We start from the raw sequence: 121,896 nt of genomic DNA, 5'->3' as shown, positions 1-121,896 counted from the left end.
ACCCACCTCAAGCCTATGTGTTAGCCAACTGACACAGAAGATGTGAACGCACTAAGTGGCACTAATATGCCTGCCAAATGTAAACTGACATTAATTTAGGTCACCTTATGTAATCAGCTTTCAGAGGGAATTCTTTCCCAGTGACTCACTAAGTCGTTTTAAATGAGTTTAGGGCTCTGTTCATGGAACTAGTCATTTCTTAATCGAGATGACACATCTGGCCAGGATGTAACACAGGACTTAAATGGTCTGGGTGCCGCATAGCAGCTCACTTTTCTCGACTCAATATTACTGCCTTTAACCACTGTCAGCACTTCAAGAACAGTAGGGTGTACTTTTCCTTGCCAAATAAAAGAGCAGTAAGCCCTATTACTTCCATTTATCTTCTCAAGTGAGAAGCTAGATCCAGAAAATCCTGGAGCTTTCTCATGACAAAGATAAATTAGTCTGACAATAAATCCCTGATTGCAGAATTTCAGAGTTGGAGTCAACTATCCACCCCACTCCCTTCTGTATAATGAAGTCTCCCAAGAGGTCCCTGGAAGGTGGCTGACTTTCATCTAATCTCTGCTGTGGACAGCAGTTCTCTTGTTGAAAACTATCAGTCAGTCAGGCTCATGACAAGTTTTTGTCAGTGTATGGATATTTGTATTTTATTGGGTAGATAGAAACATTGATTAACTCATTGCTTATGACAACACAGGATTTAAACTGTTTTAAAACACATCATGCACGTGTCATTAGTGTTGAGGACTTCAACATATATCAAATCACTTAGTAAACTTATCTTCCATGTGATATAAATACAAGGCCCCTTTTCTGGTCTCTACCTTCCCAAGAAGGGCAATCACAAGAACCTCATTTTTGCTGTGGGAGTTGAATCTGGCAATTATTTTTTCATATAAAGCTTTGAAGGAGTCCCCATGTCAGCTGGCACAAATTAAGAGCTGTTGGAAAAAAACCCTCCAAATAAGTCATTTCAATTTTATTCTGTGTGAAAACTTGTTTGGAAACAAATGTTTAGTCTTACACATCTGGTACAGAATTAATAAATTTACATAATCTAAAGCTGACAGGTTCGTGTCCATTGCTTTTTCTCATTGTTAGGGAAAAAATATCACTTAAGGGAGAAAGTATTCACTGTGGTTCACAGCTGGACAGGTCCTAGTCCCTTATGGTGGCAGAAGCATAAGGTACCTAGTCACATTGTGTCCCGTCAGGTCAGGAAGCAGAGCTATGAATCCTTGTGTTTTTCCTTCTTCTCTTGGCTCTTCAGTCCAGGATTGTTCTCCATGGGATGGTGCTGTCAACACCCATGGCAGGTTCTGGCACCTCAGGTTAAGCCAATTTGCAAATGACCTCAGGGACACACATTATACATGTTGGATATGTGATTCTTAATCCAGTAACGTTGACAATGGAGATTAGCCATTGCAGATTTGAATCCCTCAAAGGCTGGAAACCAGTCCTCATACAAATCAACTGTGGTCCGGACCTCCCTTGACAGCTAACGACGACAGAGTTAATTAGGATCTAGGAGACTCCTTGACCTATTTAATGCTTTTATTTTTAAACATATGTGAAGGGTAAAGCATATATGGCATCCTTGACCTTTTATTCAGCTTCTCCCACAGTGTACTCCCCTCCCCCAAATTATAATCTAGAATAAAAATCTTTGTTTTCTTTTGAAAAGAAAGTAAAATTGTAACTTCAAAGACTCTGAGTTGAATATGGTAGATTAAAAGTTGTTTGTTTTCTAGTATTGTTTTTTCTCTAGTACATTACATCAGACGGTATGAGAGTCTTCATTTATAGTCCCTTCTTTTGGATTCTCTGACAAGTAGAGACAAGCTTCCTGGATCATAATGGTGAAACATGGGACTCAGAAAATGCCTATAGACTTAGTAATTATCATTTGTCTTCACTTTCCTTTTTATGAAGTAAATGTTAGGTAACTTAAATGTTTGCCCTTGGGGAGGTGAAGTGCTTCTGAATACACATGAAAGGCAATTGTGTCTCAGGAAAAGAAATGTCAGTTGCCATGCACTGGGAAAGACATCACAAGACCACAAGGCACATTTGATGGCCACCTCATTTCATCTAGTTTCTGTCTTGTAAATCTCTAATGGGCATGCTTTGAGGATTAAAAATCCGATGAGTTGAGGTTCCAGGCGGTATGCTTTTGGGTTCCAATTATTTGGATGATATGTGGTTGGGTCTTAAAGCTCAACCCTTTTGTTTGAAAGAATGCAAATACAGGATCAGGGTGCGGATGACACCTCCCTGATACTACTTGGTCTCTTCTACCTCAGCGCTAATGCTAGCCTTCCTCAGCTCAGCACCCTTTGCCTCTCCTCTTTTTGGTCTTACTTTTCCTCTGTTTTTGGTGTATAGCTCCCACGTGCTGCTGTCCTTATCAGACAACAGCAGCCCCTTGACTTCCTGCCACCTACAGAATGCCATGAGACACTGTCATTTCAGAGATGGTGGGGTAATGCTTTTCAGGTGGAGGACAATTTGAAAAATGCATTTCATGGCTGTCATTAATGGATGTTTAAAAGTGCCAAATGGGATGGACCATACCTGTGAATGCATCCCCTGAAAGGTTGAAGCTGAGGTTGTGGGTTTGAGGTTTGAGGCCGGCTTGAGTTGTGTTAGACTGTATAGAGAGAGGTGAGGAGGGAGTCTAGGGGCAGAAATCATAAAGCCACAAGACAGAATTTTCTCTAATTTACAATTCAACAAGAAGGGTGAATCAGCACCTCTAAGAGATTGTAGTTAAACCTTTGATTTTTGTCTCTAAAATAAGGAATTCAGGTCCCCATAATTCAGCCTGCTTAGAGTTAGGCATCTTGAGTAATCAGGGAAACAATTTGTTCAGATGATTTTCTGAGCAACGCTAACTGATGCACAGAGTGCCAGCACAGGGCTAGAAGCGCAAGATGCACCAAGGAATAAGATGTTCCCTGACCTCTGTGCTTTATGCTAATTCAGAGAGCGCGATATTAGAATATCATATTAGAGAGCTCTGGAAGTAGCCCTAAATTTGAATGCAGCTGCTACTAGCCAGGGTAGCAGGAGCCTGGAGGGAATTCTTTCCTAGTTCTCTGCACTTGTTTTCGGAGCTGATGGATGGACAGACTGTTAGCGCGGATGCCAGCTATCACTTCTGCCGTCTTTAACCCCAAACTAGAAAATGACCATGGCATTCGACTTGAAATCTCCAAAGCACTGGAAGATCTTCTGATGCCTTTCTAAATCTGTATTTCTCATAGCAAATAGCCCTGGTTCACTACTATTTGTAAGACTCAGTATCCAGATTTCTCACCATATTGGCAGTCCACAAAGTCCCGCTCCAAGAGGAGAATCCAGAACTTACCGTGGTACCCCAAATATGGACTGAAGGGAATATATGTCCTAAGTGGTTTGTACATTGTACCTCACAATCTCCAACTGACTTGCAAAATCCACAAGACTGGTGGCTTATTTCACAAGGGGGAAACTGAGGCTCTGAAAAGAGGCAGAATTTACCCAAGCTTTTAGGCATGGTACAGCTAAATCCTATTTTTCCTCTTTATTGCTCTACGGAAAGAACCTGCTGTTTCAAGACAGTTCATTTTGGCCAAACAGGCCACAGTACTTGTAACTTCATGTTCCTAGATAATCTGAGAATAGATCTTGGGCTTTTAGAAACTTACATTCTTAAAAAGTAGGCTTCATTTTCTCACAGTGTCATTTTGGTAAAGATCTAAGCTAAGCCTCACTGAATCTGTAATATTAAACCCTTCAGTGTAGAATCAGTGTGTGTGTGCAGGTGTGTGTGTGAGTGTGTGTGTGTGTGTGTGTGTGTGTGTCTGTGATCTTCAAATCCAGACATCTAATAGAAATAGCACATAAAGCTCTTTAATTTCCATGGCCAGGGCTCTGTTTATCTAAATTTCTTATATTAAATATGGATATGTCCAGAGTCATAAGGATGCATATAGTAAGATATAATACAATAACAATTGCCTCTAGGGAATAAGGAGGGAGGGATGGATGGTAACCTTCTAGTGTAAAACTGTGGTTCCTCTATTCTATTAGATCTTTGTTCTGAACTCACTGAATCAGCATTTCCAGACTGAGCGAAGAGATAATAGGTGGCAAATGTATAAGTCTTGCTAAAAAGAATCCCCAGAAATCCTCATTCTAAGTTAAGTCTTGTATGCCTTCATTTCCTCCTTAGTGGGGAAAAAGCAGAATGTGCTTCTATGCAACCAAATGACAAGAAAGGAAACAAAACAAGGGGGTGTCTCTCTCCCATCTGCTAATAAGAAATGTTTCCCTTGGAAGTCTCCTTGGTGTTCAGGACTCTCCTTTTGGTGTCGCATGGAAATAGAACACTTGCAGAGTGACGTCATAATTGGGTCTGAGGTTCTCATCCCAGGGCCACCACCACTGGTTCTGTAGCAGAACACAACCGTGGGGCTCTTATTAAGAAACTCTGGGCTGAAGGAATCCAGAGAGAGGCATTGCATTGCTTCTCATGGGAAAGTCAGCAGTTTTTCTTCTGGCTTTCTTGGCTACTAGCTACTATTTCTCATGTAAGCATCTGTCAAAGATCTCCAGGGCAGGAATGAGCATTGAGTGTGTCAGGGTGGTGGAACAGATGAATTATTACTACTGTTTAGAAGTAAGAATGTTTGGACAGCCTCCGAGATAAAGAACTCAATATCTTAGCCAGAATAAGTATAAGTGATTGACAGGGTTCTTTTGTTGCTGCTGTTGTTGTTTTGTTTTGTTTTGTTTTTAATATTCCAAGAAATCCACTAAAGACTTTGAACTTAGGTTTTTAATCAATGGTCTGTGAAGACTTCAATCAATATATGAGACATAATTTGGCCTTCTGTGTTGACTATCAGTGTTTGTTCAATCTCTTCTTCCTAATTCTGTCTCTTTGACTCTCTCTCTCTCTCTCTCTCTCTCTCTCTCTCTCTCTCTCCCTCTCTCTCTGTCCCTCTGTCCTCTCTCTCTCTGTCTCTCTCTCTGTCTCTCTCTCTCTCACACACACACACGTGTGTGCACATGTATGTACAACTCATATGCATACACAAAGTGTTCTAAACAAAGTCTCATCAGCTTTGGAAATAGCTTACTATTAAAAGACTATTCCATATCAAGTCTCTGGATGTCTCAGCATGAACCTGATACAATAGAAGCAGGTTGTTTAATTGCTACATCAATGCTAGAGCAGAAGGACAGGTGAAGGGTTGTCCCTTGAAAGAAACCAAGGCTGCGAAGCAGAATGTAAAATATAAAACTGTTAATAATTTATGTAGCTATTGATATGGAATTTCCACGAGAAGAATCTTCCTTATCAACAGGAAGAAAATATATATAAATGTTTCATTAAGGACAGAAATAATCAGCAATGGATTGCATGTATGTGTGTGTGTGTGTGTGCAGTGTCTGTCAACAAATAACTAGCATGACTGTGAAAAACTAGACCTTTCTCTGAAACAAATCTGCTCAATACCCGTGGACCCCAGTAGGGCATTGCATTGTTGAGTCCTTGATAATGAAGCTTGGGGTCATGTCCTTCCTGCTTAAGGCCAGCATAAAATATAGAAATAGGTCAAGGGGTTTTCAGACAAAATATTAAGGGTATTTTAAAAGGTATATTATTTTATATGTATGGGTGTTTTGCCTGCATGTATGTCTGTGCCTGGTGTCCAGGATGGCCAGGAGAGGGTGTCACATACCCTGGGATTGGAGTTACAAGTAGTTGTAAACTGCTGTATAGATACTGGAGATAGTACGCAGAGGGCCAGTAAAGCAGCAAATGTTCTTAACCGCTAAGGCATCTGTCCAGTCCCAGAGGTTCTTGAACAAGAAGAGAGAAAGGAAACAACTTAGGGACCAGACAGGTTTCAGAAGAACCTTGTGTAATGGAGGTAATTTTCTATAACTTCCATGGTTAATATAAATATATGACTGATTTAATGGGCTACACATTTCAACACTGTGTTGTTTTATTGGGTATTCTAAAATTTTCCTTACAGATATTATTGGTGAAACTTCATTCAAGGTAAGTTTGCCTCTGTACAAGAACAATTTTCCATGCCCGTAGAGTTTCTATAATTCTTAAGCCATGTGTAACAGTCAGCATCTGGCCATGTACCATCCTCATGATTTCGGTTTCCTAGGACTCAGACTCAGTATCGATGTCAAAACCAACCCTGGTGTTGATCGCACACTCTCAAAACCTTTCTACCATGGGCAGAGAAACTTCCTAATTTAGCATTTCATTTCCTCTCTTACCTCCACGGACCTCCTTACAAATAACTTACTCCAAGCATTGGCACAGTAGGGTCATCTGTTCAAGAAAAGAGAGTTTCTTAGGACCAAAGTTTGCTTCTGCCTACTGCCCTCTTTGTAGCTGTGGCCGTTTTCAAGTTGCTACATAGTTCGTTAGTTAGCCAGAAGCCAAATGGTCAAGATGATAGTGGTGGTGGTGATGACAATGATGATGGTGGTGGTGGTGGTTGGTGGTGGTGATGATGATGATGATAATGATGATCGTGGTGATGATGATGATGATTATGATGATGAAATATTTACCACCTCACTCACTCTGAAGAGAAAATGTTAGCCAACTCCTACTTTAATCATGAGAATGGGATCTAGACAACATAAACCTACGTGAAATGTCTTTCCATGTAAGTCAGTGAAACCTAGTGTTTTTAAGGTGAAGTCCTGCATGCTTCTCAGTGTCTTTTCTTCTTGACAAGGCCCCCTCCCCCATTTTTCTAAATTCAATAGAAAGTATTTGGGGTACATGTTGTTTCAATTTGTGTTACTGAGTATATAAAGTTATATATAATTTTTAAATGGGAGGGTAATTGCCTACATGAATAATGCATTCGTGTCATTTCCCTTTCCCTGAAGCCACAGGGAAGGAAACATTGTGTTAAAAGCTTACTAGAAAAAACAAACAACAACCAACCCTATACTTCTCTTAAATTAAATGTCTCCATAGAGGCTGAAGAGATGGCCCAGTGGTTCCGAGGACTGGCTGCTCTTCCAGAGAACCAGGTTCAGTGTATAGCACCTATATGGTGACTCACAAGCATTCTTAACTCCAGTTCTTTAGGACGCAGCAAGTGTTTCTGCCCTCCAAGGGCATCAAACATGAATACAGTGCATATATACATGTAAGAGAAACACTCATTCATAGAATAAAAATAAATCTTTAAAAATTATTCTTCTTATGCCCATATTCAACTTAAGCAGTCACTTTTGCATATGTGAATGTCCCACAAAAGCATCAGTACTTGGTAGAGTCTCTCAAACACACCATCTTGACTTAGCCACTAAAAAGGAGATAGAAACAATATTTCCCTCAGAGAACTTGGATAGCGTTGGTATTTTACTTAACTTGAACCTCTTATTAAAAACATGATTGCTGTTCTTTAATGTTTTATAAAAATGCAATTGTTAACTTCAAATTTATAATTGACAATTGTGCTTAAGATAAATTTAGCATCATTAGCAAAGTACATGGGCTGGTTTGAGGTCCCTGCTACATATGTAGCAGAGGACTGCCTTGTCTGGCCTGAGTGGGTGGCCATGCACTTGGTCCTGTGGAGGCTGGATGCCTCCCTAGAAGGGTGAGGTGGGAGTGGGTAGGTGGGTGGAAGAGCACCCTCTTAGGGGCAAAGGGAAGGATGGGGTGAGGGGGCTTGCGGAGGGGGGACTAGGAAGGGGGATAACATTTGAAATGTAAATAAATAAAATACTTAATAAAAATTTGTCAATTTCAGGAGAAATAGGACATGAGTTTAGAGGAGGAATAATGATCAAAGTGGTTGAAACTTAGAAAGAGCTTCCAGGGACTAAGCCACTACCCAAAGACTATACATGGACTGATCCTGAGCTCCAACTGCATAGGTAGCAATGAATAGCCTAGTAAGAGCACCAGTGGAAGGGGAAGCCCTGGGTCCTGCCAAGACTGAACCCCCAGTGAATGTGATTGCTGGGGGGAGAGCGGTAATCGGGGGAGGATGGGGAGGGGAACAGCTATAAAGAAGGGGAGGATTAGGGTTAGGGGGATGTTGGCCCAGAAACCGGGAAAGGGAATAACACTGGAAATGTAAATAAGAATTACTCAAGTTAATTAAAAAAAAAAAGAGCTCTGTAATGGGAGGCATTGGAGGCTTCCAGAGCAGAGAACTGCCTAGTGTAGTATACACTGCATGTGGCTGTCCTGTGGTCCACACAGTTAGTAGAGAAGGACAGTGTTGGGGCACCTGCCTGACCAGTGAATTACACAGTGTCTGACTTTGCTGCCTCCCCTTTCTTCTGTAGATATCCTATTCTAGCATTCACAGTGCTCCAAGCAAAGCTTATTCCACTTCTATGCTGCCAACAAAACAAAATAAACGTTAAATAGTAAGATGATTTAGCCATTGTGACTCCTCCCCTTTCTAGCCCAGAAAACTAATTCTCAGAGGCCCAAACTATGGCCAGTGTGGGGAAAGGAACACATACTGTATTCTTTCCCAGACGCCACTGTTAGAATATGGCTTTGATGACATAAATCACTGCCACAACAAATATAAAGTGCTCAGACCTTCTTATTACTTCCCCCAAATAGTTCTCTTCCCTTCTAACAATTTCTAGTGAAGCCAAGAGTCTGGGCTACATTGCCTCACTCACATTACAAAATGGTAATCACGAGGGCCCTGCTTGCTGGACGTATCAAAATATAGTTTTGAGAACTTAGGTTTAAACAGGAGAAACATTTTGACCATGGTTCTCCTTTCCATAAACAAAACAAAACAAGGAAACTCAGTGTTTGTTAGAAGCCATTAAGAGATCGTTGGAGGAGAGAAAGCTTAACCTGTGGGTTTTGTTTTAGGTCATTTCATGCAGCCATTATCAGAAGAAGTCTGTACAGAGGAAGCACACATGCTCCATAAGAGTCAGCCCGCTATGTGCTTCTAACAATGTCACATATCCTAATTCCTGCGTGTACTGTTTCGCCAACATGTGAGTTGACATGCCACCCAAACTGGAACCCCTCAGAGAGTGATGTGTGCCTGACCATAAAAGCTGATTGACACTTACTGTTTTGAAAAACTGTATACGAATAACTCAAGATATGAACCCCTAAACGAAGACTCAGGAGGTCACTGGCTGCATCTGAAGGTTGTGGGGTGAGGGAGAGACGCGGGACTCTGAGTCCCACCTCCATGTTCATAAGAGAAGCCTCTCTACATATGTTTTGAACACTAGTGTTACAAGGAGAGAAGATGTGAAAAAATTATCTTTCAAAAACATTTGAAAAATAGCCCAAGGCAAGAGCAGATCAAAGCAAGAAGTCTTGGTATTTGAAGTCAGGAGGCTTTGGCTTGAGTCTATCCCTGTGGTAACGAGGAGGCTCATAACCCCTCAAACATCAAGTCCTTACCTCCAAATCTCACATTCCAGTTTTACTCCATTCATTCACTATGCTCCAACCACACTAGAATGTATAAAGACTGTTTCTGCTTCTAAAGTGTTGGACAAAACTTTTATTCTCTTAAAGAGTATTTTCCGGGCTTTTCCATGGCTACTGCTTCTTCAGCTTCTGAACCTCAGTCTACATAGATCTCTTTTTTTTTTTTAAATTTTATTTTTTATTATCTTGAGTATTTCTTATATACATTTCAAGTGTTATTCCCTTTCCCGGTTTCCGGACAGACATCACCCTCCCCCCTCCCCTTCCTTGTGGGTGTTCCCCTCCCAAACCTCCCCCCATTGCCACCCTCCCCGAATAGTCTAGTTCACTGGGGGTTCAGTCTTAGCAGGACCCAGGGCTTCCCCTTCCACTGGTGCTCTTACTAGGATATTCATTGCTACCTATGGGGACAGAGTCCAGGGTCAGTCCATGTATAGTCTTTAGGTAGTGGCTTAGTCCCTGGAAGCTCTGGTTGCTTGACATTGTTGTACTTTTGGGGTCTCGAGCACCTTCAAGCTCTTCCAGTTCTTTCTCTGATTCCTTCAACGGGGGACATATTCTCAGTTCAGTGGTTTGCTGCTGGCATTCGCCTCTGTATTTGCTGTATTCTGGCTGTGTCTCTCAGGAGCGATCTACATCCGGCTCCTGTCGGTCTGCACTTCTTTGCTTCATCCATCTTGTCTAATTGGGTGGCTGTATATGTATGGGCCACCTGTGGGGCAGGCTCTGAATGGGTGTTCCTTCAGTCTCTGTTTTAATCTTTGCCTCTCCCTTCCCTGCCAAGGGTATTCTTTTTCCTCATTTAAAGAAGGAGTGAAGCATTCACATTTTGATCATCCGTCTTGAGTTTCCTTTGTTCTAGGGATCTAGGGTAATTCAAGCATTTGGGCTAATAGCCATTTATCAATGAGTGCATACCATGTATGTCTTTCTGTGAGTGGGTTAGCTCACTCAGGATGATATTTTCCAGTTCCAACCATTTGCCTACGAATTTCATAAACTTGTTGTTTTTGATAGCTGAGTAATATTCCATTGTGTAGATGTACCACATTTTCTGTATCCATTCCTCTGTTGAAGGGCATCTGGGTTCTTTCCAGTTTCTGGCTATTATAAATAAGGCTGCGATGAACATAGTGGAGCACGTGTCTCTTTTATATGTTGAGGCATCTTTTGGGTATATGCCCAAGAGAGGTATGGCTGGATCCTCAGGCAGTTCAATGTCCAATTTTCTGAGGAACCTCCAGACTGATTTCCAGAATGGTTTTACCAGTCTGCAATCCCACCAACAATGGAGGAGTGTTCCTCTTTCTCCACATCCTCGCCAGCATCTGCTGTCACCTGAGTTTTTGATCTTAGCCATTCTCACTGGTGTGAGGTGAAATCTCAGGGTTGTTTTGATTTGCATTTCCCTTATGACTAAAGATGTTGAACATTTCTTTAGGTGTTTCTCAGCCATTCGGCATTCCTCAGCTGTGAATTCTTTGTTCAGCTCTGAACCCCATTTTTTAATAGGGTTATTTGTTTCCCTGCGGTCTAACTTCTTGAGTTCTTTGTATATTTTGGATATAAGGCCTCTATCTGTTGTAGGATTGGTAAAGATCTTTTCCCAATCTGTTGGTTGCCGTTTTGTCCTAACCACAGTGTCCTTTGCCTTACAGAAGCTTTGCAGTTTTATGAGATCCCATTTGTCGATTCTTGATCTTAGAGCATAAGCCATTGGTGTTTTGTTCAGGAAATTTTTTCCAGTGCCCATGTGTTCCAGATGCTTCCCTAGTTTTTCTTCTATTAGTTTGAGTGTGTCTGGTTTGATGTGGAGGTCCTTGATCCACTTGGACTTAAGCTTTGTACAGGGTGATAAGCATGGATCGATCTGCATTCTTCTACATGTTGCCCTCCAGTTGAACCAGCACCATTTGCTGAAAATGCTATCTTTTTTCCATTGGATGGTTTTGGCTCCTTTGTCAAAAATCAAGTGACCATAGGTGTGTGGGTTCATTTCTGGGTCTTCAATTCTATTCCATTGGTCTATCTGTCTGTCTCTGTACCAATACCATGCAGTTTTTATCACTATTGCTCTGTAATACTGCTTGAGTTCAGGGATAGTGATTCCCCCTGAAGTCCTCTTATTGTTGAGGATAGCTTTAGCTATCCTGGGTTTTTTGTTATTCCAGATGAATTTGCAAATTGTTCTGTCTAACTCTTTGAAGATTTGGATTGGTATTTTGATGGGGATTGCATTGAATCTGTAGATTGCTTTTGGTAAAATGGCCATTTTTACTATATTAATCCTGCCAATCCATGAGCATGGGAGATCTTTCCATCTTCTGAGGTCTTCTTCAATTTCTTTCCTCAGTGTCTTGAAGTTCTTATTGTACAGATCTTTTACTTGCTTGGTTAAAGTCACACCGAGGTACTTTATATTATTTGGGTCTATTATGAAGGGTTTCGTTTCCCTAATTTCTTTCTCGGCTTGTTTCTGTTTTGTATAGAGGAAGGCAACTGATTTATTTGAGTTAATTTTATACCCAGCCATTTGCTGAAGTTGTTTATCAGCTTTAGTAGTTCTCTGGTGGAACTTTTGGGATCACTTAAATATACTATCATGTCGTCTGCAAATAGTGATATTTTGACCTCTTCTTTTCCGATCTGTATCCCCTTGATCTCCTTTTGTTGTCTGATTGCTCTGGCTAGAACTTCAAGAACTATACTGAATAAGTAGGGAGAGAGTGGGCAGCCTTGTCTAGTCCCTGATTTTAGTGGGATTGCTTCAAGTTTCTCTCCATTTAGTTTAATGTTAGCAACTGGTTTGCTGTATATGGCTTTTACTATGTTTAGGTATGGGCCTTGAATACCTATTCTTTCCAGGACTTTTATCATGAAGGGGTGTTGAATTTTGTCAAATGCTTTCTCAGCATCTAATGAAATGATCATGTGGTTCTGTTCTTTCAGTTTGTTTATATGATGGATCACGTTGATGGTTTTCCTTATATTAAACCATCCCTGCATGCCTGGGATGAAGCCTACTTGATCATGGTGGATGATTGTTTTGATGTGCTCTTGAATTCGGTTTGCCAGAATTTTATTGAGTATTTTTGCGTCGATATTCATAAGGGAAATTGGTCTGAAGTTCTCTTTCTTTGTTGGGTCTTTGTGTGGTTTAGGTATAAGAGTAATTGTGGCTTCATAGAAGGAATTCGGTAGGGCTCCATCTGTTTCAATTTTGTGGAATAGTTTGGATAATATTGGTATAAGGTCTTCTATGAAGGTTTGATAGAATTCTGCACTAAACCCGTCTGGACCTGGGCTCTTTTTGGTTGGGAGACCTTTAATGACTGCTTCTATTTCCTTAGGAGTTATGGGGTTGTTTAACTGGTTTATCTGTTCCTGATTTAACTTCGATACCTGGTATCTGTCTAGGAAATTGTCCATTTCCTGAAGATTTTCAAGTTTTGTTGAATATAGGTTTTTATAGTAAGATCTGATGATTTTTTGAATTTCCTCTGAATCTGTAGTTATGTCTCCCTTTTCATTTCTGATTTTGTTAATTTGGACGCACTCTCTGTGTCCTCTCGTTAGTCTGGCTAAGGGTTTATCTATCTTGTTGATTTTCTCAAAGAACCAACTTTTGGTTCTGTTGATTCTTTCTATGGTCCTTTTTGTTTCTACTTGGTTGATTTCAGCTCTGAGTTTGATTATTTCCTGCCTTCTACTCCTCCTGGGTGTATTTGCTTCTTTTTGTTCTAGAGCTTTTAGGTGTGCTGTCAAGCTGCTGACATATGCTCTTTCCTGTTTCTTTCTGCAGGCACTCAGCGCTATGAGTTTTCCTCTTAGCACAGCTTTCATTGTGTCCCATAAGTTTGGGTATGTTGTACCTTCATTTTCATTAAATTCTAAAAAGTTTTTAATTTCTTTCTTTATTTCTTCCTTGACCAGGTTATCATTGAGTAGAGCATTGTTCAATTTCCACGTATATGTGGGCATTCTTCCCTTATTGTTATTGAAGACCAGTTTTAGGCCGTGGTGGTCCGATAGCACGCATGGGATTATTTCTATCTTTCTGTACCTGTTGAGGCCCGTTTTTTGACCAATTATATGGTCAATTTTGGAAAAAGTACCATGAGGAGCTGAGAAGAAGGTATATCCTTTTGCTTTAGGATAGAATGTTCTATAAATATCGGTTAAGTCCATTTGGCTCATGACTTCTCTTAGTCTGTCTACATCTCTGTTTAATTTCTGTTTCCATGATCTGACCATTGATGAGAGTGGGGTGTTGAAATCTCCCACTATTATTGTGTGAGGTGCAATGTGTGTTTTGAGCTTTAGTAAGGTTTCTTTTACATATGTAGGTGCCCTTGTATTTGGGGCATAGATATTTAGGATTGAGAGTTCATCTTGGTGGATTTTTCCTTTGATGAATATGAAGTGTCCTTCCTTATCTTTTTTGATGACTTTTAGTTGAAAATTGATTTTATTTGATATTAGAATGGCTACTCCAGCTTGCTTCTTCTGACCATTTGCTTGGAAAATTGTTTTCCAGCCTTTCACTCTGAGGTAATGTCTGTCTTTGTCTCTGAGGTGTGTTTCCTGTAGGCAGCAGAATGCAGGGTCCTCGTTGCGTATCCAGTTTGTTAATCTATGTACATAGATCTCTTTTTTTAATTGGTAAATCTATCTTCTCAGAGAAAAACACAGAGGTGCAATTTACCTCTGATGGTATCCATATGAAAGCTTACCTTTCTTTTACAAATCATGTAATCACCAAGTATTGTAAATTTTTTGTTTCTCATTTCTAATCTGTTGCCACACAAAAGATGTATAAAATAAAAAGAAATCCCCGTCTCTATTGTTAGATTTTATACAATGCTTGCATTAATTATGCCACTCCTAAGTGCTTGTTTAACAAACTAAGAAACTAGATGCTTCTCAAGTACGATTGTAGTAATGGGTATGAATTTCACCTCAGAATTTAAGGCATTCTATTCAGCATTAAAAAATATTACTGACAGTGTACTCACATAGACAAAATAAATAAAAATAAATCTTTACAAAATAAAATGCTATCACTTGATATTTTGAATCAGTGTTTCAAGACACATTGTTAGAAGTAAAGACTCTAATATGATAGACCTAGGTTATGAGCTCAATTTATATTCTAAACCATGGGGTTTAGGACATCCTAATCTCATAACTGGGGTATGAGATCGAATATTCTAATTGAAAAATATACCTAAAGAAGGCTTAGCCTAGTGGGTCTTAGTAAAGAATAGCCAACAATTTGGGTTGCTACCAACTGGAGGAACAAGCGTCCCGGCTTTCCTGGAACCAAGGGCTTTCCTGGGATAGGATGCTTTGACAAAGAGAAGTGATGAAAACCTGATAACTTACTAACAGCTTGTCTTCCCAGTCGGTGTCCCTTTTGCTATTTGCATATTTACTGGCTCTGACACTCAGGGCAGTTAGCCTGTTCTACAGTTTGCCCCAACAGTACAAGAGCCCTTCTGGATGATTCCAAGGCCTCATCTCCTTGGTTGTCAGGTTGTGGCCATAGATGATTCCATGACATGGATTCCTTTGAATAAACTACACACATGGCTGTTCTCTTCCCAAACTTCATATTGGTCTTCCACTTCCACCCGTTGTTCATGCCTACTGTCTAACTCTTTTCCCTGAAGTTCTAGGGCAAATAAAAAACCTTTCAGGCATAAGAACATGTCATTATCTTCTAGATTTTAATATACTGGAAATAGTAAATCCTGTTTCTTAAAGGCTATTACTACCAGATTCCAGGGCTATTTCACTGATATAACTTAGTTATTATTTTCCTCTTATTGAAAATTAAAAATTTCTCATACAATATATCCTGATTATAGCTTTCTCCCCCTCTACTCCTTCTGGTTCCTTCCCATCTCCCCTCCCTCCCCTCTGGATCCACTCTTTGTCTCTCCTTAGAAAACAGCAGGCTTCTAAGAGATTGACAACCAAATATGACAAAATAAAATCTAATAAAATGAACCAAAAAATGATCGTATTGAGGTTGAACACAGAAACCCAACAGAAGGAAAAGAGTCCTGAGAGCAGACACAAGAGTTGGAGACCCACTCATTCTCACAGTCAGGAGTCCCATAAAAATACAAAGCTTAAAGGCGTAATATATACACGGGGAACCTGGTGCAGACCCATGTAGGCCTTGTTCAGGCTGCTTCAGTCTCTGTGAACTTATGTGCTTAGTTGATTCAGTGGCTAATATTCTCTTGGTGTCCTCCACTGTCTCTGGCACTTAAAATCTCCCACCGCATCCGCTGAGCTCTGAGGGGAAGAATTTGATAGAGACCTCCATTTTGGATTTTTCTCTGAGCAGTGCCTGGCTGTGGTTTTTTTCATCTGTTCCCATCTGCTGATGGAGGAAACCTCTCTGACGATGACTGAATAAAGTACTGATCTATGAATATAGCAGAATATCATTGGGAATCATTGCATTGACATTTTTTTTTTGACCAGTAGTGTTTGGTTTTACCCAGGTCTCTGGTCTATCTGGTTTCCATTTCTCAGTTAGCCTAGCAGTGTCAGACACGGGTTTCTTCTTGGGTCAAATCAGAATAACTTTAATAGGAAAGAAACCAACGCCTTCAACTCTTGGCAGCTAGCTCCTGGAAACTACTAGCCTACCTCTGCCTTTACATCTTACCTATTCTAGACAATTCCTAATGAAAATATATAAAGACTTTCATTTTTGGCTTTTGGTCACTTGGTTGAATTTTTAAAGACTCATCCATGCTGTAGGGAACATTAAATTTTTGTACCTTATTATGGCTGAATAATATGACAATCGTATCTACTCTTTCATTCATTAATGGACATTGAGTTGTCATTTGGGACCAATGGGAGTAATGTTGCTACGATTTTCATACACAAACGTGTGTTTAGACATACGCCGTTGATTTTCTTTGGGTATAATTCTATGAGTAGACTTTCTAGGGAGCACATGGTAAGTTCATACTTAACATTTTCAGAATCATCAAACTATTTTTGAATCAGATACAATGTTTTATAATGCCACTAGCAAGATACCTTTGCCAAGGCTTGTTATTACCCATAATTTTGATGAAAACCATGCAATGGGTAGGAAGTGGTCTGTGACATTATGTCTTGTATTTCCTTAAGGGCTGATGATAGGCATTATTTCATAGAATTAATAGTTATTTATTATATGCTTGTTCAGATTTCTTTCTCACTGTCTAGTCATATTATTTATGTTTTTATTATGGAATTCCAAGTATTCTTTGCTATGGGTACAATTTCCATATGAAAAGTGGAACTTCTGAATTTTCTTTAGTACATGAGCTCTCTTCTCACTTTACTAGTCATGAACTTTAAAGCACGGAAGGCAGTCATTTTGATGAAGTACACTTGATCTAGTGCTTAACTTGGGATAATAGTGACAACTATGTTTAAATTTTAAAAAAGTGATGTGTTTACCTCTAAATTCATAGAGGTTTGAGTTTTTATTTGATTTGTTAGCGATGAGGATTAAAAATGTTAGGTGTTATGAGATTTGGACTTTTAAATGTTTTAAAAGCTTTTGCACATGTGTATATTAAGTATTGAACCTATTCTTCCTTACCCTTCTCCTGCACCTCCCAATAGTCCACTTTGTTCTCCTAGATGATTTGTTTGCATTTTCATGCCATATATGTTTAAATATGCATACACATAGACTTGATGTGGCTATATAAAACTACAAACCATACATGAGACAAAGCACACAGTATTTGTCTGAGATTGACTTCATTCACCTAATATAACATTTTCAGTTGTATGCATTTTCCTGTCACAGTATCATCTTTCCATGTGATTTGCTTCTGAGTGTTGCTGATAGTTTTAGGACATTATTAAGTTTTAATTTTTCTATGTGAACACCAATCAGTTGTCCTAGAAATGTGGAGGAAAAAATTTCTTTCTCTCACTGAAATTGTCTTAGCAGTTCTTATCGGAAACTGTTTGACTATAAATATTTCATTTCTGAACACTCAGTTCTACCAACATATATGGTCTTTGTCTCACTACTCCACTGCACTGGATATGACAATTTCTTTTCTTACATTAAGAATCAGAAGAATGGGTCTTGATGTTGCAGTTTCAGATTATTTATTCTGCATCCTGTGCTTAGGAAGCAGTAGGGATGTTTTCAAAAAATCATCTACAGATATTCACCATCATGGCTCTGAGAGTAAATACTAGACAACAACTGCCTTCCATAATTTGTTATACATCTACAGTTACTATTTCCTGGGAAACCCTTGGTTATGCTAATGCACTTGTGTGCATTAAAGGACTATGACTATTAGCACTCTGATGCCCTTTACTGGCAAACACTTCTCAGAGTGCTTAGCATCTTTTCATGCAATAATAAGACTAGAAAGTGTAGTCTCCTCAATAAGATATGTATCTTTGGCCATGGTGGTGCTGCCAGTGAAGCACCCTTGCCCATGGTGTGCCTTGATGTGTAGTGCACCTTCCCCTCCTCCTCTTCCTCTTCCTCCTCCTCCTCTTCCTCCTTTCTCTCTCTCTCTCTCTCTCTCTCTCTCTCTCTCTCTCTCTCTCTCTCTCTCTCTCTCTCTCTCTTTCTCCTTCAGAACCCATTCTATGTCTCCTGCACCATTTCAGAAGGAGTCCCCTCATAACATTTATCCAATCTGCAACTTTCACAGTTAGCTTCTTTAAGCCTTCAGTTTGTCTCTTCTCAGATTTTTAAGGAGTTAAAAATGTGAGCCCAGGTCGCATCTGGGATAAAATGAAAGGGCAAAGACACATTTCTTCTAATTCCATGTGTGCCTCTCTCCTTGCCTAGGCCCCAGCAATGTTCCTGCTTAATGCTGTACCCAAAGTCTTTGACTTTATGTTTTGCTTAAAGATTCATTACTTGTCTGCATTATTTAACTTGTTTATTGTGGTGTTTGGAACTGAATTCACTACATTGCACATGCTAGCAACTGAATCACACCCAGAGCTCCCCATACACCGATTATAATTTGTAAACATCTTACTATATATTTAACAACAAGTTTTCCAAAGACAACTGTGACATTAAATTTAAAAAGAAAACTAACAAATGATGGATATGGTAACAGAACTTAAAATATATAAATTATATATAAGCAAATATAAAGTATTAAAAATACATGATTGTAATTTTTGAAAATTTATTAATATATTCTATTTTACCTTAAAATGTATTATATACCAGATACTGTGTTTGGATCCATTTAGGAGTTACATCATTCACTATTCAACACAGTCGTACAAAGTAGGTATAAAATATCTACTTCTAGTTCATATATAACAAAAGAAACCTAGTGAGACTTGGGACTCATCCTACTTAGAAATAAATCTGCAAACTTGCTCCATAGAAGAAACAGGCTTACCTTCCCATATTTTTATCTCAAGATTAGAATTTCATATTTGTACAGAAATTCAGAATTTTACAAATACACTTTTTTGGATTGGAGATGTACCTCGGGGCCAAGTCCTTGTCTAACAGATATAAAGCCCTAAGTTTTATCCTGAACACTGAAAAAAAATCTTACAACTGTGGTTTGCCTTTGAGTATTTAATAAGAACCTGGTAAATTCCAGACACTGGGTCTAGGAGTAGTGGGAGAAAGCAAACATCAAACAAGGTACTATTACCTTATCAGACTATTGTTCCAAACAATATGGATACAAGCATACTTTTATAAGGAAATAATTTCCAAAACCAGGCCGTTTATAATTTCCATGGTAGTATTCTATAGTAGGGTTGCATGGGGGATGCATTCCCTTTCCTATATGTAAAGGGACTCTAAGCATAATTTTCTTGCCCATTTTCATCATTTCAAAGTGGGTTTTAGAGAGCTATTTTGACTCTAAAGAGGCTGGGTCATTTTTATATAATAATAAATATATTTATTATATATAATAAACCCTACTGACAACAATTTAGTGTAATACATAGTCATTGGGTTTCTTTTCGAACTAAGATTCTGGCGACAATATCTTCATTGTTTCCCATGCTCCTCTGCTTTGTCTCTTGACCATTACAATAGTTTTCTCCTGATAGGTGGTCTTCTTGTTTATAGTTTGTTCAGTGTTTTCACACCAAGCTCCCACAACATATCCCAGGAGGTTACCAGATCTGTCAAAATTGTATAGATTTGATCATTATAATCCAGAGAAGTGAAAAGATTTCCCCAGGATACAGAAATGTATTGATTTCCCCTCCTTCTGTCTCTTAGGGCACAGGTTTCTATCTTTGCTAAAAGCTCTTATAATTATTCACCACGGTCAGAAACAAAGGGATCTCCATGGCAGACGGATGTGATGGAATTATCTACTGAGATGGGAAGCATCTATGTGTAATCCAGGAGCTTACAAATCAAGGCTCCCATCCCTTAAAATTATTGTACAATTGTATTAGGGGGAAGAAAGGTTATATTCCATAGAAACTGTGTATAAATATTTATATCATTTTTCCTTAGAGCTTTGGATCTCACTCTTCAAATCCAGTACAGTGGAAAATGTCTGAAGTCCACTTCCTGATTATTCTTCATTCATCATTAAATGAGACACTCAAAGCGAGCATCATCTTTTCTTTGTAAGGCGCAAAACTTGTTGTTATTATTATCTTATTTAAAAATCAATAAATTTTATCATCTGAAAAGTTCTTTGGCTTGAGATTTAATTAGCGAGACTCAGGGGATCTATTGTCCCTGACTGAGAAATCTACAGTTTAAAGAATTAATTGAGCTACTGATTGTAGAGAGGATATCTTGTATCTGTATGGATGTAGCGCCTGTCAATAATAAACCTGATGGCCTATGGACTAGGCGGGAAATAGGAGGTGGAACATCCAGGAGGAAGAAAAAATCCTGGTATAGAGCTAGGCGGGTGATCTGCTCGGGAAGAGGTGAGGAGACAGATGCACGATACCTGAGCACAGGTAACCAGCCACGTGGCAGAGTGTAATGATTCTAGTCAGAGAGCAGCCAAGATATAGAACCAAGGTATTTGTAAATATATTTTGAGCCTGAATCTTATTTCTGAGAGCATAGGACTGGGAGGGAGAATCAGACCTAACTTTAAGAACTGGCCATTTGCCAGGAAATATTTTTCATGAGAATCAGAAATTTGCCTAGATTCTTGGTTGAAAGTAGTAACCAAAAAAAAAAAAATGCATGTACTTCTGCAATTTATGCTCCAGGGAAAAATCAAGAAAATGCATAATTATTTAATAATAGTATACAATGTGAGAAAAAGGAAACTTATGTTTAAGCCTCGCTATAAGATGAGCAATTTCAAAGAACATTCACATCTGACAAAGTCACTTTATGCCTATGATGAATCACAACAAAGCCTGCATAACTGGTTAATCATGACCGGATATTGGCAAAATATGCACATTCTCTAAGTTATGGAATATGAGATATGCCATTATTTTATTATTAGACTAATAAAATGACTGATGTTTCACTAGTTATGACTTTTTCGTAGAACCATCTTCCTTAGTTACAATTAAGATTTCTGAAGACACCCATTTGAAAGATTGTGTCTAATTTATGAGAGTTTCCAATCCAAAGCAAAGCCTCCCTTCTTTAAAACTTTAAAACCTCAGACTGACTGCAACAATACAACCTCCTACAGTACATAGGCCATTATTATACCTTCTTATAGGTGTGTTCTGTAGGTCTCCAAGGTATGCCTCTCCAAATTGTGATGCATTAGAACAAACTTGTTCAAGTATTAGTGTGTTCCTGGTGGTCTGTGGATGAGACGACAGGTACAACACTTGGTCTCTCTTGCTCAAGAGAACTGCTTCTTCTTCTTCTTTTTCTTTTTCTTCTTCTTCTTCTTCTTCTTCTTCTTCTTCTTCTTCTTCTTCTTCTTCTTCTTCTTCTTCTTCTTCTTCCTCTTCCTCTTCCTCTTCCTCTTCCCCTTCCCCTTCCCCTTCTCCTTCGTCTTCTTCTCCTTCTCCTTCTCCTTCTCCTCCTCCTCCCCTTCCTTCCTTCCTTCCTTCCTTCCTTCCTTCCTTCCTTCCTTCCTTCCTTCCTTCCTCCTCTTCCTCTCCTCCTCCTCTTCCTTTACGTCTCTGCAAGGATATCTACAGAAACTGTGAAAATAAGTTGTCAACTCATATACTACCTTGCCCTCCATGTAACACAAGTGGTCAGGTGCAGCAGAGAAAGCTGCTTAGGTCTGCTAACAAAGACAGTATCCTGGCCAAAGAACACGTGTGACAGTGGAGCAGTAAGATGGGACAAGTGACCCCAAGAGCACTGATCTCTAAGTGAAGCTCCTTTACATACAGTGGGGGGGTCTCTACTTCTCTTTTGTGAACTAGGGGTGACACATCAATCACCTGCTGTCAGTTCTGCCTAACTCTCACGTGAGCATCTTCTCTGCTGGTCATCCATTCTTATGCCCAACCTCAGTATCCATCTTCTAACTACAAAACTCGGCCTAGTCCTAGTATCTAGACAGTCCTTACTTTCAAGGAATCCAGTTAAATCTTCACATGAATGTGTATCTAGTCATCCTTTGCATAGCACAATACTGTTTGAGTGCTGTGTTGGTCTGTTGCTGTGTATTGTAATGCTGAACACTGGCCCCCAAGGTCTGGTTGCCCTCAGGGATGAGAGAATCCTCATGCACATCAAGTAATGATACGTGATAATGTTCCTTAAATTAACTATTGGTTGAATAAAGATGCTACAGCCTATAGCTGCACAGAAGAGAGGTAGGTGGGGTTTTGATTCCTGAGCTTGAGGTAGGAGGAAGACCACGAGGAGAGGAGAAAAGAGGTGGAGAGAGGAGAAGAAGCCATAGGGTAGGTGAGTCATGAAAACATGGCCATGAGGGCTGGCCAATTGGAGTTAATGTGGCCCAGATAGAACAAGGCAAGTAATAACTCAGGGTTGTTGATAGGGAAGTAGATACTAATAGCTTAGAAGGAAGATATCTGCCCTAGTGCTAAATAAGGCTTATTATAAACATAAGAGTATGTCTTTAATCTGAGCACTGAATGATCAAATCTGACCAATTGAGATTAAATATTTACTACACCATGAAGTGCTAGCCTCATAGCAGGCATTCCAGTACATGGTGTTCTTTTTTATTAAAAAAAAAATTTCCCACAATGTATTCTAATCATGTTTTCACCCTCCTTCAACTGTCCTCCCCTGACTCATCCCAGGTCCTCCCCACCTCTTTGGTCATCTAACTCCATGCCCTTTTCTCTTTCTCATTCTCTTCCTTGACCTTTATTTATCTTGACATCAAGAAAGAGACCACTAGGATGTAGTGGCTAAAACCCTGCAGTGTCCTGACCTGATTGGAAACAAACAAACAAAAAAGATTTTGCAAATGTCAACAGAAACGCCTACCCTTTCCCTCTTAGATGACAATTGTCTATTACCTCTGACCCTTCTGCCTCCCATCTCCACACATGAGGCCAGTCATCAATGAGAACATTCACTCCACTGAGCTGGATGTGAACTCAAAAGAAGGAGACTTGGCAAGCTTTGCTGTTAGACCCTAAGGAAGAGAAACATTTGCTGTTTCTGTTCTTACCCCTTTTTTTTTTAAAGTGAGTGACTGTCATGGGTTTCTAAAACCCTGCTCTACTATTTCCTTTCCAGACCTTTAGTCAAGTGAAGCCTTCTAAGGCAAAAGCTCTTAGGGAAGAGATCAGCTGCTGAGCAGTTCCAACTTACAGACGATACCTTCCCAGTTATTGAAGTTATCCTAGAAAGGGATGCATTTTATTAGACAGCCAGCAGCTTTTTTTTCTTTTCTCCGTCTTTATTAAATTGGGTATTTCTTATTTACATTTCAATTGTTATTACCTTTCCTGGTTTCCAAGCCAACATCCCCCTAACCCCTGCCCCTCCCCTTCTCTGTAGGTATTCCCCTCCCCATCCTCCCCCCATTACTGCCCTCCCCCCAACAATCATGTTCACTGGGGGTTCAGTCTTGGCAGGACCAAGGGCTTCCCCTTGCACTGGTGCCCTTACTAGGCTATTCATTGCTACTTATGAGGTCGGAGTCCAGGGTCAGTCCATGTATAGTCTTTAGGTAGTGGCTTAGTCCCTGGAAGCTCTGGTTGCTTGGCATTGTTGTTCATATGGGGTCTCAAGCCCCTTCAAGCTCTTCCAGTCCTTTCTCTGATTCCTTCCATGGGTGTCCAGTTCTCAGGTCGGTGGTTTGCTAGCCCGCAGCTTTCGACAGTTAATGGGGAAGAGCATTTACTGTCATTGCTTAACTCAGTCAATGAACTACACCATCTAGTGGGGAACACAGAGGTCATATATTGAACCTTTTTGACAGTAAAATAGCCTCTGTTTATCACGTTCTGTATTGTCATGGCTCTGTAACTTAAAAAGAAGAAGAAAAGACAGAAAAGTATGGGGAAGTGCGTGGAGTTGGAGGTACAGGAAACAGGATTCTTCGACAACCTATAAAGTTTCAAAAATTGAAACTCAGACATGATTGTATTAAAAAAAATCTCCCTATATTTGGTCAGAAATCTCTCTCTCCCTATCGGTTACATACATGATTTTACTTATTTTATAATTTTGTTTGAGAATTTTGTGTGTCAATGCTGTTTACATTATGGCCTCATCCTTCCCACTCCTCCCCTGTACTCTTAAATCCGGTCTTTCTTTCTTTAACCATCATCGTTATATAATCTACATCCATCTATCTGTCTATCTATCTATATCGCCTGCTGAGTTCATTTACTGTTACTCATATATGTATTTAGAGCTGACTACTTGATATTAGATAACCAACTAGGGGGTTCATCCCTGAGAAAGACTGATTCTCTTTTTCTCAACAATAATTGACTGTCTGAAGCTCCCCCATCCACTTTGGCATGTCAAATGGATTGCCATTGTTCAGGTCTTCTTTAAAAAAAATATGTATTTATTCACTTTACATCCCAATATCAGACTTCCTTCTCTCAATACCCCTTCATTCCTGTCCTCCTTCTATTCCACCCTCACCTTCTCTTCTAAGGAGGGAAGCCCTCCTCTGGGTGTCACCTCCTTATACTACCCCCAAACCCTGTGCACATCAAGTTACTGCAGGACTAGGCAAATCCTCTCCCACTGATGCCAGACAAAGCAATCCATTTAGAGGTACAGGAAGACTCAGCGACAGCCCCCACTCCACTTGTTGGGGGACTGCATAAAGACCAAACTGCTCTTTGGCTACACATTGGCAGGGGGGACCCAGGTCCGGCCCATGTTTGCTCTTTGATTCAGTCTCTTGGAGCCCCCACCTGTCCGGGTTAGTTAACTCTGTTGGTCTTCCTGTGGAGTCTCTATCCTCTTTGGGTCCCTCAATCCTTTTCCCAACTCTCAAGACTCCCAGAGCTCCATCTAATGTTGGGTGTAAGTCTTTGCACACGTTTTTATTGACTGCTGGGTGAAGCCTCTCAGAGGATAGTTATGCTTGGTTCCTCGCTGCAAGCACAACAGAGTATTATTAACGGTGTCAGGGATTGGTTTTTGCTCATGAGACGGGTCTCAATTTGGGGCAGTCATTGGTTGGTCATTCCCTCCATCTCTGTTCTATCTTTGTCCCTGCACATCTTGTAGGCAGCATACATTTTAGGTAGAAGATTTTGTGGATGGGCTGGTGTCCTTATCCCTCCACTGGGAGTCCTGCCTGGCTACTAGAAATGGCCACTTCGGAATCCATATTCCCCACTTCTAGGAGTCTCAGCTAGAGTCGGCCCCATAGACCCTCCCCCTTCCCAATCCCTGCCTATCCCAGGTCCCTGACATGTCATAGAGATTGCCCCCTGTTCAGTTCTATTTTAAGCAACCAAATTGTTGAGATTTCATGACTGTAGCTTCCTTGTCAGATAGAGAAGACACAGGATATCTTTCAATAGATATCCTGGCTCTCTGGCTCTTAACATTGTTCTACTCCATTTTCCAAGACTTTTTCTTGAGCTTTAGGTATAGGGATTGTGTTGTAAACGTATTAGCTGTGGCTGGGAATATCACAGCCAAGTGTTCTTTGAAGTCTGACCAGTTGTGGACTTTTGTGACGGTCCCCATCTGCTGCAAAATGAAAGCTTCTTTGATGTTGGGTGAGAGCTATACTAATCCATGGGTAGAAGGGCAAATATTTAGAATGGAGTCAGAAATTATGCTGGTTTGGGAACATGGCAGTAGTAGGTCGTCTTCTAGGCTCTATGATCTCATCAACCATGAGTTGTTGGCTCTGTTTACCGTACCAGGCATGAATTCCCTTCTGTTGTTCAAGTCTTAGGTCCAATTAGACAGTTGATGGTTACCACAAGGCTGTAAGTGTCACTATTGCACCTTTGAGACATCTCACTGTGATGGTTATTGTTATGGTTCCTGGATATGACAACTAGGTATAATCGTTGGTCGCTTTTCTCTCAGTTTAGATAGCACCTTCTGTACGATGAAAGCTTGTTCCCAAAGAGAAGGTCTTCAGGTCAACTCCGGTTTGATTCCTCCAAGTCCTGCATTCGAGGTGGATAATGTCTTCAGCAACATTAATTTCAACTTCTGGGAAGAAACTGAGGGCAATGGCAATTGAATATATTGTTTTGTGGCGTGTAGTGAGGATCTTGATCTCGCCTGACAAAGAACTCAAAAGGAGGGTTCTCATGCCTGGTACTGAGAATTTTGGTAGTCTACGCCTCCTAGGAGAAGCATTATCACTCCACGTGGTTTAACTCCATCACACACACACACACACACACACACACACACACTTACATAATCATATGTGTATGATTCCTTCTGGCATTTTCAAGCACCCTTAGTGTTATTTATCCTTCATAACCTACTCTTTGTATTGCCCTCTTTCCCCATTCCCAGTTAAACACTCTTTTAGTTTCATCAGATTTCCCCTTGTACCTGTGTACTAATTTTCTCTCCATAGTGCCTTCTGTAACCCCACCCTGTTCCCCCTTTTACTTTCCTGGTACCAGCAGTTATTCCAAATGTATAGTCACATTTAAATATTGGGGTCTGGGATCCATAAAGGGATCTTCCTGGCCAACAGCTCTTAGGGATACATACAGCCCATCCCTGGCATTAAGTCTTCCTTATAACATTATGGCTTCTGAGAGCAGATTTTCCCATTTGCACAGAATCCATTCATTCTGGCTATTTAACCATTATGCTAACATTTACTTGCACAAAGCTATTAGGAGTTTTCTCAACCAGCTTACTGAGTGTCACATTACCTTTCCTTAAAGTTCCTAAGAATTCCATAACTGTGCCTGGCCCTTTCTCCCTGTTCATCTGATTTCCCATCCTCACGCCTTTAGCTGAGCTTGTGTGTCTTCAAAGGCTTTGCTAAATCTGTAAAATACTCAAGAGACTAGTATTACATCATCTATAAAATGAAAAATTTTTCAGAGGGGGCAGGGCAGAATCACTGCCGGCCTGCCATGCACAATTCCCAGTAAATGTCAGCTGATCTCAGAAGCAAATGACTAAAGGGGTACGAGGAAAAGTGTTAGCAAGGCCCAGCACAGCATGAAACACTCCCATTCTCTGTCAACTGTTTCCTTGAAAGCTCAATGTTGGATACAGTAGCATGGATATGAGGCATCATCCAAGCCCCCAGATGCCATCCAGCCTCCTCAGCTTGAGGCACTGTCATGGGACTACCATGCATCTCCTCAGTGTCAGTTGGTGGGCCTGGACATGGCTCTCACCTGAATGTCCACACAGGCTCCCTGAATATGACAGTCTCTAGGCCAAAGCAGCCACTAACCACAACTGGCTACCAAGACGGCCCTAGACTGGGAAATAATATTTCCTTCCAGTATACTTTCCTGCGGGAGAGAAATGTACACAGATTGATCTTAGTGGCTTAGTGTCTGTCTAAGGATGGATTTAGTCTTTTTTGGACTGCTTTCTTGTTTACAGTTTTATTGACTTTTCTCCTGCCCTCCAAGCAATCCAGAGGCTTCCATGCCGAGTGACAGTATTAATTCTGATTGCAACAGAATCTACCTACAGTCATCTGGGAGATGAGCCTCTGGGCACGCTGTAGGGAACTTCCAACATTAATAGATGTGTGGAGACCTACCAACTGGACGTGGCACTACTGCCTGGCCAAGATCCTGGACTATGTGAGTGGAGAAACGGAATTGAACAGAAGAAAGCATATGTCTCTTCCTGTCTGATGATGGGTGTGATGTAACCGGTTTCTTTAAGCCCAAGTTGCCCTGACTCCTGACTTCCCCATCATGATGACCTATTCACTGAATCAAAACATTTCTCCCTTGTTGCTTTTGTGGTAGTGGGCTTTTTTTTCCTTTCTTTCTTTTTTGACATTTACTAATTTATTTTAGAGACAGAAAGTGTGTGTGTGTGTGTGTGTGTGTGTGTGTGTGTGTGTGTGTGTGTTTGTGTGTTGGGGGCATGCATGTGGAAATCTCTTTCTTTCTCTTTCTGTCTGTTTTCCTTCCTTTCTCTTTCCTTTATTAAACTTTAGATCTGATTGTTATCTTCTATCATGTGTACCTCTAAGACTGTTCCTTCTTTACAGGTTAAGTCTCTCCATGTGTTCCAAGTTTTGGATCCCAGGAAGGGCTATTTATTAGATACTGCAATATACTTTCTCTTATTCTCCCTCCCTGCTCTCATAAGAAATGGCAAACCAAAGTCTGAGTGCAGCCGTAGTTCACCCTGGGTACCCAGTGAGTTTAGTAGGCTCACTTACAATCGTGGGTGAGGGGATGTGGGCGAGAGTATGAATGGTCCTAAAGTAATGAAAGTCAGCATTCAGCACACATGATCACTCCTCCATGGATGCACAGATAAGCTCCTCTTTCCCCAGCCTATATAGTCTAACATGTCCCCGAGACCCTTGGGGCAAGGTGCAAAGATGGCTGGAAGGAGTGTCTGGATACCCAGTGAGGGTTCAGTGTCCTTTCCCATACCCATTACCCATGAAGGAGATCAGCAACAATCAAGGTTGCATGTGATGACTGTTCGCAAGCAGAAACAGCTGGTCTCAGCAGGATGGCATCTGTTTTGATAGGAGGGTAATAAAGTACAATTCAGAAACCACTGCAGAGGATAGTAGCCACACGTTTTACTTGTAATTCCTTCTGTAAACAAGAATTCCTGGAAATAAACTAGGTCTTCAAAGGTTGATTGACCAATTAAAACTTCAACGATTCAGCAAAGCTGTATTGACACTGTTCTAGACCCTAGTTACAGCTTCTCCCAGGCTATCTTTATGCTATGAAATAGTTATTTCTTGCTCCTCTCTGTGCCAGACCTAACATTTTAACAACTTTTTGGAATATATTAACTTAACGAAACCCTAGTTTCCCACCGATCAGAGGGTCCAAAGTGTCGCCAGATAGCATCTAAAACTTATAGTAGAATCTTGCTTTCACCGGCCAACCTGATATACTCACCAATGTATTTGAAAAGTACCTTGACTTGTGACTTCTATTTTTCTGTGTAAAAAGTTCACGGAACCCTCCACCAGTCAGAACACAGAATCTGGGACAACCAAAGTCTGTGTTCTCTGGACTAGCCATTTCCATTTATATCTGGCTCCAGAATAAATTCTCCCTTCCCTTTACTCTCTTTGAGGTAAGGATCATTTTGTATTGATAGTTGTATTGATAGTTGCGACTCCCCGTGTGGAGCTCCAAGAAGGACACATTTCCTGGGAGAGGTCACCTGTTACAAGCAAGATACCTGCATAGACCCACCACATCCAAGGCATTTGTTGTCCTTTCCTTGGGTGAACTGGGATGAGTATTCTTTGATGCTTTCTTGGCTGTCTCTTGGTTTGGTCTGACTGATTGACCTTTGTTCACTTTGAGTTGGCTATTTACAGAACTTGTTTGGTAATACCTTTTTTTTGGTTTTTATTTTCTTTCCAAGGATTTCGTTTGGCCTGCCTCAAGAGTTCTCTACTGCTTAGGGGAACTCCTCAGGCTAAGGATGAATACATGAAGCTATGTCCTAACATCCCTGGGGGTAGTGCTGAGGTCTTCAAGCATCGGGTGTGTGTGTTTCCCTGTCTGCTACTTGGCTGATCTACCCTAATAAGCATGGCTTGCATGGTACGTTGTACTTCTTTGCTTCTGTTTTCCTCTTAAATAAAAAAACAAGTATTTGGCTAAAAATAAATTTCTGATTTTTAACAGGTTCTATGTCATTTCTATTGGTGTTATTAAAAATTGCTACGTAGATACCCATTAAAATAAAGTTTTTGAAAAGTACCACATTGTTACCTATTTTCTTCTATAATAATGTGGCTTTCATTTGATTTTTACAAACTAAATCAGGTATAATACCAATAGAATAAACCATAAAGACAGTGTTCACAAATGAGAGATATTAAAGGCTCATCTTTCCTAGCATTAGAACTAGACACTCTACATGAGGTGATAGCTCTTGCAGAAATCACTTTGGAATGTACAGACCACTGTCTTCCACCAACCACAGGGTAAAAAACGTCATGAGATAGCATCTGAGGTTTACAACAGCTTCATCATAACTCCCCTACCTGGTGTCTCTGCCAGTGCCTTGTAAAAGTTTTGATTGGTGATTTTCTTATTTCTGCTATTACTAAAACTTTATGGAACCATTGCACATCAGCTTGTTTTTTGGGAGGCTGTCCTGCATATGTGTCCCACTGTACTTCATACTCGGCTCTAGAAGAAACTATCCTTTATTCCCTATGAAGTGTCACCTGCGTCTTTGAAAGCACAATAAAAGCCCACCATATGAAAGAGGATACCCAATGAATTAAAGACTTAACTCAGTTGTGCTGAACTGAACTTTACTGTTTCCGTAACACTCCAGGCCCTATCTCTACACTTTACCATTTCATTCCTATTGATTCTTCAGAACAGCCTGGGAGAAGGGGGTGAGGAAGGAGATGGGGGAAGGCTTACTCTTATTTACTGAAGTCCAAATATATTAACAGAAATAAGTAACATGAATACACACAATTCACTTACAGGAATTACACACAATTCAATTACAGGAATACTTACAGTATTAGAGTTACCATACTTACATATACACATATGTAATGAAGTTTTCTTGTTGTATTTTGTTTTGCTTTCTCCCACCCCGCCCCCTGCCAAAGCTCCAAATTGGGATACATGATTGATACATGGAATCCTGAGTGTGAATGAAAAGCTACAGCCCAGGGTGCTAATGTTAATCCTTAGTAAGGGAAGAACTAATAAGTCTGGTAAAAATTAAGAATAATTAGAACATTGTGCATGGTGCTCCCATACACCGTATTTACTTTAGTATCAGTAGTTACCTCACCCCGCCTTGTCAAATTGCGTCCCAAATGTTCCTATGTACACGATCTCTGTCTCCCTGGGGTGCCTACATGCGTGTTAGTTACAGGCCTCTAAGTGCACTGACAAGAGCTCTATGGGTTAAAAAAAAATTCTAGGTTTCAGTCCAGTTTTGTGACATTGTCACAACTGTCCTCACTGAAGACAATGTAGACGAAGAAAAATTATCAAGCAGATCTCTACTCATAAAGGCTCAGTGTCACATTTATTAATGAAACACTGATGTGAGAACCGTGATGTTCAAGAGACTATAAACCACAAACATGCAAAGACAACGCTCGCAAATCACAGAATGATTTAATAGTCTTTGCGCCCCTCCACTTACCCACGCCCCGAAATCAAGGGCCCAATTTGTAGCTGGAAAATATTTTTATTGCACCATTCATTTTGCCAATGAAGAAGAGGAGAGACAGTGTATATCCAGGATCACAAGAGTTACCAGCACCACGGAAGAGCTGCAAGGTACCAACTGCAGTAGCTAAGATTCCCGGCGTTTCCGGTGGGGAGCCTTACGTCACCGGAAGAAGGGCAGGCTGAAAGGCTTCAGGAAATGCCACTCTTAACATGGCTGCTTTGCTGGGATGGAGCCACACTTAACATGGACGCAGTGAGGCCCGCCCAGGCCCATCCCCCGATGACACTTCTTCGGAAGACTCTAGAGGCAGCGGAAGCGGAAGCTCTGCGGAGGTGGGGGCCGCAGGAAGAGTTTGTCGCGATTCTCCGTCCCTCTCAACCACAAAAACAGACGGAGGGCCGGCGTAAGTGAGCCGCGGCCTGGGAGGCTGTCGCGAAGGTGGAGGTGCGCGGTTGTGGGCAGATGGAGGGGTCCGGGGCTTCCACCGCCCAGATCTTCGATCTTGGGCTCAGGAACTCTTGGGCCTAGAGCGACCGAGAAAGGAGTGTCTGAAATGTAGTTCTGGCCTTAACAGGCCTTGCTCCTAAGGCATCCAGCCTTCCATTCCACCATGCAGAGCCTTCTCTGGGTCTCGGTTTCATCAGCCAAATGGGAGGTTTGGCCAGACTTTGGGCCCCTCCCCCAACACACACTCTAGGCGTCAGCAATGCAACGATTTTAATGTTGAGTCGTTTAGGCCAGTAAATTGAGGAACGCCTGCTCTAAGTCGGCTGAGGAAGTAGCTCTTGTATGATGCGGTTAATCCATCGTGTGAAAAAAGACTGGAGACCCTGGTTTTGTCCCACTGTTGCTGTTTATTTGGTGGTCATTTCTTTTGGCACACCCCCCACCCCCGCCCGCCCATCCCCCTCATTGTTTTGAACCTGAAATGTCTCATCTGTTCGAGAAAAATATTGTTGTAGACACTGGCTTAATCTCTCTCACCCCGACCCCATCACAAAAGCCATGGTTTTTCTGGAGATGGGAGAAATTGGAACATGGAGAAGCACATACTATGTAGTTATAGACTGAGAATACTCTTGTGATTTTTAACTTGTGTTTGAGAATTATCATTTTTAGAAGACTAGAAAGACCCTATCCCTCTTGTCATAGATTGTGATGTTGCAGTTGTACTGTATGTGGGAGAAGGGTGTCGGGGTGTTCGGAGAGTGTATGTGTGTGTTGTAGAGTGTCATCCTTCAAGCTTAACAGCCAACAGTCTGTGTCAAAGCTTATGTGACTTCCAGCTTAAGACGCTGCTGTTTGTTGACATTCCTTTGTAGAAGGTGTTGGGGGGCGGGGGGGGGGGATCACTGGTCCCTCACCTGAGAGTCAGGACTCTGCCTCCCATACCTCTTGGCCATTTGTGTGTAATTCTGATCGTGGATGGCCTCTTGGTAAGGAGGTACTAAAGTACATAGTCTGGGAAGGTTAACTGAAGAGGGGAAAGGAATTCCAGGGGTACAGCTATAGGGAAGCCACCATCCATACCATTGGAATTGAAAATCTGGCTGCTTTCCAGCACATCGGGCTCCTCCTGTTTGTAGCTCCTCAGGCATGCTATGTAAGTAAACCCAATAAACACATTAGCTCCCCTGGGTAAACTTTGGTGGCCTTGTACTTTAGTTTGTCACTGGGGCCTCATAAGGGAGACTTATGTCTCTCTAGGGAAGGAATTCAGACAACACAGTGTGTGTGTGTGTGTGTGTGTGTGTGTGTGTGTGTGTGTGTGTGTTTAAATGGTTGTGTGCCTGAGGTACGTGTTTTATCTTTAGTCTAAAGGGAATAACAAGAGAAAGGGAAAACTAGGTTTCACTAAAGTTAGGTGGTGTAAAGATTGGTCTTGAAGTGGAATCGAAAGCCTAGGTCCTTATTTCAGAAGTGCACATTCTGTCTCAGGGACTGGCAGCATGTCATTCCTGTGTTCATTTCCATTATTTGTAAAATAAAGGGTTGAACTAGGTTCCCTGCCCTTTCATCTGGGTAGGTTCCTCCTTCCCTCCCCTTTTAAATCAAAGCAGTGTGGCGGCTGGATGACACTTTGAGAGCAAGAGGGTCCATCCTACATAGTGGATACATAATGGGTCCTGTGAATATTAATTAGGTGATTTACAAGGTCACGTTGATGTAACAAACTGAAGCCAACAGAAGATAAAGAGGCATAAGAGTAGGCAGGAATGACCTTGGCAGTGTAGGGCTATTGGGATGATTTGAGGAGATCTTTGTTCTGTGTTTGTGTTCATTGTTTAGGGTAGCGAGATGTCATTTGATCTTAGTAAGTTGGGATGATTGAAGAAGGAAACTGACCTGTAGAATCTAAGAGGATGAACCATGTGGGAAGGCTTTGCTGCCACCCCATACTCACCAAACAGTAGATGAATGAGTGAGGTGATGGAGGAATGCCGATACACTAGTGACCGAGAAAAAGGGGTCTTTTCAAAAGAATCGTCATCAACTCTATACAGATCAAGACGTTGATTCAGACTTGTGGGGAATAAACTCTTAACAGATCCCTGCAATTTCAGCTAGTTTTGTCATGTTAGTTTAGCTCTTCTCTGTGAAATACTAGTGTTCCGGAGTGCCACTAGTGAGTCTCGGAGGGGAGAGGAGTAATTACTCCTTTCTAATTAGTAGTCAGTGGTTAAAAAAAAAATACTGACAAGGTAGATCAGGTAGAGGAAGATTGTCAGTTGGAAAGGGGTTTAAGGGATCTGGGAAGTAGGCACAGGTGATTTCGGACTTACCCACTACAGTGTTAAGTAAATACATCTATGATAGAAGTACACAATTAAAAAGGTGTAATTTCAAGCAAGGGAATGTTAGAGCATTAAAGCTTAAGACAGGCACAATTTGAGGAGCAACCCAAATGATTTCATCGGGTTATTATAGTGTCTTTTCAGCTGAGGAGATGGCTGAAGGAGAAGGCCTTAGAGAGGCATTTTTTTCGAAAGACCTGGCTTAAAGGGCATTGGCAAAGGACTCAGGCTTAAGACTGTGCTTGGGATGCCAGGACAAAATTGAAGTTTCCTTGCTCAAGCTATGGTAGACAGGCTCCTGTGGAATGATAATGGACTACCCAGATGGGTATAGCTACTGTGTGGAAGCCCAGTTTTGTGGAGGAGGGTATGGTCAGAGTTCTATTAGGAGCATACTGAAGCCAATCTCTAGGCCTTGTGATGGAGCTCTGGAATGTGGAGCGACAGCTGTGGCGGCTGAGGACTGACAGTCATAGGGAATGCTACATAGGTGGAGAAGTCTGGGTCTTCTGAGCCTGACTGACACTTAACATTTGACCCAAGGCAAGTGACTTCCTGATTTATACTCTCCAGTTCTTTGTTTACCTAAAAGAGCCTCTGAAATTTTATTTGTAACTTTGTCTGCTTGAGAGTAGGCCAGAGAACTGCCACTGTCCTATTCTCAGCTGAATTCGTAACCCACAAAACAGCAGTGCAACTAGGTAGTTGCTGAGGGCCCCTTTAGCGTTTAATATTAAGGGATAGATGATAGTTTCTGTCAGATTAACATTTCTTAGAGGTTCAGAGCCTCCAAAAATTGCTAACTTTAGAAATCATGCTATATATTTTAAAATGCCATCTTCTTCACATATTTAACTTATGGGCTGTTTACAGTCACCTGCCCTTCGCCCTCATGGTGCATCCTTCGCCAGCTGCTGAGCGTTAGACTGGCCTTCGCCTTCTCTTGTAACCTTCCTCTCCCTTAAACCATCTTCACACTCTTACAGGGAAGCAGAATGTTAGGTGGTAGGTGGTGTGGGGATGTAGAAGCTGGGAAGGGGGGAAAATAAAGGTTAGCTGTGGTGGTTTCCTTCCTCTCCACTTGCTTTTTAATTCTTTTTGCCAGTAAGGAAAACCATAGTAGTCTCCTTCCCAAAGAGATACTTAGGGGACTTTGTCACGAAGCACTTGGTGTTTTCCTCACATGCAGGAGCACAGGGCCCAGAGAATGTGCACCATAGCTTAGCTTGTTTTGTTATGTAAATGGGCTGATGCCCACTTGAGTGGACAGTTCTGTTGTCTTTTGTCTACATGCACAAGGCTAAGGAAAAATAAAGGAGCCCTTGCCTGATGAAGATCTTCCTCCTAAATGTTCCCAGAGGTACTGGCTTGTATTGAAGAAGGCTTCCCCTTGGCTATCACCATCCTGATGTAAAGGTCTGTCACTTACCCAGTATCATCTCAAGTCCTCCCTTCACCAAAGCCTTATAGCCTCTTTTACCTGAGAGGTGTGTGCTTGTCAGTACAGGAAGGACTTGCAAGAACACATGCTTAATTAATAGGCCTAATGGAAGTGCTATGAACTTCCATTTAATTTTAGTCACTGGTTTTTGGTTTTAGATTCATTTGATAGGCTAACTACACTTTCATGGGCTTGTCAAATACCTGTCTTCTTGATGATTTACCTCTATAATTTTTAAGCTCTAAACACATGAATTTTGTAAACTTAGTTATATTAAGGCTAGTCTATATGGAATTTAGAGTCTATATGGGCCCCCGAGGGTTACTAAATAAGCGTGTGAAGAGCTCTGCAGAATAATATAAGGCATAGTCAGAGATAATAGTCATAAAAGCAAGGTGCTGTAAGAGCAGTGGATTCATGGGGGCAGACAAGGAAGAGTCTGGCCTCCGCTATCAACCTCCTGACGCAAGGTCTGTCTCTTACCCCATGTCATCATCTCAGGCCTCCCGTCCCCAAACCTTCTAGCTAAGGAAAAGTCAGGTGCGTGTCTTTTGAAGGGCTGGCAAACTTCTCAAACCTGAAGCATGTGTTCCGTTCCTGCAGGATTAGTCTGAACATCTGGGCAGTCCCTAGATAAATAGGGCTGTTCGAGTTAATTGTGTGTTAGAGCTCTTGCGTACTGTAAATAGCTGGTCTGCATGTTTTTATTGGGTTAGCCTGATAGTATTTACTGCCGAGATTATTGAATGTTATGGTAGCAAAGTGCTCTCCGGAGTGTTGAATGCTTAGCGGGTGCCTATGGAACAATGGATCTATTTTGAGTGAGGACTTGTTAGTGCCTGGAGGTGAGCTTGAGATCCTTTTCTGGCAAAAACGTGGCATCTAACATTACACAGACTCTGGAGAAGCACATGCTCCAGAGAGCACTCGGACGGAAGACGTTTGCACAAAGCACCTACAATTTAAATTGAATTTTGAAGGCTAATTAATAGTTTTCTAGAGAGAAAAGGAAATAGGGGGGGGGGGGAGGGAAAGACAAGATGACTGCTTCGGCCAGAATAAATAACATATAAGGAAAGAGCCCTGCTTAGAATGCTGACTGGATACTGCTGTACTCGGGAGTCACAGGGAAGGGCTAGAAGGTGAGGCTGGGGAAAGATCCTTACTCTTGGGGAGCCATGGTTCGTCAGAGGCTGATTATTTTCTTGTCTTGTATTTCCTTTTCTGTTCTGTTCTGTTTTGCACTTTTAAAGCACGAGCAATCTGAAAACCTTGGTGATTAAGATGAACACGAGAACCACTTCATACTGTGTAAAAAACACTGGCATATTTGTCATTTACTGCTCTCTGCATAAAATCATACTCGAGACTTAGTCTATGCCGTGCTTTTTACTTTTTAAAAACTTAGTAAGAAGAATGTGCTGAGAAGATTGCTGCAGCTTCAGTGTGAAATGTGGTGTGATAAGCATTTATTTCGTGAATGATCTACTGAAAGCCTGAACTATGGCTTCCTTTGCTGTAGGTCTTGCTGGCACACTGCTGGGTACCACACAGAAAGCCATCAACCACCACAGCCTAGATGGGGATTGAGAGTCCCACAAGCCAGTGGGAATGCATGTAGTAATAGTATGGTGGGAAATTGGGTGATAGCCCACCGAGTAGTCATGGAGAGTGAGAGGTCTGGTGTGGTTAGGACAGTCAGAGTTTAGAGTATAGAAGTTCAGTGAATCACGGTAGGAGACAGTGTGTGCTGTGTGCTGGGCTTGCATTTGTATTAGCGGAAGCCTTAGGAGTGGGTGCAGTTGGTCAGTGAGAAGTGGGTTTGCAGGGGAACTGGCAATGGAGACAAGAGAGTGGGCACAGAGAGGTGGCGTGGGGAAGTTAGTGATGAGTGGTCCCAGAGAAGAGGGTCATTTGGAGCCCAAGCCTGAGAAGCAGGTTCAGGAGGTCCTGTAACAGAAGAAGTTTCAGTTGGAGGAGAGTGACAAAAAACAGGAAAATGTGGGTGTGATACAGTCAAAAACTGGTTTGTATATTTATTTTTGAGGCAGTTTCATAACTAATTTTGCTACTGTTTTGAATTGTAATATCTGAAATGCAGAACATCTAATATGTGACCCCCAACAGGGTCCTGGGCCCACAGGTTGAGAGCTATTTTAGCCCATGCTATTATGAGCGTTGTGATAAGAACCCACACCCCATTCTATAATCTTTATTTCCTTGCTTCCTGGGTTGGGACTAGTTGAGGTAACCAAATAGGAAGTCTGCATAGGGTTATGTGTGGAACACTGGAACCTAGGCACTGGCGAGCATGCTGAAACCACAAGAAATTTTCAGTGAGGGAAGAGGAGATGAGATGAGCACAAGGATCTAAGGATTTATTTAGACTATGTTTGCTCCCGTTAATTGCTAAAGCAAAGGATCCCTGGGAACCATGCATATTTCAGTAGCTGTGTCCTTTTATTCTGGGGTGCCCAGACTTCCCAAGTACGGTGCATGCTCACCTTGGCAGGCTAGTAGTGTTTCATTGTGTAGAGGATTAGAACCCTACCATCAGGTGAGCCTCATCTTCTGTCTGTTTCACCTTCATCCTAACACCGGTAGTTTTGTTTCCACTTTTGAAAACAGATTTCCTTCCCAGAGAAAGTTTAGCATATCTGGGGATGGGGGCAGCCCTGAGTGTGTGAGGACCTCATGAATGTGTGTTGTTAACGTGGGCGCAGCTTCTCAAACCTAGAGGAAAATGGCAAACCCTTCCTCTTCTGATCCACGTGTGGATGTTGATAATATATGCAGAAAATGGCCACCGTAGCTTTCCCCCTGAATGTCTACAGCCTAAAGCTGTCCCTACAGAGGCAGCTTGCCTGTTGAGATTGGCTAAATCTGTTTCCTTGATCCAGCTGTACATCATAAGCCCTGCCTCCCTGCTCAACTCTGTACAGTGATTATCCAGGGAGCTGCTGTTTCTCCATCAGATCCCAGCCCACCTGACTTTCAGCGTTTCTGTCTGCCCAGTAAGGTCCAACTCCCAGGGAACCACCCAAGAACATGGGGCGTATGCTTCTGGGGCCTCCTAGAATTTTTTTTTTTTTTTTACTTTCCTACTCTCTTGTTACCCTATTTTTTGATCATCTCTCAGATGTCATTTCAGTTGGCCTTTCCTTCAAAAAAGCCAGCAGTGAATGAAAGAGGCTGGTGTGCTCTGTGCTACTTTAAAGCTGTTTACTTTCTTTATCCCACTTATCTCAGCTTGAAGTTCTAAGTTCATGTACATGGTTCCTTAGCTCCTCACTGACTTCCAAGGTCTTTTGTTCATGATGGTAGGCTTGCTACAAGCTTTTGAAGTATATAAAGACATATGTGACTTAAAGAATTAACTGAATAAATCTGATTCCACTTGTCAACTCTGTCTGCAATGCATCATAATACTAAAGAGGCCCACATTTCATAACTATTCTATATCTGGACCACCATCATTAAAATGTTTTCAGACTCACATATCAATGAACAGAAGAAAATATGTTGTTGCTTGCCTCATTTTCCAAAATTTCCTTGTCCTTTTCCCTTACTAAGCTTTCATTTTAAAAGTAAAGTGTATATGCTATATAAAAGTGAGTTTGCCCTTCAAAATTGCAAGTTCTGTATGGTTTTTTTAAGGAGAGTGTCTACAGTTTGGTTTTATTCTATTCACAGAAGGTAAAGTCTCATTCCCTCACTTTACAGGTAGGAGAATGAAGAATTTAAAAGGTCGATTCCTCTCCTGGAAGTAGATCAATTTGTGGCAGAGTCCTAGAGTCTCTGCTGTGTTGGGCTAGCTTACAGGAAATGCTGGATTCCTTGGTATTCATGACACGCAGGTGAGGGCACAATAGCTGAAAGGCTCACTCCTGTGACATCAGACATGCCTTTATGTATCCATTTTGAATGCATGTTTCGAATCCTGAGCTCCTAGCCAGAAGCAGTCTTGTTACCTAGTTTAATTATCTTGCTTTACACACTGAAGAAATTGATGCCTGGAGAAACTGAATGAACCAGCTGGGTGGGAAGCCCCAGAATGCAAATTAGAAAAGAAGACTTTATTCTTGGGTTCATTCACTCTAAACTGATCTTCAGGAAAAGATATTCTGTCTTTAGAGGAAATTAATGTCTTTTTAAATTTGCATACGGTGTACTATTGTCCTGGCATCAGTATTTTGCAGCTTTGCTCATTAGTAACCCTGAAAGAATATTTTAACTCACTTTTAATAGGGACACTTTGTGCTTGAGTTCCGTGTGCTTTAGGCTGCTCTGCTCTGTTTGCCTATCAGGTGTTTTGAACTAAAATCAGGAGAGATTTGATCTTTGACACTGAGGGGAAGCACAGCCATGGGACCACGAAAGAAAAGTGTTAAAGTGTGTGTGATGGACAGTGAGGTCCCCGAGGAAATGACAGCTGATGAAGAGAAGGACTACATGAACCAGCTGTCACATGAAGTGCTATGTCATATTTTCAGGTGGGATTTCATTTGGATTACTTTTATGTATCTATAATGTAAAAGTAAAAACTAATGTTTTATAAAGCTTTTTTCCTTTATTTTACCATATATGTACTGTGTTTTGCTGGCATACCTGTGTGTGTGTCCTGTGCAGTCAATGTATGTCTGTGTGCCGTGTGTGTGCTTAGTGCCTATGAAATCGAAAGAGGGTGTTGGATCCCCTATATCTGGGGTTATAGACAGTATACACTGTAGCAGGGACTCAAACCTGGGTCCTGCAGGAACAGCAAGTACTCTAACTGTTACGCCCTTTCCAAACCTCCAAAACAAACTGTAAAATTATATTTCTTACTCAAACTGTATTTTAAGAACTATTTATTAAACCAAGAAAGAAAATATTCCAGTTTTCATTCCTTTCATTATTTTTTATCCACACCATTCAAAAACTAGAATACTTTTCTGGAGTTAGAGACTCAAGTTAGCATCTGGGGTCTGCCTATGAACAAGGATTAGGACAGACGTGTTTAGGATTTGGTGGCAAAACTGTTTTGAAAGCACTCATTACAAGACATGGATGTGTGACGTAATGATCCTGTATTTTGTTCTCTTTATGTTGCAACCAATATTTTCAGTTACCATGTTAGTCTTTGCTTTCTATTCTGTCAATGGTACATGTGACACAGTACTTAAAATTTCCCTTGTCTCACATATGGTTCATTTCTGGTTTGTCTTTTTGCCGAGCTTATAATTAAATTTTCTAAGCCGCTACGTTTTCTTTCTTATTAGATTATTATCATTAGATTAGATTATGCACCCACAAAAGCATCCTACCTAGTAAGGTCTCAGAAGTGTGTTGAATTGCGCACATTATTAATATTTTCAGATTACGAGGTTTTTAAGCAGTAGTAAGTTACTTAAGGAGTCATGAGCACTTTGCTTTTGTAATATAATATACTGTTGAATCTTTTTAATCTTCTGTACCTTTTATCTTCACTGGCATAGTGTGGTTTTTGATAGTTAATATCCGAGATTAAAAGCCCCAATTAAAACAGTAGGTATCTTTTCTACTTTAACAAAATGATGTTAAAATTCATGTGCTAGAAAAAAGTATGTGGAAATGCTAAAAGTTTCAGGAAAGGCAACTGACTGTACCAGTGTTCAGCTGCATTTAAAATACAGTGAATACAGTGTAGTCGGGTTAAGAGCTGAAGAGAATAGCAGGCCAAGCTGGGCAGAACAAACTGGGCTGCATATGTGTATTCAAAATCACGAAGAGAACTAGTTTCCAAAGTTGGTTTCCATATTCTTGTGGAAAAGATGGATAGGTGATGATCTTAGAGCCTACAAACATTGGAGAAAAAACCCAAAAAACATGTCTATGTATCAGATATTATAGCATTATTATAAATGGGAAGAGTTAAATGCTAAATTTCTGAAGCATACTTATAATCGTTAGATGTTGATTGATGGTCACTTCATATTGTACGTTACCTTGATTGATCATGCCAACCCCATAAAAATGTGCAAAAATTATCTCAGAAATAATTTAAAATGTTTGGATCTATTGTGGACACATTGGACCATATGTTACATTGAAAGCAGATACTGGTTTCCGGTTGGGTGGATTATTCAGATGTAAGGACGAGAATCAGGCAAAGGGAGCTTGTACTGTTTCTAATGAACTTGAAAAACATTAACTGCGTGCAGAAACTCTGAGCTGCCCTATGTTCGTGGCCTGGGTTTTTTTTTTTTTTTTTTTTTTTGAATAAATAAGTTTTATTTCATCTGAAGACCCCTGCTGCAATTGGGTGATAATTACTTACCATATTCTTGAGACCAAAAAAGAAAATAATTGGTCTCTCTTAAAAAGAAATTTAATCTTTGTTTACTCTTTTCTAAAATGTACTTATGTACTTTTATAATATGGTTTTATAACTTATGAAAAATTAGGATTCATTATGTTATTTTTCACATAAAATTGGTTCTTGTTATGTGTCCACTTTCTGTGTATCCTTTTAATGCTGGGTTTTTAACCACATCCATCATAGAAAACCATGTATTTCTACTCCTTAGGACAAATTTAATGGAAAATCATCCTGGTTTCTTTTTACTCAGAAGTTGTAAAACTATCTCAGGCAGATATTTTGGATGATAGTAAGAATATTAGGATAGTGTGAAACTTGATTTAGAAAGCAAATTCAGTCTTTTTCATTGCTTATATAATATGTAGTCATCTATCTTCTGAAAATTGTTTTAACCTCTAGGGAGTAGCAGTGATAGTTTTGGTGGAAATTTAATTTGAGTTTATTCTCTTTATTTAAGTAGCTTTGAGGAAGGGCCAGTGGTCGGAACACAGTGCAGTAGAAAGATACTGAACGTGCACTCGTACGTTTGCTGTTGGAATTAGAATCAGCCTGCAGCATGTGGGCATAGCTCTTCCCACTTACCTCGCTGTAGGACTTCCTGTAGGCTCAGCCTTTCAAGCCAGTTTCACTACATTTAAAATGGCCTAGCAGTAGCCCTGCCTGATGAATGAAGCTCCCAGCAGATGAGGAAGGTACCCCAGCAGGACTTTGAAGATAATTCAGATAAGGAATTTGTTACATAGTTGTAGGTTCAGATCAAGGAACCAGGGAAGAATGTTGCAGACTCATCCGGGAGACTGGTGGCAACAGGAACTAACCCTGACACAGGAGCTCTTAACTAGAGGACCAGGGACAGGGTGGCCCCAAGGAGGAAAAAGGAACTGGACAAGGGTTGTGTGGCAAAAAGATAGCCAGTTGCTCTCCCTTGTAATACAGCTGTGACCCTGTACCCACTGGGTAAAGACAGCTGCTTTCCTTGTAATACAGCTGTGACCCTGTACCCTATGAACAGGATAAATTTTGGGTTGAAAGTTTTGTGTGAGGGCTGATATCTCTCTCTTGCTCCACTGGGGTTCCAGCCTGGCTATAGGAGGTGGCCTCTTCAGGTTCCATATCCCCAGTGTAGTTAGTCACAGCTCTGGTCTTCCTCAATGACTCTTGGTGCTTCCCTTATCTCAGGTCTCTGTCTAGTCCTGGAGATGCCCCTCCACCTCTCTACCCCCACCAGTTGCAGATTTCCATTCACACTCATGGCCATCTGGTCATCTCTCCTGCCCCTCCTCACACCTAATCCTGACCCCCCCATTCCCCTCCCCATCTCCTCTCACTTCAGTTCCCTCTCTCCATCTGCCTCAGTGGATGAAACTTGGGAATTCTTACAGAGGAATAGGAAGGATTGCAGGCCCCAGGGAGGATAGGAACTCCACAGGAAGACCAACAGAGTCAACTCACCTGGACCCTTGGGGGCTCTCAGAGACTGAACCACAAAAACCAGAGAACATACACAGGCTAGACCTAGGCCTTCCCGCACTCATGTAGCAGATGTGCGGCTTGGTCTTCATGTAGGTCCTGAAGAACTAGAGTGGAGGCTATCCCCAAAGCTATTGCCTATATGTGGGATATGTTCTTCTAGCTGGGCTGCTTTGTCTGGCCTCAGAGGTAAAGGATGAACCTAGCCATGAAGACTTAAAGTGCTAGAGGTGGGGGAGAGGGGGAGACCCTGTGAGGCCCCCACCCACTCAGAGGAGAAGGGGTGAGGGCATGGGGGAAGGGAGTTGGAGGGGGTGATGTAGAAGGGGGCAGTGAGAGGGATGTAAAATGAATTAAGTAAAAAAAAATTAAATATTAACAAAAGAAGATTGGGAAGAGAGGAAATTGAAGGAAAGGCTTGCAACACATATGGCAGTACATGTGAAAGATGTGTGCCGTAAGTCAGCACACATGCGCGTGTACGTGGAGAAAGGCATTTGGAGGAGCAGTGAGAGCTGGGAGGGAACTACAGGGAACCTGTGCTGTGAAGATGGCCCGGGATGTTGTCTGTCGTCCCATTCCTTCTGTCTCCTTCCCTTGTCCGCCTTGAACTGTGCAGAGGATTTGGTTTGCTTTGTTCTCTCTTTGCACTGTTTCTGCCTCTGGTCTGTTTATATTTCGTTCCATACTTTGTCCTTGAACACCTACGGGAAGCACTGTAAGTTTTGTCAACTGTCCCATGGGAGGAGCTTAGTTCTTTATTTGGTGCTCAGTGGCTGCCACCTCACCGTATTACTTAGCAGCTGAGTGGGGGCCGGAGAGATGGCTCAGTGGCTAAGAGCATGTGTTGCTCTTGCAGAGGATGCTGGTTCGAGTCCTAGCCCCCACGTGGTATCTCACAACCATGTGTAATTCCAGTCCTAGGCATCCAACACCCTCTTCTGACCTGTAAGGTCACCAGGAGTGCATGTTGTACAAATACATACATTCAGGCAAAACATAAAACAAACTAAGAAAAAAAGTTGTGAACGGAATGACCCTACACATTTAAAGTGCCACAAGTGTTCCTCGGACCTCACGTCATTTAAAGGGTGGGAGCAGGAGAGAGGGGAAAGACCTGCGTGCATTCTTGATTATTTCTTTCCATTACCAAGGTACCTGCCACTGCAGGATATCATGTGCATGGAATGTCTTTCTCGGAAGCTAAAGGAAGCAGTTACTCTGTATCTGAGAGTTGTGAGAGTGGTGGATCTCTGCGCAGGGCGGTGGTGGGAATATATGCCAAGTGGTGAGTACACAGAGCTTTTTAAGTTATTTGAGCCCTATTATAAAGTCATAAAAATGGTGTCTATAGAATGTGATTCTTTATTATTTTTTTTTTATTTTAAGGTAACCGATTTATGTCATAAAAGCGGAAGGGGACTGTTTGGAGGGAGGAAGAAGGTGGGTCTAGCAGGAAGAAGGGGGACAAAAATGATGGGTACCTATGGTGCACATGTCTGAATAGGTCATGGGAAGCTCTTATTAAAATATTAATAGAAAGGGCTGCCTTCTTTAACAGTTGTCTGTTAATTAGTATGCTTGTGTGTCGCTTATGAACTAGAGTCTTTTAAAATCATGCTTTTAAAAAATAGTACTGAGACCATGAGACTTTGAACATGGCTTGAGGCTGAGGCAGACAAACTCAACAACAGCTATAGAACATGAAGGAAGTCCTTACCAGAAGCATAGAAGTGGAGGCTGAAGAGCTCCCTGGACAGATTCCCTCCAGAGTTCTGTAGTGTGCAGCTCGTGGCGCTATGACTTGTGGTGCTATGGTTCAAGAGATTGCAGCATTCACATTCTTGAAAAGAACATTGCAATGCCAGGCTGGAATCAGCTTACAGGAGACAAAACACAGTTGTCATTAGTCACTTAGGAAGCAGTGTGAAGGGAAGGTGTTCATTTAACTCTAGAGAGTGGTGGTTTGAGGTAGGCAAGAAATCGGGCAGGGCAGCATGAGAGTAATTATCTCATTCTGGGTTGGATTTGCTTTAGTAGGGGTTGCAAACAGGATTCCAGGGGGTGGCAGAGGTCCCTTATGCTCCAAGCTTAGCATTAACATCAGGGCACTTATCAAATTAGGAAGAATCTGTGTGCCCATGGCCAGTTTTCAGACTGTAATAAATACCCGCAGCCCAAAGCTTTTCGTCTTTCAGTGAGTATAAAAGAAAGTGGCCACAGCAGTCTGTAAGAGGAGACGACATTAAATGTGTTCAATGCTGCACTGGCCTGTTCTAAAGTGTAAGCCCTGGATCAGTATTTCAGGACTGGTTCTTACTGCATAGCCTCCGCTGGCTGGAATGTACTGTGTAGACCGTACTGGCCTTAAATTCATAAAGATTCACCTATCTGTGCCCTCACCCCCGAGAGCTGAGGTTAGATACATGTGCTGCCATGCCCAGCCGAAGCCCTGTGTCTGGCTAGAAGTACCTGGTGTCTCATACGTGTGAACCCTGGAGTTCTATCCCGTCTCTGTTAGCCTTCCCCGGGTGATCGTAGAGTCAGCAGCTCTGGATTAGCCCTGTACAAATAGAACAATTTGTAAATGCTTCAGTATTTTGATTTAGTTGGAAACTTAATATTTTGTTATTAGTGGCTTTCAGATGTGTTGAGACTCCAGTAATAGAAAACATGCCTGTGACCTGGCTCTGTACGTTTTAACCAGTAGCTCCTTTGGGAGGGTTTGTCTGACTCTGTTTGCCGCTTGTTGATGTCTGCTCCAGAGCACAGCTGGCCTCCCAGATACACAGTTTGTTTGGTTTGGTTTGGTTTACCCTCTCAGCATCTGCTCACATTCAATGGCTCTTTTTTTAATGAGCTGTCTGACGTAATGGCAAACAATAGACACGTAAAAGCGCAGTTGGACGGAATGGTTAGGACGGGTGGACCTAGCGTGCAGGCCGCATGTGTGACGCACTGCCCACGTGAGACCGGCCGGCACACCTTCTGTTGGAATGGTTTCCTCAGCTGTGGGATCAGCTTACAGAACTGTCACAGGGAACCCTTTCTGTTTGGATTTTTGTTGAAACTTGTAAGTATTTAGTACATACTTATGAAGCTGTTCTGAATGCTTCTGGCCCCCTCAGGCTTCACAGATTGCAGTTTCCTGACACTTTTGAAGAAGATGCCGGATGTCGAGCAGCTGTACGGCCTTCACCCTAGATACCTCGAGAGGCGGAGAGTGAGGGGCCATGAGGCTTTCAGCATTCCAGGGGTCCTGGAGGCCTTGCAAGCCTGCCCAAACCTGGTGGTAAGTGTGCTGTTGGGCCATCTAGGAACATCAGTGGTTGATGAAATAGTGGATCACAAGGACTGGGGCTTATTCACTCACATGCAGACTGCACGCATAACACACTTTGTCGTAAGTTCCATTTCACAGTTAGCATCTTGTACAGAAAGAGACACTTGGGATACGAAATGAAAGCCTTCCTTATGCTTGCCGTGGTGCTATTTTCTAGGGTGTAGAAACATCTCATTTGGAGTTGGTAGAATCCATTTGGACATATATGCCGCATGTTCATATTTTGGGGAAATTTCGTAATCGTAACGGAGCATTTCCGATTCCTCCTGAAAATAAACTGAAAATCCCCATAGGAGCCAAAATCCAAACTTTGCATTTAGTTGGTGAGTACCTGCTTTCTGGTTCGCTTGTCATGCCTTGAAACACTGAGTAACTATTCACTGAAACAGTTACAAAGTTCTCAATGTTGTCTTACTGATTGGTTATAGAACAAGAAGTGCTTGTGAGACTTGTGTAAAAGCTCCGATTTTCCATTAGTAAAGATCTTGGGGCAGACGTTGCTTTTTACGCAGTCAGTTGCTGTGTTGAAGACAGTTTTGAAGGTTTTATCTTTTTTTGTGCTTTCCCGTCAAGCTAGAACTCTGCCTTTACTCTCATTATGCCCTGTAGAGGAAGAGATCTCCAGGACAACTTTTTGAGAGGAGGAATTTTATTTCAATTTGTTGTGCTTGCGTGTATGATGTGTGGGCATGTGTGTGCCATGGTGCGCATATGGAGGTGAAAGGACAGGGGTATATAGTCAGTTCTCTTTCCATCCAGAAACGGGTTCCGTGGAGGGAACTAGGTCATCAGGCTGGCATGGCAAGTGCCTTACTGCCCGGCGCACGTGCTTTTGTCTACTAAGTCATAGGTAATATTTTACTGTGTCATCTGGCTCATTCTACATATAGAAACTAAGGAATTAAACTTTTGTAATTTACTTAAATTCCTCGTTAGTATAAAAGAAAGGAGTCGGGATCTTCTGTGTGGCTCAGGTTGGCCATGAGCTCTGTATCCATCTTTGTTTTTCTAGTTACTGGATGTGGGCATGGCAGTGTGCCCCACCATGGTGTGCATCACCACACCCCGTTAATTTACTTAAGTTGAAACAGACAGGGAAAGGTAGTACCTACTAAACCCTCAATTACAAAACCCTAGACAATTGTTAGTTCTTCTCATCAAGTTAAAAATATAACGTGCTCTTCTATCTAGAGTCCCTGGAATGAGCATTCTGTTTCTTCCCTTGTTCTCACGTACACGGTGATGGAATGAGTGTTCTTTTCCAGGGATTGCTTTGTTTGCACTGTTACGTTGTCCTTTCCCTCATGTGTGCTCTGTAAAATTAAATCACAGTAATTTCAACAGGGGAACGTATTTGATCAGTTTAACTTTAAATCCTTGGCTTAGTCTGCTAAGAAACAGTGTAACATTTTATTTTTTATTTATTTAGAGACAGAATTTTATGTAGCTTAGGCTGGCCTCAAACTTACTAGATAGCTAAGGGTGACCCTGAATTTCTGGTGTCCCTTCTTCTCAAATGCTTGGATTATAGGCATGCAATACCATGCCCAGTTTTATGTGGTGTCAGACAGAGATGAGATCCAGGTAGGCCTCTGTGCATGCCAGGCGGGTGCCCTTATCACCCCAGCTCTATCCTTAGCCCAAACAGTTTTAGTTCCATGCTTTCTTAATATTTCAAGCTTATATTTTATTTTTAAGAGTATTATCTTATTATCCTATTAATGTTTATGTTGACTATTTCCCAAAGATTACTCCAAATATTGTGGTTATTCTGAGGATCTAGAAGTTTCTGTAATAGTCCTAGGAGGACCTGGTGTTTAATACAGGCTAGGGCCTAAGTCAGATGCGTGACTACAGAAGGGTGGATAGTCAAGAACCCCTCTCATTTGTAAGACTGTGACTGCAGAAGGATGGATAGTCGAGACCCCTTTCATTTGTAAGATTGTGGGATGAGTCTGAGCAAGGATTTGAATATTTGAATTTTTAAGTGATGAAGAGGTTTTACTTCTGAAGTTACGATGTAACCTCAAGGTAGAAGACTTTTTTTTATCTTTACATTTTCTGTAATTCCTGTACCAGTTAATTGAAATTACAGGCTTTGGTAAGTTTCACTGAAATGAATTATTTATGTTATTGACGCATCGCTTAGTACTCACTATATGGTGACCCTGTGTTTATAGGCTAAATTTGGCCAAGATTAGGACTGAGCTCAGGTGGCTATCTTTGGATCTTTTGTGTCTCGCTCTTTGACTCACATAGCCAGTAGGACAGACACCTTCGTGATAGACACAAAGGTGAATCCTGTACCCCTCTTGGTCTGGTTTTATCCCTTTGGTCTTACCCTCATTTTTATTTCCCATCTGTTGCTATATGGTGTGTTTACATAACAACTAAAAGTGCCATTTTGAGAAGACAGGCCCTGGAGCAGGTTTCTGAAGCTCCCTCTTTCCTTTAGGATTTACAAGTATCGGTCTCCTTCCATATCTGCTGCCGTCTCTCCCACTGGGCACCCGTCCCCTTTTCCAGATTAGCTTCTGTATATAAGATTCATCAAAGGCATAACATACCCTCACTGTTTGAGATATTAAGATAAAGAGCAGGGCTGGGGATTTAGCTCAGTGGTAGAGCGCTTGCCTAGGAAGCACAAGGCCCTGGGTTCGGTCCCCAGCTCCGAAAAAAAAAGAACCAAAAAAAAAAAAAAAAAGATAAAGAGCTGTCCGAGTTTCCCCAAAGCGTCTCCCACATAGTTACAGATGCCTAATAAAATCCCTAGAATTGTGTAAATGACATCAAGGTGTCTCTTGTCGACCACACACCATAATATTAAAACTCATTTGGCCTCCCTTTGTGCTGAGAAAGTTCTTCTTATGGTGGGGGAGTAGTTAGTGGTGATTGGCAGCCCTACGATATTGTGTAACACGCCTCCCGCCTCACAGTTGTACTTTGAGAAACTTATTTTTAATTTGTATCTTACAAGGTCTGGCCATGAGGTAGATGTGCATTTAAAACACAGAAATAAATTTTAAGTCTCATTCTTTATAATATGGTTTTCATAAAAGTTCTTTAATAGCCTGTTTTAAATAAACCAAATCTGGTAGACTTTAATTATGTAATTGGTTCTGATAAAAATCTCCTTGAAGGGTAAACTCTCAGTTGAAAACTGGACTTTAGCAGACTGTATGAAGGCTGCAGAGTCCTTTTCATGGGTTTTTACAGAGTCACTTCCATGTCCTTTTGTGTGTGTGCTCTAGGGGTCAATGTTCCTGAAATCCCTTGTATTCCTATGCTGAGGCACCTGTACATGAAGTGGGTGAGACTCACTAAACCACAGCCGTTCAAGGATTTCCTCTGCATCAGCTTGCGGACTTTTGTCATGAGGAACTGCGCAGGTAACCCTATACAGTTATGGGTGACTTAAACGTACACCATTGTAAAATGGCACTTGTCCTGAAAACTATGTAATTACTACCTATGGTTTTGACTCCTACAATTTGTGAATGCAGCATATTTTTGTTTTAGTTGAAATATAACATTAGCAAAAACAAAAAACAACAGACTAGCTTAGTGTTTTACAAGCTTGACTTTTAGTCCACTGGATTGTTTTAATACATTTCCGTCTTTAGTTTCTGATTTTCTAAGTATTAGGAACAGTTATTACACATTATGCTTTGTTTTTACGATGTTCCTCAGCTAAACAAAGCCTTTAGCGCCCTAGTCGGTTGTCTGCAGTGCAAGGGTAACTTCTCTCCAGGCTTCTCCCTGTCTGGTCTTAATGTAATAAGACCCGTTTGCTGTCTACACGGCTGTGCGGCTTCTGACCGTGTATTGTCGGTGACCACTGTTGTCTCGCCCTGAGATGCATCTGTCCTCTTTCAAGTCTATTCGTGGGGTTTAGAGCCTGCTTTTCTTGGCATCTTTCTCTTCTCTTTATTCCTTGTTACGGAGTGCAGCGTGTCCTTGGTACTTCATGTATTTGGTCTTTTTACCCTTTTGGGATTATATATCTGCTCTTTCTCCATTGGAAGTCTTAATGGACAGGCTGTTGCTTTTTTGGTCTTTGCTTGTCTCTAACGTACTCCTGACATAAAGAGATGATAGAATGGAAAAGCAGCTCATTTGAGTGAAGGATCAGATTTTCTTCTTGAGGTTTTTGTTCCACTTGTTTTGAATGAAAATTATTGGCATAAGTATATGTCAAAACATACTGCATATCTTAACATTCGTTGAACTATTCTTCTGCGTAACAAGTTTATGGTTAGCAGACTAGCACGGCCATTGAGGAAGGCTTGGAGCCCAGACAGCAGCCGATGTCATTTCCAAGTTACTCGTTTGAATTGCTGTTGAAAGAGTCATCATTTAGAATAGTTTACTGTATTAAGATTTGTTTACTTTTGTTTACTTATTTCAGGACCAACAAATTCCTTGAAATACGTGCCCTTGGTAACAGGTCTGGCCTCTGCTCGGAACTTGGAACACTTGGAGATGGTTCGAGTGCCTTTCCTGGGCGGTCTCATCCAGCATGTGGTTGAAGACAGCTGGAGATCAGGTATCTGTTTCTTTTAGTTACGAACAATTTTTTTAAAGTTAGCTTCTGATTTTGGTTTTTTTTTTTTTTTTTTGGCTTTGTTTAGTTGTCTCTTAATGTTTTTTAAAATCATATTTGTAATTGTCGTTGCTTTCCTTCTGGTGTATTTGATGAAGGTAAGTAATCCAGGAGCACGCACGGGTTAGTAATAGTCTTGGCCTTTTCATGCATGTAAACCTTCTCAAGACAAATGCAGAGGGATGCGGCAGGTTATGCAGAGGGATGCGGCAGGTTTTCTGGTTGGTTATCCATTACTTGGTAAATAAACAGAACCTTCTTTCTTGAGCTCTTTCTTAGAACTGCTGACCCAGTGGCCCTCTGAGGAGAGCTACTGCACGACTTGAACATCTTAGGTCTCCAAAAGAGCTCAGGCTTTAGAACTGCTGTTGTGTGTTTATTACAGTGTATGGGAGTTTCCATGCCTGTTCCCGGACAGATAATAACTCTTCGTATCCCTTGGCTGCAAGAGAGGAAACTAACAGTTTGCTAATCATTTTATTGATGAGAAAAAAAAAATGGTGTAGATATATAGTACTTAAAGCTAGAAATGTAGTTAATACAAATTATTAATAAAGTAAGATAGAAAAGAAAGTAAAATGAAAATAGAATAGAATAAAACTCCTCTGGTAACATTGACAGTGTAAAGCTGAGGTCCGTTCGCTCGCGTGCTGTAGGCGTGCTATCGCCTCGTCAGGTCGGGACGAGCTCCCTGCATTGCACCAGTCCAAGATGGGAGTAGGCTCCTGTAGACCAGCAGTGTTACCTTCATTTTTATTTCAGTAAAGGAGATAAAAATCAAAAGAGTGAAGAAGCCCACAGTCCATTAGAGAGAAGGCCTGAAGAGAGCCGACAGATGCTGTAGGTCATGATTACGACATGACTAAGAGTGAAAGGCGGTCTGCACACAGAGCGGGAAAACATCTTGAGTATGGATCGCTCTGACAGCTGGCTTGTGTTAAGAATATGTAAGGAATCCTTGAAATTGAGAAACAGGCAGGTGTCCCAGCAGGGAAACGGGAAAGGGCTAACACAATCTTCACATAGGACTTTATCCGCACGACTGGGAAACATGGAACAAAGAAAAGAGACGCACTTCCACAAGACTTAGGAAGTACAAATTAAAGCTACCGTGTGCCACAGAAGCGCTGACGGTATTGGTATGAGAGACAGTAGTGTTGGCTGGTGTGCACCATCAAGACAATGCAAGAGTGAATAAAGCTGAAGCCTCTACCTGGAAATGGTGGTAGATGTCATCTGCTAACATTGACCATACACACAACAGTTGTCCCTTGGCTTTAAACCCAACAGAAAAGAATGTTTGCTTACCCAGAAATGCATGTGAGGTATGTTTATAGAAGCGTTGTTACTAATGGGCTCCCAAAGAGGACAGCCAGACATTGACCATTCATAACATAGGTAATTAAAATGTGGCATATTCACATACTGCTCTGCACAGTGCAAGGGAGCAAATGGAGAGCCACCCACAGCCCTCTGGTGAAGTCATATAGCAGCGTTTGGTCAGTGAAGCCAAACACAGAAGTGTACGTGCCTGGTGACTTTGTGTTCAAGTGAAATCGTTTTGCTATGCATTAATGATTTTTGTCTGCTGCCCTTCCTTTTGGTGTGATATCTTTCAACAAAAGAAAGGGGCTGCAGAAATGTCTGTGGGGAAAGTGCTTGCTGTACAACCAAGCTGGACCTGGCCCAGCAATCAGAAGACCCAGGTTACACGGGCCATCACTGGAGGTGGAGACAGACGATGGCCGGCCAACGTAGCCAAAATGGCAAGGTCTAGTCTCAGTGAGAGAATGACCGTGTCTTAAGGCATAAGGTGACAAGAAATAAAGGCACCTCTGGCTCCCACACGGGTGTGTGCACTGGTACAGGAAGTTAATTAATTAATTAGAACAAAATTTGGGCAGTCAACCATGAAACCAAGTTAAAGCAGGGCTGTCTTGTTTCATGAGTCTCTGGTGGTTCAGGATTTGACCAGCAGGTGGCAGTACTTCCTGTGGCTTTTCAGCATTTTCTTTGTCTTAAGTCTTGAAGTGTTCAACTGCTCAAAGTCTGTTTCCAGAGTGAGTATCTGTTTTGGGGAGTAACCGCTAGGAATAATTCACCTTGAGGTAATTCGATTGTAGCAACAAAGCATTTACCTTTAAACAAGGAATGCTTTCTACGGCTCCTTTTCCAAAAGGTCTGCAGTCAGAGAATGCTTATTTCTATTCCTTTTTTCTTTAATCAGGTGGTTTTAGGAATTTGCACACTATTGTCTTAGGAGCTTGCAAGAATGCCCTTGAAGTAGATCTTGGTTACCTCATCATCACTGCTGCCAGAAGGTGTGTCTAACTTTACTTATATTTTCTTGTTCTACGATTAGAAGTTTAGAAAACTTGGGAGCTAATGTAGGCGTTCGTACGTGTGTATCGATTTGATTGTCTCATTTGGATCTAATCCACAAAGGAACTACGTCACTAGCAGGCAGCATCACTCCATGTTTGTCTGACTTCAGAACCACAGCCCTTTGACCTGTGCTCTAGGCGGGTCAGCCCTGGAAGGACATATAGTGTCACTACAGAGGAAAGCAGTCCTGAGTGTAGTGTGCACAGACATTGGTGACACTGGTATCTGAACCCCTTCCCTAGCTGTTCTCCATCTGTATGGTTTTCTAAATTGTCTTAGTTAATGATATACTTCCTAGTCAGAAATCTGTCTTAAATCAGCCTTTGCAATGTTGCAATGTCTGTAATCTTTGAAATGTGTCTTCATAACACTTTATATTACATTAGCTATTTCCTTCCTCTTAGAGGTCTATCTCTACTTACATTTTTATATTTTCCTTAAGTTGAATTTTTATTCGTTTATTAAAAATTTTTACCAGTATAGATACCATTAGTAGACTATTAAAAATAAAACATGAGTGTTTCTAAATTTAACTTAGTGTTTTTATATACCACAGACATGTTTCCTTTATTAAAAGTAAAGCATTAACACAAGCATAAGAAAACTGTTAGATACCAGCATAGGATACACAGAGAACAAAATTTTGGGTCGCCAATTCCCACTTTCCACTGTGGGTTCTTCCGACTGAGTCTAGTGACTCGGGTCGTCAGCCCTGCATAGCCAGTGGTCCTCGCCGAGCTGTCGGCCAGCTCTACCCCTCACTTAGGTCATCCTTAAGGAAGTTCTTAGGAGAAAAGGAGGTTCGCGGCAGGTACTAGGATTCTTGCTGTATGATTTATTGTTACTAGTTGAATAGCCAAGTGTACTGCCTAGTGTGAGGCTGCACTTGAAAGAGAAATCTCAGGTTTTGTTTGCTTGGTTTTTGTTGTTGTATGTATGGATGTATTTTAATGGAAAGAGAGAAACATTCTTGATACCTGTGGTAACTTTTGTAAAATTATAAACTTAATTCTAAGTTCTGTTTTCAGGAAGTCTCTGAGTCCATTGTTTTCCTAACATGTTTTTCTGTTTATAGGTTACATGAAGTTCGCATCCAGCCTTCTTTAACCAAAGATGGTGTCTTTTCTGCCCTGAAGATGGCAGAATTGGAGTTTCCCCAATTTGAAACCCTTCATCTGGGATATGTAGATGAGTTCTTGCTACAGAGTAAGACATCATGCTTTATTACCTGGATGTGCTGTGGAAAACATGCGTGATATACTCAATACTGAACGATGAATATTCTGTGTCTTTACTTTCTTGACTCTAAGCCGATCTAGTGTCTTGGGCTTGCATATGTTGGAGAATTGTTTTACTTCACGGACTGAGTTCCTCTGTCACGTGGCCACTGCTGTGCGCATGCCATTTGGGCTGCAGTGATGAACACTGGGTGAAGAGAACCTTATCTGGGTTTGCAGTTGTCCTCACTCTATTGTCCACGTTTCTTTCTGATTCTGCTTCATCTGCTCAGTTCCGTTTGTTGAATTCGATCTGTCACATTCGTTGGAGCTCTTGACGGTTTCCTCAGATGAGGTCCCATTTGTGCATATTTTGCATTTCCATAATAAGCCAGCTGGGGGTCTGGACTTTGCAGATACTGTGAGCACACAGTGGTTAGTATCCGTTTTACGGTATTGATGCTGGCTTGATAACATTTTGCGTGTGCATTAACAATTAGGAGCTCATCCCTTAGGGCTGAATTCAAGTCAGTCAGATTCATTATTCAAACTTTCTCCCCACATGACATTTCTAATATAGTTACAGTTTACAACTGTGTGTTTTCATTCTATCAAGAATTAATCTTTTGTCAGATAGTTTATAAACACTCTTGAACATCCACTGGCATACCAGATGGTTTTTGTATTTCCTTTGGATCTAATATGCATTAGAGAACATAGAAAGGTAAAATACTGTTGACCAAGACAGCCTAGGTCAAAGCATAGGACAGTCCTGGACGGAACCCATGACTCCCCTCCTTGTTCCTTTCAGAGTTAGTACAGCGGTTGCGCTTTTGTTTGTTGCTTTTACTTCTTTGTCTTTGAGCTTCTCATTACTATAGGTGCAGGATTCTTTTTTTAAAAAAATCGAAGCACCCATTTATAGCCAATTTGATAGCAGAACCATTTTTAATCTCTAGCTTGAAAACTATGAGGTTTTATCAGAACATCATTAAGAGGTTAAGATAGTAGAATGGTTTCATAGAAAATTAACCCTTTTCTTATCCAACTTTTCTAGTTATGAAAGAAGCTGCTGGTATCCTGTTTGTGTAGCATCGGAGTACTGGTGCCCCTGATGTCAGAATCTGTTCTTATAGGACTTTTTGCTCCGAAGATCTATAGCTTAACAATGCCCTATCCTCGGGATAGCCACCCTTAGGTCTCCTGACGGCTTACCTGTTGTTAAAACCACTTGCAGGGTTAGGCGGCCGCTTCCTGTGTTTACAGCAGTTCTGCCCTGTTGTATTCTCTCACCTCACCACATGTTTTCAGTAGGATATAAACACTACTTCTTGACTACCATTATTTCATACTTTTCAAAGCAATTTGTTTCATACTTAGAAGGTTCTTGGTGTTAGCCTTTTTATAAGCCCTTCCATTTTTAGACTATTCAACTTGCCTAAATATGGACTCTGCTTCTCCGTAGACTGCCAGGGAGTCTGTAAGGATAAGTGTTAGGTTACAGGCCATTTTAAGAGGGACACAAGCTAGGGAGCTGGGTCAGTGGCTACAGTGATTGCCAGGTCAGCATGAGGACTCGTTTCCCAGAACCAACTAAAGCTGGATGAGGTAACACATGTCTTAAGAATCTATCTATAATCCAGCTTTCCTTTAGATGGGGGGAGGTATAAACAGGCAAGTCCCTAGGTGTTCTCATAACAGCTAGCCTGCCATTGCATCAAAGCAAGAAACCCTATCTCAAAGAATACAGAAAACAAAGACTGAACGCCAGAGACTGTCCTCCGACCTCCCCGTGAGCACCACAGCACACAGAGGTACCCATACACACCAGGCAGAAAATGAAGAGGAGAAGTGGTCAGGGCTCATTCTTGCTCATTTCATCTGCCGTCTTAGTGATTCATAGCTGGAAGCAGGAAGGTGACGGAATGGGATTTTCTTGTGGAAGTCAAGTCACTTTCTTTGTCTAGCAAAATAGCTAAAATAGAAACACCACCTTTGTCCTCTAGCACTTGCTAAGGTTGGCAGTCACAGGTCAGGCGGTGAGCATACTGTCAAACCGATGCTCTTGTGTCCTAGAAATAAAGATGGCTGGGACTCAGGGACCCGAGGAGTACTTAGAGAAGGAGTCTTCGTTCACATGCATTTGTGGGCAGCCGATCAGGTTGGAAACTAAGAAATACAGACTTAAGTTCTAGAATAGGGGTGGGGGGTCGGGGGAGGAGACAGAGAGAATTGAGAGTTGCCTGTTGTTAGTCATAAGATTGTATAATAAGATACTTAAGGACTTCCCTGCTTTTCTCTTGAATGGCTCTGAGCAGACATTGAAAAATGATAAATACAGCCAAGTTTGGTGGCACAGGAAGGAAGGAGAATTAGGAATGCGAGACACCATCCTAGGCTACTTGAGGCCATCGCCAAGTAACAGCAAAACCAAAATACATTTATAGCCATCTTTAATACTTGAGGTAGTCAGTAAGTAGTGGTTTTTACCTTTAGCTGCCCTGTAAGCTAAAAAGGAGGAGAAAAGGAACAGAAATGAATGCCTGCTGTATCAGGGTTTTAAGAATTAAAGGCAGTAGAAAGCCTCAGGCAGAGATGGCTTGCATTAAAGGCAGGACATACATGCATTTGTCCTTTTACAGTGGAACATTTGTGTGGACAGCACCTAATAAATAGAGTCAGTTTAAGATTTTACTCATCATAAGGGAGAATGCAGTCTTCAAGTCCAAAAAGTAGCAAGGAGGTTGATGTTAAGGATGGGGTAAGGTGACTTCTGCAGGAAATACCAGCAAATGCTGATGGTGGGTAGAGTGTGAACTATGTGGAGAGTTAATGCAGTAAGTAGTGCTTGGGGTGGACTGATGGGTTAACACACATTTCCACGTAGTTCAGGCTAAAGATACACCTTGCTCTATTGCTCAAGATGGTTCCTGGAAGGCCCAGTGAGTTTTCTTTGTAGGGTTGCTCAGTTACTTAGAAGGAATCTAGCCCGTGTGTGGTAATTCTTCCTAGTACCACCCACATAGTGACGACACACGAAGGAACAGACGATCGCTCAAAGAGTTAACTGTCCTGATGAGTGAGGACCAACCTTACGGAAGAGAGAATATGCAAGAGATGAAGTGTGGGTCCCGTGATATGATTTAGGATGATTTACATATCTTCTCTCCCTCCCCTGGTCCTCCCTCAAGATTGTTGCCTGACCAGTGCGATGTGTCTGAATTAGAATCCAGTTCAGGGGACAGGTAGACACCTATCACCTTTCTTTTTTATGGTTTTGGTTTGGTTTTTTTTTTAGATCTATTTATTTATTATATATAAGTACACTGTAGCTGTCTTCAGACACACCAGAAGAGGGCATTTTGGCTCTTTTTTTTAAAAGATAAGATTAAAACTTCATAGTTGTATGAACCAATACATCTCTGTTACACTTTTTCCTCTTTCTAAACAGTTGAATATTATTTATCCTATTAGTTATCCCTGATTTTTACCACAGATTCTTTTCTTCTGAGAATGCTACCATATATTCTGAACACTGACTTTAAATTTGAAGCCAGGCTGATGATGACCAACGGTAGAGCAGTTTAGTCCTGTGAGAGATTAAGGTACAAAGTTGTCAGCACTCCGTGACACTGAAACTTTCTTTGACATTGATTTCTCTCTAGGCAGAATGGCGAATGCAGATTTGGTGAAGTATGGTTTGGCTGATGTGGTAGAAAATCCTGGTATCATTACCGATATCGGGATGAAGGCAGTCAATGAGGTTTTCTCCTGTATCAAGTATCTGGCGATTTATAACTGTCCTCATCTACACAACCCATATAATTGGATCTCAGGTACTGTAGACTTGGAAATTCCACTATATTTTTTGGCAGGGAAATAATAATATGCCTTTTTATGTGATATGATTATATTCCTAATGTAGATATTTTATATACATGTATCTTACGTGGATTGTTCGTATAAGTTCTGAGAACCATTCAGTGAGCTGGAAATCTATTCAGTGCCTGCTTCAGTTTTTAAAGCTCTTAGCATAGAAGTTTGCACTGCCCCAGTTTTAGATTTCAGTGCCCTGATCTTCACATGCACGTCTTTTCACAGAAGATTAAGGGTCACAGCCCAGCACCTAGGCCATTGTTTCCTTGAGAATCACCTTAAGATGGCACATCATCTGGAAAGACAGTGTGGGCAAATTTCTAAACTCGTCCTTACGTGACTTCTGAAACTCTAAGCTGAAGTGAAAGCTTTTATTGACCAGAAGTCCTATTTTGTCTCGACCTTTCCCGCCTACCCCATCGTATATGCAAGCGAATTCTGTACTTGATATTTTTCCTTATGCTACAAGTTCATCTTCCCTAAAAGAGGGATGCTCTCTATAGCCTTTAACTGTCGGTGTTCACAGGGCTCTAAGTAGATGAGCAATTGAGGCTGAGTTTCTTGTGATTCCTACTTCAACCACACAAAGACCCTTGCAACCTCTTACTGAGCCCTTGGCCCCTGCTGTCAGAGCGGGTGCCACCCCCGTCTGCACTCATTGCCGAGCCGCTCGCAGGACTGTTCAGTGCTCTCGAGCCTCTTCTGAGATGACACATATCACAGTGGCTATACCTCACCTATCAGTGACCCACATGTTACTGGAATTTAGGAATTTTAGTATATAGCAGGTATAGATCACTTTAAAAAATAACATTTATTGGGTTTTTGGTTTGTTTTTCTTAAATACAGAAGAGTATAAAGAAGAAAACCAAAAATGGCTAATAATCCCATCATTCAGAACTCCTGTTAACACTTAAATTAAAGTAATACACGCACTTGATAAATTTCAGACAGTGCAGAAAGGTACAAAATGAAAAGTCTCCTCTTCTCAAGGTAACCGTCGTCAACAGTTTCTTATACATTCTTCTGGACAAATTACTTGTGCATATTACATCCTATACATTTGTAGCATTTAAAGTGATTTATAGACAGAAAGATCTTCCTATGTGTACACTGTCCTGTGCCTTACTTTTCGTTCTAAGTATGTTCGGGAGAGCTGTCCATCTCAGCAAGCATATAGTTCTTCTCGTTCTGTCAAAGTAGGTTTTGTCTGTCCGACTAAGTGAATGTACCATGCTTGCCTTACCCAGTGTCCTGTTGCTTCAAGGCATGTAGGCTGATGAAGGGATGGCATTTAAATCAGGACCACCTTAGTTTCACCTCAGTGTTTCCTGTGCCGTGTATTTCTCACAGTGAATTTAGCTTTGGAAGCATCATAGGAGAGAGTCATCAAGCCTTAAAGACCATGAAGCAAGGAAAAGTGACTCAGAGAAAAAGGATTGAAAGGAAAGTCTTTTGTGATCTGCAGCAAAAATTCCCCAGTTACTTGAGTACGTTCTGTCGTGTCGTTTTGAACAGATCACTCTAGATGGACCCGACTGGTTGATATCAACCTCGTGCGCTGCCATGCTTTGAAGCTGGATTCTTTTGGCCAGTTTGTTGAATTATTGCCCAGCCTGGAGTTTATTTCGCTGGACCAGATGTTTCGTGAGCCACCCAAGGTAAATCACAGTTGGGAGAAGTTTATGTATTGTGTTCATTTCGGTCCATTCTGATACACGATTTATTTCTTCTTAACAAGTGTGCCTTTACGCTGTTACATAGTTCTAACTTCTTTAAAGTCCCATCTTCAGTGAATGTATACTGTTTATAATAGTGGGTGGCCTCTTGGTATTATCAGTGAATATTGTTTAAGGGCTCTTCAGAGAAGGGAAAGGAAAAACAAGATACTGCCTCCTTGTAAATAAGGGTCGGGTAGAGATGAAGCTGCCAGTCTATCTGCCGTAGGACAGAGGCTTCTCCTAACTCAGAAGCTGCTCAGCAGGCACTCGGGTCTGAGGAGTAGATATTTACTTCGGAAATGCTTTACTTTGCTGCCATCTCCTAATAAGTTATGTCTTAAACAATCCAAGGTCTCCTGGTTGTATAAAACGTCATTTTACAGCTGCCTCACGCATAGAACTCTTCTCATGGTGCTCTTGTCTTAAACAATCCAAGGTCTCCTGGTTGTATAAAACGTCATTTTACAGCTGCCTCACGCATAGAACTCTTCTCATGGTGCTCTGTGGTGCTGTGGCTCTGGTCTCACTGTTGACAGTTTGTTAGAAGTGGAAAAGCATAGGACTTGAGGTCGCAGAACCTGTTTTCAGTTCCCAGCTAAAGCACTTATTGGTCACGTGCTGTCACACAGACCTTCCCAGTGTGCACCTGATGCTCTCGAATCAGGCCAGTAGTGCTTCTCTTGCTTGAAATGTTGTGAGCCTTGAACGATCCTTTTATATGTACTTGAAAGCATTTTCTTAAGTTGTACCTTTAAATACTAGTCCTTATGTAAAGATGAAAGGTTACTAATGGGGTGTTGTGAGTTGTATCCCAAATTAATAAGCACATGGTTTGATTTTCCCTAGGGCTGTGCTCGAGTAGGTCTGAGTGCAGGAACTGGAATTGGGGTTTCCTCAGCGCTTGTCAGCAACCAGAATTCCAACAATGACAATGATAATAATGCTCAGAATAACAACGCCAACATCCATGACAACAATCACCATCACCCAGACGACTCGGATGACGACAATGACTTCCGTCAAGACCTACAACAGGGAGAGGCACAGTTTGCAGCCGATGGTAATTCAGATCTTTCATGAGCTCCAGAGACAAATGGATTTCTCTTTGGCTTGTCTGGTCCCGTCGTTCCTTTTGAGCTCGTCACTCTTTTTCCACACACAGAAATCTATAGGAGCATTAGAGAGTGGAGAGACTGATGGATCCTGGGATTAGGGCACATGGGCAGCATTAGCGGACTACTTTAACTGAGTTAGCTCTGAGGTCTGTGGCAAAGCAGCCTCCCAGACTACTGAAATGAAGAAAGACGTGAGCACCAGCCGTAGTCATGGACATGTTTAACAAACTAAATCTTCACAACTGTGCAGCAGAGAAAGTGCATGTGCTCATTCCAATTGAGAGTTCTGCCCAATTCTTTAATAGTTATAGAGCAGCTGCTGTGTCAACCCATGTACCGAGGGTTTCCTTCTACCTACCCTTCTAGGGAGGAGCAGTGGCAGTTTCCTTAATAGGTGTTCTAGCTTCTCAGTTGATTTCTCAAAACTAGAAAAATAATTCCTGCAGCCATCTTTGTCTTTCTTTTGTCTACTCCCATAGACATTGTAGATATTAAGAAATAGGGTGTCCTGTGCCTATGGGAAGACTTGTAATTGAAGGCATCTTGTAAACATAGATTCCTGACCAAAGAGTTATCCACAGACTTTTCTTTTTGTCTCAGCAAAGTCATTAGATTGACTCTGAAGCCGGGTGGTCATCTGACAGCTCAGCTATTTGATAGGATCCTTTCCTCTCAGAGTCTCTAGCCATTCTTCTGCTCTTACCTTAACCTCATTTAGCATTCCTACTCGGTTTGATCCTTTCCCTTCTCTCCCCGCCTCTCCTGATTCTTTGTCATTTAGAATAGCATCATTAGTGCCAACTCTATTGAGCTATGGATCTTTCTCTAACATTAAACTTTCCACTTTTTTAAGTAAATGAGGCCAAAGATGGCTCTAAGCTTTATTATTTGCACACACAGACTCATAGATACTGTAAGCTTAGAGTCAAATCAGTCTCTTGACCCAAACTCCAAGAGATACAGTGAAGTGTAAAGACGAGATCAGATCATGTGAACTACATGTTGTCTGTTTGACATGTCCAAGAATCACGTCGTGTGCAGGTCACAGCCACCATGGAAACACAGACTTGAAAGACATAAATTATCTCTGGGAAGTTCTTACTTTAGTGCAAAACTATGCAAATCCTATAAACACAATTGTGGTGATAAAGGGCAGTGGAAAAGTGTGTGCCCACAGCTCAACAGAGAGGAGAGAATACTTTTTGTTGCAAAATCTCATTATTGTATTCAGTACTGGTATTGTTATGACTCAAAACTGAGATTAGCCAAAGAATTTTTTGGGAAGTATGATGTTGCTAGATTAAATATCTTGCATGTTGCCTTGAGAGACTTTACACTTAATTTTGTGAACACCTGATGAAGTCGCCTGTTATTAGTGGTTATAAGTTACAGCTCTTAAACTTTTCATGGGACTTATCCTGTGGAATAATGTGACAATAAAACCACATGTTCTCATTGGCCCACTCAGGGTGTAGTAAACACTGAAAAATGTCCAGCATTTAGATGCCATGTAGTTTTATAAACTCTCTGTAGTTTATTAGTGATTTTTGCCATACACTGATCAATAGATGGCAGCCTAGCCTCAAGACCATCCCTAGGATGGGTTTGCGTGCTCAGTATAGCCTGGATGTGACAGACCTTATTATTGTTCTTAGATGGCCGTCATCATCACCCAGCAAGTTCCTTAAGGGAGACATCATCCCGCTGTCCCTGCAGGGATGAGTACGGTCCCTTGTCTCAACTGACTTTCCCTGCTCTTACCTGTGATCTCCTCTTCTGTGATTAGCCGGCCACTTCCTTGTCTCTCCTGTTATCAGCTGCTCTTCTAAAGGCAGGGCCTCCCCGCGACAGGGTGTCCTGTTCTCAGCACTGCCGCAGTCTTGCCTGCATCGTTGGTGTTTGTGCTTTCTTTAGTTTTTACTTTCTTTTTATTTAAGCACTGAATGAGATGGAGGACATGGTCCAGGACGATGGAGAGGTGGTAGCCGAGAGTGGAAGCGGTGTGCCCGCTCACCAGGGAGTTCTGCCTGTGGATGCCGATGAGGAGCAAGCAGGTAAGCATGTCAGTCTCTGCATCCGTCCTTAGGCCATCACGGCCGAGCGTGACTGAGAATAGGAAGTACTGAGAACAAGGGTTAGAAATCATCGCTCGTCTCTATGTCTTACGTGATTGTTTCATTTTATTTTGTTTTGTGTTTTACTTTTGTCTTTCCAGCTGCAGCCAACAACTGCCTTCTCATGTTTCACCGTCTCGTGTGTGCATATAGAAAAAGAAGCAATCAGATTGTTAGGGAAATAATCCCATTAAATACTTTTCTGTTTGTATGAGCAGTGTTCAGTGCACACAGCAAGCTGTATGTATGTGTGTGTGTGTGTGTGTGTGTGTGTGTGTGTGTGTGTGTGTGTGTGTGTGGGTGTGTGTTTGCATAACAAGAAGTCATAAATGTGAGAGGTCAAAAGAGACATGTGAATATGATGTGAGTAAATGTCCATTTATTAAAGTCTCGATAAATTTTTTTAACTTAAATTAAAAAAAAACAAAAACAAAAAAACAAAGTGCTTGTACTCTGACCTTTCAGAGGGGAAGAGGGGCAAGGCGAAGGCTGATCTGGGTTAGTAAGTGAACCAAAACCTAGGCTCTGTCTCCAATGGCGGGATAGTGCCTTAGGCCTTAAATGACCTTGGTCAGCTCTTTGCCTTACGATGGGGAAGTTCTTCAGAGGTGAGTGCTGTGCCCAGCATTACTTAGAGTACAAGGCACAGTCTGAGGTTAAGAGTGCAGCACTGCCCTTCCTGATTTGCTGTCACGATACCTTGTTACAGATGCAGTCACTCACCCAGCAGACTTACTGGGAGTTGGTTAGTTTTGTACAGTGTGATGCGGGAAGGCAGACCAGAGGCCTTGCAGCCTGCGTTTTGTTAGTCGTACTAATGTCAGTCACTTGCCAGGATCAGGGCAGAAGAGGAAGGTCCGAAGTTGTGCTATTGCATGTTCTACGCAGGCGCCCGTCCACTACCAAGGGCCACGCGAGGTCCTCGCTCCATGCGTTCTGAGCTTTTTCTTCTCTGCTTTGGCTCATACATTTGCAAAATTGGGAGTTGTGTAGCTTAGTCTCTGACAGAGGCTACCCTGTCTAAAGCGTCTCTGAGACCCCAGATCTGTGACCCACAGTACTTGCCGTTAGAGTTTTTCTCAAGCAAAAAGTATTCTTAGTCTTGTGCTTTTTGTTTTAGGACCTAGTGGTCTACAGCGTGTAGTAAAACCAACACCAATTGCTGTTCATGATTCAGAGAGCGATGATGAAGAAGACAGTCTAGAACTCCAAGAAGTCTGGATTCCTAAGAATGGTGCTCGGCGTTACTCAGAACGGGAAGAAAAAACCGGAGACTCAGGACAGCCCAGGGAAACCGCAGGTGAGAGGATGCCCTACTCAGCCTGTAGGTGGGCAGCGTCAGAACCATTCCACCGACTCTCCGCGATGTGTGTGCTCTGTAACGTACAGCACAGCTTACACGTCTGACGTGCAGGAAGCAAGGAAGGGAAAGGCTAAGCAGGAGAGTGGGCCGTGCTGCTGTGGGGAGGAGGGTGGGGCGGTGTGGGAGGGCAGTGAGCATGAGGAGTCGTAGTGGGGCTTCAGGTGGCTTGGGATGCGGTCGTCAGTGGTCACTCAACAGCCGATACTCTGTCCAGTTGTAGTTTGATTCTGGTGGCTGCTGTCGTACTCGAGGGAGTCCTGAAATACAGGAATTCGGGGTTTTTCCTTTATTTATGTGGGGTTGTGGTGGTTTGGACCTAGACCTTCATCTTGCAAGGAAAGCAGTCGGCCATTGAGCTATGTCTCCGCCTCCCTAAAATATGCTGGTGTTTGTTTTGTTTTGAAGTAATTCCTGGCTTCCCTTTCATCCCTGCCAGCCCCTTATTCTATGTGCCTTCCTGAGTAGCCGTTGTGCCCTCTCTCTCCGGGTCGCAGTCCTTCCTCACCCAGCTTCTCCTCCTCTTCTCAGAACTGTGTACTCGCTGCTCTTAGCAAAGGGTACTTTATTCACACTATACTTTTTCTAAACTGTGTGCTCATTTCCTCTTTACTCCTTAGCGTGTTTGAATGTTCAGTAAACAGTTAATGCTGTACCTAAATCATATTTAATCTTAATTTGGAAAGCTTGGGTTTCTTGGACTTACTGCCACTAACTGATTATTCAATTTTTAAATTCACTCTTTTTAAAATTCAAATAATATACTGTGGCTGAAAAGAAGCTTTAAGGAAAGTAAAATGTAGGAGGAATGGGACCAACTGACTAACAGAATTTTTCCTAGAAAATTTAATTTCTAAATCAGGCAACTAAAGTCTGCTGGCCAGAAAGCAGCCCTCATTGCTTGCTCTGTTCTGTAGTCATGGAGCCTTGCTGTGCTGTACGACCTTGTAGGTGCGTGAAGGGTCAGGTTCCGGCTGTCCTTAAGAGCCTTTAGTCCGGTTGAGTCAGGTAGAAAACCTGGATCGTGGTGTTCCAGGCCTTGCTGTAGTAGTGGCCTTAGGGTGGGGCACACCAAGGGTTTGCACAGCACCTCAGGCTGGGGGGGACCTATATTGAGGGAGACGCTGGGCTAAGTGCAGGGTACAGGTAGGGGGGTGGACGGGAACCTAGTTCCAAATCAGATCTCGGTAGGCTTCGGTGGGCAAGCCGGAGGGCAGTACCAGAGACAGGTACAGAGCTTTGTAGCACTGAGTTAGACCGTGAGGTGACTCGTCTGTTCCAGATTTACTCTTGCTTTTTGTCCAGAATGTGTACTGAAATCTTTTCTTTTCCTCGGGTCATTCTTCTTTCTCTGGAAGCAGTAAGTGGAAAAGGCAAGACTCCACTTCGAAAGAGGTACAACAACTCTCATCAGATGGGCCAGGCGAAGCAGTTTCCCCTGGAGGAGAGCAGCTGTGAGAAAGGCTGTCAGGTCACCAGTGAACAGATCAAAGCCGATATGAAAGCAGCTAGGGATATTTCTGAAAAGAAAAAAACCAAGGATGTTTATCCCAGCTGCAGCACCACGGCCGCCAGCACCGTGGGAAACTCCAGCTCGCCCAGCACTGCTTCTCAGAGCCCGGACTTTGTAAGGACGGTGACCAGCGGCGGCTCTTCTGAGCCTAGCCCTCCAGAGGTGGATGTGTCCCGGCAGTGTGTCTGCTCCCCTGGTGGGTCAGAGGACTCGGAGGCCATGGAGGAGGGAGATGCAGAGAGCTCCGTCTGCCCCAGATGCTGCTGTCTCAGGCCCCAGGAGTCTCAAAGGAGAACTAGCAGGCGTTCTGATGAGGAGCGGCCTTCGACCAGCAGAGCCTGTGTTGTGAATGGCGCGGATGGTACGAGATCCGCCTTTTCCTTTAGGACTCTGCCACAAGGGGGGTCTTCAGGCCCAGCACATGATGAGAGGACTAATGGGAGTGGCTGTGGGGCTACAGGTGAGGACAGGAGGGGGAGCTCCCAGCCTGAGAGTTGTGACGTGCAGTCTAATGAAGACTACCCTCGGAGGCCCCTAACCAGGGCCAGGAGCAGACTGTCCCATGTCCCGCTGATACCTGAGTCAGGTATGACAATGCTCCCAGGGATAGCAACTGCAGGGCAGGGCTGGAAAAGGAGTTTCCTTATAAAAAGCTAACTGATGGGAAATGATACTCTATTGGGGAGGTCTGTGGATCATAGAAACTTTTAAATCATTTTTAACGAGTGTTTTGATGGAAACAAGTGTAAAATACTTTGAATCCAGAAAATTGAGAATCACTTCACCTTTAATGCAATTCTGGCTCTGCTGCCTGAGCCTGCATAGACACGGGGGTGTTGCTTCTTCCCTCACTCAGGGTGTCTCGGGGAGACCGAGTGCTTAGGGGAAGGTAGGAGCATGAGGTGCTGGGCTGCAGAAGTTCCCTGTACATTACTGGGTCCGCCTCTGGGTTTAGTGATTGGCTTTCGTTTTTGTTTTTCCTGAAATCTGCTTTGCTCCTAGCGAGTTAGGCAGGAGATTGACAGGTAAGTAAGGAGTTTTCCTCAGATTAGTCGGGTGATGGTACACACATGCACACATGTGTGCATTTGATGTTTCTGCTCTAAGGTGATCCGTCTTGCCCTTATTAACTTACTAATATATACCAGTAGAGTGGTGGATTTGAGTTTCCTCTAAGCATCTCAATTTTAAAATCCTAAACCAGTCCCACAACAGAGGCATGGCCTACTTTTTCACTAAATAAGCTGACTTTCTGAGTCATTGAGCCCACAGAAGTAAGCTTTCTGAGTGCAAGACTTAACCTGTGTGCAGATAGATAGTCCTAGTGGTGTATGTTCATATAAAACAAGTTGTATTTGAAGATATAGTGTGTTTTCTAAACTCTGATCTGTTTCATAATAAAAATTCTTTTTCCAGCTTGACTATTAGATGTTTAGTGATAGTCTTTTAAAAACATTTGGAAAAGTGTGTATAGCATGACATGATGTCATTTTGAAGTGTGTGGCTAGCTCAGTAACATTAATAGTCACATCTGCACCTGACACAACAATTAATGTCTTGTCATCCTGAATCTGAACTTCATCCCTGTACCTGTGAGACTTAGTTGCCTGGTTTGGGCTCTGTGAAGTCGGATATACAGCGTTCATCACTCTGGAGAAGGCCTGCTCTCATATGCCTCAGAGAAACAGTGTCAGCTTCTCATTTTATTCAGTGCCTCTTTATTTCCTCTGCAGTTATGTCAGAGTGTGTAATAACTTCAAATTGACTGATGAAAATATCTGTCTAACACTGAGTCCTATTTAAGAACGATTATGTATGTCCAGTTATTTGGTATCTGTTTCTGTGAATTTTTTTTAAAGATTTATTTATATGAGTACACTGTCACCATCTTCAGAAGAGGGCATTGGATCTCATTACAGATGGATGGTTGTGAGCCACCATGTGGTTGCTGGGAATTGAACTCAGGGCCTCTAGAAGAGCAGTCAGTGCTCTTCACCGCTGAGCCATCTCTCCAGCCCCTCTGTGACGTTTTACAGTTGATTTTAGAACTTTTTCTTTAAACATGAACCATTTGTAGTAACTGCTGTGCTTTGAGGGTTTTTTGTTTGTTTTGTTTTTCTTACTCCTTTTTCTGTTGTATTCTCATCTGTCAACGTGGTCTGACCTTTTCAGAAGTTAAATAATTCCCTAGATAAAAACAAGAAAAATTTCACTTTAGCACTTTCCACTGTTTTCCTCATTTTTTTTTTCTGTTTGAGATAACTTGTTTTAGTGCATAAACTAGTTCCGAATATTTTTAAGACAGTATGAAAATGTCCAACTTACTTTTAAGAAGGTTTCCAGGGAAGAAAAGAAATCAGTACTTTGTAAATGTATTTTATTTGTGAAACAAATACCACAGAACACTTAATGTGGCTATGAAAGAAAGAATAACATCTGTTAAAACAGTTCTCATAGTTTCTGGCTCTCCGCGGTACTCTGAGGCTGGCCTGACCTGCTCTTTTTCTGGAGCACCTTGGACACCCACACCTGTAATGCTATTTCGTTGTCTGTCTGCCCAGTAGAGTAGAAGGTGCACGTGACAGGGACAGCGTTGTCTGCCATTCTCTCCTCAGCCTCTTGCGCTATGTCGTATGCACAGTGAGGCCGAACAGATGGGAACTTAGTAAGTGTAGCAGCCACTTACTAAGAGTGTACAAAATCATTAGACGTGGTCCCCGACAGGAAGGAAGACACTAAGGAATACTACTAGGCGGTGAACATTCCCTTTTCCTTGTATGTGTGGAAACATTTGCTCAAAGTCATCTACAAATAAACTTGCTTCATTTTGCGGAAAACACAAACCTCTTTAGTCCCAGAAGACAGCAGGGGGCATAACCAGAACACTGTGTCAGAGCCAGTAACAGGAGAGAGAGAGCAGGTCAAGAAGGTGAGAAGTTTGAGATCAGAACATAAGAGGAGAAGCTGAAGACCTTGTAGTTGGCTGCTAGACAATTGCTAGAAAGAGGCCTCTGTGGTTTCTTTGCACTTCAATGACGTCGTGAGGAGTTCTGAGAGGTCTGAATCTTGCTGGTGGTAAAATGTGCTGCCTTTGGCTGGCTCTTGGTCACGGAGATAGGTTTTGCCAGAAGAAGATATCATCGGCTGAATAAAACTACCTCTCATTTTGCCTACAACAAAACGCCTGCTTACAGATGTTTGGAATAGTAGAATTTTGCAGGTTCCGACCAAGAAGAATGTGGTAGTGGCTTAAAAACAACACGCTGACTAGTTAGTTCTAAGATGTCTCCTGAGCCTTTGATATGCACTGGCAGGGTCTGTACCTAGAGGAGTGATGGTTAGTGAATTGGCACCGGAGCTGTAATCACTCGCTGTGCACATTGCTAGCATACTATTATGTGTCAAAGATAAGATTTTCAACATCGTAATGGACTTAATAGATTGTGTGGGTTTATGTTTAGACCTTGGTTTTTAATAGAATTCTATTTGTTCTTATAATTAAGTTATAATGTTTTAGTAAAATACTAGTAAGATTGAGGTTAAGCCTCACTGGAAAATACTGTAGTTCTGGTGACCTAGTGACGAGGACCAGATTGAGTGGGTCTGACTCTTGCTGTGTGCTTCCGTCTTGCTTGGCGAGCTAGTGTACCTTCCTTCCCATGACTCAGTTTACCAGAGTATTTAATGAGGAGAGCAGCTTATAGTAAAGTGCTGTTAGAAGAATTTAAAGAGTTAGTCAAGGAAGGCTCTTAGACACGGGACACAGGGAGTGTTCATGACCTGCAGTGCCGAGAGCCAAGGTTCTCAGTCGGGGTTCACTTTAATTCATGTTGAAAGAACAGTTATTGCCTCAAAGGTTCAACTTGTACTTTACATGCTAGTTGGATATCCAAACCAATTTGTTAGAACCAAATTATGATTGACTAGGACCAAGGTGGGTCATCTTTGAAACCCTCAGGCACGAAAGATGTCCTGAGCACCAGAAGCTAGAGTGATGACTGGCTTCAGACATAGATAATAGGAGATGATTGAGGCCGACAGAGTGGACTGATCGGTACCTGTGAGGTACAGTGAGGCGTTTACTCCAGTGTCAGGAATTGAACCAGACTCATTAGGCAGCATCATTGGGAAGTTTTTGTAGTAGGAAAGTAATGAGTTTAAATCCTCAGAGTACTGTAATGGGCTGTGTCACAGGCCACAGCCAAGAACATGGATACGATTTGGGAGTTGCATGCAGAATGGGATGGATGCTTAAGGTAGGAAGGGTGGTTGTGACTTGCAGCAGCCTTTTAGAAACATCACCTAACTATTTCAACAACCAAATTGAGATTTGGGAGTTAGGATGAAGCTTTCATATGTGACTGAGGACGCTCTGTGGGAGGAAACAAAGAAGGATACAATTTAGATTTTTTTTTTCATAGAAATTGCCAAAACCAAGCCATGTCATGCCATGAAACGAAAGCGAACGGCAGATAAGTCGACCAGCACCAGTGACCCTGTGATCGAGGATGACCATGTGCAGGTAAAGAAGAAAGCCATCCCTTCCCACCGCCAGCCCAGTTCTTGCCAAGAAACTCAAGTTTCCACCTTTCTGTACTGTCTGTATCCTAAGGAGAAAACTTGGTTAACAGACTCTAGGTTGTCAGAGTGAAAACTCTTACTTTGAAAGAAGCAAAGCATTGTCACACACCCCCTCATAACTCCTAAATTCCTATCGTCGTAGGTTCTTGTATTGAAATCCAAAAATCTCGTTGGAGTCACAATGACGAATTGTGGAATCACAGATCTAGTGCTGAAAGACTGCCCCAAGATGATGTTCATCCATGGTATGTACCTGGGGTTGTGTTTATGTAAGGTCATCGTGAAACCTTTAGAGAATTAAGGCTAGACCAGTTGAAGCAGGCCGCAACTGCAGCTCCTCGGGAGACTAGAGGGTTGCAAATTTAAGGTCCACTTGGGCCACACAGTAAGACCTAATCACAAAGTGGAAAAGTTTAGGAAGAATTAAAACGCGCGTGTGTGTGTGTGTGTGTGTGTGTGTGTGTGTGTGTGTGTCTGTGTCTGTGTGTGTGTGTGTGTGTAGCAAGTGTAGAATGTTTGCTGCTTCACACGTGTGACATCCTAGGTTCAAATCTCAGTAACCAAGCAGGCCAAAGTTAGTTCTCCTGTACAGCAGGGACATTATTCCTTTTCACAGGAATGTTCTGGACTGTCTTTAGTTCTGTCTTTGTCGTATGGTTCTTGTGTAGAGGGGGTACCTGCTGGGGCTCAACGCTTTTATATGTAGCTTCCCCTTGAAAGTTAATCAGTTCCTCCCTGACAGGGCAGAGTGGCTTCATAGCATGCAGAGGCTGCTGTCGGTTATACCTCAGCTTAGCCCTGGGCAGGAGGCTGTGAGGGTGTGGGCAGAGAGAAACTGGGCCCCTGGTGCTTCGCTGCTCTGTGTTTGGTTAGGCGTTCACTCAGATCCTTAGTTCCTAGCCCATTCTCCAGGCCCGTTGCACAATTGCTGTTTCTGCTGTCTCCGCTCATTTAATGTACTCCTGCATACCTTCCTCGTCCTTTTTTACATTCTGCCTCAAATATAGGCTGTTCTGGGTGAGATTTTAAAGTTTTAGATGTATATCATATCCATTTATAATGGGTTTTTAATTTAAAATTAGATTTTTTTTATATCTCTATTAAAAAAAGTAATAATCTAGGCTATATGCCACAACCCCACAAAGGTGATATACACATTTGATCCAAAATACCCTGGAGGCAAAAAAGGTGGTACTCTTGAGTTCCAGGCCAGCCAAGGCTACATAGTGAGATCGAAATCAAGATCTGCCTCATTCTCTTCCTTAAATGAATTACATGCTATGTGAAGTCATGTGGCATTTGGCCTTTATTTTTGTTAAATGAGGTGGGGGTGTGGTGTGTATACATTGACGTATACATACATGTAGGTACACAACATGGTTCGGGGTATGAGTGACTGCTGGAAGACACCTTACACATCCGGGCGTGACTCGCACCTGTAATGTTAGCGGAAGAGGCTGAAGCAGAGGATTGCTCTGAAGCCAGAGCCAGCCTGGGCCACAGAGCAAAGCGTTCTTCCCGAGGAAGCGCGTACCATCATGCAACCTTCTGCCTTGTTAGCAGTACAGAAAGTTGTTAAAGCACCACTTACACTCTCCATCTCCTGTGCTACTGATCACGGCAAAGAGTGAGTGCCATGAATCCCATTAAAAGGCGGTGCCTTCCAATCCTCCCATAAAACCAGGAGACTAGAAAAGGACACATCAGACCTCTGCTGCGTTCTGTAGGGTGTCAGACTGTTCATACTGCCAGATTCTGAATTGTTTGTTTGTTTCATTTCAACTGACAAGGTTTTTGCCATAGAATGCCTGGTCAAGTCACTGCCTTCTTCTCCAAAAATCTCTGAAAGATACACAGCAGGCCTGTGCTTCTAACTGTGGCTCAGGACTCCACCGTCTGTCTGGGCATCTGAAACAGCCTCCCGATGCTCCCTTAGCTGTCCTTCCTCTCCAATGAAGCACTTCTTAGAGAGTGTCACTGGCTTTACAGCTGTGCCTGACCCCTAATTCCCCTGTATCTTCCTAAACCAACTAATAGATCATATGAAATGATATGTCCTCAGGCCCACTTTCTGCCCTGAAACCAAACTGTTCAGTCCAGCTTGTCCCGAGACACAGGGTCTTAGATATTTAGTTCAGTCTCTAGACAGTAGCTAAGTCGATGGCAGATGAGGTGCCAAAATAAAATTAGATTTATCCTGTGTCTGATTTTAGAGCATAGAGCCATCAGGTCCCTATCACCATCTGGTCCTCTCTCTTTTCTCTATTTCTATCGAATTCCTCCTTTATCTGTGTGACAGAGCCTAGGGCAGGCTGCTGGCACTGTGTAGACATGGAGGTTGGTTCCAGGGTACAGTGCTCTGGAAAATGATGATGCTTGCGTTGAAGATCTTGTAGAAGATGCCTTTGTGGAATGTTTGAAAGTCAAACAGTTGGGCTTTGTGGCTTTATAATTGTCTCCATTGAATTCTCTGTGAAGTTGAACTAGGCAGTTTAAACCAGGGACGGAGCAGGCTGGGGTGCAGTTGGTAATTTAGTACAGTCGAGTGAAGTGAGTAGCAGGACACTTTGCTCTGACTTCCTGTCTGCTGGGTTGAACTGGAAGGAGAATCACGTTGTAGATAACCTTTCAGTAGATCTTTCTAAAGTACTAGAATGTATAGCCAAAGACTGTAGGAACCACAGATTTCTGTGCCTTTTCTTGAGATACTGTTTCTCCATTGTTGCAGAAATTAAAATTAGCTTCAATTCCTATCATTAAATACAAGGTAATATTTGTGAAGTCTTCCAGGTGCGACCTTTAGTCCTGTCACATTCCGTAAAGGTCATTATAAAGAAAGGGTTCCTGGGCAGTTCCCGTTTGGGCAGGTCAACCTCTAGGACTTAGTTTCTTTAGCAGGAGCAGTGGAAGCAAGGACAGCCTTGATGCCCCTCTAGCATGGGAACCACTGACTCCTGAACTTGAGTCGTGCTGTCAGCTCCCAGCTGCTGTGTGTGACCAGCACAGTTGCCACAAGCACAAGCCTGTGCCACTGTTTTCCAGATGCTTCCAGAATGCGCTTTGCACGCTTACATAAATTATTTATAAAGCTTATCGTTTTATTCTGTAGCTACCAGGTGCAGGGTGCTGAAGCACTTAAAGGTGGAAAATGCACCGATTGTAAACCGATTTGACTACGCACAGTGCAAGAAACTAAATATGGACCAGGTACTCGACCAAATACTGAGGATGCCTCCGGAGAGGAACCGCATCATCTACCTGCGCCCGATGCAGCAGGTAACACGCTCTGCTCTTCGTGATAAGACACACAATCTGTTCAGCTCTCAGTAACGATTCTTTAAAATCTGTGGATTTATAGCTGAGCCGAATTGTCCTGTCAGTGTTGTTTTTTAAAGCTTTTCTACCATGCCTTTAGGTATTCTAGCATTTACATAGAAGTCAGTCAACAAGCTAGACGTTGCCTCTTCACTAAGAATCTAAGAATGTGCTCAGATCACAGACTTCCTGGTTCAGATTCTGCTGTGACAGAGAGCAAGTTATTTAACTCTCAATTTCTTATATGTAAAATTAGAATTATACTTGCAGTTTTCTCTATTTTAATTAATATATATGATTACTAGGTCAGTCGCTGGTATTTCATAAGCAGTAGAATAACTGTAATTATTAAAAGTTAAGTGCATGTGTAGGATAATACTTGTTGCGAAAAGGAAATATTAAACATCTCCTGGATTCTGCAATTAAGGCCCTTAAAATAAGCTCATCAAATTCTTAAGGGTCTTAATGCTCAAAACTGACTACATGCTTACAAATGGACTTCCTCTGGGAAGTGTACCTTTCTCTAAAGGAGTTAAGCTCAAGCTCCGTTGAAAGCAGGATGATACTGCAGAGCTAAGGGGGAAGGACACCCATGAGACTGTCCTGTCAACACAGAATCCGGATACAAGGAGGCATGAAACATACTGACCTCACACCTAGCGATTGCTCCGAGGTCTGACTTACCACACTCTGGCTGTGTAGTGCAGCCGTAATGACACCAGTTAAGGCCGTCCTCAGAAGAGGTGCCGTTCTCAACAGCTCCCTCCGACTTCCAACAGCCACTTAAAAAGCAGTTAGGGAGAGAGGGGAATGGCTGAGTCTTCCGGGTAGAGAATTTGCTGTCTTCATCCAAACACGAAGACGATGTACTCTGGGACGGAGCTGGTTATCTGATTTATAAATCTGTCAGGGGCTTCAAAACAGAAGCTTTTTAAGGTCTTGGAGACGGGTGTCACAGCCTTAATCTTGGTCCAAAGACCTTTGTGTGATGTCTTCCCCAGGTAGACACACTAACTCTGGAGCAGAAGCTCTTCAGCGGCCCCTACCCCTACCACATCTGCGTCATCCATGAGTTCAGCAATCCTCCCAACGTGCGCAACAAGGTGCGCATTCGCAATTGGATGGACACGATCGCCAACATCAATCAGTGAGTGTCTCAGCGGCACCCAGGGTCCTCACTGTTTCCCATTGAATCAGACCCTAGTGCTCTACTTTAAATGATTGCCATTGAGCTTGCAAAAAAACTAATAAAGGAAACTGCAAATTTAAAAACATGCATGTATTTGTGAAGCATTTTTTTCAAACTTAGAGAGGAGAAATTACAGACACCAAAGCCATGGAGGATGGAAAGAAACCAAGTTACTGAGAGGCTTGAGGCTGATGCCTCACTCTTCAGCAGTCTGTTTATTTTGTTACCATATGGGCATTGTACTAATTATCCTCAACGTGCAACTCGTTTACTCGAAGACTTCCCATTTTCTCTCCTTGATATGATTTGAAAGATAATCAAGACTGCATCTTAATCCTTTTATTTTCTAGTTGGGGTAGCTGGGGCTGTCAGACCTGTCCTGCCTGCGAGGGTTGGTAGAGTCTAAGGTTGAGCCGTCCAGACAGGTGCTTTCTACCCAGCATTCTCTGTCAGCCCTACATTTACTTGATTTTTTTTCCTGTTGCCTCCAGAGAGCTCATTAAATATGAATTCTTCCTGGAAGCCACTCGAACTGAAGAAGATTTAAAGAAGTACCCTAAGTATCCCTGGGGGAGAGAAATCTACACTTTAGAGGGTAAGGATTTACCTAGACTGTAGGGCTAACTTATAAGCCGTGAAGGGCATGCCCAGGTCGGGGATACAGAGGGTCTTAGCAGTCATCAGCATAGTGAGAGGTTGGTAGAGTAGCTGCTGGGTATGATTGGTCTGTCTGTGTATCTTTACCGTTCCTAGAATAATCAGAATCTGTTCACTCACAAAGAGTAAATAAGAATTAGAGTTGTGATTAGAAATGACATTGAAGGCAGCTGGCTCAGGCTCTGTATAGCTGTAGCTACTTACGTACGGTTTGCTGCTGTCAGCGTTCACGTACTAATGGGGCTTTCCCAACCGTCTGCTTATTTCAGGTGTTGTTGATGGAGCTCCATACTCCATGATTTCCGACTTCCCTTGGCTGAGGTCACTGCGGGCAGCAGAGCCCAACAGCTTTGCCAGATATGACTTTGAAGATGATGAAGAAAGTAATTATGACCTAATTTGACTTGTGCTCTCTGATCAAATCGACTGTATTATGCTAAATATTTAATATTGTGTTTATAAATTAGGGATGATGCAGAGTTTTGGTTTAGTTTCCCTTATATTTTAACATGTTCTGAAAAAGGCCTGGCTACAACACAGTGGGTCTAATATGTGTGCATGAGATGCCTAGTGGGTCTACACAGTGGTTCTAATGTGTCTACATGATGAGAATTCTTTCCTATTTTCCTATTTTTTTTTTCTGGTACATATGTGTATATTCAGGAGACTTAACTTAAGACTGTGAAAAGCACATGAGCCAATTATAAAACTGTTTAGAATTTCGCTTGTTGAAGCTTCCACAGATTCTCATGTATGTAGTGCAAGCCTGGCCTTGAACTCCTAATCCCAGTTGCTAGAGTTGCGTTTGGCTTGCCTGAAGTCACTGACCTTTACTGGAGAATTTACAAGCATGATACATGATATCTCAGAGTTGCTCCTTTATACTAATTATTCGCCTGTTTCTCAGGAGTAGTTTGTAGCGGCTTATTGTGATTTAAATAGGGAAATTGGGCATGCTTTTAATACACTTTTTCAAAGTGATAGCATATTTGTATATTCAGTTATAGATAAAGCTTCAAGGAGGTATTTTTTTTATTTTTATTTTTTATCTTTATTAACTTGAGTATTTCTTATTTACATTTTGATTGTTATTCCCCTTCCCGGTTTCCTGGCCAACATCCCCCAACCCCTCCCCCTTCCCTTCTATATGGGCTTCCCCTCCCCACCCTCCCCCCATTACCGCCCTCCCCCCAACAATCATGTTCACTGGGGGTTCAGTCTTGGCAGGAGCAAGGGCTTCCCCTTCCACTGGTGCTCTTACTAGGCCATTCATTGCTACCTATGAGGTTGGAGCCCAGGGTGAGGTAAATTTTTTAATTACTTGTATCTATGCATAATTTACGCCTTGGTGCATCATTTTTACCTGGAGACTTGGGTGATCTCTGCCATCTGTGGTATCAGATCTGTTATAAACCAGTCCGGAAGGCAAACTCCATGAGCTGTTCTTGTCAGCAACTGGACATACTAGCATGTCCTAGTATTTCATGGACCAAGTGACTGATTATCACAAATCTCTCTCCTGTCTTTCCCGTCTCCCAGGTACCATCTATGCTCCTCGAAGGAAAGGACAGTTGTCAGCAGACATTTGCATGGAGACAATCGGGGAGGAGATCTCAGAGATGCGTCAGATGAAGAGGGGTGTATTTCAGCGAGTAGTGGCCATTTTTATCCACTACTGTGATGTCAACGGAGAGCCAGTTGAAGATGACTACATTTAAATAGACCTTTCCTGGCTCTTCTGGCCCGAAGCGGCCAAGAGTCTATACAGAAACCTTGGGCTTGGAATTGGGAGGCCCTGGCTCAGTTTGTTATATAGGAAATATATAAGGAACATGGAAATTGTATACAAAGATTTATATATAGAAGAAATATACAAAGATACTTCCAAAAGTAATGCCTTTATAGCCTATGTTTATACATCTTAATTTAAAGAAGTCATTTAGCACTGATTGTGTTCACTTGTCCTGACTGAGTTCTCTGTGTCAGGTGACTGAGCCCATGTCCTCTGCTCTTCACCATTGTCCTTCAGTCTGTGCCTTTTTCTTCTCCAGCAGAGCCGTCTGAGTCAGCCTGCTAAAGTGTTGTATCTTGTGTGTTTTCGTTATCATAATGCCAGCTAAACCCTTAGTCAGAGAAGATTACGTTTCTGTACTAAGATGTAGTTCTTCTTTTCTTAGTGTTTATATTTGGCATATTGATTTAAATAAAAATTCATGACCTTAAAAAAATGAATTTGAAGGGCAAATAGAGTTTCCAGAGCATTTCTAGTTATTTATTTCCACATTCAATTGTGTATATGCTTTATCTTGAACATAAAATAAACATTTAGTAAAAACTTTCTTCTTGCCATGGACTTGAAACTTGCTATTTGCAGGGACAAATCCTCCACAGAAAAGCAGTGTGTGGTGGGGCCTAACTCAGCACCAGCGTCCACTCTGATCCCCTTCAGCGTGTGGCTGTGAGAGGCAGTGTACACAACTGCGCCAGGACGGTGGGGTGACAAGTCACAGGCCCTTTCAGAGGAGCTGCCTTCCTTCCTCTCTCGCTGGATGCTGCCCAGCATGACTGATGGTACACTTGGCTCTAGGTGCTGCACCATGGCTTTGCCATTTGACAGATTGTGACCTTAGCAGGCTGCAGAATTCATTGACTAAAGACACGAAGAATTAAGGTCTGTAGAAAAGTGTCAGGCCTTGCAGGATCTGTACAGCCCCTCCCCTTCTGGGGATTGAGGCTAAGAAAGAAAAAGCTCAGTTATTCGTGGTAAGGACTCAGAGTCGGGTGGGTAGGACAGGAATCTGAGTTTCTGATCCCAACTGTACTCACTTGCTAATGACAGAAAAGCAAGAGCGTCGGTGACTTCCTAACACTGAACTTTAGAGTGGCAGGTGCCTCGACCCAAAGTCTACTTCAGGGCTTTTAAGATTGTTGAAATACAAGATTCTAAAAAGTCTTAACTGTAAGATCGTTCGTTTTTTCTTCGTATTGTTTTTAAGCTCACTGTCTTACCTCATTTGCTGTTGAGATTTTAACCGCTCAGTAAGAGGCAAAAAATAATGCAGAATAATAACCTGCGGTCCTCAGCAAGACTCAGCCTGTATCCCTAGTCAGGAGCTCATCTAAGCAGCGCTCTCACATCAGCCACATACAGCAGGGGCCCTAGGATCATTTGAAAAGACGCCAAGGGTAGACACCCGAAAGCAAAACTGGAGGCTACCACTCTCACAGTCACTTAGTAAGTGTACGCGAACAGATAGCTGGTAGGTGCTCTATAGCGAGGCCGGTAAGCTGTGTTTGATAGTATTTTGTGTTCAGTGGTCCACAGACATTCTCTACTGTGTGAAAGCCATGAAGAACACACAAGTAAACATGGTTATTTTACAACAAAACTTTATTTATAGACAGAAATTTGACTTTCACATTAATACTCCACATCACAAAATATTACTCCTGAACTTCTATCTGGACATACTGAAAGGTAAACACTCTGCAGGCTTACCGACCTCATCTTGGTGGCTTGTCTGCACCTGACAGAGATCTGAACTCACCGTACGGTTATGTCACCAGCTTCGTGGTACGATGGCCTGTTTTTAAAGGGCCTTAAATAGTTCACAGATGACCTCTGGGTGTCAGCATCAGAAATAGCGATGTGTCTCATGCTGCCTGGTATGTGGGTTTAATACTTTAACCAGTAGCTAATGTGGTACTTGAAGTGAATCTGTCAACACATGGAGTCAGGAGACCTGGGTTCAAATTCTGACTTCATCAGACAACAGCTGTGACCAGGAAACAGTTACAAGCCCTGTACTGGAGCCTAACTTTTCTTCATTTGTAAAGTCATAATGGCTACCCACCCCCACCAGGCAAGGCTGAAGGTCCAGTGGGATCATCCAGTATAAAAAGCCCAGGTTTATTATTAAAGGATTGTTCAGTTTTCTGGTCGTGTGTGTGTGTGTGTGTGTGTGTGTGTGTGTGTGTGTGTGTGGTCAGTTTATTTTCATGGTTCTTTTTTTTCTCCCCTAATATTCCCATGATGTCTCTTAAACCAGATCCTGGGACAGTGATTATGAGAACTAGTCAGGCCACAGACATTAGGAAGCCTTTTGAGGGGTTGATTACTCAATGCCTCCTAAGCTTGTCACAACCCTAACACATGGACATCCAGTCTAGCAGTTTGGATAACTTGGTCAAAAGACTGGAGACAGAGTCTTGACTCCAAAGACAAGTCAGTCTCTCAAAGAGGAAGGAAGCTGGGGGAGACCCATTGTGGGGCTACCTCTTTGCAACAGGATGACTGCTGTCTGAGCTGCCACTTCATTCTGCAATGAGTCCAGCGGACCTTGCAGAAGACATTGGACGCAGTGAGCAGTGGAATTACCCACTCTGCAAGGCTCACAGTATGAAGCTCACAAGTGTTGATGGGAAATGATGTATGGGGTTTCCCATTGAAGGGCAAGTAGCAGATAACTTACAGGACCACTGTATTCATACAGAACAGCAAACAAAACCACACATTACTGAACTGCATATGCCAAGTGATAACACCCACACACGCACCTTGGGAATGGAGGGGAAATGAGCTGGGGTAAAGTATTTACTGTATCTGTGTTATGGGGACTTCTTACAGTGCAAGTGGTTGCATAATAATTTTTTGATTTATTTAGACCATAATTTATGTAGGAGGAAAACAAGCACTGCTTATGATAGGAGGGCCCGATGTGCTTTCCCATCCGGCTTCTGCCATATGTCCTTGGGCAAGTAAGTCACTTGCCGTGACAAAGTGTTGTCTATAAACTTGAATTGATAATCTCGCCCATAAGCTGTTGTGAGGCTCTGAGACCTTGTGAACAGGCAGATAGATTGTAAAGTGCTTCTAGGGTTGAGTGGATACTCTCGGGAAATATTGGGCTTGGGTCCAAATAGAGTTTCAATTCAACCAAGCAATAAGGAGGATTCAAATTGCCTTCCTCAGGGCCACCTTGATGGTTGGCAATATTCAGGGCTCAGCCATTTGCCTCAGTCTGCTGCTGGCTATTCAGTAACCTCAGGCTCTGAGTCCTGGGGATCCTGAAAGATCATTGCATGGGCCTTCCTCCTGCTTTGTTAGGAGTCAGAATACCTCCAATCACTTAATTATGGAAATGACACCCCGAGGAGAAAACAGAGCTCAGACCAGAACAGGCACAGGCTGGGTCCCAAGGTTCTCAATATGGGAGAGTAAGTACTTAGGTCATGTGAGCAAAGAGCTTGTCCCCTGTTGTCTCCTAGCACAGTCTAATACTTCAATGTAGAGAGCATGCATCCTACCATTGACGACCATTGGGAATGCTTTAGATGGTGGCCTGGGCCTACATTCCACATCCGTTCTTGTCAGGTCAGGACCACATGATGTCTCTGTGGAGGTTTGCTTATTTTCAAAGACGGAGTTAAGTTTGATACTTGTAGGAAAGGTTTTTATGAGGAGATCCATGGAAAGCACTAACCAAATGCCCAACAGAAAAAAGCCTATTAGATGTCAGCTTCTCTTACTGTTCTGTTATTAACTATTCAATGAGTTCAAAGGAGCCAAAATAAAATGGAGAGGAGACATTTAACCTGAATTAACTATAATACTAATAAAAATATTAAGCAGATGGTTTTTTCTTCTGTCTTTGTTCCCAAAACTATGACATATTACTTGTATTAAGTCAGTGAATTTCTATAGTTTGCAATTCATTCTCTAAATCTCTTTCTCAATATTTCCAACTCCTAGAGAGGAGCTAGGTAAACCACTGACAGGTTTGTCTTCGTGGTATGTGCAGAGGCAGGAGACACACTCCAAGTACTGACATCTGGTTAGAATTTAGTAGTTTGGTTTTATTTTTATTAGTTTATCTCTATGGCTACTCTCTATTTACAGTACATAAAACTGATTTTCTATTTTTGGATCTGATAAAATAGTCTCCTAAAATAAATGTCTGTAAGTGAAGTGCTGATGGTATATAACTAGCAGTACAAAGCATAGCATGGATTTAGCAAAACTTGTAACGGTGGCCCTTGGTGATCTATGTCGCAAGGTTTGCACAGATCCACCTGGCTCGGAGACCATCTGCATTTTAGAGAGGAGAGTGAGGCAAGTCCTGCTCAGGGCCAGCTCCAGAGTGTGCCTGACCCAGATCTTCAAGTCTGTCTCTATATGTTCATATTCCAATCAAATACTTAGTTTTCTAGACTGGGTAGAAATAGAATAACTTTTGGCCAAGAGAGCCAAGCGCCCTGGCCTTTGTTTTCTTCCTAGGCCCAGTGTTTTAGAGCAGATTTTGGCCCCAGCAAACTGAAGTAATAGAGAATAACTGAGAAAAACAGAGAGAAACACTGTCCATCTCTCACCCAAGAAAGTCACAATACTATAGAGAAATAGCTAGAGAGCACAGCACTGAGAAGACATTTTGTTCTCACTTGAAGACAATATTGAACGTAATCTGGTTGTCCCCACTCCCTGGCCCCTCAATGAATCCCTCCCTCCCCAACTCCCAACGTCCTACCCTTCCCCATTTCCCATCATAGGTTTCATTTCTTTTACTTTCTAGTTGCTAATGGAGAAGGTTGGTGACCTAGACCAGCAGGTCGTTCTTCAGTGACAGCAGTCAAGTGAGACGGCCTGATGAAAAGACAGGGGAGCTGGGGTTGGGAAGAATTGCACGAGCTATGTATTATGCTGAGCTAGCCAAGCAAGAAGTATAGCATCTCGAGTACTGTTTTCAGGAGAACAGGCAAGGTCAGTAGCAAGCCTATCAGAAACCTCTGAAGGAGAACATGGAATACCTCAGACACAGCTGCCTTAGGACTGATAACCACAGCCCTTCAGAGGAGAAAGCTGGGTTTCCAGGAACTGAGATCTTAACTCCTTCAAGGCCCAGGCCTTAAACTGGGCCTTACCAAGTCAGCTCCAGGGCAAGGGCAAAGAACTAACATTCATTTTCTCTTTCATGAGGGCCTCTGAGCCTTGGATCAGTCTGTCTCAACAACGAGTTGGGGTGGGATCTTCAGGACCGGGCATTCCTACAGACTGCAAAGTCAAGTGGAGAGAGAGCACAGTGAATCCATTTATCTCAGGCATGGACATAGACTTCATTGAACATCCAAGTGGTTTCCCATGTTCATCTGGCCAGAGTAGCTGGATCACAACACTGTCTTCCTGAGTAACATCTTTTAACTCCACAGGCTTCCTGAAAGGGAATGTTCTTGAGAAGAGGGCAAGTTTAGGTCTCCTTAAACCCTGGACAACTATGTGTCCTCTGAGTCTTCTATACTCATGATGCATCATATGGATTTTTGGAAGCCATGGAACCAAGGCTAGGCTAACAGCTCTGCAGATTGAATGAATACAGTCTTGTCTTATGACTTTGAATTTGGGTTATTCCCCCATGCCTTGCCATTCCTGGTCCCTTCTATTTTTCATGGAAAGACAGAAAGGGATTCAGCTTTAAGTGGTTTACTAGATTTTAGTATAGGAAGACTCAGCTCTAAGAGGTTTACTAAGAGGGTCCCATAAGGGTGGTGACTATCTTTAACTTGCCAAGGGCTGTAGAGTGTCTCCGTGTATGAGACTTCCAATGTTAAACCTAGATAGGTGGTCACTTCATCCCTTTGTGGGAGATGCCCACCCTTTCTCACTGTGTCTGAAGATAGGGAAAAGGAAGGCAGATGATGAGGTCTTCCTTCATACATTGAACAAGGACAAAGGAGCAATTGTGGCCTGTCATTCCAGGAAATAGAAAGTCAAATAGAACTTGGTGTGGCCGCTCAAGCCTGTGACCCCAACACTAGAAAGATGGACGTAGGAAGATCGGGGGTTCAGCTCAGCCTCAGCTACACAGTGAGCTTGAGGGCAGCCTGGGCTATGAAAAACCTTGTCTTGTAAAGATAAAAGAAGGGTAGGAAGGGATAAGGATGGGCATGGGGGAGAGAGAAGAGAGAAAGAATGAAGAGTTAAAACAGGGCAAGGAAAACTTTTGGATGCTGCGTCCTGATACAACCTGACCTTGCAATGTGCACAGCGTAAGGATGCCAGGCCACGTTCACCTTCCCCATCCCCTCTGTTTCACCGGCAGAAAATGGAACTGGCCTTTGTCAGGAGAGAGAAAGAAAGGAAGAAGGAAAGAAAGAAAGAAAGAAAGAAAGAAAGAAAGAAAGAAAGAAAGAAAGAAAGAAAGAGGGAGGGAGAGAGAGAGAGGGAGAGAGGGGGGGAGGGAGGGAGGGAGGGAGGGAGGGAGGGAGGGAGGGAGGGAGGAAAGAAAGGAAGAAAGGAAGAAGAAAGACTGTCTTCAGAGTCTCAGCTCTTCTCTCTTTTCAAGGTATAACCATGACAAAGGTGATGATGGTTTAGCATAGAAAACATCTTGGAGTTTGCAAAATGTGTTAAATATGAGCCCACAGTAGCTTTCCAGGCAGTCAGGGGTCAATGACAGTTCCAGATACAGAAAAAAATGGGTGTATTCTTTGCTCAAAACAGAAAATAGCCTAGAACCAACTGTTGGGTTGTTCAGTGCAGGACCCTGATCATTCCTAAAAGGACGTTCAAGGGATCAGATGAGATTCCCTTCTTAATTCTTTTATTTATTTGAATTTGTTTCATGTTGTGTGTGTGTGTGTGTGTGTGTGTGTGTGTGTGTGTGTGTGTGCCTGAGTGTATGTGTGTATGTGCACCATGAGTGTGCAGGAGTCTCTGGCAGTCAGAAGAGCTGTCAGATCTCCTGGAACTGGAGTTATAGATGATTGTGAGACACCATGTGGGTGCTGGGAGCCAAACCTAGGTCATCTGCTAGAGCAACAAATGCCCTTCAACACTGAGCCATCTCTCTGGCCCCATGTCTCCACGCCTTAATTCTTGAGTAATAAACCTGTTATTTGTCCACATCCATAGCAAACAGGGTCCTCATCCACTGTCATGGAAGGGAAGTAAACAGAGATTCATTCTAAATAACCCAATTGCTGACATGCCAGTGACAGTAGAAAAATGGCAACTGTACACGAACGCACGCATGCACGCACACGCGCACACACACACACCAGCTCTGTAGAAGCTTCTTCTTCTAGGTAATAGATTCAAAGGCAAAACCTCAGTAGAGTCTTTAAAAATCTATCCTCGAGGAGAACTATTACCTCAAATGGTATGCTATAGTTGAGAGAGAGAGAGAGAGACAGACAGACAGACAGACAGACAGACAGAGACAGAGACACAGAGACACAGAGACACAGAGACACAGAGACACAGAAACAGGGACAGAGAGATAGAGACAGAGACACTGAGAATAGAGACAGAGAGATGGAGAGAGACAGAGAAAGAGACAGAGAGAGAAACAGAGACAGAGAGATAGAGACAAAGAGACAGAGAGAGACAGACAATTGAGACAGAGAGATGGAGAGAGACAGAGGAGAGAGAGAGAGAGAGAGAGAGAGAGAGAGAGAGAGAGAGAGAGAGAGAGAGAGAGAGGGGTTAATGGTTGTAAACCAAAAATTCCTATTCCTTCCATGTCAATACTTCAGAGCTTCCAGACCGACATCTAGAGCCCACCAAAGTACGTCCAGAGGATGTCCAGAGTGAAGAGGAGATGGGAGGTGTTCACCTAAGAGAGAAGACCAACTGCAGTGCCCCTACAGAAGCCAGACAGCGAGACTTGTCCACCAATGAATGACTGAACTTCCACACAATTAGAGCATCCCCACCACATTAGGAGGTAGTGAGCTCCTGCCCCTGGAGAGGTGTGAGCAAAGACTGACCACATGTCAGCGTGGAATGGGAGGTGCCACTTGGGCTCTGGGTAAGACACTGGGTCTGATGACATCTCAAATCCCCACACAGTTCTGAAATCCTTAATGTGCTGGGTTCAGGTCCCACTCAATGCTGTCCTCTGTGCACCTTCACCGGACCCTGCCTCACCATGCTTCATGCTTCACTGGTGATGCCCAGAGTCAGGAGTGATTCCAGAGTAACCTGTTCATGCAGACACAGATGGGGATGAACCGCTAAAGGGCAAGCCACGTCTTCAATCAAAAGCATGATTCCAGGGACTCTGGGTCATTGTGTATGGGCAACTTCTCCAGTTCCTGGTGTTGACCACTATGCAAAACTGTATACCTAAGGAGGAAAAAAAGAGAAGTCATGAGAATTCACCAGGTATCCTTCGAAGGCATCTTTACTCTCTGCCCCCCTTTCTTGTATGTGTTTGAGGAGATACAGACGTGGGGATGGAGTGGAATGGAACTTTACAGAGAGGGAAAGACCAAAGAACTCACCTAGGTTGTGTTGGCTAAAGGTAGGAAAATGGAGTCCTAGGGGAAACAGGCCCAGGATACACAGAGAGTGAGTGACAGAGCTAGGGAAAAGGACCCAGATTTCTTTTTCTAAGGTGGTTCTGTGCCACTGATCAGAATAGACTTGTGAACAACTGCCAACTGGACCTGAGTAAACCCTTTCAGGAGTTTTCTGATGCCTATGGTAAAATGTTGTTTCTCCATGGTGGTTTCTAAAATTCAAGCTACATCCTGTGACCTGGATTGAAGCAGGAAATGTATACACCTGGTATAGTGAGTGTCTGTCCTCCAAGTAACAGCAACTGCCATGTTAAGGCATTTATCTGTGCCACTTTGAAAAAAACCATCCCGCCTGCGATTATTAGCAATTCATTCCTTCACCCTCCTGAGTATCCAGCTGCCTCTGTACCAACTGACAGCTTTGTGCATGGCCAAGGAGGAGTGTGTGTGTGTGGTGTGTGTGTATGTGTGTGTGTGTGTGTGTGTGTATGTGGTGTGTGTGTGTGTGTGGTGTGTGTGTGTGGTGTGTGTGTGTGTGTGGTGTGTGTGTGTGTGTGTGTGTGGTGTGTGTGTGTGTGTGGGGTGTGTGGTGTGTGTGTGTGTGTGTGTGGTGTGTGTGTGTGTGTGGTGTGTGTGTGTGTGTGTGGTGTGTGTGTGTGTGTGGTGTGTGTGTGTGTGGTGTGTGTGTGTGTGTGGTGTGTGTGTGTGTGGTGTGTGTGTGTGTGGTGTGTGTGTGTGTGGTGTGTGTGTGTGTGGTGTGTGTGTGTGTGTGGTGTGTGTGTGTGGTGTGTGTGTGTGTGTGGTGTGTGTGTGTGTGTGGTGTGTGTGTGTGTGTGTGTGGTGTGTGTGTGTGTGTGTGGTGTGTGTGTGTGTGTGTGGTGTGTGTGGTGTGTGTGTGTGGTGTGTGTGTGTGTGTGTGTGGTGTGTGTGTGGTGTGTGTGTGGTGTGTGTGTGTGTGTGTGGTGTGTGTGTGGTGTGTGGTGTGTGTGTGTGGTGTGTGTGTGTGTGTGTGGTGTGTGTGTGGTGTGTGTGTGTGTGTGGTGTGTGTGTGTGTGTGTATGTGGTGTGTGTGTGTGTGTGGTGTGTGTGTGTGTGTGTGTGTGTGGTGTGTGGTGTGTGTGTGTGTGTGGTGTGTGTGTGTGTGTGTGGTGTGTGTGTGTGTGTGTGTGGGGTGTGTGTGTGTGTGTGTGTGGTGTGTGTGTGTGTGGTGTGTGTGTGTGTGTGTGTGTGGTGTGTGTGGTGTGTGTGTGTGTGTGGTGTGTGTGTGTGTGTGGTGTGTGTGTGTGTGTGTGTGTGTGTGGTGTGTGTGTGTGTGGTGTGTGTGTGGTGTGTGTGTGTGTGTGTGTGGTGTGTGTGTGTGTGGTGTGTGTGTGTGTGTGGTGTGTGTGTGTGTGTGGGGTGTGTGTGTGTGTGGGGGGTGTGTGTGTGTGTGTGTGTGTGTGTGTGTGTGTGTGTGTGTGGTTTGTTCCATATTTCTGGCCATGGGGAAACCCTCAACCCTGCTGGGTAAAGAACTCCAGATGTGTCCACTTGGGGGAGAAGTGGCCACACTCTTACAACTACCCCTCATATATGCTCTGTAAGGAAGCCCAATATAATCAATCATTGGTTTTCCAGAATGAACTTTGGTGTAATTGTGCCTCAGTATGTCATTGGGATGTTAGGAGAAGGGATAGACATTGCTGTGTCTCTCACTGGGAAGGAATTTTAGCATCTATGAGGACAAATACATTTCAGTAGAGGAGTGGCCACACCCACATATAGTGTTGTTGGTCCTAGAGCTGACTATGACCAGCTGAGTATCCCTCCTAGTACCTAGGGACAATGTACTCAGTGTTGTGCTACAACGCCTTGCATCTTCAGTGCATTCTGCTGTGGAGATATGCAAATGTCCCTAAGATAGATCTTGGCTGCCATTTTGAAGGACAGCAAGGGTTAGGGCAGGGCATGGGGTGAGGGAACAGAAGGGAAGGGAGGAGTGGAGGGAGCTGATATCTGCAAGATATCCAGGACCAGCACTGGGGTGAGGCAACCTTGCAGATCCTTGTGAGATGCTCTGGCTTTTAGCTGCCTGGGAGGTATTTGATCAAAGTAATGGTCTAAATGACCTTGGATAGGTTTTTTCTGACTGGATGCTTCCTTGAGAGTATACCCATGCTTTGCTTAATGACAGAAATGCATCCTGTCAAGTGTATTATTAAGGCTATAGGCAATATAATCATTGTGTAAACACCATAAAAGGCATCTGCACAAGGCTAGATACTGTACCTTACTACACTCTGAGTTCTACGGTACAGCCATTGACTGAGCTAAAAATCCTGCGCAGAATGCCCTGAACACTATAACACACAGAAAGCACAAGGTCGGCAGTAAATGAGATCTTTCCAGTTTCAGTACTCTGTGGGAGTAGTGTGCCATACATGTGACTCATCAGTAACTGAAATGCCATTGCATGGCTCGTGACAGTTGACAGAAGGATGCTGGACAGCGAGATGACTTAATGTTTTGCAGCGGCAACTCTGGAGAGAGAAGAAAGATGGTGCTGTGGTCCAGGCAATCAGCAATCTGATTCCGGATACAGAGACATCACCCTCAGCACTGTGTAACTTTTCACCTTGCTGGATTTATCCCTGAAGCTTCTCTCCCATACCATGTTTGTGTATCTCGCCATCTAGAAATGCTGTGCTTGCAACATGCTAAGAATTCCAATGGATCCTGACAGACTCAACATCCAATCAGACTCTGCTGGTCACTGATGATGTCACATTTGGCGAATTGTTCCACCTCACAACGCATGTCCTTTCTCCTGCGCAGCTGGGAGGATATATTCCTCACAGGATTACTGTATAGAGAAGGAAGCACAACGTACAGGACCGGCACATTCCAGAGGCTCAACCTGCAAAGTTAACATGGTTCCAAATACATCTTCTCCTCCATAGCTCGTACAGTGAAGAGCATGTCATGTTGGTGGTCATATATACGCAGCTCCAGATGGTTGAAATACTTCCCTCTTTTATTTCCTTTGTTGGGAACACCTAGAAAACCTCAAGGCCTAGAAAATTCCTTGTTTTGCTTTTTCTTCCTCCACTGTGAAAACCACACACCTGATTTACAAGCACACACTTCTGTGCCCATTGACTGCTCTTCAGGCCCACAGGCCCTTTGAAGAACACTGCAGTTTGGCAAGCCATGCCAGGCAGGCAAAAAAGTCGGAACTGTTCAAAGAAGAAACATGAAGCCCAGACATGCTGAAGTTGGATCCTGAGATGCACGGTATGTAAGTGACAGGGCCTGGCCTAGACCCACATCAAAACCTGTTGGCCTGGCTCATGAACTTGTTGAATGGACTGACGTAGATTAGTGGCTCAGAACCAAGTGGCTCTGAAACAGAGCTATGCTCTGCAACTGAGGAATGAGTATTTCCCTGACATAGATCCTGTGCAGGAAAAAAAAAAAACAGCAGAAAGCTCATGATAATAGTAAAAGATCATATGCCATTCAATTTATTGATGGATGAAAATGCTTGGAACCATATTTAGTCATGACATCCATGACTTCATTTACCTAATTATTTTTCACTACTATAAGTGTTGGCTACTCAGATTTATTTCACATATGAAAAATTAAAACAAACTGTGGCTCAGAGCCCCAGGTCTGTTTGATCCAAGGACACGGTGTGCGTAATGCCACCGTGCTAAACTCAAAGTCAAAGAGTCAGAGTTGAGGCCAATCTAGGGCCAATGGGAAAATTCCCACCACAAACCTCCGAGCACAAGGACCCCTCCCATCCGGGAAGAAAAAAGCTGGTTTAGTTCTTAGAACAGCTACAAGCCAAACTGTCACACAAAGCTACCTGTGGCTTCCAACTGACTCCACTTTGGGAAAAGTCTTGAATGTTACACTGAGTCTGATCTGAAAGTTGTTTCCATCCACCAAATGCACACAGTACCCTGCCTAGTTACTGTTGTACAAATTCTGCCCCAATTGTTTGAATTCTGCCTCAACTGTTTGCAAGGTATATAACTCCCTGTCAGAGTCTGCTTGGGTCGTCTCCCCTTGAAGTGGGAGGACCCCAACATGTCAAAATTAAACTTCTCTTGCTTTTACATTGATCACTGCCCCTGTGAGTCTGATTCAAGAGGTCCTGGAAGAGGTTCAACTCGGACCTCACAAAAGCACATCACCCAAACTCTGCCAATCTCCATAGAAAGAGAACATTTTCACCGGCAACCAATGGCACTTGTCCTGTGGAACTCATAAAAAATCATGTCCTGAAGAGAAAGGAACCTGGTATTTTGATCACGTAGGAAGTTTTGTTGGGGAAGTGGGGAAGGGGTTCATGATTCACTCCCACCCATAACTGAGGGGATATGGACAGGTGTTTGGGGTTGCAGAAGGTTTGGTCTCTCGAGGCAGGAGAGCATGACAGAGCAAAGTGCCTCACAATCATGGACAGGAAGTAGAGTCTTCTTTTTCCAGCCTATGGAACTGTACTCCTAGCATTCCCAGTGATTCTTTCCCCCTTGGTTTACCCTCTCTCAATAAACCTTCACAGACACACTGGAGGGGTGCTCTACTAACCTCCTGGGATTCTATCCCTCCAGGCTGACTGTCAAAGATAACCACGATAGGAACTAACGATTCACCTGTCAAGATAACCAGAACGGAGGTTGAAACCAGTGCTGACTTTGCACACAGAGGTCAGCTGGAGGATCACTGCACTCTTTAGATTCAATGGGCACACTTCCTAGTTAGACATTTGGGTGTGCTTTTTTGTGCTATTTTTGTTGTTGTTGGTAGTGGTGGTGGTGGTAGTGGTGGTGGTGTTTTTGTTTTTGTTTTTGTTTGTTTTGTTTTGTTTTTGTCAACTCAACACAAGCCAGGGTCATCTGGAAAGAGGGAACCTCCATTGTTTCCATGGTGCTGACAGGTAAGTCTGTAAGCAACACTGGGCAGCATTTTCTCCAGTAAAGATTGATGGTGGAGGACCCATCCCACTGTGGTTGGTGCCACAGTGGTCCTGAGTTGTATGAGAAGGAAGGCTGAGCAAGCCAACACGCAGAGCTCCTCCATGATTCCTAGCTCTGCTGATGCTCGAGTTCCTGCTCTGAGTCCTCCTTGACTGAGTGTGATCAGGACCTGGAAACTACATAAACCCTTCCCCCTGAAACCCTGCGTTGCTCTTGATTGTCATGGCGTGCATCACAGCAATAGAAAATGAGCCAAGCCTTCTGACAGGCTGTGGTGGGTTTTGAACACTGAAAACGACTTAGTTCCCTTGCCAACAAGGAACAAATTCTCCCAAGCGTTTTAGCCTACAGAGGTCCTGCCATGGTTTGCTTGTGTATTCCCAAGTCTCCACGATTAGCACAATTTTAATTTAGGTGTTGTACTGGCTGATTTCATGTGTCAATTTGACACAAGCAGGAGTTATCACAGAGAACGAAGCCTCCCTTGAGGAAATGCCTCCATGAGATCCAGCTGTAAGGCATTTTCTCAATTAGTGATCAAGGGGGTGGGAGGGACAGGCCCAGCCCATTGTGGGTGGGGCCACCCCTGGGCTGGTAGTGTTAGGTTCTATAAGAAAGCAAGCTGAGCAAGCCAGGGGAAGCAAACCAGTAAGCAGCCTCTCTCCATGGCCTCTGCATCAGCTCTTGTGTCCAAGTTCCTACTCTGTGTGAGTTCCTGTCCTGACTTGCTTTGGTGATGAACAGCAGTGTGGAGTGTAAGCTGAATATTCAATCCCTTCCCTCCCCAGTTTGCTTTTGGTCATGATGTTTATGCAGGAATACAAACCCTGACTAAGACAGGTGTTTTCTCTTTGATGGGAAATATATATGAATTTATGTATTTTTAATTATAATTATGTATGAAATAAACATGAACACACATTTGCAAGAATCTGGATAGCCACCAGTAAATGCCCCCTTCCTGAGATTCAAGGCTCCTGTTTGTATGTAGATCCATGCAGAAGCAAGAGTTCATGCCTCAGTTTTCTCAGTATTTCTCCAAGTAGTGGGCCCAAACCCCACCTGCCTGTGAACACACTTGCGAACACATCCTTCCATCCTCAGATTTAACAAGTATGGAGAGAAAAGCGATCCCACACTGCTAGCAAACAAAGCTTCAAACCTGTCACCTACTAGTTGTGTGACCCAACCAGGCAAGTTATCCCTGTGTACCTGACACCTTTGGGGAAGGGTAAAGTCAACATCTATCATGATGTTGGACACAGAGTGGGTGGAGGAATCTTTACTGGTAAAGAAAACAGAGTTCAGAAAAGGGACTTTTCCAAGGTGAAGTGCATAAATATGGGATAGTTAGGATATAAAGTTGATGTGTGGGGAACTTAAGAATTCTTGGGACAGAATGCTCAGGTTCAAACCTTTTCTCTGCCTCTCACTTATTGTGTGAATTGTTTCCAAATTCTTTGGAGAGTTATGACCATTAAATGACACAATTCCTATGAAACTCCTTAATGACATCCAGATATTGAATAATACATAACAGTGACATCCTGATTTAAGGGCAGGGCTTAAACTGGCTTGAACCCAATACTTAATTCCTGGCTTGGTGCAGGATCCCCTTCTATACTAATCGATGCATGTTTGCCCACTGTTAACTGATCACACAGATGAAAGAAACTTTCAAGATGGCCCAGGAGAAAAAGAAGCATAGGCAGGGAGGAGTCATCATCTCTCAGCGTGATGAAGGCCCCAAGCTCTGGGGTGGGATCTACCCACCAGGCTAACCCAGTGGACCAGCCAACTCCTGTGAGTGAGCAGTCATATCTTCTGAGTTTCATGACCTGGGAAAAGTCACTGCTGTCTAGTGACATAGAGGCAGCTGTTTACTTTGTATTAATTTATTCAAACATGACAGGAGCCACATTAGGTTTGGTGATTATCTGGATCTACAGTTTGTTCACTGAGCAATTAGTATCAAACTTGGAGCAGCCTGAATAGAGCAATAATTAATAACATACCCAAGCTCCTTCTCCGAGCCTAGGCTGGCACCGCTGGGAAATGCTGACTTTATAACATAAGGCCTCAGGCCTCCTCTGGGCTACAGCACTTGCTTGCTCTCACTGGGGATGTTTGCAAAATAAGAAGCAGTTCTGTATAAATTGATCAAACTCCATAACCTCAGGCAGATTGGAGCCCTTGGAATTACTTGGAATCTGACATACCTCAGGGGGTGAGACTATTTTTTCATGTTTTTGAAGGAACGAAATTTTTAAATGCTAGACATTTACTAATCCAGCCACTCATTTTAAAGTGCATTCTGTGTACCCACTGTGACTTAGGCCCTGTGCCAGACCTGGGAGAACCTGAGGTAGAGAACTGACACAGTTTCTGACACACAAAGTTCACGGCATGGTGTGAGAGCCATGGTCACGTGGCAATTTATGAACATGTGAAACATTAGAGGTGGACAGTAATTGTGGACACTGAGAGCACATGAAGAGGACATGGACCCAGTTGGTGTGTCAGCATAGTTTGATGAGGAGAGTGACAGGAGGTGAGAACTGAAAGGCAAGGAAGGGATTACCAGGCCAAGGGGAAGAGGATACAGATCGAACAAGAGCAAGTTGCCCACAGTGATGGGGCTGAGCAGAGGGAGAGGGGGATTCCTGGAGCAAAAGGGGTGCTGCAGGGCAGACACCCAGGGTGATGCTAGGACTGTTGTTCTGATCCTAGTAGCAACCAGGAGCCAGACGGGGATGTAACCAGAGGGGAGAGCCTCACGTTTTGTAGGGTAATTAATCTGTGCCGTGAGTGAGGCTGGATTGAGATATCGTAGCACACTAGGAGCTATGTTAGCTTTCTGTTGTTGTTCTAACAAATTACCCCAAACAGAGAAGCTTGAAATAACATAAACTTAAAGTCTTACAGGTTCTAGAGCTCATCAGTCTGAAATGGGTCTCACCAGAATCTGCCCACATTCTGAGGCTGACAGGGTCACCACATTAACTTTTACTTTTACTGTCAGGCTCTTGCTTCTCTGACTTTGGTCCTCTTGCCCCTTCCTTATTAAAACAAAACAAAACTAACTAACTAACTAACTAACTAACTAACTAACTAACTAACTAAAACCAAATCAACTAACCAAACAAACAAGCCCTTGCACAGCAAGTCGATGCAGACAGTCCATTGTCAAGACAACACTGAGCTTGATCATATCACAATCAACCTTTTGCCACATGACATAACGTATTTGTAGGTACTGGGTGTGGACCTCATTGAGTGAGCATTGAGTGGGTGATTTTGAGCTGTTCCTAGACCAGTCTGTGGCTCAAGAGATATAGAGTGGCTGTGGTAGAGGGTTAGGAAGAAGTTTTATTCTAGACATACAATGAACTAGAGGACATGATAATGTTTGCCATCAAAATAGTGGGGACACTTCTAGACCCAGGAACGGGCAGGAGGATGACATCAAAGCAAACACTAGCACAGAGCACAGGTAAGGAGAGGTTGAGTGTCCCAAGAGCTTCCTATATAGTGAAGTTAGGATACTGATGTGTCCAGACTACAAACTCAGACTCACCTTAGACACTAAAAATCAGATCTTCCTGGAAGGAAGGCCTTATTGTCCTGTGTGGAATTCTCTCTGCTGCCTCTTGGCTGTTCTTGTTGCTCATGGCCTTGTCTTTTCTAGAGACTGACTTGAGCTTCACCCCTTGTCTCAAGGCAGCCCATGTTTAGTTCACTGCCCATGGCATAAGCATCCCATCCAACCTTAATTAAGCTTTGAAAGCCCTTATTGCTGTTGTAGGATGTTAGCCTCCCATCCCAGCGACAGCTCTCACCTTTGTATGTCTGCTTTATCTGCCACTGGTCCAGTGTTTGCATGGCCTTCTGATGTTCTTGAGGGATGAACCACACATCTCATCATGCTCTGAGATAACATGCATGCACTCTTAAATGTCCATATTTCAGAGGTGGGAAGATGAAACTCAGAGAGGGGAAGATTTGCCAAAGGTCACACTCAATTAGAGACTCACAGAGCCAGGATTTCAACCTAGGCCTGCTAGAATCCAGAACATTTTGCATTTTTAGTGTGCCCCAACCTCATTTTCAACATTAAATATATAACTCCTGATACCTCACGAAGTATGAAAAATCTTAGCATCCATGGAAATATTTACTACATGAGTAATAGCATTGCCTGACATTTGAATGGATTACAAAGGATAGTGGCAATTAGTCTCCTACTGGTCCTTCCCCAGGCTTCATTTACATGCTGCCCCTTTACCCACAGCTCTGTACCCAGAGCATCCATCATTGCTCAGTGAGCAGTGCTATATCCTTCTGAGTGAGGACTGGGTAGAGCAATCTATTCCACACTTCCTCGGAAATACTGTGGATGTGGCTATTTCTGGATTTTGGCTTTTCTCTGAAAAGGACACTGGAAACACTTCTTAGCACCAAGAATCATGGGAGGGGATATGCCTATGGAAACCTTCTAGAGGAAATTCTGGGGAGTGTTTCGTTGATTTCTACCCATCATTTCCTACTTATGTATATATACAAAGGTCAGTTATTGGGTTGGGGCATCTAACTCAGTGGCAGAGTCTTGTCTAGCATCTGGAGGGCTCTAGTCCTAATCCCCAGCCATGAAAACAACAAACAACAACAGCAGCAGCAACAACAACAACATCATCAACAGCAACAACAACGAAAACAACAATGACAACAACAGTCAGTTCATGATTTCTGCACTTCAGAAACTTGACCAAGTTAACAATCCAGTTTTCAAACCACAGAATTTTCTTGTCTTCCTCAGCCTTTTCCCTCAGGAAATGCCTAGGCTTGATTTGCATACCTGGTGAACTTCTTAAGATCCACCATGAGGGAGTGGAGCCTGTCCTCAGGAAGGCGTCTGCAGTGGGAACAGTCACTGAGCTGACTGCTTGAGATGAATCCTGACAGAAATAAAACTGTGAAGAAAGCTAACAAGAAAGCTAACAGCAAACCAACTTGGGCCAATTAGCACATTTTAGAAAAAGAGTATTTCAAATTTCTCCCTAGGCCATTATTTTAGAACATGATAATTTAATTGAAATGTAAAATGACAACATTGAACGAAGTTGTTTTCAAACTGACATACTACTAAGTAAATAAAGTCTAGAGTTGTTGAAAGTACTGGTTAATGGTAATTGTTGAAAGTACTGGTTAATGGTAATTATCTAGCTTTGATAAATGTACCCTGGTTATATGAAATGTTAACTTAAGGGGATAATGGACCAAATCAAGACAGTTTCTAAACTATTTCTATTCTCTATGGATATAGAGTTGTTTTAAAATGTTTTTTAAAAATGTTTATAACACTTGGGGAAAATGCTCTTCTTGGCTTACATGTTGTGGTTCTATCCTAAGAAGTGAAAAGTTTCACAAATTTAAACAAACAAACAAACAAACCCCTATACGCTTCCTAGAAATGTAACTGAACTGCGATCACAGAGCCAAAGCCCAAATGCACAAGACAGAGGTGTGGACCATTCTCCAAGAGGCTGTTATGAGTGGGAAGTCTTGACTGTGGTCCACAGACGATGGAGGCTCAGAGTGGCATCTGACAAAGAAAAACTCCAGGAGGTCCAGCTGTGGAGACCCCCCACCCCTAGCTTCCTGAGTTTTACCTTCTGTAGATTCAGCTAGATTCTCACAGAAACAGAGAAAAATCCACTCCATTTTGGACAAGGAAAGAGAGGGAGAAATCTCAAAGACATTTTTATTTTTGTTGTTTTTTGAATAAAGTATTTAAAAAAAAAACGAGGCTGGAAGAGGGGAAACAAGCTGCCTAGTCAATTCCAGGTTCCACAGAATACAGTGGGGGAGGGGCTGAGGAATGCTTGTGAAGTTCACTTCCTAGAAGAACAGTCTCCCCAAATGACGGACTGTAGACACTTTTTTTTCTGACTCCAATAGAACAGAAAATAATCCAAAACAAATTGAAAAGTAGGACCACATGAAATTATGATGCTTCGGCAGGTAAACAATTCCCAGAGTCACCAGACAGACTCCAGAATGGGGAAAAATTCATTATGTCATTGAGATGTTCATATATTAAAAAGCTGCAAAAATTCAGCACCAGTACCCCCAAGTCATCCAATCAGTAGGTGGGCATCTCTCAAAAAAGAAATAAACAGGACCAACAAGATCAACATCTTTAGCCATCAGGGAAATGCAAATTCAAAGTACCTTGAGATTCTACCTCACCTCAATTCAAATGGCAGTCGCCACAAGTGACAACAAATACTACTGAAGAGGAGAGGAAAGAGAAACTACCACTGACAAAGTGTGTAAAGTGTGTAAGTGTGTAAAATTGTGGGGCACTGTGAAAAATTTTATAGGTTTTCCTAGGTACAACAAAGAAAATAGAATTACCATATCACCCCATGATTGCATTCTTGGATGTATCCACAAAGAAAGCCTAAGAAATCTAAGTCAGCATATGGTAGAGATACTGGAACACGCGTGTTTATTGCTGTATCGTATATAATAGCTAAAGAATGAAACCTGCTTAAATGTTCATAAACCGAGGAATAAAGTCAAACACACACACACACACACACACACACACACACACACACACACACACACACACACATTTTTAGTTATAAAAATGAAATTAACAGAAAAATGGTGACAGAACTCATTATATTAATCAGACAAGTCAATCTCAAAGCACAGATAACACATGGCTTTTGTATGAAGAATACAAATTTGAAGTGATATATGTGTAAAAAAATAACCTAAATCCAACGTAAGTCTCACAAAAAGGAATGTCAAAACAGAATTCTATGAAACTGAGAATAAGAGATCAATAGAGAAAAAAACAATAAAACCACAAGCCAGAGTCTTGAAGAAGTGAACAAGAAGTAATGAACTAACAGCTAGTGTGAGAATCAGGACACAAGTCACTTCAAAGGTTACAGTGAGAGTCATCTCCCCACAGACAGTGAAAGGATACTCAAGCACTCCAGGCCCACAAACTGGATAGTCCATGCGAAACATAATCTACCAAAACTCACTGAGCAGAAATTAACAGAGTATGCCCACAAGTATCTAACTTAATAGGATAGGCCTATAGCTTCTGAGAATATCAAGTCTACTGATTAGAAACCTTCTGAAGAAACACCCCAGGCTTAAAAGTGCTGAGGAATGAGTTCTACCCAACAGTGGAGGAAAGGAATTCTATGACGTCTCTACAGAACCCTCCCAAAGACAGATGCAAGGAGACTCTCTCTTGAATGAGTCTTTTTGTAAAGCCAGCCTTACTATATTAAAACTATATTAAAACTAGCGACATGGCAAAAAGAAAATGTGGTTCAGTTTGTATTGCTATAACAAAATATTTTATAGTGGGTTGACTTATAAAAACTATGTAACTGGCTTATGATTCCAGTAGCTAGGAAGCCCAAACTACATTCCACTGGCGTTGAGTAAGCCATTCCACCCCTGTCCTGCATTAGGCTCACATCACTGCAAGGTAAGTATGGCTTGTGAAATAGATACATGCCAAGAGATGGAGGAGAAGGGGCTGAGACTACTTTATAACAACGCATCCTCTAGGAAATTAAACAGCTGCATGGGATCTAGCACAAAAAAATAAGAAAAATTAGTTAATACCGTGTATCACTTCAACAGAGTAAACAAGAAAAAAAAATCAGATGATTGTGTTAATAAAGGCATGCAGACCATCTGACAAATCTCAAAACCCATTATAAGTAAATGCTTTCAGCAAACTAGGAATAAAGGGAGCTTCTTCGACTCGATTAAGAACACACATAAACACATTCAAACAGCTTTGCATTTAATGGCAGAAACTCAAGTTTCTCCACAAAGACCAGGGATGCTGCTAGCATTCGCTCCTCCTGCTACCTTTCAGCGCCGTGCTGGAAGATTTAGGGGCTGTACTACAACAAGGGAAAATAGAATGTGTACAGATACAGATAAAGAAGAAAAGGAGGAAAAAAAACCTTCCCTTTCAGAGGATATGATAATGACATGTATGTAAAACTGTGAAAAACTCTGAAACTAGTAAGCCATTATGTTAAGTGTTGCAGAAACCTTTAAGTAGGTGTTTATAGCAGCTTTGCTCAAACTTAGCTTTTTGTTTTAAGTCAGAGAGTCCACAAAGGAATATAATTCAGACGTAGAATATTATTCAGATGCAGAATAAGCAGCCAAGTCAGAAAAGCATATGGAGAGAATTTAAATATAAATTGCTAAGCGAAGGAAGCCCATCTATAGGGGTTGGCGAGTGAGGTATTACAAATAATTCTGGAAACAGAAGATGTATGGACAGTAGAAACATCTGTGTTTGCCAGGTGTAAACCTGGAAGCCAGAGCTGGAGGAAGAATGCCCAGAGCGCAGGGATTTTAGTAGTGACGAAATAGTTCTATAAAATGCCACAATGGTAGCATTTGTCACTTGTTCAAACGCATACTGTACACCACCACAAATGAGCACTAATGAATTCTATGAACCCTCTCTGGAAACGGGGCATCAGTGCAGGCTCGTTTCTAATCAGGGGACCGCTCTGGTGAAAGATTTTAATCATGGCGGAAGCTACAATAGCAGAGGCCACATGTGAAATACCTTTCATCATTTTATGCAAAAATTAAAATGTTCCATAATGCCAAAGAAAACTTAAAAAACATCTTAAAACATTACCTTGATTCGGCCACGATGGTTTGCTGAGGAACCTGAAGGAAGGTCCTGTGATAGCAAGGTGATAAAAAGGTTCATTGGTCCTAAGGAGTCATCTAGATAAGAAAACCTCCAAGGACCATGGGTAGATTAGAGCTCAGCTCTCCCACAGCGCATGTTTTCCGTAAAATTCGTAAAGCGAAGTAACTAAGGACTCCACAAAAAAGTTAATAGAGGGAAAATGAGCTTTTCACACTATATGAACCTTGGCTATCAGGTCAACAGCCACCGTGGCATCCCGGGGTAGCAGGCCTCCCATATATACGCGCAGCCTGCCTGAAAGAGGCCAGAGCCTGAACATAGATGGGTTGTGTTTTCTGTGAGGCAATGGATGATCCAGACAGACTCACACAGCCTTGCAGAGCACCCTCAGTCAGACGGGAACAGGTCTATTGCAGAAGAGCAGAGGGAAACTTGACACAGATGAACAGCCACAGATGAGAAAGAGCCAGGCAGAAGTTGGGAGAGAGAGAAAATAAATAAATAAAAAGGTTAGTAGATGCTTGGTTTAACCTAAATGAACATCCGACTGTTCCCAAAGGAGAGTAGGGAGTGGAGTGCGGTCATTGTGCAACGTCCTTATGCCGTATCGTGTGTTTAAAGCACCGTTTTGTAGAGGTTGACGTTATATTTTAAATATGTATATGTAGGATGGGTAACTTTGATATCCTTTGAATATCTAGTTATGCCACTAATCTACTTCCCCACTAAAAGCAGTGCAACTTTAACCAAAACCTTTAAAATAGAGAGGCACCGAGCAAAGGCTTCTGTAGGAAGACATAGAGCCGTGTGGCAATGTGCCCAAGTGGAATAGCGGGTTCATGCGCGCTAGACCTATTTTCAGCTTCTTTTTTTTTTTTTTTCCTATTTTGAGAAACAGTCAGACATTTCCACAGTGGCTCCACCACTCTACCATCCTACCAACAGCAACTACCTTTCCCCTTTCCAACATTTGTGCCAGCATTCATTCATTCATTCATTCATTCATTCATTATTTATTTACTTATTTATTTATTTTTGCTGCTTTGAATGGATAATATAGAATCTCAAAGTAGTTTTAATTTGCATTTCCAAGGGCTAAGGATGTTGAACACTTTAAAAGAGATTGCCCAGCCATCCTTGTTTCTTCTTTCGAGAACTCTCTGATTAGCTCCACGCCCTGATTTTTAATTGGGTGACTTGTTTTCTTGGTAGTTAGTGTTTTTAAAGTTCTTTTTATATTCAGCACCTTCCGTCTACCTGGTAAACATTTTTTTTCATTTCCATAAGCTGCCTCTTCCTTTGTTGTATAGAGACATTTTAGTTTTATGAAGTCCCATTGATCAACTATCAGTTTGAATCCCTGTCTCATTAGAGTCCTACTCTGAAAGTCATGCTCTGTGTTTACAAATTAAAGCGTACTCCCAACTTTCGAATCTAACTAGTCTAGGGTGTTTGAGGTTCTTCGTCTACTTAGGATCCAGGTTTGTGCAGGGTGAGAGAAGAGGATCTAGTTCCATCCACACGCAGCTGCCCAGTTTTAGAATCCATCACTATTTGCGAAGGGGCTGTCTTTTCTTCAGTGTGTATCTGTTAGAAACCAGATGGTGGTGGGAGCCTGGGCTTATCTGTAGATCTTCAACTCTGTTGCACTGATCGATGCATTTTTTTTTATTAACTTGAGTATTTCTTATATACATTTCGAGTGTTATTCCCTTTCCTGGATTCCGGGCAAACATCCCCCTCTCCCCTCCCCTTCCTTATGGGTGTTCCCCTCCCAACCCTCCCCCCATTGCCGCCCTCCCCCCAACAGTCTAGTTCACTGGGGGTTCAGTCTTAGCAGGACCCAGGGCTTCCCCTTCCACTGGTGCTCTTACTAGGATATTCATTGCTACCTATGGGGTCAGAGTCCAGGGTCAGTCCATGTATAGTCTTTAGGTAGTGGCTTAGTCCCTGGAAGCTCTGGTTGCTTGGCATTGTTGTACATATGGGGTCTTGAGCCCCTTCAAGCTCTTCCAGTTCTTTCTCTGATTCCTTCAACGGGGGTCCTATTCTCAGTTCAGTGGTTTGCTGCTGGCATTCGCCTCTGTATTTGCTGTATTCTGGCTGTGTCTCTCAGGAGCGATCTACATCCGGCTCCTGTCGGTCTGCACTTCTTTGCTTCATCCATCTTGTCTAATTGGGTGGCTGTATATGTATGGGCCACATGTGGGGCAGGCTCTGAATGGGTGTTCCTTCAGTCTCTGTTTTAATCTTTGCCTCTCTATTCCCTGCCAAGGGTATTCTTGTTCCCCTTTTAAAGAAGGAGTGAAGCATTCACATTTTGATCATCCGTCTTGAGTTTCATTTGTTCTAGGCATCTAGGGTAATTCAAGCATTTGGGCTAATAGCCACTTATCAATGAGTGCATACCATGTATGTCTTTCTGTGATTGGGTTAGCTCACTCAGGATGATATTTTCCAGTTCCAACCATTTGCCTACGAATTTCATAAAGTCATTGTTTTTGATAGCTGAGTAATATTCCATTGTGTAGATGTACCACAATTTCTGTATCCATTCCTCTGTTGAAGGGCATCTGGGTTCTTTCCAGCTTCTGGCTATTATAAATAAGGCTGCGATGAACATAGTGGAGCACGTGTCTTTTGACTGTACTGTTCTAAGTACCGTGCTGTCTTGATTATAACAGCTCTGTAATGTAAGTTGAGATCAAGAATGGCCTACTTTCAGCGATGTTTTTTTACTGATCAGGATTGTTTTGGATATCAGGGACCTTTTGTGTTTCCATATGAAATTTTCTTATATTTTTTTCCAATATCTGTGAACAACCACGCTAGAAGTTTAAAGGGGATTGTATTGACTCTGTGGGTTATTTTCAGTAGGACGGCCATTTTCGCACTATTAATCTTACCGATATATGAGCATGGGATGTCTTTCCACCTTCCAGTACCTTCTTCAGGTTCTTCGGTCCTGAAAACTACTCCTGAAGTAGGGGACTTTTTTAGATTTATTCCGAGATATTCTACTTCTGTCTTTTTGAGACTACAGTAAATAGGGTTGTTTCCTTTATTACTTACTTTCTGTGCTTCTTGTTAGTCCACAGGAAGCTCCTGACTTTTGTGTGTTAATTATATGTCCTGCTGTTTTGCTGAATGTGTTTATCAGATGTCAGAGTTTCCAGCGGAGTCTCTAAAACTTCATATGGATATAATAAAACCATTCACGCAGAAGGATACGTTGACATCTCCTGTCCCCATTGATATCACTTCCCTTTGTTTTTGTCTTACTGCTCTACAAGAGACTTAAAGCACCATATTGAACAAGGTTTGAAAGAGTAGACATTCTTTTCTTGTTTCTGATTTTAGCAGAAATATTCCAAGCTTTTCTGGAGTTGGCTTGTTGACTTTTCTTATTTTGTCGATATGTTTCTTGTAGCTCCATCTTCCCCAGAACTTTTATCATAAAGGGATGTTGCTTTGTCAACGACCTTTTTTATATCTAATGAGATATCCAGGTGGTTTCTGTTCTGTTTGGGGGGTGGTTTACATTTACTTATCTGATTTAGATATCAGATTAAATGTAACATTGGCTTCATGGAAGGAAATTGGACGCATTATTTTCTCTTCTAGGTTATAGAAGACTTTGAGGAGTATTGGCTTTAATCCTTTTTTTTAAAAGCTCCTGTAGAATTCTGCAGCAAATATATCTTGTTCAGGGATTTTTATTTATTTGGTTAGTTGGTTTTGGATAGTAACATTTTTATCACCAAGTCAATACATGAGCTTCTGGGAAGATTTTGTACTGTCTAGTATTTGGATAGAATGTTCTGAAGACATCATGGATCCATTTAATCTTATGATATCATTTAGCTCTATTTCTCTGTTTACATTTTGCCTGGAGTATCTGTCCACTGTTTAAGATGGATTATTGAAGCTGCCCACTATTAATGGATTGATGTAAGATTAATCTGTTGCTTTGCATCAGCAGTGTTTGCTTAATGAAGTTGGCTGCATATATATTTAGGGTTTTAATGTCTTCTTGATGGATTGTTCCCTTGACCTACATGAAGTAACACCTCTTCTTATGAGTTTTGATTTGAAGTCTATTTCATCAGATATTAGAATAGAACCTCTCGCTTCTTTCCTGGTTCCATTTCGCTGAGACACTTTTGCCCATCCTTTCACTCTCAGGTGAGTTCTGCCTTTCGTGGTGAGGTTTGTCTTGGAGGCAGCAGAGTGGTGGATCTTGTTTTGTAATCCAGTGTGCTATGCTGTGTCTTTTGACTAGGATGCTGAACATTGAAGTTCAAGATTGTTACTAAAAGATGAGTGGTGATTTCTGCCTTTTTCTTGATTTTGTGGGGTCTCTTTTTTTACTTTTCTTAGTTTGCCTTTGCCTATTGGGTGACCCCACATTGATATTTTTGTCACTATTGGCTCTTACTGCTATGTTTATCCCTTTTTCAGTTTGAAGTATTAGCATAGACTCGGTTGTCATGAATTCTGTTATCTGCCTTTATTGTGAAAGTTTTCCTTTATCCATTGTTATAACTGGATATATATATATATATATATATATATATATATATATATATATATATATATATCTCAGTCTAAACTTTTCTTGCTTTAAAAGTATCTCTTTTTTTTTCTTTTTTTCGGAGCTGGGGACCGAACCCAGGGCCTTGTGCTTGCTAGGCAAGCGCTCTACCGCTGAGCTAAATCCCCAACCCCTAAAAGTATCTCTTGATTTGAAAGCACAGTTGTAGTTTTGATGAGCCTGTCTCCATATGTGTCTTGGGTTTTACACTTTTTTTTTAAGTTTTCATATCCTTATTTGTTTGACAGAGGTTAGCGTTTTGACTGTTATATAACACGAGGAGTTTCTTTGCTGATCCTGTCTGTGCAGTGTGCCGTAAGCTGCTTGTACCTTGGTAGACATCTCTTTCCTTAGACTTGGGTGATTTTCTTCTATGATTTTGTTGAAAACATTTTCTGCGCATTTGGTCTGGGTTTCTTCTTCTATAGCTATGATCCATTAATTTAGCCCATTACAGTGTCCCAGAGTTTCTGAATGTTCCATTCATAGTGCTTTTTGTTATTGTTATTTGTATTTTAATCTATCATTTTCCTTGACTGAATGATCTAATTTTTTGGCCTTGTCTTCATGCCTAACTATTTTCTCTTCCAAATTGTTCCATCCCATCGCTGAGATTTTCCATTTAGCTTTTTATTTGATTTAGATAAGATTTTATTTCAAGTTTTATTTTAGTTGGGTTTCCTCCCTGCTGCCCCAGAAGCTCTAGATCTTTATTAATTTTTGTTTTTCATATCTTGAATTGTTTTCCCTGTTTCATTCAACTGTGTGTATCTTCCTGATCTTCAAATGGGCATATTCATCTCCACTTTAGATTCCTTAAACGTATTTATAATTGGACACAATTGTCTTCTGTGTCCTCTAAGTTAATTTTGTCAGGGAATATTATGAAGGGAGTATGAATTTTGGGAGATACCACATCTTGTTGTCTAGGATCATGTGATGGAACCTAGGCATCTGGAGTGAAGTTGTGAGTGGTAGTTTTGGTAATGATATCCATCCCACTTTTATTGTTACTGAGTGGATATTCGAATCTCCATTTGCTGTTACCTCAATCCATCATGTTTTGGACCAGCTGTATGCTGCTTGCTTTTTAGTCTTAGGGCCACCTAGTGTTAATGTGCGAATGGGGTATCAGAAGTTGTCCTGAGTCAGTTATGGTTAGTATAATTCTGGGTACTGGAGCAAAACTTCTGTAGAGTTAGAAAGCTCTTACTACTGGTGCTTGGAAATCTGTGGAAGGTTCACAAGGCTCTATGTCTGGTCCTTACATAGGAGAAGCTAGACTTGCAGTAGGAGTAGACCATGTTACCTAGAAGTATGAGAGTTCTACAGCTACCGTCTTCGGGTAGTGTGAGTAGGTTATTGTGAGGTGAGGATTGTTACCTGGGAGAGGTACACAGGATTTTATGCGTGGACCTCAGGCAGCCAGACTTCAGTCATGGTGGGGGAGAAGGTCACTACCTGAGGTAGATACATAATACTCCACATGGTCCTCAGGCTAGGGAGCTGGAGTGTTTTACACCAATGAGGTCTTGTGATGAGGACTATGACATATGCATATTTTCTTGAAAACTCATGTAGTAATTTTTGAGTCTAATATTAATCAGTCATATGACTGAACATTTAAAAGCAATGTGTTTGATGGTATAGGGAAAATTAATATTCCTTTGTGAAAAGAAAACTCAGGAGATGATATAATGTTCATAAATACTTTTCTTTACTATGCACTAAAATAGGCTATATTAACCATTACATGTTGAAGAAATGTTAAGATAAGACTTACATGCTTCTATAACAAAAGCTCAGAATTTCAAAATATATACAACTTTTAGTATACAGCTTATCTATAGTCCATGTTAATTTCTGAATTAACAATGCAGTTTTTCTGCTATCCCTGTTTGAGTTTTTGGTGAATAGATTGTCGTGTGAAAAACACATCAAGTCAAATCTGAAGTTTACCTGTAGAGGCTGCCGTTTATTTTTATATTTTAAAATATAATGCTATAGGCCATTGCATATCCAACATCTTATTTTTTTTCTATACCGCAAACTTAGGAGGTTTGTGGTTTTAGTGTTTGAGCAGAAGAGGGTCACAAAAACTAGACATATTCCTTCTCAGACAGCATAGAAAACTTTAAATGTCCACAGGAGGCTGTGTTAACTCTCAGTGTTGCCTTTTGTGTGTCCAAACATATTTATGACAGACAGGTGTAAGTCTGTCAGCTTGAGACAGAATTGTGGCGATCCCAGTCAAACAGAATGGTGATGGTTGGCTCAGACATTATTTGGTATGCTGTGGCTATATACTGGGTGTGGCAGCAGGTGTTAAGAAAACTTGATGCCAAGGAGCCAAGGTTTAGAGAGTAGGCAGAGAAGGAGGTCAGATGGAAACCTGGAGTCCTAGGCTATCGGCTCACAGTAAGTTAAATGTCATGCCCTTTTCTGTAGCAACTCAGAGGCATAAAAAGAGCACAAATATTGATGCTTTAAACATACTCGCCACTACTATAGAATAGAAGACCAACTTGGCCACTAGGTTTAGCAACCTGCATTAGTTTCTTCCATAACAGGGAGGCCACCATCATCTCCCTCACACTGAGAACTTCATGGACCATGGTGAAATGTTGGAGTATCTATCTCTCCATATCACAAAACCAGGAAGTTGGTGGTTTTAGTCACAAATTCTAGACCAATTTCTGCCCAGATAACAGAGAAAACTTAAAAGTACCACAGCTCTTAGAGCTGTTTTTCAGCAATACTCATCACTATCTTCAGTAGTAAATGCTGGTTTCTTAGCCAGCACTGGGCATCCCTACACACAGAGTATAGTTTATCTATTTTACTCTGTATATCATGTATGTATCTAAGTATTCATATAGGTGCTTTTAATGATTGGCTCAGCCACCTCGTTGATGCGGATATCTCTAGGTAAGAGGAAAGGGTTTGTGGTGAACTGTAAGCTGATCACATAGGTTGTAATGAGAGCAGATCATGGGGTTAAAAGGAGATTAAGAGTCCAGGTGGCAGAGTGGGTCACCAAGGAAGATGAATAAAAGAGCTTGTAGTTAGAGATGGGGTAATCAGTCTAATCAGTGAGGAGATGGGACACTAAAGCCCTGATGGAACATAGGTAAACAAATATCACATTTACATACATACTTGTGTCTAATGGAGCTAAATTTTATCAGAATGAACTCTAAGTAAGCATCACTTCTAGTAAGTTTCTCCTTGTGGGATTACCCTGCTCACCCCTGGGGACACAGAGCTGAATGTGAGGTAACCAAGGAAGACTGCAGCTCTGTCTTGGTGACAAAGTTAACTTTATCATGGCAGAGCTACAAGTTGGCCATATACATGTGAGGAATAAAAGAGAATACAGTCTTATTAACTTAACAGCGAAGAAGACACTTGTAATGCTGGGCATGGCACCACTAGCCAGAACTGAAGACTAGGCTAGGAGACACTCAAGTCCAGTAGGTAACAAAGCACAACTGAGAGGTGGATAGAGGGGAGATTCAGCCATCCCTCCCTGAGTAGAAAGCACAAGGACAGCATCTGACTATCCTCAGTTGGGCAAAGGAGACACAGAGCACGTGGACTCCCCACCAGTTCAGTCCAAATACATGGTATCCTGGAGAATTAATGAGTCCCATAGCAATTACCTCAGCCTTTGCCCAGTTTCTTTCACAGTCCTATAAAAACCCTAGCACAAGGAAGTTTGATACCTTTTTTTGCTCTCTTGGGAACCCCTCCAACTATCAGGAGTTTCTCTCTCTCTCTTCCCTTAATGTCTCAGTTTCTTGTAATTCTCATCACTAAAGCTTAAGCTTGCTTTGTGAACTCCTGTGACTGTCTCCATCTTTTATCCTCAGTGGCATGAGATAATGAGCTACTGTCCTATGTCAACCTCTGGTGATTGTGAGCATCTAGTGCACTATGTCTATGGGTCACACACATATAGGCTATGAACTGTCCTATCATTCTGAAAGCCCCGCATCACCATCATAAGCCAGAAATTGTCCCGCGCACGACTTTTCGCCGGCAAGGAGCACGCGGACATTAGAAATCCTTATTGTGACCACTTTATTAATTTTAGAAGAGGAAAAGCCACGCCGCGCCAACATGGGGCGCTTATAAAACCCTCGTGTAGCGCACCCACACCTGATTGGTTGTTACCCATGATCTCATAAGGCACGCCCCGGAGTGGGCAAAGACCTGGCACGAAGGCACTCTTGCACATGCGCACAGTTAATTTCCTGAAAGGGGGGGCCGGCTGGCGCGGCGAAGGTTGGCGCCATCTTGCAATGGCGGAGTCTATCCTGACCTACCACATGGGGCGCAGTGGAAGACAGCGCCAACTAGTGGTTGCGAATGTTATTGCGGCCCTCTACATCTCACCCTTATAATTTATATAATTTTATAGCAGAAATGAATCACCCTATCGCGTGCAATGAGGAAACCTCAGCGATGTGCAAGGGCTGATCAAAGGAACACTGAATCTCTCTCAATCCCAGTGTAATGGATCCACAGATCCATGGGGTGCAGGAGCAGAGAACTCAGATACAGAGAGTATCCCTCTCCTCCCAGTGCAATGGACCCACAGATCCATGGGGTGCAGGAGCAGGGAACTCAGATACAGAGTAAATCCTGAACAAGATAACCAAATTCCAGGTGAGGCCCTTTGTACAATGGTCACAAGTGCTTGAGTGATAACGACCTTATCACGTTACTGTTGAGATCTGAGTTTGTAAACCAACCATGGTATGAATACTGATCCACAGCATAGGGCTGTATCAAACAGAGCCACTCCCGATAAGTAGTGGGCACCTCATATGGTCCTCCTCAGCTGTTACCACCAAGGACCATAGTCAAGCTGCTCTTATAATAAAATTTTGAATTCCCAATTGTTAGTAACTACTCCAGAAAGTTCACCCACTGTACTTGTCTAACAATAGATTGGGGGAGGATAACTCCAGACACTGCAGACACAATGTCTGCAGCAGTAATGGCTGCTACAATAGCAGCGAAAGTGTCAAGGTCTTTTCCAGGACAGTTCAGGATCAGTCATTCTTCTCTGGAACAACCAGCAGACAATGGAACCATTTCTGAGATCTGTATAACCAGGACAGAGTTCTCCAGTCACTGTAGCTTTACACAGGTGGCTTTCTGTGAAGCTATAGTCTGTAAAATGACAACACCAGTTACCAGTTAAGGCAGCAAGAGTCACCAGGGAAATGAAGGGACAGGGGTAACAGCTGGAGTCCAGTCTTCTCCAGGGAGCAGCAGTGTACAGAGTCTGAATGTAGGCCACAATGGGACGGGAACACACGCAGCGGTAACACTGACTGTAGCAACGGCAAAATCTCTGTGATGACAAAGGATGAAGGGGCATCTTCTATCTTCCTCTCAGGGCAGAGGAATGACTCCAGGGACCCGAACCAGGAGAGCTGAATCACCAGGATCAGCAAGTCTCAGCAACCACCCAGGCAGCTGGCACACTCTTGTAGCATCCTGTAGAAAAAACACAAACATTCCCTCTTCCCCATATAAAATATCTGGACAGGAACATGTCAATAAGTGGATCTTTCTATTTCATCTAGTCAGAAATATGTCTAGTTGTAGGGTGTCATAAACACTCAGAGTGTTCCTTGGCACCCAAATTTTAAAATTGGAAATAAAAGGAGTATTATTAAATAATTGTATAGCATACAGGGATAACTCCCCCTTTTTATTTATTAAGATATAAACTGTCTAGTATCATTGTCCTCCCTCGTTAAGGGGTCTAAGCAATCTAGTTTGAGTTCTTAAATGTCCTATAAAGTAACAGCTTAGTGGTTTTAACCACTAAGCCATCTCTCTAGCACCTCACAAACTTTATTTACCTAAACATAAGCATTAATTAGAAATGTCAAATCTTGTAAATATTGTCCAAATTTAGTCACATTAGAAATCTCTGAGCTGGCAGGGTGAGGCTGGGAATTGAAAGTAAGCAAATGGAGTCTTTCTCTTTTCATATCAACTCTATTATCATTTTTAAAGAGCTGGGTCTATGGTTTTGTTTAGTTCTCTGAGCCAGAGCACTGAAAGGACAGTGAGTTGTCAGACGTTTATACTGAAATCACTCACTGATTTCATGTAGAAAACTTGTCTCTAATAAAGCATTAAGTAATTGAAATCAATTGTAAACCACAAGCCACACATTGGCTATCAGTATATGAATAGAAAGCTTGATTTTTTTAACATTTTAAAAACAGCGGCTAAAGCATGGAATTTAATAATCTGTGTTGAAGCAATAGAAACTCAAGAGAATAAACAAGTGATCTAATCATATATGTAGCCTTTTCATTAGATGAACCACCTATAAATGTACTAAGCGCATTTCCTATGGGTTGTACGCACAAATATGTAGGAAGTACAAAAGCATGTAAAGAGTAAAATTATCAATTTTGTCTGAAAAATTTGTATATGTGATAGGCCAAATATCAGTATTTTGTAATAACCAATTTAATTGTTTGGAATAAGATATGTTTTACCAGGTTTCTTTTTTAAAATACTTCCATGACTCTAGTCTACAGTTCTGTATTAACACATCTGAAGCTTTATCTCCAATGAGGATAACAAACAAAGACCTAAGTCCTCTGGTAAGGTGAGGTACTTAGCCAATTAACATATCTTTAGAAGCTTAAAATTAGCTTTAAATATTCTTATCCGGAGTAGTGTAACAGCTACTCCCTAAATATTAAAGCTCATTTTGAGAGCAAAAGTTTGTAATAAAAATTTCCATATACATTGAAAGATTTAAGTTCTAACTTCTTACACTGAAGAAGCAACAAAATTATATAATATAAGGCTTTTAGCCATTCTTAATGATATCACTTTATGGGCTCTCTAAAACTATAAGCAAGCCCACGAAATGAAAACTCACAATTGCTATGACGAAAACAAATTGTATAAAATCAATCCTCTAAATCTGTCTTGAAATGGCAGTTGGAGTAAGGAAACTGGCTGTAATGCTCTCACACGTTCTAAAACCTCATCAATCCTTATAAATCCTGTAACAATCTCTACCTGTTTGATTTTTCCTTAATTAAAAATAAGTTTGAGTTAGTCAATGTAACACTGACAATCCTAAATCACAATCTTTAAGTTCTCTTTGTAACACCAGAACACAGCCACGAGGTCACCTGAGTTCTGAGTACGTGACTAGGCAGCTGTTCTCTGGGCAGTGGAAATTAGCATTAGAATACAGATAACTTTAGGGCAAGCCACAACTTTGGAAAGCAAAACTCAACCTCCAACAAACAATCTAGTCTCCAAGGCACCCCAGGTCTATCTATTATGTTACAAAGTTTGACTGTCAATTCTTACATTTGGACGCACAATTATTCATTTGTTCCTTTTTGAAATGAGTTAAAACCAAGTCAAGGTGTGCACGACCGACAGATAAAGTTTTTACCATTTTTTCTTTTGAACATGAAACATAAAACTTTTAGACAATGAGAAACAAAAACCACAGACATACACTGACAGACATGGGGACATCCTGGTGCACCAGAGACAAACAATAGACAAAGAGGGGAAAAAGCCAGATGGTGTTCATGGCGACTATCCACTCGAGTGGAGCTGATATGGGCGATGGATTGTCTCAATTCCTGGACTAGTCCACCAACGTGTTGAAACCCAATTCTGTAAGATACTGAGAGATATTATCTGAGCAGTACGATCGACATTCGCCAATGGTATGGAAGTAAAACACAGCCCTGAGTATTTTTACTCACAACCCAATTACATGAACTCTATCAGGCTGTGCACGGGCACTGAGATGTCCTTTTGTTTGATTCTCCTGAATAAATTTTCAGGCGGTCTGTCTCTATCAAATCTGATCAGTATGACTCTGTAAAGCTGTCTCGTCAGAGCCCAGACGCCGCGGCGTCCCCAGAGCCGGCGCGGGAGCTTAATCACACCTTTCATAAGCACTAAGACAAAGTTTTTCTCCCAAAATACTGTGTTCCTTTTACCTCCTCCTTTCTCACCCGGGGCGTTTTTTCCCCAATCTTTCACTTCCAAATTGGAAGGGTCTGGTGCTTGAGATCGATCAGTTCGTTGTAACTTTTCACTATCCTCTGTTTCTGACGCTTTTCGCCCTTCCCCCAACACTCTCCGCTTTGCTGTTACAGCTGGGCAGTTCCCACGCGACCTCTGACGCCGTTTGGCGGTAGCTAGAAACTCAAAGGTCAATAGAAACAACTCGAGGGTTGCCAGAGCAACCATAGCGGCACCTGCCGCGTCCGGCAGGGGACTGAGCTGGAGCAGATCAGGGCTAAACATTGTCTCTCAGAGTTTTTTACCTGCATTCCACAGCTTCTGGATTTCTTCCGTGAAACAGAGGCTTCCTCTTGGCACCGGCGATGTTGTAGCTTTTTTGTGTTCCGGGTTTCGGCACCAAATGTCCCGCGCGCGACTTTTCGCCGGCAAGGAGCACGCGGACATTAGTAATCCTTACTGTGACCACTTTATTAATTTTAGAAGAGGAAAAGCCACGCCGCGCCAACATGGGGCGCTTATAAAACCCTCGTGTAGCGCACCCACACCTGATTGGTTGTTACCCATGATCTCATAAGGCACGCCCCGGAGTGGGCAAAGACCTGGCACGAAGGCACTCTTGCACATGCGCACAGTTAATTTCCTGAAAGGGGGGGCCGGCTGGCGCGGCGAAGGTTGGCGCCATCTTGCAATGGCGGAGTCTATCCTGACCTACCACGTGGGGCGCAGTGGAAGACAGCGCCAACTAGTGGTTGCGAATGTTATTGCGGCCCTCTACAAGAAATGGTCACACTAACACCAGAGCTTACTTAAGTTGATCTTGACATTTTTCTGAGCTAAAGATGGTTGACATTATACATGAAATTACTAACTGATACACAGGTGCAAGTCCTTGGCCAAGATGGAGCCACCCAAGGCATCAAGATGGATGACCCACATAGGAACCAGTCCCTTGGGGAAATAAAAACAACACACTTTACATATCTTAGGAGTCTGACCCTTAGCAAGAGCAGTCTGACCACAGCATCCTGTTACCTAATGACTTAATGACAAGAGATCCTCTTGTGAAAATTCCTGTTTGCAGCATGTCTATGTTAGGTTTTTACTGCTATAAAAAGGCACCATGACCAAGACAACTCTTATCATGGTCAACATTTAATTGAAGCTGGCTTATAGTTTCAGAAGTTCAGTCCATTACCATCATAGTGGGAAGCATGGCATCAACCAGAAAGACTTGGTGCTAGAGAAGAAGCTGGGAGTTCTACATCTTGTTCCCAGGAGAAGACTATTTCCTACAGGCAGCTAGGAGTAGACTCTCTGTTGTACTGGACAGAGCTTGAGCACTAGGAACCCTCAAAGCCTGCGTACACAGTGATCCTTCCTCTAACAAGGTCACACCTTCTGCAACAGGGCTACACCTCCTAATGGTGCCATTTCCCATGGTCCAAGCATATTCCAACCATCACACAGCAGTTCCCCTTTAATTTTCTTCTGCCATCCCCCCCTCACAATGTACACTGCCCTATAAAAACCAAAATTCCCTTTGGTACATCTACTTTCCCTTCTCTCAAAGATAGCCCTGCAATTCATACTTCAGTAGTTTTGTTCTTTGGTTTCAGTGTGGTACCCATGGCCTCACTCTCTTGCAAAATCTTAGATCTACTACTGAAACCTGGAAGGAGTGTACATTGCTGTCTCAGGACAGCCCTCCATTGCTCTTGATCACCAAACTGCTGTTCTGGTCCCTGAGTGCCAAGAACCTCTGTCTCCTGCCAGCCTTAGCACTCACCACTGATTTGGATTTCTTCTGCCTGTTTTCTTGCTTCTTTGATCTCAGTAAGTGTCCCTTCCACCTCTAGCCAAAAACCCATGCCAGGCAGTGCCACTACCCTTACAGTTCTTCTGTGTTGTTGTAAAAATATAAAAAATTTAAAAACATGGCTGTCTTTGATCTCCCCACTAGGTCTACACCTCAGTGCCCCAAGATATCTGCTGGACATCTTAATTCGCAGTCAGCAAAGCATCTCACCTGCTCTGCTCCATCCCATATCACACTGCCAAAGTCCTCTCTCTGAGCCTGGCAGCAATCTCTCTATCTATCTAGTTCCCAAGGCAGGTTTTTATGCCAGAAACATACATCCCAACTTTGTGGCAGCCCAGACCAGCCGCCGCACACTTTCTTACACTTAAATCGCTACATGAAGAACACACAACACAATGATCTTTGGCCCAATTGATAAGATATGATTGCCCACCTAAACATACAAAGCTCAATCCACATCCATCCCTTAAAAACATTTGTAACAACCTGTAAAGGTACAGCATGGAATCTTAACGTCACCTGCCTATCCTGCCACTCCTTCTCTCCCTGTCCCTCCTGTCTCTTCCTCCTTTCCATTCCAGACTCCTCCTCTTTTTCAAATTTGTCTCCCACCCATCCTTCTTTTTCATACAATGACAGGCCTCCTTCTATCTTGTACCTGCTTCACCTGTGACATCATCTCACACCTCTGCCTTCAACAGGGAAGCCTGTCGGATGCCCAGGGATTTCTTTTTCCCAGCCCCTGGTTTCTGAGAGTTGCTTCTCAGGTCAGGACCAGTCCTGAGACACTATTTTTTCTACCCCATCTTCTCTACCCTCCACACCTTCCACCTCATGGTGATGCACACCACTTTCCTTGTTATTGTCACTCTCCTCTTTCTCATGGGTTTCCTCACCTTCATTCCTCCTCCTGTACTAACTTTGAAAAGCTCTTTGCCTTCTTCTACTTGTCTGCTCAGGTCCCCTCCCTTTCTTGTCCTTCACCCTTACTTCAAATATGGGAGCAAGACATTCAGGTAAGTCCCACTCACTCCTCTAGATTGTCTTCTCAAGAATGTCTGCTACCCAGGGCTCCAGATGGACATTGAATTCCACCTCTTAGCCTTTTACTGTTATATGGCTTGACTACAGTGCAAACTAGACAATGGGTCTCATTGGCCCTGAAGTGACATTTTCAAGTTTCCTGCTGCATGATCCCCTTGCTCTGGTCTCTCTCCCTCTCCCTCTCCCCCTCCTTTCCCCTCCTTTCCCCTTCCCCCTCCTTTCCTCCTGCTCCTCCCCCTCTCTCTTCCCCTCTTCCCTCCACCTCCCCTTTTCCCTCCCTTTCTTCTTCCCTCCCGCTCTCTCTCTCTTTCTCCCTAGCAGGATGAATGGACCATTGGCACCATGACATTAGTGAGTGCTGGTTCCATTTCTATAAAAACCTTACTGTCCCTAAGTATCATTCTTACCCCATCTCTGTCTTCTTTTTGGGATCCAGCTTATTCTCCCCAAACCAGAGGGCTCATGCAACCCAGTAACTGCCATCCCCACAGTGAGTGGGAAATATCCCTTGTGATCTTGCACTCTTTAAAACACACAAAAAGGGCTGTTCACCTCACTGTGATGGTTGGTGTCACCTGACTTCGTCTGGCAGTGGAAGGAATGGCAGGGCTGGGGGAGAGTGGGTCACACCCTTACCTCCTATAACCAGCTCTTGGTGGAACTAATAACAGCAACCAAGAGCTCAGCTAGAGTCCTCTACAGGAACAGCTCTCTTCTCTGGCTTAAGTTACCCTCTTGACACCCTCTATCATCAATAAAAAACTGGGGTGTTAGGCTGAGCAAGTCGTTAGCCATGACAGAGCCACCTAAAACACTAATGATGACCCATAGAACCTGTCCCTTCATGAGATGGAAACTGCATGTTCTATGCATCTCAGGAGCCCAACTCTTCTCTCAGCCAGAGTAGCATGACTACAGCATCATATTACCTTAACAACCAAAGGTCCTCTGCTTTGACAGTTCTTTTGTTCATTGCAGTTCCCTTCCCTTAATACCCTCCCACCATTCTCCTGCCTAACTTAAACCATCCTATAAAACCCAAACTCTCCTTTGGCAGGGCTGTTCCACCTTCTCTTAGAGACAGCCTGGTAGAGAGTACCTTAATAAAACTTGGTTCTTCGGACTCGGTATGGCTCCAGTGGTCTCATTCTCTCATAAACCTTATATAATCTTTAAAATAGCTCCCACTTTTATAATCATCTCACTCCAGGGTTACATTACTTGTTCTTAGTTATTTAGTTCAAGTGCCAGTCTGAAAGTGCTTCCCTCAAAGGAAGTTGCCACTGTCTTCAGTCCAAACCAAATCAAAAAGGAAATTCTGATCTGATCTCAGCAGCTCCTCATGGAATGCTCCAGGTACCTCTACTGCTCCCTGCTGGCAGGTTGTAATCTGGAAGGTTCTGAAGCCAATTCTGTCCTGAGCAGAAACTATTGGAAAGCTGTTGGCCACCGTTAATGGAGCACTTACTACAGCATAAACAATGAGACACTCTTGCGTTTGTGTGGTCAGGGCTTTTTTTTTTTTTTAAATCAGGCTCGTCCATCAGCAGTTAGCTAGTTACAAATGCAGTCCCAAGGCCAAAGGACAGGGATGCAATTATGCTAGCTTCCTGTCTGCAGGGCTCCGCCAAGGAAGAACGCTCTTGTTTGTCTACCTCATCAAGCTCGGGACTCAAAGGAGAACATTGGAAGAACACTAACAATCAACAGATCGTCAGAGATTTTGAGGAAGTGGCAGTGCAGTGTGAAAAGGGACTTACTACTACAGCATGCAAAAGTCCTGTTGTGAGTCTCTGCTCTGTCTCTTCGAGCCTTGGCATCTACCTCTGCCACTCTTAAGTTTCAATTTCTTGGTCCTTGGAGTGAGATCATAGCACCAGTCATGGTGTTATGATGCTGCTGTACCATTCTAATGAGATGATACATGGAAAAGCTCTGAAATTATGATGGTGACATTGATGATGATGATGATGATGATGATGATGACGATGATGATGATGATGATGATAGAAACAGCAATAAATGATATTTGCTGAGTAAATGCCATGCTGGGTATTCGACGTAGGATATGCACTATGTCATTTAATTCCAATTCCTTTTGAAGAGGTGATGATGGTGATGATGGTGATTATGATGATGGTGGAGAGGAGGGGAAGAGAAGGAAGAAGGAAGAGAAGAAGTAAGAGAAGGAGGAAGAGGAGGAGGAAGAAGAGGAGGAGGGCCAATAAGGCATAGGAGTACATGTCTATAACCTTGGTACTTGGAAGACTGAAGCAGAAAGATTGCAATGATATTGAGATCAGCCTGGGTCATATAGGAAATGCCAGACTATTTAGAGCTGCATAGTATGACACAGTGTAGTGCTTTTAATACACTTGGCCCATGGAGTGGCACTATTTGGAGCTGTGGCTTTATTGGAGTAAGTGTGGCCTTGTTAGAAGAAGTGTGTAACTGTAGAGGTGTGCAGTGAGACCTTCCTCCTAATCGTGTGGGAGCCAGTTTTCTCCTAGCTGCCTTTGGAACAAGAGGTGGAACTCTCAGCTCCTCTAACTCCATCTGCCTGGATGCTGGCATGATCCCGCCTTGATGATAATAGACTGAGCCTCTAAACCTATAAGCCAGCCCCAATTAAATGTCCTTTATAAGACTTGCCTTGGTCATGGTGTCTGTTCACAACAGTGAAACCCTGACTAAGATACCTGGCCTGTGGTCACAAGGGGTGACCACAAAGAACACCATTTCATAAATGTTTCTTATACACAGAGCTCCAGCACCAGCATTCCTGCCTCTTAGCATATGTACCACTATCTACTTGTCATATGAATAAAACTGGATATATAATGTAGATAACTTATTCAAGATCACGGGGGGGAGGCCATGTGAACTCATACACAAGCATTCTACCCAAGGACATAACTTACCAAACTCTAATGTCAGAAAAGCTTTCCAGAAAGGCTGAGCTGCTATGTCTAGAAGCTTTTTGCATTTCTTGGCAAATCTGGTTTAATTCTGTCACCTTTTGTAACCTTTTATAAGCATAATAACCATTAATATCTCAAGGACACACACACACATATATATATATATATAATTGTATGTATGTACATACGTACATATATTCAGTTTTATTGGTAAGTATACTAATGATCAAGGGCTCAAGTTACTTGCCTAAGGTCATTTAGCAAGTGCTGAAATGAAGGTTTTAATCCAGTTTCCTTGCTGTAGAAAAAGTGCCAACCCATGTAGCATCTGTTAAGATGTGAGATCATTGGGGTTGGGGATTTAGCTCAGTGGTAGAGCGCTTGCCTAGCAAGCACAAGGCCCTGGGTTCGGTCCCCAGCTCCGAAAAAAAGAAAAAAAAAAGATGCGAGATCATCACTGAAAGCAGAATTCTGTTCCTGCCCCAGTCAATTTCCAAACCAAGTGTGCTTTTTAGTCCTTGATTGACTTGGGACCAAACCAAAGGCTGAGTTAGCAGTCCTGATGATGGACAGCGAGCCTGACACTGGGGTCACATGTTAAATATATTTCTATTGAGTGAAATAATTGATTATATTTAAACCTTTGAGACAGGGCTTCACTCAGTAGCCCTCAGATGGGCCGGAAATCACTATGTATAACAAACTCACTGAGATCTGCCTGCTCTGCCCTCTGAATGCTGGGATCAAAGGTGTGCACCATTAATTTAGAGGTTGAAAGTGAATTAAGGTAATGGTATTTTCCTAATTGAGATCATATATACTTGGTTGCAAATAATGGAGTAAGTTCCATAAAAGCTGCCTTGAGGAAAATAAAATTTCACACCAAGAAATATTGTTCCTGAAATGACTCACTGTGTTGACAGAAATGGCATTATAGATAGGCAGTGTGACTTTGAAATCAAGGTCACAAACTAGAGGCACAGCCAGATTTCATCACAAATGTATGTTATATAATGTCACATTATGGTAGAGATTTTAAAATTTTTGTTGACTTTGGGATTTTATCAGTAAAACTCTCAGAAGTATATTGCCAGTGGCCACAATTACCACTTAAGGGCTCCCCTGGGGAAGGTATATACAGAATGCATCAGTGAAGAGTCTGCCCCAGTTCGTACAGAGCTTCATAGTCAGGTACATACATTGCCACAACAAGTGGCATTGTTTTGCATCATTAGTATCTAATTTAATGCCCAGCACACAGTGGGTGACAACTAAAAGTTTGTTTATATGGATATAAGCACAATTATCTCTCAAATTCTTGAAGAACATAATAGCAATGTCCCAGTTCTCTCATGTTTGTCCTCAAGTAGAGTCCTTTTTCCACGTACTATATTGCTGGTAGTGATTGGTTCATGTTGAGATAGCTACATAATGAAGACATTCTTTTCGATAGGGTATGTAGGTATGAGCATCCAGGAAGATCATGGTTGATGTCTTCAGAGAACTAGGTCGTGTGGAAAATGTATTAAGGAGATCAGAATAGCCTAGATTTGTTCTCACAGAAGAGGCCGTCCATGAAACAGGCCACAGTGTTAAGAGGAAAGTAGAGGGAGAAGGCATGGCTGGTGGGCTGCAACAGAGCAGAGAGAAGTCACAGAAAGCCCGGGGAGCCAGGAGTGGAAGTGGAAATTGGTATAGCATTATTGATTCTAGTCCGAACTTGGCACTATGTTGTGGATACAGACAGCTTATCAGTGAACCATCAGGAACCACTTAGACGTTCTGAGCTAACACTGTTGAAATTGGAAACAGCAGAAAGGAACACTGCTCTACTTTGTTGTTTGTGCTGCTACGCATGAATGTGTCATTTCAAAAGCAGTTTACCTGGCATGTACAACTACAGGCAGAGAGGAGGTAGATGGTAGAGAAAGATGCTGTAGCATGAACTGATAGGGAGTAAATGCTGAGCAGTGACTGGGAAACCAGAGGATAAGACCAGATGAACAGAAACTGAGAGAATTTGGAGACCAAATATAAGAAGATTGGACAGCACAGAGGTCATAAATGACTTCCCGCCTAAAACATTAGAAAAGTAGCAATTTTAACAGTTACATGTTGAACTCATTGCCCACTCCTCTACACTTTAGAAAATTACATTTTAATTAAACTCACCATGCTTACATGCTTACCACTTTCTGTCTAGCTGTGTGTGTGTGTGTGTGTGTGTGTGTGTGTGTGACTGTATCTTTCTCTTGCTTTTAACATAGATGTCATCAAAGTCCAAAGCTTATGCATGTGTCTCTCCAGTGAACTTTAATGGATGAGTAGATTCAGTCGGGTACCATAAGAAATGGAAGACCCAGAAGGGCAAGAGCTTACCAGGCAGGGTTTACTCAACTGGTAAGTGACAGAATGCAAGATAAAGTCAGAATCCATGTTTTTGTGTTATTCATTCTACCACAGTGAAAACATCAGCTTCAATAGCAGTGTACAAGGAGCAATAAAATGCCCACATATTAGAAAGTAAACAGACTACTGTCTACCAAGAAAGAGACCTTTAGACAAAGCTGAAATATGTTGGACCTTTGGGTTTAAGCAGTTTAGTGTGTCCAGAGGCTCCGTGTTCAGCCAATGGCAAAGTTGACATTGGTAAGGAAAACAGTGCCTGGCTACTAACATTAACCCACCTCTTTGACCTCTTTCCAGTCATGCTGCCTTACCTCAGCCAACTAGGAGCTTTTCACTTGACATTATGAAACCCTGGCTCAAATTCCCTTTCACAAAGGCTCATATCTGATGACTCATGTAAGTCCCCTGGCAAATAAATGCCTGAGGGTGATGGGGAGAGATTGCTATAGGGCTTTGGAGAATAAATGTGGGTGAAGGGAGAAGGCCTGTGTTCTGGCCAAGAATTTGATCATTAAGCACTGGCATATGGGTCCCCATTTGGACCCTGTTGACAAGAGTACCATAAAGCAATGCTTGTCATGCAATTTGGGAATAAGGCCGGAACGAAATGGCATAATCATCAAGAACACTGAACGGATATTAAATTATTTGATTTCAATCAAGGTTTGAGAAGCTATATCTAGAAACCAGCTCCATCTGAGTGCAATTGATTACGTCCTCGTCTGAGTAATTCATCGTGTTCATTCTGTACCCTATATTACAGCCCACCCTTTCTTCAATGCATGTTGTCTCAATAAATGCCATCATTGGTAACATTGTT

At 42.4% G+C, this 121,896-nt stretch overlaps 3 protein-coding genes and 1 long non-coding RNA gene across 24 annotated transcripts in view; 2 read left to right on the top strand and 2 right to left on the bottom strand.

The window, feature by feature from the left end:
• The first annotated feature begins 4,436 nt into the window (after positions 1-4,436).
• Positions 4,437-20,176, top strand: LOC102547035 (serine protease inhibitor Kazal-type 9-like). Its single transcript, NM_001432589.1, has 4 exons — positions 4,437-4,583; positions 6,042-6,067; positions 8,900-9,030; positions 19,995-20,176. Exons 1-4 carry the CDS (start codon positions 4,526-4,528, stop codon positions 20,053-20,055), a joined length of 276 nt encoding a protein of 91 aa, NP_001419518.1. The 5' UTR covers positions 4,437-4,525; the 3' UTR covers positions 20,056-20,176.
• An 11,038-nt stretch (positions 20,177-31,214) lies between these two features.
• Positions 31,215-56,185, bottom strand: LOC120098287 (uncharacterized). Of its 3 annotated transcripts, none has more exons than XR_015642591.1 (4): positions 56,024-56,185; positions 45,733-45,823; positions 44,981-45,139; positions 31,215-31,738 (listed from the first exon to the last, which is right to left on the bottom strand). It is a non-coding gene; the product is annotated as an uncharacterized LOC120098287 (long non-coding RNA). The 3 variants fall into 3 exon arrangements; XR_015642592.1 differs by lacking the exon at positions 31,215-31,738 and adding an exon at positions 36,415-37,400; XR_015642593.1 differs by lacking the exon at positions 31,215-31,738 and adding an exon at positions 40,292-41,266.
• Positions 31,532-78,588, top strand: Fbxo38 (F-box protein 38). 16 transcript variants are annotated; one of them, XM_087592791.1, is made up of 23 exons: positions 31,532-31,617; positions 39,174-39,307; positions 39,758-39,943; positions 44,415-44,548; positions 46,389-46,552; positions 46,761-46,926; positions 49,855-49,992; positions 51,012-51,149; positions 53,434-53,527; positions 54,667-54,797; positions 58,474-58,644; positions 60,203-60,345; positions 61,252-61,465; positions 63,458-63,574; positions 64,755-64,934; positions 66,356-66,868; positions 70,929-71,029; positions 71,231-71,333; positions 74,198-74,364; positions 75,405-75,550; positions 76,084-76,187; positions 76,519-76,632; positions 77,789-78,588. In XM_087592791.1, the coding sequence occupies exons 3-23, from the start codon at positions 39,816-39,818 to the stop codon at positions 77,965-77,967; spliced, it is 3,345 nt and encodes a 1,114-aa protein (XP_087448917.1). In that variant the 5' UTR covers positions 31,532-31,617; positions 39,174-39,307; positions 39,758-39,815; the 3' UTR covers positions 77,968-78,588.
• A 6,238-nt stretch (positions 78,589-84,826) lies between these two features.
• The window catches only part of Htr4 (5-hydroxytryptamine receptor 4), a 185,314-nt gene continuing 148,244 nt past the window's right edge, over positions 84,827-121,896 (bottom strand). For all 4 annotated transcript variants that reach the window (XR_015642115.1, XM_087592189.1, XM_087592192.1 and 1 more), the window contains one exon: positions 84,827-86,369. Coding sequence is in view for 3 of the 4 variants with exons in the window: in XM_087592189.1 (XP_087448315.1) it covers positions 86,282-86,369 (88 nt within the window). In the remaining variant the exon portion in view is untranslated. The remainder of the gene's footprint in view (positions 86,370-121,896) is intronic.

The sequence above is a fragment of the Rattus norvegicus genome, chromosome 18 (genome assembly GCF_021556685.1).
Source record: "Rattus norvegicus strain SHRSP/BbbUtx chromosome 18, alternate assembly SHRSP_T2T, whole genome shotgun sequence".
In the NCBI taxonomy this organism is placed as follows: Eukaryota; Metazoa; Chordata; class Mammalia; order Rodentia; family Muridae; genus Rattus; species Rattus norvegicus.
This window is presented reverse-complemented; position numbering and strand designations above follow the sequence as displayed.

What these genes read in the sequence shown, in the direction of transcription:
- Fbxo38 (XM_087592777.1), top strand. Translation starts at nt 39,816, where the DNA reads ATGGGACCACGAAAGAAAAGTGTTAAAGTGTGTGTGATGGACAGTGAG. An exon ending in AGATGAGTTCTTGCTACAGA is followed by an intron (nt 54,798 to 58,473) that starts GTAAGACATCAT and finishes ATTTCTCTCTAG; the next exon opens with GCAGAATGGCGAATGCAGAT. An exon ending in GGCACAGTTTGCAGCCGATG is followed by an intron (nt 61,466 to 63,457) that starts GTAATTCAGATC and finishes TTTTTATTTAAG; the next exon opens with CACTGAATGAGATGGAGGAC.
- LOC102547035 (NM_001432589.1), top strand. Translation starts at nt 4,526, where the DNA reads ATGGGAAAGTCAGCAGTTTTTCTTCTGGCTTTCTTGGCTACTAGCTAC. An exon ending in TACTAGCTACTATTTCTCAT is followed by an intron (nt 4,584 to 6,041) that starts GTAAGCATCTGT and finishes TTTTCCTTACAG; the next exon opens with ATATTATTGGTGAAACTTCA. An exon ending in TTGGTGAAACTTCATTCAAG is followed by an intron (nt 6,068 to 8,899) that starts GTAAGTTTGCCT and finishes GTTTTGTTTTAG; the next exon opens with GTCATTTCATGCAGCCATTA.